Genomic DNA, 123,634 nt, shown 5'->3' on the forward strand with positions numbered 1-123,634 from the left:
GCAAACCACACTTTGCTCTTCAGGAGACTGCCACCTAGCAACAGCTGATAGTCACACAACTCTATACCTAGTGGTTACTCTGAGAAACCTGATCTTTTGAAGATCAGTAGGTTCCAGAAGAATTTTGCAAAAGCATGGGCAGATGACCAGCATACTGCATGCATTATGGCTTGCAAGATAAAACCATATGAGGTTGCCTTAGAAGCCACTTAGAGAGTAGCCTTTGAAACAATTGGTGTCAGTGTCTGCTTCTTTCATTGTAGAGACTATTCACAGTCTTATGGGCAGAGCTGTACCTATACTTTTTGGTGCCCTGTGCCAGACAGAGCATTGGCGCCCCCCCTCCCCCATTTTTTAAAATAGGGACATAAGTGCGTATGAAAAAGGGCCATGGCCTCATGTGGAAGGGCTAGGGAAGAGATAGGGGAGGCCAGGAGATGCTGGGGATAAAAGAAGAGGAAGCTAAAAGTGAGAATGATAATAAACAGGTAAATTGACAGGCCCGAATGAATGGTGCCCCCTGCCCTGCGGTGCCCTGTACCATGGCACAGGTCACACCCCTTAGTTACGGCCCTGCTAATGGGAGAAGGTCAGATATATTTTCTGCAGGTAATAAACAGTTGCTGAATGTCATGTCTAATCTGTGAGGTCAGATGCAGGTAGGTGGACGAAAAGGATACCACACAAAGGTTTCGCCATATTTAATTCCATTAACAAATTGTGTAAAAGAGATGTCTATTAGTATAGCATTTAAGATATAGGACCTTATTCAGAGTCGGTCGTGAGCGCCGATGCGCTCGCAACCGACTCGATGGTTGGTCCTGCGCACGCTCCGGAGCTCTCTACAAAAGGGGCGGCTGTCGATGTTGATTGACAGCTCGCCCTGTTTTGTAGGCGGGGCGGGGGGGTGGTTCTCCAAAACTGAGGCGTTCCCATGCGAACGCCTGCCGTTTTGTGGGCGCCGCACTGACATCAATGATGTCAGTGGAGAGCTTCCTGCTCAAACAGAGCAGGAAGCTCCCTGGGGCTTACGAGTGCCGAGACCCAACCTTTGGGTCTCGTCGAAAGCCCCGATGGTCACCCTGGTCGTTAGCTAAGCTGTGGGTGGTAACCCACAGCTTAGCTTACGACCAGGAGGCCGCACTAGTATAATGAAGCGGCTGCCCTCATTCAGAACGAGCGGCCGCTTCGAGCGACCGCCTCTGAATGAGGCCCATAATGTGATACCCCTGTGGAGTTTGTGTCAAAGCCTATTGGTTTCTCTGTGCATTGTTTCCTGAGAGGGATCCAATCGAATCCCTTCCAGTGTCCCTACATACGCCGAAGGACTCCCGGGTCATAAACCACAAAGGACAAATAACAGCGAACTCACCAAAATCAAGCTGGTTCAGAACCTAGTACATAACCCCCCAAATGTAATATAGCCATGTAAGAAAATAACTCATATAATATATTGTATATACAGTATATGATGCAATGTATTTACAGGCATCCTGCCAATGTGTACAACATGCAATTACCTTTCCTCCAACTCCACCTTCTCACTGGTAACTCACTGACAACCAGCTGATTTATCAACACAACAAAACACCTACAAGGACTGAAGACAGAGGGAGTAGGCAGCAGGTATGTAAAAAGCTAGTGTATAGCCTGTGCTACTATATTAGTTATTATGGACCTGATTCAGGGGTGGACGCAATGATGATGTTTGCGCAGTTCCATAGCTCTGTGCACTTAACACGCGTTATCTGCAGGCTTACTGCATGTGGAAATTGTCAGCTGTAGCTGCTCTAAATATCCTGAAGATCACTACCGTGCATACAATGACCTGAGTGTACCCAGAGGGCCTGATTCAGTACAGATCGCAACTGCGAATTTGCATGGAACACCGTGGCGAAAATATGCTAATGCTTTCCAAAGCTCAGCCGGCTGCTTTATCACATCCGTCCACTGTCGCTCTTCTGTGTAAACATCGATACCATCAACTCACACATCGCACAGGTCTGCAGCATTTACACCAAGTCTGATCAGCCGCACACACTGCAAGTCTCCTCGCACGTAGAGAGCTCTCAGGCTGCGTAGGCAATCGCAGTGCACGCCCAAGAAACAGCGTTCAAATGGACAGGCACTCCTGCGTTTCTCTGACCACTCCCCCGTCACCTCCCGCAAATGCTGACCTCATGTCACTCACTCTGCAATGGACTCCTCTGTGCATACATAATCGTAGTGCAATCGCTATGCACACGCAGTGCGACTTATACGCATGCCCAATGGCTAACAATCGCTCCATCTGCGTACATACAGTAGTTGCATTTGCGATCGCTGCTGAATCAGGCCCAGAGTGCGCTATATTGTATGGGATTGCTGCCATTATTACTGGTGTCACAAGACCATGGGTGTTCCTAGGAGGTGGCCTAAAGCGAATGCAAAAAAAAGGCTCATAGACGTATTATGGGAGTGTCACAGATTGTCAGTGGAGGCGGCTGTGTACCCTAATGCAGGGCCGCAGCCACAGAGACCATGTTTAGAGCAATTTTAGAAGGACACAGCGGCAGCCATAGGCTACGTGAAGGGTCGATGCTGGATGCAATGTCCATGGACACTGAAAGTGGGCGTTTCAAGGTTCGCACTGTCCGTCGCACGTTAGTACACAGGGGGAAGGCTGAAACTAGCATTTGCATATTACTACCGCTGCAACTCTGCAACAACGCTGAGATGTCCTGAAACATCGGATATATAAGGACTGATAGGCGGTGATATGAATTTTCTAGAACACCGCGCTAGGCGGTGAGATCAGAGCTTTTTATTTGGGCACTTGTGTTGATGGACTTTTGTGACATCCAATGTTGATTGAGAACACAGAAATGTATTTTCTGCTATGATCCTATGGTGCCCTATCACACTGCACTAACTGTGACTTTCTCAGTGGAACAAAGTGCAGATTGTCTACAAGGATTGGAAACAAAGGGCCTGATCCAGAGGCGCTCGCTATTTGTGAGCGCACGCTCTGAATGAGGGCGGGGAGGAATTTTTTTTTTTTCCTGTCCGCTCGCAAAGCTGTGGGTGCCCAGATTATCGCGACCATCGGGCTTGCGAGAAGACCCTGTGGTAGGGTCTTATGTCTCGCAGTGATGTCAGTAAGTCCTCTGTGAGAGCTGAAATCTCTCTGGGGCTTGCGACAACGAGACCCTACCACAAGGGTCTCGTCGCAAGCCCGATGGTCGCGATGGTCCTGACCATCGCGACCATCTTCCTGGCCGCTCGCTATAGCTGTGGGTTGTCACCCACAGCTATGCGAGAGGCCAGGAGGCCGCTCTAAAATACAAGAAGGCCGGCCCTGATTCCGAGCGAGCGCTCTGTCAGGGCATCCGGCTCTGAATCAGGGCCACAATTCACAAACACAGAAGAAAATGTTTTATTTTTGTTGGAGTGCACTTTGGGAGTAACACCACCCTTTAACAGACAGATAGACGCTTGTCGCTGCTGCTTTGAGGATGCAGGTGCGGCTACAGCCCACACATTTCACAAAGACAGAAAAAAAGAAGATTATTTTATTATTGTTGGAGTGCACTTTGAGGGTTACACCACCCTTTAACAGACAGGCGCACGCTTGGTGCTGCTGCTTTGAGGATGCACATACAGTGCACACAATTCACAAACACAGAAGAAAATGTTTTATTTTTGTTGGAGTGCACTTTGGGGGTTACACCACCCTTTAACGGACAGACGCACGCTTGGCGCTGCTGCTTTTAGGATGCACGTACAGTGCACACAATTTACAAACACATAAAAAAAAATATTTATTTGGAGTGCACTTTGGGGGTTACAGCACCCTTTAACGGATGAGCCAGCCGACCCTTTACTTATGACACAGGCGCACGCTTGGCGCTACTTTGTTGATGCACGTGCGACTACTGCGCACACAATTCACAAACACAGAAAAAAATATATATTACTTGGAGTGCACTTTGGGGGTTACAGGCTAACGGACAAGCCAGCCGGCCCTTTACTTATGACACAGGCGCACGCTTGGCGCTACTTTGTTGATGCACATGCGCACACAATTCACAAACACAGAAAAAATATATATTTTTTGCACTTGGGGGGAGCACCCCTGATGGAAAGAGCACCACCTGGACAATACTACAGCACTCCTTTAGGACTGGGACACTGCACAACACAGGACTTTGGAGTGGACACAGCCCCTATGGACAAATGACTGCACAATACAGCCCAGCCAGCCCCTATGGACTTTTAAGGAGTGGACACAGTCCTTGTGGACAACAGCAGCACAGCACAACACAGCCAGCCCCTATGGAATTTGGAGGAGTGGACACAGCCCCTATGGAACAACAGCAGCACAGCACAACACAGCCAGCCCCTATGGACTTTGGAGGAGTGGACACAGTTCCTATGGACAACAGCAGCACGGCACAGCACAGCACAACACTACACTGCACTACACTACACTACACTACACAGCCCAGCCAGCCCTAACTCCCACCCTCCCTCTTCACTGTCCACAGCCGAGTGAGAAAATGGCGCCGACGCGGGTACCTTATATGGAATCCAAAACCCGCGAGATCCGACAACGTGATGATGACGTTTTGCCTCGATTTCAGATCTGAGTCAGGCGGGAAAAGTCGAGCCTCACTCGGATCGGCCTCGGATCGGGGGGGCTCGGGGGGGTTCGGATTTCAGAAATCCGAACCCGCTCACCCCTAGTCTGAATCAGGCTCAAAGTCTCTACAGGTATTTTGAAATCTGTTATATTGTTTCTGTCTTCAGATTGTTGCAAGCATTAGATAAGTTATTATATGCTTCTAGGCACATTATTGCAGCATGATATACAACAAATATTCATGTTTTACCAAAACTCATTCAGAGTGCCAAGTGTGTTATTTTATATAACAGTCAGGTGGAATGATTACAAGGGCACCAGCCCTGATGACACCATGGAATCTATATTATATACAGTATATATATATAGATTCTATATATATATATATATATATATATATATATATATATATCTACACACTACGATTCAAAAGTTTGGGGTCACCCAGACAATTTTGTGTTTTACATGAAAACTGACTTTTATTTATCAAATGAGTTCCAAAATGAATAGAACATATAGTCAAGACATTGGCAAGGTTAGAAATAATGATTTTTATTTGAAATAATAATTTTGTCCTTCAAACTTTGCTTTCATCAAAGAATGCTCCTTTTGCAGCAATTGCAGCATTGCAGACCTTTGGCATTCTAGCTGTTCATTTGTTGAGGTAATCTGAAGAAATTTCACCCCACGCTTCCTGAAGCACCTCCCACAAGTTGGATTGGCTTGATGGGCACTTCTTGCGTACCATGCGGTCAAGCTGCTCCAACAACAGCTCAATGGGGTTGAGATCTGGTGACTGCGCTGGCCACTCCATTACAGACAGAATACCAGCTGCCTGCTTCTTCCGTAAATAGTTCTTGCATAATTTGGAGGTATGCTTTGGGTTATTGTCCTGTTGGAGGTGAAAACTGGCTCCAATCAAGCGCTGTCCACAGGGTTTGGCACGGCGTTGCAAAGTGGAGTGATAGCCTTCTTTATTCAAAATCCCTTTTACCTTGTACAAATCTCCCACTTTTACCAGCACCAAAGCAACCCCAGACCATCACATTACCTCCACCATGCTTGACAGATGGCGTCAGGCACTCTTCCAGCATCTTTTCACTTGTTCTGCATCTCACAAATGTTCTTTTGTGTGATCCAAACACCTAAAACTTAGATTTGTCTATCCATAACACTTTTTTCCAATCTTCCTCTGTCCAATGTTTGCCCATATTAATCTTTTTCTTTTATTGGCCAGTCTCAGATATGGCTTTTTCTTTGCCACTCTGCCTAGAAGGCCAGCATCCCGGAGTCGCCTCTTCACTGTAGACGTTGACACTGGCGTTTTGCGGGTACCATTTAATGAAGCTGCCAGTTGAGGACTTGTGAGGCGTCTATTTCTCAAACTAGAGACTCTAATGTACTTGTCTTCTTGCACAGTTGGGCATCGGGGCCTCCCACTTCTCTTTCTACTCTGGTTAGAGCCTGTTTGTCCTGTTCTCTGAAGGGAGTAGTACACACCGTTGTAGGACTCTTGCCAATTTCTAACATGGAATAGCCAATTTCTTGTCAATTTCTAACATGGAATAGCCTTCATTTCTAAGAACAAGAATAGACTGTAGAGTTTCACATGAAAGTTCTCTTTTTCTGGCCATTTTCGAGAGTATAATCAACCCCACAAATGTGATGCTCCTGATACTCAACTAGCTCAAAGGAAGGCCAGTTTTATAGCTTCTCTAATGAGCAAACTCGTTTTCAGCTGTGCTATCATAATTGCACAAGGGTTTTCAAGGGTTTTCTAATCATCCATTAGTCTTCTAACGCGCTTAGCAAACACAATGTACCATTAGAACACTGGAGTGATAGTTGCTGGAAATGGGCCTCTATACACCTATGTAGATATCCATTTAAAAAACAGACGTTGGCAGCTAGTATAGTCATTTACCACATTAACAATGTGTAGAGTGTATTTCTGATTAATTTAATGTTATCTATATTGAAAAAAACTGCTTTTCTTTCAAAAATAAGGAAATTTCTAAGTGAAACGGTAGAGTATATGTATATACAGTATATATATATATATATATATATATATATATATATATATATAATCTAGTAACATCGGGTCCGGCTCTCCCTGGTAAAAGACAACATGGCCCGATACCTGCATAAAAAAGCTTAAATACTTATCCAACGTGATGCGGCACTCAGGGTACTTGAATCCAACAATAATACTTTATTAGAACATACAGCAACGTTTCAGTGCTTCTACAATACCGGCACTGTCATCAGGCTATAAAACACATCAAGACATCTTACCTGAAATAACAACTCCCGTGCTACACGTAGCCGCCAAGGTCGGAAATGGGATGGCAGACCCAAGCCAACGGCGCACATAGAGTGACATCATCACTCTAACAATTCAGTGACCCTTCACCATGACAACAATGACTACATTACAGAATTCACTGTGTGAGCAGTGCACTATGGTTCACATCATGCTCATCATAAAAATCATAATCAGCAGCATCAGGACAACAACCATAGCTAATTAGTATATTAAACATAGCAATTAATAAAATGTAAACAGTGTGTGTATATAACGCTACAAAAAGACACTAGATAGCACTACATAGTTAAACTAATTCTCACTGATGTCCAAATGTCTTAAACAGAGACCTCACAGTAGCATATGGAATAGGTAAGGCTATTCATAATCATATATAAGGAGCAAGCTATAAAGCTTGTTGCTAGATTATATATTATGTGTCCATATGTAATAGCTAATCACCCTAATGTCTATATTTTGTTTTAATCTATAGCTATAGAAAACAATATGCTAGAACATCAATTCTCATAATTAGTCATCCCATTGCCATATTATATAGAATACTATGTACAAATATAAATATGGACATAATACTGTACATAATGAAAATTGATTAAAAAACACAAAATGCCAACACTTCACAAAAAATTGTGTAGTCCCAGGTGGTCGTTGAGTCCCTTGGGAACAAGGGGCCCCCATCTGTATATCCACTGGCTCTCTAATTGAAGCAATTTTAGTGCACGATCACCTCCCTGATGGACTGGGGGACGTGTTCAATCATATGGTAACATAACGCCGAAAGAGGCTGTGGGGCTGAACAAAAATGGTGTGCAAAGGGCTGATCGCTGCTGACACTAATTAGTGCTGCTCATATGGCATACCTGTGTGCTGCCGTGCGTTCTTTAAAACTACGTTCAGCCTTACCAATGTAGGAGAGGCCACAGGGGCACACAATCTGATAAACTGTATATTTGGTGTTGGACGTGAGCTTATACAGTGCATCTGGAAAGTATTCCACATTTTGTTATGTTACAGCCTTATTCCAAAATGGAATAACTTAATTTTTGTCCTCAAAATTCTACACACAATAAACCATAATGACAACGTGCAAAAAGTTTTTTTTAGATGATTGCAAATTTAATAAAAAAAAAAACACTAAGAAATCACATGTACATAAGTATTCATGGCATTTGCCATGAAGCTCAAAATTGAGCTCAGGTGCATCCTGTTTTCACTGATCATCCTTGAGATGTTCCTACAGCTTAATTGGAGTCCACCTGTGGTAAATTCAGTTGACTGGACATGATTTTGAAAGGCAGACACCTGATTATATAAGGTCCGACACTTGACAGTGCATGTCAGAGCACAAACCAAGCATGAAGTCCAAGGAATTGTCTGTAGACCTCCGAGACAGGATTGTCTCGAGGCACAAACTTGGGGAAGGGTACAAAAAAATATCTGCTTTTTTGAAGGTCCCAATGAGCACAGTGGCCTCCATCATCTGTAAATGGAAGAAGTTCGGAACCAACAGTACTCTTTGTTGGCCGGCCATCTAAACTGAGCGATCGGGGGAGAAGGGCCCTAGTGAGGGAGGTGACCAAGAACCCGATGGTCACTCTGTTAGAGTTACAGCATTCCTCTGTGGAGAGAGGAGAACCTTCCAGAAGGACAACCATTTCTGCAGCAATCCACCAGTCAGGCTTGTATATTAGAGTAGCCAGACGGAAGCCACTCCTTATTAAAAAGCACATGGCAGCCCACCTGGAGTTTGCCAAAATGCACCTGAAGGACTCTCAGGTCTGATGAGACAAATATTGAATGATTTGGCGTGAATGCCAGGCTTTTTGTTTGGAGCAAACCAGGCACCGCTCATCACCAGGCCAATACTATCCCTACAGTGAAGCATGGTGGTAGCAGCATCATGCTGTGGGGATGTTTTTCAGTGGCAGGAACTGGGAGACTAGTCAGGATAGAGGGAAAGATGAATGCAGCAATGTACAGAGACATCCTGGATGAAAACCTGCTCCAGAGCGCTCTTGACCTCAGACTGGGGCAACGGTACGTCTTTCAGCAGCACAACGACCCTAAGCACACAGCTAAGATATCAAAGGAGTGGCTTCAGGACAACTGTGTGACTGTCCTTGAGTGGCCCAGCCAGAACCCAGACTTGAATCCAATTGAACATCTCTGGATAGATCTGAAAATGGCTGTGCACCGACGCTTCCCATCCAACCCGATGGAGCTTGAGAGGTGCTGCAAAGAGGAATGGGCGAAACTGCCCAAAGATAGGTGTGCCAAGCTTGTGGCATCATATTCAAAAAGACTTGAGGCTGTAATTGCTGCCAAAGGTGCATCAACAAAGTATTGAGCAAAGGTTGTGAATACTTATGTACGTGTGATTTCTTAGTTTGTTTTTTTATTAAATGTGCAAAAATCACAAAAAAAACTTTTTACATGTTGTCATTATGGGGTACTGTGTGTAGAATTTTGAGGACAAAAATTAATTTATATCATTTTGGAATAAGGCTGTAACAAAAAAATGTGGAAAAAGTGAAGCATTGTGAATACTTTCCGGATGCACTGTAATTAATAGTATATTTCCTACCTGAATGTGGGTGAAAGAATATATCACCAGGGATCATATAGCTGCATGTCTTGCAAGTGCACTTGATACAACCTTTTTTGCTCATCAGGAAGTGACTATTAAGCAGAGCTTTAGGTCTAGTTATATTTGGTTTCACTAAGTAGTCACATAAATTACGACCTCTTTTATAGCCAGCCATCAGTTTAACATCCTGCAACTTTGTGCAGATCATTCTTAACAATGGCAGTATTAGCCCATCACTCTATACCAAGCCCACTGATCGTAATAACCTATTACATATGAAAAGATTCCATCCGTAACCATTGAAAAGGGGACTTCCCTTTCAGTTACTACGAATTAAACGTATTACATCTGATACCACTGAGGCTGAAGTACAGATGAATACGATGATTGCCAAGTTTCGTCAGAGAGGCTATGACATGAAACTTCTTCTTGAAGCTAAAGCCAAAGTGCTCAAATTAGATAGAGATGTACTCCTGTCTAGACGCAACAGAATCATTAAACCCAAAACACTACCCTGGGTGACACAATTTAATTCCGCTAGCTCGCAGATTGATCTTATTTCTATTAATTGTGGCCCATTCCTAATTGACTATTTATAATAATAATATTGAGCCTGGTTCAGCAGTGGACGGAATTGCAAAGCAGCACGCAAGCAGCTTTGCAATTCCATCCTTGCAATTATGTTAATGCCTCCAGCATACATTAATGACACGAGCCGCGTGATCCTCGGCCGGCTGAGTGACCATGGTCGGACTGGGACATGAAAGGACCATCCGGGGAATGCAGTGGTAGGGGCCCATGCTTAAGGGGAGTGGTCTACCACCAGAGGGGGTGTGGCCAGCCACCACAGATGCTTGGCTTACCATTAGGCAAATCTTGGTGTAGCTTCTATAGGGAACCAAGCCCCTATGCTGATAAATGGTCCTGCTCCACCAGGTAAGTGACCATCTAATACACAGGTTCTCAAACTTGGCCCTCAGGACCCCCAAACAGTGCAAGTTTTCCATGTTTTCTCACAAAATCACAAGTGAAATTATATCCACCTGTGGATCTTTTAAAATGTGTCAGTGAGTAATGAATACACCTGTGCACCTGCAAACATGAACAGTGTGGGGTCCTGAGGACCGAGTTGAGAACCACTGGTTTAATAGAGTAACCATCTATAATTTGAGGTCTGGAACCTGAAACCTAGAGGAGGTGGGAGGGCCCACAGGCAGTGGGGCCCACCGGGGATTTCCCCTGTACCCCTGTGGGCCAGTCCAACCCTGCTAGCCGGGAAGAACTTATAGGGACTGAAACAGAAGAATCTGCCATCATCAGCCGCCTGACCACCTACTTCAATTGGGAAGTGAACGGCACTGGGCTGATCTGAGCAATGGCAGCTCCAGACCGAGAGACTTGAATACTTTTCCCAAGAATCTGGAGCCTCCCAGCTGTTCCAGGAGAGTAGACAAGTATGGCTAACTATCTTATGCTAATGGCAGTATTTGCCTGTCTATACTGATTATCCATCTGTTGTCATACAGAAAGACGCACTGTCCACTGTTTTTCCATCCGCAATCCTCGTCATCAGTATCAGGACTTACACACACCTCATGCAGAGGAAAAAGATCCATCAGAACCAGGTGGCCCATCTCCATCTGCACAAGCCAAACGTGCAGTGAAGTCGGCCCACACTCCCATGAAGGATCTGTTATGCATGTCCGTGCAGTAACCACCCATTTGCCGCCAAGAAACGGCCATTTCGTGCAGAGAGATTTGTCAATGGACGGATCAATCCATCCATACTCAGGGGGTAATTCAGAAGTGGACACAGGGCGTACCATTGTGCACAAGTGTCTAAAGGTTTCCCTCTGCACATGCATCTAGGCCGCATTATGAATGCACCGCGATGGTTAACACATAGAGACACAGAGCAAAATTTCATGGAGATCTAATCAATTTTGATGGCTCGTTTCTGGATGGTAACTAGGGTGTTGGCTACCATTCATGGGCTTGTCGGTGTCAGTGACTGCGTCTAAAGAGTCACTGATTGTCAGTCGCACTGACACTGGTGGCCATGGTCTATCGGGCATTCTACGCCTGCCATTGGCTCGTGCAATGTCCGATAGACCGGACAATGGTGCGCCGATAGTGTGACATTGTACGCACATCAGCAGAATTGAGCTGCAGTCAGTGGGCGTCTCAGTAGGGCACGCACCGCCCCCGGCATTACAATAAGAACGCAGTAGCAACTGCACCAACAGATGTAGCCATTACTGCAACTGTGTCCGCCTCTGAATCACCACTCATTCTCCATCCGTGTACATATCCATAGTACAGCACATGCACAGTCTGTGATTGCTTTCTACAGCACATGCGCAGATTACCGATGTCCGCAAGATCCACACACATTCGGACTTGCGTCCAACTCATAATCAGGCAAGGTAGCAATTTTGGTGACCTAAAAAAGTGTAAATTGTATTTTTCTCTCCATGTTAATTACTTTGTTAATTTCTGCAATAACTTTGCATATGTACTTTTTGTTGAAAGAGGAGTGCACTACTGTGCAAACTCCAGTCTTTCTATTCTCCAGGGAGGCTTCAGGCCCTGTCCCAAGATGGCCACTGACATCACTACTGAGCATGTGCAGGGGCCATCTTATCATACTGCGTAGAGTGACATGGTGGGAGACAGAAGTCTCCTACTTAGCTCCTATATAGCGAAGCTGGTTATTACCTGCTATAAAGCTATTCCAGCATCCTGCACCGCTACCTGCAAGCAGCATACACTCATCATCTGGTGAGCTGTATGAAACCCCGCTCTGCTCCATCACCAGAGTACATATAACAGTGAGTATGGCTGTACCTGCTATCTCTAAATCAACCACTTGTCAAGTAACTGGGCTGTTCCCAGTGTGAGTCATCTGCTGTTGTGTGCCAATACCAACACCTGCACACACATCATTTCCACAAATTGTTTTTTAAATATCTGATATCTTTTTATAAAAGAAAATATACTAGGCCTGAATCTAAGGTTGGCACTTTCATTTTCAATCAGAAAAACACTGTATAATTAAGTTAAGATTTATCCAGTTGTTCTTTGACGAAGGAGTGGTCACGTTTATTTGAGTATTTAAGAGATTTCTGTCATTTATAGGAGAATGTACCTACAATATATACACAATAGGTGGGTGTGGTATGAAAAGTCGACATTCCAAATGTCAACACCTGCATGTCGGCATTAGGTCAACATTCACAAATGTCAACCTGGTTAAAATGTTCCTAATGTCGACATTTAGCATGTTGACACCAGAATGTCGAGCCTAACCTTAACCCTCAAAATAAACACAAAAAACAGTTGAAATGTTAAATGTCAACATTTTAACCATGTCCACATTTGTGAATGTCAAAATTTTTGTGTCGACCTTATGGAGATGCCGACATTCTGACTGGATCCTACAATACAGTATGTTCCCGGCCTTTAAGATTATGCGCAGCCAGATATTAACAGGGTTACAGAAGTGCTTCTCTTACTGTAGCAACGCAAATGGTGAACAGGATTTTATTTTATATAGAAATGTACAATGTATAACATAACGACGATAGAACACAACATTGAACAGTCATCACTGCATTGCATGGTGTTGTGTCTTTCAGAGACAGAAGAGCTGGAGGAAGGCCAGTCTGACCAGTCACAGATGGTGAGACACTGCGATTGTAGTCTGACCAGTCACAGATGGTGAGACACTGCGATTGTAGTCTGACCAGTCACAGATGGTGAGACACTGCGATTGTAGTCTGACCAGTCACAGATGGTGAGACACTGCGATTGTAGTCTGACCAGTCACAGATGGTGAGACACTGCGATTGTAGTCTGACCAGTCACAGATGGTGAGACACTGCGATTGTAGTCTGACCAGTCACAGATGGTGAGACACTGCGATTGTAGTCTGACCAGTCAAAGATGGTGAGACACTGCGATTGTAGTCTGACCAGTCACAGATGGTGAGACACTGCGATTGTAGCTTAGAATGTGCAAGATAGGAGTATTGAACATATGACAAGGCCCTGTAAAAGGTTGTTCTACTGCAATTGTACAGAAATTACTGTATGTGGTGAGGGATCATAATAGCTGATCACATTTGGGGAGATCAAAGTCCAGACCCCATGATGTACTTAAGAGCAAAGCCAGATACTGGGTGCAGAACTAGCAACTGGAAAAATTTATTTTGTGCTGTGCCCCTCAGTGTTGAAACTTTGCGGTGTTGGAGTGTATTTTTTATGCAATGTGTGGCCTTACCTTGAACTGCCCTTGCGAGTCACCCCACATTATTATCTATAGTAAAATAACTATTTTTAATTGTTGGAGTATTGCAGGGGTCCTGTGAAGACTTCTGTGGATTGCGATTTGTTTTGTACCTAAAAAAAGACCTCAAACTACTTAATTTAGGTATTGTCGCTACCTAATTTCTAACCTGTTTCAGGAACCAGTAGAATCGCCCCGACAGAACATGGGAAATGTTACAATTCCAAAGGCTGTGAAGCATGATCCATTATTGCAGGTAAGAGTCCCTCTGTTGTTTCTATATAAATCCATTAAGGACAGCAATCCCTCCTCAACAGTCCTGATGAAAGCTGAGCAACCCAGGTTTTGGCCGCTGGTTTTAAAGGGGCAATAATATTAAATACAAAACCATGTATGTAGAAGAAATAATTCTCTTGGATGCAAAAAGTGTACCATCTACACGAGTTTCTCCTCTGGAGTAGTTGTCACAACCCAGGCCTGTTACCCCTGTCGCCGGCTCACTTACCGCTCCCTATGACCAGCTGGTTCGCTCGCTGCGTGGGGTCCGTGCGTCCACTGCCATCCCTATGAGACGCAGGCTTCATTGTTTATGGCCTGCTAGGCCACAGTACACATCCAGCCAGACTCAGAGTACTGCTGTTCCGATCATGTCGCAGTGTGGCCAATCCCCACCCAGCCTGAGCCAGCCGGTATCATCTGACATCACTCCTCCAATCCTGACTAACCCCGGGGTATTTATTGTAGCCTCTGGCTCGCATTCATTACCAGTACAATGTCTAGCTCAGTCCTTACTGAGAGAAGCTCCACTGTGCTCCGGTTAACTCATTGTGATTCTGCTGATGCAGTCCTGATTTCATTACCTGCTCTTCCACTTCTCTCCGGAGTATCTACATGCTAAACTGCATGCATCATTCCAGCTTGAGCGAGTACTCCAGTTCCGTACCATACACCTGTCTGCTCATTTAACATCCGCTACGCCTGGTTCTGTTCCTGTTGTCATCTGCATATCAAGTTGCACAAATCAATCCAGCGTGATCCAGTGTGCTGGTTCCGTGCTGCCTTTTTGCTAAGGATACACCCGTTTCCTCATGTATTATCTATTGTTCCTGCTTCCCAGGTTCTGTTCCTGCTTTTACTACAGTTACCATCCATTCCGGTGTTCGGTCTGTGTCCGATCCTGTCATCTTGGAGTGCTCCCAGACTACAGAGAACACCCCGTTCGAGCCTGGTAAATCCGTCTGCTAAAGCTCTGACACTCAAGCGTACTGGACTTCAGTAAGAAGAGTGTTATTAATATCAAGTAAAAATCCAGTTCAGCCTGGTCAAACTACTGTTACACTCTCCAACGCGATCTACATCATACCAACACAACACCGACGTCCCTGGTGGGCTAGTACGATCAGGCATCTCTCTGCCGAGGCCCAGGTTCGATTCCCGGTCAGGGAAGCATCTATATCACATGTCAAGAGGGCTCCCCAAGCATGCCAGCTTTGCATACACTATTCAAATAGACATTTACCAGACCCCGGTTCCACAAACAAATACAGACGTGACAGTAGTGATATACTCCTATTAGGATAAATTAGAATCCTTCACAAGGTGCAACCATGATTAAATATTTATTACATAAAGTGAGAAAGATCTCTCAATCACAGCAGTACATTTAACGCGTTTCGCAAAGCGAGTTAGTTTCATCTGAAAACGAGCTGTAGTTAACAAGTGGACAATATTCTTTTGATATCCTTACAGAAATGGAGATGTGTGTAGCACGGTCCCTGCAGGCTTCCCGAAATCCGTGTTGTGTGCAGCACAAAGTATACTCGTGTTTTCTATCTAATATTATAGCCTCTTTTAATCCAGCATCCGAAAATTCCCAACAGGTGGTGGCTTTGAAACGCGTTGCTTAGGAAATCTAACAGTGAGCAGACTGTGGACCTGGCCTAGCTTGTCTCAGGTTTTCAATTGGGAATGGTTTTGTAGGATGCCACTTAACCCTTATTATGATGAGATTATAAAAAAAACTAAAACTCTTCATTCCAGCGTCTTTGCATGACACAATGTTACAGGAACTTGGCAAGACCAAAAGGGGGGAAACAATATTTCCTAAGCATAAAAAGGTTTTTGAAGAACACTGCATCTAGATAATTAAATAATCACGGTAAAAGCAATAATGACACGAAATATAATATTTCTTTTGTTTCAGTAATATAAGGAATTATTTACACACATCTTTGTGGCCAATGCATCATTGCAGGATGTCCATAAACTTGTATTACAGGTTTATACTGAAATCCTAGAATCATGAGTGTCTATTTTATGTAGATAGATATAAATATACAGATCAGAATCTGGGCTGGACAAAATAATGAATGACTCAGGAGCCAGTCAGAACCAAGAGCATGTTATAAAGGACGATCCACTGACATCAATAGGACGGACACACTGAAGTAGTCTGCCTAATATAATTGTTAGTTGAGTTAATATGCTGTACACACAGATGTGTCCATCAAATACTTCCTCCCGTAGTCGCTGCAAGCAGCAAGCGAGCCAGATAGGGAAAGCTAACCTAGTTGAGTTAATATGCTGTACACACAGATGTGACCATCAAATACTTCCTCCCGTAATCGCTGCAAGCAGCAAGCGAGCCAGATAGGGAAAGCTAACCTAGTTCTTCCTGTAATGCCTTGCAGGGGCTATCTCGTGGGGACCGTCGCTACATGTTCAGTATCATCAGTGTGTACAACCCAGAACCGAACAGGAGGCGACTGTACCACAAGCACAAAACACTCTGCGACAATGTTCTATCACTCTCATCATTCAGGAAAGGCACAGCCATTTTGTAAGTCGTTACAATTTTCTGTATGACAATAATTAAAATTAAAAAACTGACACAGATACAGAAAAGAGATTTATTTATCCTCCAAAAATACAGGCAGCAATTTTTACAAAGGGAAGGGATCATCCTGGTCCCCGCAATCCTCTTCGCGATCTCCAGAACTAACATCTAGAATCAATATGTAACCTTTCCATAGTGGGCTGGACCCTAACACACAAGGATCGTGGGCTAGATTTACTAGCCCGTGTTTTGTCAAAGCCACCGATGATCGGTGGCTTTAAAGTGGCAACAGAAATAAATGCTAAACCGGGCTGGCTTGGCATTTCTTTCAGTTGCCGTTTTAAATCCATTGGTCAATGCAGCTGATTATCGGCAGCTTTGACAAACCGCGGGTTAGTAAATCTTCTCCTGTGACTCACCCAGTACTACACAGCACAGCAAGCCAAAAATACCAAATGATAGGAAGCGTAACATCCAATAAAGTTTTATCCAATCACAGAAGGCAACTTGGCAAACTACATAATGTATGTGTGAAAGGTCCAAACTATGACAGCAGTTAAGAGCTTTCATATGTTAAGTGGCTTTGAAATCCATTTTCAATGCAGCTACTGGTCTGTGCTGTAACCCATACCAAGAGCGTCTCTGCTGTGTCTTACAATTGCCTTGCAAGTCTTTAAAAGAACTTTATACAGATCTGTCTGCATGTAATCTTTGTTTTCTGCAAAAGCAGTATGACGACTTGTATCCTCCAAAGTGTGTGCGCTGGTTACCGGTAGATCATAATATCTGAGGATACTTAGCTATCAGGTTTTAATGGTAATCCTGAACTTTAACATAGATGTCTTCATATATTGTATATTGTATGCTTGTGATTACATAACATATAAGAATATTTTGTTTCTGCTGCTAAAGACTGACCATACGGTTTTATCCTGTTTCAGCTACAAGTACGCACTTGTTTGTTGATGCATCACTGAAAACTGACAGCCATGTTGTGCAACCATCCAGGGTTACTGTTGCAAAAGAAATACAAACATGAGTCTGTAGTTCTTATACTGTGACCCTGCAAGGTGTAGCCAGCCTGGCATTTCTTGTGAATGGGATGGTAGGATCTGTAAATTTTGACAATAAATAGCTACATACAACAACTAACTAACTAACTAACTAACCATACAGTGATAACTGTTGGCGGCCACTGTACTGTGCACTTAGGTGATTTCTTGCTAACCTTGTGTGGTAAAAAAGGAGAAAGATAATCTATACATGATGTTTCTGAGGTAACGTGCTAGGTCATCACAGGATGTAGGTTAATGTGCGTGAAACAGGGGCCGTGAAGGTCATGTTGTTGCTTGCAAAATATGTCTATCCATACAGGGGGCTCAATGAGTCGCGTATTCATTGAGAGACTCAACAAGGCCTTGAGACGTCACCCATTCAACCAATATAAATACGATGGAAGTCGTTGGCACCGAAGGCTGCGTTACACTTGGGACACTTGCGCTGTCTCGTGTCATACCGTGTCTTGACACACTCAAAGCAGAAAACGTGGAAACACTTAGTCAGCACAGCATCCATCTTACGGGAGTTGCAGCACGGGCAGGTGAGGCGAGACTGAGAAAAAGAACACGGTAATTTGATGAGAAGTTGTATTATATCAAACATATTGGAGTTGATTCTGAGTTGGGAGTAAAGCAGAAAGAGCAAGTAACTTTGCACCTTGGTAAAACCATGGTACACTGCAGGTGGAGCAGATGTAAATGTGCAGAGGGATTTAGTGTTAAAGAACCATGTCCAAGCTCAAATGTAAACTGCATTGTACAAATAAAGCTGTCCAGCATTTGTGGCCTACATGCAAAAGCAGCTAGTATTTACCCTGCTTGCAAAAATAATAAATGTACTAAACAGAATTAAAATCTGTACTAAACCAAAGATACCAATCAGGAATGAGCTTTTATTTCTTTTACGTTGGATAGTGAAAGCAAATATCTCTTTGGCTGCTGTGGCATTAGTACCAGTTTGAACGCCTGAAAAATGTTCGTAAAGAATTTTCCCTCTATTTACAAACATTTTGTACCTACAGTTAAATATACTTTGTGACTTCCATCGCCACACTCTATTACCCCATGGTAATCCAGAATCTGCCTTTTGCATTGTTCATAAATGAAACATATACCATGGCAGGACCTGAGATAATTGGAGGGAAATCAGCATTTGAATCCTGATGGCCAATGAAAAAATTGGAGGGAAATCAGCATTTGAATCCTGATGGCCAATGAGAAAATTGGAGGGAAATCAGCATTTGAATCCTGATGGCCAATGAGAAAATTGGAGGGAAATCAGCATTTGAATCCTGATGGCCAATGAGAAAATTGGAGGGAAATCAGCATTTGGAACCTGATGGTCAATGTGAATATTTATAAAAAAACCCTAGCACCACAAGACACGTTAGGCGATAATGTCAAGAGCTGTTACATACAGAAAAATAACGTATACCGTTAAACTTCTTACCTTGCACTCTTTGATCTCTTCCATTAAAATCTTATCACAGGTCGGCACCAAATCAGGTTTCTTAGTAGATTCCAGTTTCTTTCGAAGACGAGAGATGTCCTCCTGTACGTAGAATAGCAATATCGGCAAGGTTATGCAAACAGATTTATGTCCGCAACACACACACACACACACACACACGGAAAGACCAGTCTAAATTCCCTAACATACAAGCACGAACACACATTACGGCTAATTTTGAAAGACTCCAATTAACTCAGCAGAATGTTTTTGGAGTGTGTGAGGAAACCAGAGCACCCAAAAGAAAACCATGCAAATACAGAGAAAACATACAAACTCCACACAGGAGGCTATCAAGCCTTTCTTGCCAAAAAGAACTCTCACGCCATTCAATTAGCTAAAGGCAGAGACAGGAAATGAGGCAGCAAAAGGGTCAAAGTTCACCTGCGCCCGTTTGTAGTTGAAGGCATCCTTTTCCCTGCTGGAGCTATTCTCTATAATTTCCTTCCGCAGGTCTTGCAGTTTTTTCTGAGACAGTTCCAGCTGAGCCCGGAGCTCTTCGGCCTGCGAAGAAGCATCCATCGCCTGGAGGGAGGGAGATGACCATTTTAATTGGGGCGATTAACAAAGCAGGGGTCGCCTGGTGGTCATATAAACATGATGCCGTAGATATGGGAGGTGAATGGAGCGGTACCTTGCGCTTACTGAGATCCAGCGCCTGAGTGCGCAGAGTCAGCTCCTTCTCCCCCGTGGTGATGCTGCTCTGCAGTAAGTGCTCTTTCTCTTCCAGCTTCCGCAGAACCTGTAGCTGAGCATCCACCTGAAATCACAAGTCACCGTCAGGCAGCAGAAATAACAGGACCTGATAGCAAGTAGTGCGCTGCTGCTGCCATCGCTCTAGCTTCTTTAGCTGTAGTCGTGCCTTCGGCTTTATGCCAATGCTAGCATCAGCTCTTCCCCTAGTGCAGGCCTGGCCAACCTGTGGCTCTCCAGCTGTTGTGAAACTACAAGTCCCAGCATGCCTTGCCAGAGTTTTAGCATTCCCCAATAGCAAAACTGTGGCAAGGCATGCTGGGACTTGTAGTTTCACAACAGCTGGAGCGCCACAGGTTGGCCAGGCCTGCCCTAGTGTATAAGAGTGCGTCTTACTGTGCAAGGACTGCCACGCTTTATTATAGCATCTTTAGACGCTGTAATACCGCTTTGTATGCCAACATCAGTCTGACCATCAAAACTTGCCCCAGCCCTATGCTATGGCTTCCAATGTGACTCAATAAGCGGTGTACATAACCACCATCAGTGACACAACAGCAATACTCCCAACACACTGCACATTTCCAATACATTTCTGATACCATGGCGTCTCAATCGCAACTGCAGCTCTGTGCGTACACACAGTGTAACGCATGCGCCGTATATAGGTTTTCGTACACGCGCAGATGCAAACAAACGGCATTGATGGCAGCACAGAATCAGGCTCGCAGTGTCCTTTCCTGAAAGCTATGCACTAAGCTACGGGGCAGCGAGTGATGCGAGTAGAGCTTATGCCTGGAGTACCAACAGATGGATACTGCTGGCACAGTCATCACCTTCAGGGCTTTTAAACAAAACACTAGCCTGCCATATAAAAGCTGTCAGGTAGGTATTCTCTCTCTTACAGCTCCCCTCCCCTGCTTACAAGTGGGATATCATCTGACTCTTGGGGATAGCGTATAAGAGGCCATCTATCTCCCAAACAGCTTAGTATCCCGATGCTTTCCATGCTGTGAGTTATTATCAACAGCAATACTGGAAAGAGAAGAAAAGCTAAGACAATGATTCTCTCCCTATGGAAACCATTTGTAAACGGAGAAGGAAGAGGAACCGCTAACAACAGACTAATCTAAATACCACCTTGATATGAGGCAAGCAGGAGATATTAGCAAGATGTGTGGTAACTTCTAAGCCTTGTAGATCATGGCTGCCCCTGTGTGACACATAGGTTGCCACCTATACTTTTCCGGGTGATCAACTTGTGTGGCGTTCAGTAGAGAGCGCTCATGTTGGAGTAGTGTTATCTGCTCTACTGAGCTGGGGATACACTATATCAAACACTGTATCCTCTCAGTGGGAGCACACTGCACCTGGGTACGCAGGGTGAGCAACTGGTCGGCTAGTTCCTCCTTCTCTTCTTTGAGAAGTTTGTGGATCTGGTTGGATTTGATCCTTTCCGACATCAGTTTGAAGTTGGCGTCATCCTTCTCCCTCAGCTGCTGCATTAGGCGGATGTTCTGCTCCTGCATGTCCTCAAACGCCTGCCCTGTGACGTCCATCTCCGAGAGCAGGGCCTCCTCCTCCTGTCATGCACACATAATTAACCGTAAGGGCTTTAGTGCCTAGGCAGTGTGACATACATGAAGCTATAGCAGGAAATTACACAGAGCCCTGATTTAGGCAATAAACATCAGTCTGTCCATATTCATAAGTGTGGAGCATTTCCCTGAACCAATATTAGAGCACACATTATTCCTGTCCAATCAATGGAAATATCCAGTACAGGGTTTGGTACAAATATGCACTGCATCCAGAAATATAATTTGCCGTTGACCAGAACAGACCTGCAATAAAGTAAACCTGTTGCCAAGAACCCAATACTACATCATAAAAATGTTACTTGGTAAAGAAATGTTTTCTTATGGCCGGTACACACTAGATGACATCGGCATATACACCTGCCGATCCCTGCGGCGACGGAACGACGGCGGGGGCCAAACGATATCGTCCGTCTGGCATGCTTGTAGATCTGAAGGGCGATGTTGCTGACGACGCATGGGAGCGCGCATAGTCAGCGACATAGCGGGTACACACTGGCCAGTGTGCCCGATATGTCGGTCCGAGCCACCAGACTGGACGACATATTGTCAAGTGTCATCGACAATTTGCCCCTTAGTCAGCATTGCTGGCTACAGAGCTGGGGTTATGGGTTCAATTCTAACCACAGCTCCTCTGTGTAGCGTTTGTATGTCCTCTACATGCTTCAATTCTCTCCTAGAATGCAAAGATTTGGAGATTTTATATATATATATATATATATATATATATATATATATATATATATAAATAAATAAAATAGTATCTGTGCTCATTATGCACCCATTAGGTTCATTTTTAAGAGTTTTCTTTCTACTTACAGTAGTATCATGAGTAACCACACTGGGATTCAGTTGCATTGTTTTAGTATTGTTTTTATTGAACAAGGAGTTATATGGCAAGTTACACTGCCAACCTCACTAAACAGCTAGTAAAAACAGAATGTGACCGTAAATGACTGCAATGCCCGATAACAGTTGAATCAGATCATAAGAAGGAATGCGGATAAAGGAGTTGCAAGATAGAGCAGTTTAAACATGACAGCACATAACAGGCTCCTATAATACTAGAACCACCTCTTCGGCAAGAGACTGGAAGTATGTAATCCAATGCATGTCTATGGCCAAAGTGGAAAATGATCCTGGCTGGATTAGCCTGCGATAGGCCTCTCTATTGTTTTGCCTATATCCTTTCATTTACAGTCCCCTTACAATTCTTACCTTCTGTGGTTATGCTTAAAGATGGGATTTATTTCCTTACCGTTAAATTCTTTTCTTCAAAGCCAACAGTGGACACAGACATTTCTCTGGGGCTAAGCTCAACCAAAAGAAGGCACAGAGGACCTCATTCAGACCCGCTCGCTAGAGGCGTTCGCTCGCTCGATGTGTATGCAAGTTTGGGAAGGCAGGCGATTGCACGGTAAGGCATTAGCACGCCCACTATGTCTTGGCGTGCGATCGCTTTGTGTATGCAGATGTCCACCAGCCTGTCCACTTGCGCACGTCAACTCCAGGAAGTGTATGCAACCATCAGTACCATCGGATGCGATCGCAGCGCTTGTGGCAGACCATACCCTACTGCAAGCACTGCGAGCACTTCAGGATAAAAACCAGCCAGGTGACGTGTACTATGACGCTGTCTCTAAATTATGCACGCCTCTGAAGTGGTGTCAAGACACTCAGGCACGCCTGCATTCACACCTCCACTCCCCTGTTTTTAATGGCCAGCCCCTGTCACCACCCACAAACGGTTTCTCCTGTCACTCACTCTGCTGGGCAGTCTATGCGCAGCGAGCGAACGCTTCCCGACCTTTCGCACTGGTTTGCGCACTGCAATGCGTACGCAAACGCATACGCATAATGTGAAAATCGGCTGGCTACGAGCGAACGCATCCTAGCGAGCGGGTCTGAATCAGATCCAGAGTTCCTACACCTCTAATGCTAACCTATCACCATCCACTGCTAGGAACAATTGAACTAATCATTGGTAGGCAAGCTCGCGCTCTATGTTATTAGGAGATTCACACTTAGAAGATAACACACATTCGGTGTGACATCAACGGTTATACACTTCAGAACCTTTCCCGTAACACTACATAATGAAATGGGGGGGGGGGCACTGTGTACATAAAGGCACCTCATCACTGGCCTACCCGATATTAAGTATGTAAGGAATGTCTCTCAGTTTTTCTCTAGGTCTAATATAGTGCAAATTATTATATGCAGGCTGATCAGATCTCTTTTTTCGGACTCCCTACTACGGAGTGTTACATATTGTGAAACATATAATAAGCAGGAAGGTCATGTATTTTCTAGTGTTCCTGCTAGGCTGTTTTTAGCAGGGCACTGCGTCCTGCCCAATTTCAAAAGGGCAGAATGCGCCCTGCCGGCGCCCCGCTAAAACAACATGCTGGGTGCTGTCCGCAAAAGTGGGCTACAGTGTCCCGCGGGTGGGAATAATTGCGGTGCAGTGCTCACTGCCAAATAGATGTCCAGCATGTCTGTAAGTGCTGGGTACGCCCCCCCAAGAGTGATGAAAAGGGGGCATGTTATAAAGACACCTTCTCGTGGCCACGCCCCTTTTCGCACGCACGCTAGAGTGCCCTTTATATGGTCTGGCGCCCTACCCCGCACCTAGAATAAACACTATGTTTCCCTCTAAGTGATACCCTAGTAAATACACAGGATGGTCACACATTTGTCTCTGCTCGGTGTGATATACTTGTGAGCAATATTATAAGCAGGGTAATCACATAATTATCTCAGATTCCTTCCTGGGAGACCTATAATAAGCAGGGTGGTCACATTTCCCTCAGGTTCTCTCATTGGTGTAACTGCTATTACTCAAGAATCACTATTTGTTAATGTTTACTTCCTACAATTAATATACATTTGTAGCCATATATTTCACATTCATCTAAAATGGGGTGGAAGCAGATATTCCCTGGTATCTCCACTCACTTGTTTGGCTGTGGACAGTCTCTTTTGCAGCACCTCGGTCTGCTCTTCAGCCGCTCTCATTCGGCGCAGGGCGTCCTCATCCGCCATTTTTTTGCTGTCTCTACGCTCTCTCTCCTCCAACTCTCTGTGTCGCTGGCGCAGCTCTTCCAACTGATAAAGACAGCAGTATATAGGAAATGAAAAAGGGACGTTCACATCGTCATCCATTTGCCATAATAATAGAGCAACATAAGGATCTGCTGAGAGGGGGCGTGGTTAAACGTTTTATGCCATGTGAAGTACAGAATATGACCTGCAGGTGGCGGTGTTGGTACAGAAAGCAGGCATGAGGGGAGGCAATATGGCTGGGGTATTCTTACATACTACAGAGGGTTAGTTAGTTAGTTAGTTAGTTAGTTAGTTAGTTAGTTAGTTAGGGATATGTAATTCCTTGCAAAACACATAGCCAGAGGTAATAAACTGGAAATGATGAGGGCCAATTTGTGAAATTGTATAGCACAGAGGTTCTCAAAATCAGTCCTCAGGACCCCACACAGTTCATGTTTTCCAAGTCACCTAGCTGGTGCACAGGTGTATTCATTACTCACCAACAACTTTTAAAAAATACACAGGTGGAGCTAATTATTTCACTTGTGATTCTGTGAGGAGACCTGGAAAACATGCACTGTTTGGGGTCCTGAGGACCAAGTTTGAGAACCTGTGCTCTAGCATAATAACTCCCAGTACCTTGCACGAAACCTATTCCTTTCCTCCTTACCTCAGCTTTGCTTTTTCTCTCAGCCGCCATGAGCTGAACCTTGTCTCTCTGTTCCTTGGGCGCTGAGCGATACATATCCAATAGCAGCTTCATGTCTCGTAGCGACTCCTGCACTCGCCTAGCATATAAAGAAGAGGGGATAGATGACTAAGCACTGGAGAGATACATAGAAGCTGATTTATTAACAAGATTCTAAAGCAGAGATGTTCTGGAACAGCAAATCGTTTTGTTTTAATAGTAACAAATCATATACCGGTTTTCATTGGTTCAACTTAAACTAGATTGATCAAAGTTAATATCTGATTGGCCACTATAAGCTTACAGCACTGAATACATTAAATGCTACTGCTATAACAAGTTAACAATCATTTGGTTGCTATACACTTACAGCTGATTGGAAAAGATAAATAATATGATAATAATAAATATCAATAATGGAAAAAAAAATAATAATTTGCTTTTCAAGGTACTGCTGAGTCACTGACAAAGGTTTATGGCATCTGACAATTAATCAATGTGTGACAGGAAAAAAAGAAATGTCAGAGGGAGACAAATTGCCTTATAGAGGTCTATACATATTATGGAACAAAAATTACTTCACAAAAGCAAGAAAAAAAATAAAAATTACAGCCCACAGCACACGTTGTATAAGGATCAGACATTAAATAATATACATACACATTTTTACCTAATCAAGCGCTCGTCAAAAATATTTTTATTTTATTGTACACGCTGAAACTGGCTGAGCAGCTGAAACATATCTCAAGCGCAGTAAATCATACTATTTTACAGTTTAAATATTAATTTATACCTGACAATTATTTTAAATATTTTATTTTCGCTCCTAATAAGGTTAAAGGTCAGACTAATGATGCATTGAGCCCTGTTATCTCACTTTAATTCGGCCTTCATCTGTTTGACGCTTTCAGCTTCCTTGCGCTTTGAGTCTGGTTCATGCTTTGGTTTCTCCTTGGAGCTGTCTCCTCGGTCTTTCTCCCGCCCGCGATCCCTTTCCCGCTCTTTTTCCCTCTCCCGCCTGTCTCTCTGCTGCTGCTGTTGCTGCACCTCCTCCTCCTCGCGCTTCGGAACAATCTCTACAACAGGAGTTGGGGCTGGCGTCGGGGGGGCACTTTCTTCAGGCTCGATCTTTATTTCAACGGTTTCTTCCCGAACCTCCTCCACGCTGGACTGTGTGGGCAGCAGGAAGAGGCCGCTGGTAGCGCGAGCACGGACCTGGGAGATGAATGAAGAATAAATGTCATACCGCTGCCACTTTGATGAGCATTGCTCACATTCCCCTCGGACTTACTTTATTAATGTCCACTTGGATTTCCCGCAGGCGCCTCTTGTACCGTAGCACCTCACCCTTTAGCTGATGATTGTGGTTCTGTAGGCTGCTGATCAAATGCCTCATCTCCCGGTTGATAGGACCTACATTTAAAAAAAAAAACAATCATACAGTGTACATTAAATGAACAATTAAACAGACGAATTGCCATTAATAGGGGTGCTTATCTTTCACCGGGGTTCTGACAACTACCTGTCTGCCTGTCAAGCTGCACAGCAGAACCCTCTGACTGATATTAAGCCCTTGCAGTGTCTGGACAATGCCTGGACAAGGGTACAGGACTGTGAAGACATAATGGGGGCACAAAACGGGAGTCGTTGGCACTTGCTCAATGAGGTGGAGCATTACCCACAGCAAAAATTCACATTTGCTTCCAGATTTCACTAAGTAGCCAGCACATGACCCCCAATAGTGCATCTGTGGCGTCTCTGTACAGTTACCCATCATCCTTTGCCTCTTTGGCGCTCTCCCACTGTTAATGTACAGTGTACATCTCTACTATGCCGTATTAGCTTGTCATTTCCCTCTCTGTACTATGTAAGCTGATTACTGGAAATGGAGATCATGGTTTATTTGCATAATTTGCCATGCGTATGACATACCCGCCTGTTCATTGGCAGCCAGAGTCTGCTCAAACTCAATCCTAAGCATCTCGTATTCCTTCCGTACTTGAGCAAGCGTGTCCTCCAGCTGAATCACCTCTGTGCGTACCTTCTTCTGTAGGGCCACCTCATCCCGCTGCAAGATAGCCAGGGAACAGAATACCTCAGTGGACCAATGTAAAGGGCAACTGCATACATTTATGTTTAGTACACACAGACAACTAGATACATAATGAGAAGTCAGTGTGGTTTTACATGGAAACTATACTGAAAGGCAAGGGTGGACAATAAGAAGCCCCCAATCTGTTGTAGAACTATACATTCCAGCATGCCTTGCCACAGGTTTGCTATTTGGTCATGATAAAACTGTTGCAGGAGACAAGTATGGCACCACTACCTTCTTGTTGGTGAAACCCATAGAAAACCTTATATTGGCACAAGCGAAGAATACAAAAGTACCACCTTGTTCTCATGGACAACCAGGTATAGAGCTGTATGGGAAAGCTGTCAGCAGAGACACACAGAACAGAGTCAGCAGAGACACACAGAACAGAGACACACAGAACAGAGTCAGCAGAGATGCACAGAACAGAGTCAGCAGAGAAGCACAGAACAGAGTCAGCAGAGACGCACAGAACAGAGTCAGCAGAGACGCACAGAACAGAGTCAGCAGAGACACACAGAACAGAGACACACAGAACAGAGTCAGCAGAGACGCACAGAACAGAGACACACAGAACAGAGTCAGCAGAGACGCACAGAACAGAGTCAGCAGAGAAGCACAGAACAGAGTCAGCAGAGACGCACAGAACAGAGTCAGCAGAGACGCACAGAACAGAGTCAGCAGAGACGCACAGAACAGAGTCAGCAGAGACGCACAGAACAGAGTCAGCAGAGACGCACAGAACAGAGTCAGCAGAGACACACAGAACAGAGACACACAGAACAGAGTCAGCAGAGACACACAGAACAGAGACACACAGAACAGAGTCAGCAGAGACGCACAGAACAGAGTCAGCAGAGAAGCACAGAACAGAGTCAGCAGAGACGCACAGAACAGAGTCAGCAGAGACGCACAGAACAGAGTCAGCAGAGACGCACAGAACAGAGTCAGCAGAGACGCACAGAACAGAGTCAGCAGAGACACACAGAACAGAGACACACAGAACAGAGTCAGCAGAGACGCACAGAACAGAGTCAGCAGAGACGCACAGAACAGAGTCAGCAGAGACGCACAGAACAGAGTCAGCAGAGACGCACAGAACAGAGTCAGCAGAGACACACAGAACAGAGTCAGCAGAGACACACAGAACAGAGACACACAGAACAGAGCCAGCAGAGACACACAGAACAGAGTCAGCAGAGACACACAGAACAGAGTCAGCAGAGACACACAGAACAGAGGGCCTGATTCAGAGCCGGACGTAATTTGCGGACGGTCGTTCAGGAAATGGGGGTGGCTATTCAAATGAACCGTTCGCTCTTTGCGGTCTGTTTACGCCTCTATGTCTGAACGAGCGAACAAAACTTGCGGTCGTTTTTTGGATAACTACGCCCCCTGGACGCTCGCATCCTACGTCATGTCCGCTATTTATTAGATTAATCGAGTACATCGACCAGCCTAACTGCTCGCTATTCTTGTGGTTGGTTTTTCCTACCACAATCTTGCGAGCAGTTCTGACTATAAAATAACCCAATGACGTGGTCAATGACGCTGCTGTATTAATTATGCACACCCATAAAACGCCTGTTTTGACCTTTAAGCACGCCTACGTTCGGATCTCCACACCCCGTTTTCAAGCACCTTCCCCTGTTACCACCCACATACGCCTCCTCTTGTCACTCATATTAGCAGGTATTCACTATTTAGCGAACAAGCGAATTTCGGCCGCAATGACTGGTTCGCGCATGCGTATTATGATCCGTACGCATGCGCAGTTGGGCAATCAACGCTCGGAACGAACGAGCGGCCGCTTACGAGCGGCTCTGAATCAGGCCCAGAGTCAGCAGAGACACACAGAACAGAGTCAGCAGAGACACACAGAACAGAGTCAGCAGAGACACACAGAACAGAGTCAGCAGAGACACACAGAACAGAGTCAGCAGAGACACACAGAACAGAATGAAGGGACTCAAAGGAGCAGCCTGCAGAACCAGGTTTAGATTAAGGAGAGTGGAAGGGAGGATAAATAGGGCCAGCTCCTTGTAAAAACAAGACCACCCAAAAAACTAAAGTCCATTCATCATACTTATACTTTATATAATCAGAAGCAGGTAGGTAAATCACTCGGAAGCACACTCACCTCAATGAGCTCCAGCTGACGATGATGGTTGGAGCGCGTGCCATGCAGTAAGGAGCGAGCTTCGTCCAACTGGGCCTTTAGCTGCAGTGATTCATTGTAGAGGACAGAAAACTGAGACTGCATGCAGCGATACTCCGGGGACAAGCGCACGTTTTCCTCCACTGCACTCGCTAGCTCAACCTTGACGGAACAGGGAAGAGAACAAGGAGGATGAAAAAAAAAAAAATGGTCACTTGCATCTTACAGGAAAACTCGGATTCCTGAAAAAACAAACAATTTATCCCATTTCATCTTAAAAACACACAGATTATACAGTACTACTGGCAGACTCACTAAGTTCTCTTCTCTTCTGTACAGATGTTTGTCTTAAATGAACATTAGGTCGCCATTAATGACGACAGTTATGATGTTGACATTATTAAAATGTCAGAGGGGGGGCGTGGCTTGGACTGCATACATAATTAATAAGAGGTGCTACCATGCATGAAAATACAGGTGCACACTCTGAGCAATAAAAATACTGATGGGCACAAGAAATGACATGGAGCATAGATGAGGATTTTAGCACGTTTGGCCAAAAATGCGTGCCCATCCACCAAGTCAAGGTGAACCTCATCAGATGGGTCCCTGACATCCCTAATACTAACACATTAAAATGTTGACAGGCAACACGTAATACTGAGACGTGAAGTGTTGACATTGTTGGAATGTAAATAAACAGGTAATCCTATATTGAGATTATAGAGAAAGAGAGAACTCCTGTGTGGGGGCACGCTTTTGCAAATTAGATTATGCTTAATTATAGTTTTTAAAACATAACTTTTAATTATTTGTTCAATAAGATATAGTACAGCAAAAATAGGATTTTTGGTCAACATACTGTTGAATCCTTTTCTCTTGAGCAGGCTGGGGAACGATGGACAATGGGACTGTAGGTTGGGGCTGGAGCTGGCACTTAAATTAAACTATCGTTAAAAAGTAAGCTCTTCCCCCCCTGGAATCCCACAATCCCAGTACTTCTTTAACATAGTCCAGAGAGGAATAGCAGGAACCCTGTGAAACTGTTAGAGCAACTAAACAAATCAGTAGGGAGAAGATTGGTCAAGAACCAAACACCTGGCACGACTGAGCGGGAGGGAGGGATCGCAGTGTTCCCCAGCCTGCTTAAGAGAAAATGATTCCAAACCGTTGATAGTGTAAGGAACAATCCGGCAAAGAACGCATATGCGAAGAGTAGAGCCAAAGGGCCCATTAAGCCAAACCGGCCGTAGCTGACAACTCGGAAGCTGCCTGTGCCTCTTCTTGCCTGGCCTGCCACACAGAGCTTGCCGCGCATGTCCTGCCAGGGTGAATCACCGTGAAGCCCCACGACAAAGTCGGCAGCAGTAGTGAACAAAGCTCACGCCACCCATGTCAGGGCTCGCCAGGGCTGGATAATGACCCAAGAACCTATCAAACGAGACCGGAGACCACTCTCCAAGGTCTATCTAGCAGATCCCCACTAAATGCTGAGCCCTGCCTAGGAAGGGGCATGTAGCGGTCTGAACGGCCACCGCAGTGACTACCGTCCAAGGTTCTTCTGCCTTGGACACTCAATTCACTTGAAGCAGCGAAACGAGCCCTCCGAATCAAGCGTCTCCTAAGCCTCCATGATGAGACTGGAGAGATTCGCCGAAGGGAAAGTAATGACTTTCCGTCGCCAACACTTGGACAGGCCCCGAGCCACCGCTTGGGAATCCATAACTAAAACTGCCAACAGAGTGATGAGCAGCAGCAATGAGGCAGAAAAGACAGCAGTTCCTATTCCCTCGGGACAGCGCAAGTCTGCACAAGGTCTTTCCTTTGTGAAACTGCTAATGGGGCCCTCGACCTGCTCCTCGCACAGCAGAGGAAACACGCCAAAACAGAGGAACCTGACGTAAGTTGTGATGCCGCACGCTGCAAAGCACAGACCCAGAGCGGGACATACCTTGGCTGGGAACTTAACCCTATAGAGGAACCAAAGCACATGCCAGCGATGAGGGAATACCCAAGCTCGAACTTGGTCTCCCTGTGAAGCGCCACCAGCTGCACTAGGGCATACACCGACCTTCTGAGAGCCCCAGCCCACCAAGCGTGAGCACATCTTCTAGGGTGTAGGCACCTTTACACATTTAATTAGGTAGTCCTACTATCCCAGCACACATTTAATTAGGTAGCCCTACTATCCCAGCACATTGTAAGAATGTCAACATTAGGGTTAGGCTGCGGAACTAGAGGGTTAGGCACTAGAGGGAGGTTAGGAGCGCTGGAGCATCAGATGACTATCGGAAGCGGCATTCACATGACCGCCGGGACACGGAAAACACTGCTGGAGCCGCTGCAGCCTGTGGAAGGTTGGGAACAGGTAAGTCTCCGCTAAGTTACCAGAGACAATATATCGACAATTCATCAGTGCCTACATGATCAACGTCGAATTATAACCATATCGACATTCTCTTTGACACCATGACTGCCGACATATCATACAACACCCGCATTGAAAAGGTGTTTTATATGGAACTGCCCAGGCTTCAGTGTTATTGGAAACAAATTATAGAACTTCTCTTCAAACTATGATAAAAGTTGCTGTCTAAGGGCCTGATTCAGACCCGCTCGCAAGCGGGTCAATGATGGGGCATTGCGCACGCTCGGCGTGCGCAAGCCCCGGAGCGAGTGAGAAATTCACTCGCTCCGGGGCTCGCTACAAACGGGGCGGCTGTCGATGTTGATCGACAACTCGCCCTGTTTTGTAGGCGGGGAGGGGGTGCTGGCTGGCCAAACGGAGGCGTTCCTGAAGGAACGCCTGCTGTTTGAGGGCGGCCCTACTGACATCACTTGTGATGTCAGTAGTGAGCTTCCTGCTCTAATATTGCAGGAAGCTCACAGCTTAGCAAGCGGCTAGGGGGCCGTTTTTTCTTTAAAAAAACGGCCGCCCTGGTTCAGAGCGAGCGCTTACTTTTTGCGAGCGGCTCTGAAACAGGCCCTAAGGTTGCAGTAAGGGAAAGTGTTAAAGAAAATCATGTGGTCTGCATAAGACAAAGCTTAGACAAGACTATACAAAGTTCAGAGTAGTAGGTTATGGTGCGTACACGCGGGACGATCGTCAGTGATAACGATATCTCTCGACGATCTCCCTTTAAAAATCCTGGTGTGCTGGATGAATGATATCGTTCATCCACACACCAAAAAACCACCAACGACCCATGATCAACGACTGCAGACTCCTATGGAGAGACAACTATATTGACCAGGTTGGCCTGCATTCATGGCCGATGGATGATATTGTTATCATCCATGCGGGAACGGGCATCGTTGGTAAGTTGGTGGGTACTTAATCAACTATATGGATGATAAAACGATGAATGATATCGTTATCGTTCATATCTTTCATTTTTATCGTACGCACCATTAGATACTCCAACCACATTACTGCCACCTAGTGGTGTACACAAGCCAAATCTCTAGCTTTCCTCCGGGTGCTCTGGTTTCCTTCCACAATACAAAAACTGGAAGGTTAACTTGATTCTGACAAAAAAAAATAACCCTACTGTATATGCATTTGTGTGTGTCCATGTGTAGGGATATAGAGTGTAAGCTCCACTGGGGCAGGAACTGATGTAATTGGCTAAATATTCCCTGTAAATCGCTGCGTGATATGTGTAGGTTATATAAATCAGTGCTTTTCAAAAACATTCCTCAGGACACACTAACAGTGCACGTTTTCCAGGACTCCTCGCAGAATCATGAGCGAAATAATTAGAACCATCTGTGCTCCAGGAAGGAGATATGGAAAACATGGACGGTTAAGGTGCCTATCAAGTAGAAAACAGGCAAAAGACTGCACAATTACGACATTGTAATCGTGCAGTCGTTTGTCAGTCTGTGATGAGCCTGCACTGAACAAGCAGCCGTTCAGTGCAGGCTCATCAATCATCTACAAACATGCTCAACCTGACGTTATCATCAGGTTGACCAGCATGTTTGCACGATGATAAATGTCTAAAAGACCAATTTTTTAAACAATCTGCAAATGATTTTTGAACGATTATCGAACGATATAGATATCGTTATCGTTAAATCACTCATTTTAATCGTCTACTGGATAGGCACCTTAAGTGCGTCCCAAAGACTGCAGGGAACTCAGCTATCCTTCTAACCAAGCTGCACAGGGAGAGGAAGAGAACTTAGAAGAAAAAAAAAAAACAATACTAGAGTGTAAATGGGTGGGCGCTCTGTGTCTCCCAATGAGGTAGCACATTTATAAATACACTGAAGTGCCAAAAACTCATGGAATAGCAGTATGTAAAGGTAATAGTAGGGAACGTCAACATACCAGACCTGCATGAGGTTTAATCTGACATATCATGAGTCAGTCTGTACACCGGCTAAGGCGAAAAGGCGACTGATGTGACATTCAATTTCCGAAGTCGTGCGGATATTTAACATTCCTCAATCTGCAGTGTCACGTATGTACAGGGAAAACCTCATGGAAGGCATTACCACGGGCAGTGGCCGATCACAGGCGCTTAATGATCGTGACCTACCACGTCTGGCCAGAATTGGCCGTGGTAACAGACCAGTGACACTGGCTCAAATCACATCCACATTCAGCTCTACCACAGCTGAGACACGCACTGGGACCATACAGTCTGCCCATCGGCTGCCCCAATGAAGTCCAGCCGGTAGCCACTATCTACATCTAAGGTCCAAGACTTATTCATAGTCACCTTTCCGGCAACACCAGATAAAGGTACCTTGCAGCTTGACACACTGTATTTTATTCATCCAATATAGAATCACTGCACATCCCATACTAAGCTTGCTCTGAGAAAACATCCCGGCTGGAGATTGACCTACACCTAGTGTGTCACCTTTATTTCTTATTCTAACTGGGCTGCAGCCAATCTACACACCTAACCATTGGGTACAACTCTGAATCTTCCCTAAAGTGTCTGGAGGTCTGCACCATAAAACACAACCATTGAGAGGCTGCCCCCAACAGAATCATGCCACACAAGCTTGCCCCAGAGGCTGCACTCTGTGCCAGTCTTCAATACTTTCCCTCACAACATTGCAGGGAGATAGAACACTGACCTGGCCACTCCCCCAGTGAATAATAGGCCACTGCTGTACCTGCCCAATGCTGCAGTTACAACCAGTGGCGTAACTAGGGGGGAGTCGAACAGGGCACGTGCCCTGGGTCGCGAGCCGAGGTGGGCGCCGCCGGCCGCGGTCTATGGCAGTGGGTGTAGTGCGTACTGCACGGAGTGGGAGGGAGGAGGAGGGGACGGCGGTGGGCGCAGGTCCGGAGATTCAGGTAAGTGTTTTTGTGTGTGTGTGTGTGTGTCTTTGTTCTATATAGGAGGACCACTACTGGGGACACTGCATAGCGGGCTACTACTGGGGGCACCACTACTTGGAGCACTGCATGGGGGGGAGGGAAGACTACTGCTGGGGGCCCTGCATAGGGGGGACCACTATTGGGGGCACTGCATAGGGTAGACCACTCCTTGGTGCACTTTATAAAGGGCACTGCATAGGGGGGACCACTACTGGGGGCACTGCATAGGGTAGACCACTCCTTGGTGCACTTTATAAAGGGCACTGCATAGGGGGGACCACTACTGGGGGCACTGCATAGGGTAGACCACTCCTTGCCGCACTTTAAAAGTGGCACTGCATAGGGGGGGACCACTACTGGGGGCACTGTATAAGAGGCACTATTGGGGGCACTGCACAGGGGGTACCGCTACTGGGGTACTGTATAAGGGTGCACTACTGGGGGAACTGCACAAGGGGCAATGCATAAGGGGTGCTACTACTGAGGGTACTTTATAAGGGGGCACTGCTACTGGAGACATTGCATAAGGGGCACTACTAGAGTGGACATTGCAAGAGGGGCGCTCCTACTGGGGGCATTAGGGTGCATAGGGAATGGAATGTTCCCAGAGTGACAAGAAATGGTGGATTGTCATGTTGACACGTCCCCATTTTTCAGTGGCCACGAACACATACCTGGGGGGGGGCTCAGTTTTTTAACTTGCCCTGGGCTCCAAATACCCTAGTTACTACACTGGTTACAACACGAAGCCCCTGTTCACCAACTGAACCTGCAGCCAAGGGGGTCCCTTGGATGGAAGCATGCTACGTCGAGAGCGTGTGGCTGCACACACACACAACGGCACTTCCTCAGCCAGCTCTGGTTTTGAGACAGCCCAGTGAGGTTGCCGCATTCAAAACAGCAGCAGCCATGGTATCAAGTAAGTAGAGGAGTTCGCAATTAAATTAAACACAAAACAAAAGTCGCACATGCAGCATCAGAAAAATAGGCCCCGTCCTGTGGGCAGTCAGAGATTCCTACAGGGTGAGGACACAGAAATTATAGGAGCAAGACATTGAATATTTTAAAAGTGCCCAAGTCCTAAAGGAGGTTCCATACCCCATCCTTCAGAACAATGTTACTTGCAATATCTAGTGTTACAATTTATCATCTGACTGTCTGCATGCCCGCTTTCTCTCTGCTGCCAGTATATACAGCAAAGGCTGCTATTGAGGAGTGGGTATTAACCAGATAGTGCCCATGTTCTCTTTTAAAAGCCAAATCCATGAAAATGTGAAATATACTGGGTTTTTAATTAAGAGTTAAAAAAAATATAAAATAGTTCAGCAAATACCAGGCAGATTTGATAGAAACATTTTGGTTCCTCTTCAGTTGGACTTCTTACAGACTAATTGAGGCAGCAAAAACGGGATGTAGTTGACATCCTGGCAGTCGGGTACTGGCGCTCACAACATCAGCGCCAGAAGCCCGACCGGTAAGTATTAGGGTGAGGGTCATGTTTAGGGTTAGGGGTAAGGCACTAGGGGAAGGATTAGGCTGCGGGGGGAGGTTAGAGTTAGGCTGTGGGGGTGGGGAAAGTTAGTGTTAGGCTGTGGGTGGTGGGGTTAAGGTTAGGTTGCGGGAAAGGTGGGATAGGGTTAGGCACCTTACCTCTGGGCATCAAGCTTCTGACCGCCGGGATCCCCTACCCAACCGGCAAAAAAAACAGTTGTAAAAGAACCCAACAGCTAAACTTGCATTCATGGTCAAAAGTACCCAACAAAGTATTTTGGTTTCTCCAGTTTCTCTTTATGCCTACAGCTCCCAGGGATGGCAGAGGAACCCCAGCACAAGAAAGGGCAGCAATGAGAACACAGGAAGGTGGAAGGTACCTGCAGCTCCTGGTTCTCTGTGGTCACTTCCTGTAAGTCCTGCCTCAGCTTCTCCAGTTCCTGCAAACGATTCACAGCCAGCTCCTTATTCATGTCCACTTCAGAGGTCATCTCTTCAAACTGCAAGAGAAGAATGTAAAGGGGAAACGCCATCATTAACGTTATTCCTAGTTTTTTGTACTGCTTTTTCTACAACAGGCTTGTCGGGAATCCTGCAGCATAGACCCTACAGACACTTTGTTGGAACCAACTTGATATATAACACTTATCCCATATATAACAGTTATCCCATAGGGCTGGTACGGAATGGGATTGAAATACAGGCGGCTTTTTCAAATCCTGACTGCGAAAGCCCAACAGGAGGAGATCCTGACTGGGGCTGGTAAATATCCTAACCATCCCCTCTCCCTCCCTTTGTGGTGCCTAACCCTAAGACTCCCAGGGTGGTGCATAACCCTAAGTCCCCCCGGGAGTGCCTAAACCTAACCCCCCCCCTTCCCGCACCCTAACCTCCCCCCAGTGGTGCCTAAATCTGACCCTCCCCCCCATGGCTAACTGCTAAGATGCCCTGGACTTACCTTATTCGGGACGGCGTCCTACTGCATTCCAACGTCGAGATTAAGATAGGCGTCGGTATTCGACGCCTATCTTAAGTCCCGTGTCGGGCTTTAGCCATCGGGATTTAGACCGGCGGCATCCTGGCCGCCGGTCTAATAACTGCATCCTGGCTGGCACACACGGGCACATTATTTTGTATACAGGAAAAACCTTACATGCAGCACAGGTTCGTGTTTGCACACGGTTGCAGCATTGCCAAGAGGCAGAATAATATATTGCTTTCCACAAGCAAAAACATATAATGAAAAAACAAACAAACAAATCCTAACTACACAGTTATCCCTAAGAAAACTAGATTAAATGTCTCAAATGTTCAGTCGAGTACGTATGACATTTATTGTGCACAACACTTCCAGAATATCATAACATCACATGAAATGTGTCAGTTTAAGGAAATAAACAACAATATGGACACAGTAACCATTAGGCAAGTAAACATAGAAGACTAATATACACAATGTGAATACACTGTATCCAATTTATACAAACCATTAGCTAGCTGCAGATCAGTGTTAAAAATTATACGCCCCGTAATCAAAAACAGTAAAACTAATCGCAGCCCGACATAAGGACGCCCACTTCCCCTTACATCCGTATACTAGGGCAACATAGCAAAACAATCAGATAAGGCAGGTCAGACCTCACTCAGAAATTGTTTACTTCAGCGCGTTTGGTATCGCAGGGGATAATTTATGCACGCCCATGCAACGGCGTTGAAACGCATTGACACGCCTGCGTTCGCCCGACCACCCCCCTATCGCCACCAACCAACGGCACTTCCTGTCAATCACTCTGTCATGGGTCTGCGTAGCCTCTGCATACGCCGTTCTGAACACAGTGTCTGGCTCATGCATGCGCTGTGCGAATTAATCGACTGATTGCGTGCGTATTAGCAAATGCGTTCCTAGCTGAATCAGGCCCACAGTCTTTTGTAAATGGACCAGATGTGTGAAAAGAACAAGAATCAGTGATGGAGCCAGTTATTCAGTTTTATATCTGACTGATATACTGGGGGGAGATGTATTATAGCGGCACGCATCCTTCCGCTCTTTACCGAGGAACAGGAAGCAGTAGCAACGAGATGTAATAACATCTCGTCTGCCCGAGTGGGGGGTTATAATTCCCCCCTCTAACGATCTCTGCCAGACTCCACAGCGCATCAGCCTAGTGCTGATGCTGTGTCTCACCTCCCGCCCGGCTCTAATGGTCAGATCTCCGCCGCAGTGCTGTCCCAGGCGTGGTGACAAAAAGAACGATAGCTGTCGGAATGGTCAGTGCCACTCACCGTTCATACATTGGCACCAATAATGACATGGGCACATATAGCCTGTCATTTACCACCCAAACCCACAATATATACATGGGAAGAAGCGGTTTCAGCGCTGATAGCACTATACCCCCATATCACCGGGATATAGGCTTGCCCCTGTTGTTAATAGGCATACCTGTAGAGAGGCTCCGTCCCGTTAAAATTGCAGCCCCCCAATGTAAGCAATTAAACGTCTAAGTTCGCAACCAGTTCAGCGAGACGTTGCGACACTCTCATAATACGCCCAGGAGATTGACCATCTTTGTGCATCTGTCTAGCCACCTCCCTGGTACACCCATCCAAATCCGTGCATCTCAATCGCCACTGCGCCTCTGTGGGGGGGGGATCAAATTGGCTAATTATCCGCGCCGGCCAATTCAATGTAGTGGGGTCACCCCACGTGTTAAGACTCAGAAGCAGACGTTTCCTCGCAGCTACAGGAGCTATGCGGAAAAGTCTGCAAGAAAAGACACCCTCTGGGGTTCGACATGCGGGTAAAACCCATTGATTCTGCATTTTACGTGGAATCAATGGGTTAGTGCACTTTAACCCTTGGTTTACCACGCGGTGAGAAAGAGCTTTTCCCTGCGCAGCGCAATCAATTAGCTTTGGGGAATATCCCCCAGCTAATTTAATCTTCCCCTGTATACATACTGTGAGATGCGCCATAGGAGTTTTTAGTGATTTTCGTGCATGCGCAGCAGCGAAAAAATAAATATTGCCGTGAACATCGGCACTGTGTGCGACTCAGGTCCATTATTGTCAATCAGTACTACTTACCACTTTTGTTACCGTGCACTCGTTTTTCTTATGGAATTCGACCCACGTCGACTTTGGACATGTACAAATGTATTAGCATTTATGCAGGCTCTGACTGCTTTTATTTGTTGGGGATTATTGTTGCCATTTTAAATGTTTAAGGCCGTCAAACCGTTAAGTTCATTTTTATTTGTCGGCTTCGTTGATATCATTTCTATAGATTGTAAGCTTTTACCTTCTTTGAGTTGATGGTTATTGTTCCTCCATACAAGCTGCTGCCTGCACCATACACCTTGTACCCCTTTGAGTTGACCTGCCAGAGAAAGACCATTAGGAATTGTTTCACTGAAGCCACCAGCGGCTGCCATCCCCATCTCTTACCCTCTCCAGGACCTCAGACAAGTGTCTATTCAGGCGCTGCTCCCTTTTCCGGACTTTGTCGATGTCCCACTGCAGATCCTCGATGAGACCGTCTAGGACGGAAACGCGAGACTCTGCACTCTCCAGCCGAGACTGCAGCTGACTGAACTGAAAAAGGGAACGTGACGACAATCAGACTGTGGCGGGTTTTTGTATTTTTAATTCAACCCCCCCCCACCCCTCCTGCCCGCAAAAACCACTAAAATAACATACCATCATACTGAAGACAGCAGCTAATCGGGTGTTAATATAGGACAGGTCAAAAAATAACCTCATAAGGCAAATTATAACATGACAGGTATGCTCGCGGTAAGGCACCGGAGTGCGAATCCAAGACAACAGTAACTAAGGGACTGCAAAGCCTGATCTCAGCTCTGGGTTCTTTATTGTAGCACTCCAGCTGTTGTGAAACTACAAGCCCCAGCATACTTTACCAGCTGATCGGTGGCAAGTTATGCTGGGACTTGTAGTTTCATGACAGCTGGAGAGCCACCAGTTGGCAGACCCATTGTAACACTGTAATTATTCTAGTTTTGCAAGCACTGCCATACTAGGCAATTTTTTTAAAAGATCCGCTTTCTATAAAGGATGGCACGTTGAGTATATTAAATTAAGTTGAAACCTTAGTTAAGTTCGGCTAGTAATACATAGCTTTTATTTCTCCTATATAAAACACTAGGCTTTAGCTGTTCTCTAATGGTCTCCAACAGTCCCTGCATACAGTGTAGAATAATAAAATAATTTCTCTTGTACAAACCTCTTGAGTCATGTTTTGCTGCTTCTCCTGCAATCGGGTACACACTTCTTGTAGACGCATTTTCTCATTGGATAACAGAGAGTCCAGATCCTTGACAGCTTCCTCCGTCAGTGTTGGGTCTACGAAAAAACAAAAACAAATGGGGAAAAAGAGCAATAAGAGCAAAAGAAAAACAAAAAGTGACAAAGCTTCTTACCAGTGCTGTTGAGTTTGATAGAGAGCTGGTCCAGCCGCGCATGCAGGCGGTCGTACACCAACACTATCCGAGCAACGGTGCGGCGAGAGGACTCCACCCGTTCCTGCAGCTGTGTCTCTATCTCCTCGCTGCTGCTGCTGGCCAGCGTGCCCAGGAAGGACAGCGAGATCTCAGAGAGTCCTTCACCTACACACAGAAACCACCAGTGAGGGGAAGACAAAAGGACATCCATGGCCTGCAGCTCCAAGGAGATTTACCACCCTGATAAAGACTTTTATTGACAAATAATATCTGCCACATTAGCTCAGAGAGATTTGTTTTAATCTGCTATCACTGCTTTTACTTTATTTAAATATACTACAAGTTTATTAGTGCCTCAAACTAAGCTCGGACAGCCAGGTGGCACACTGGTTAGCATTGCTGCCTCACATCGCTGAGGCCGTGGGTAGAATCCCATACAAACAGAACTGTAACAAAATGTATCCTTTGTAAAGAACTTAGAAAACATTTCTTTATCATGTAACATTTTTAAGCCAATGACAATTTGCACAGTGGCACAGTAGTTGGCAATGCTGTTCTCAGCTCTGGGGTTATGGCTTACGTTCCAACCAGAGGCCTATGAAAGTATGTCCTGTGCATGTTTACTTGTGTTTCAGCCGGTGCCAATAGATTGCAATCTCCACTAGGTCACAGCACTTAGGTGCTAAATAACATAATCAAATAGAATGTACAGATTGTTAAAATATTATTATACTCTCCTAAATAGTTACAATCCTTACACATTAATATTTCATATAATGTCTAATTGTAGCAATCTCTATGTCAAATGATCATCTCTGATTGGCAGGGCCCTAGCCCCTTCTGTTTTGTTGCTGGTTATGTTGTTGCTGGATGTAAATATTTAACTGTGTAAAAGATCCTACCAGAAAGATGTGCATCCCCTTAATAACTACGTTTAGGTGCTTATTAAATGGAAAACATAACAGGGCCTAATAGAAATGAGAGCGGAATTATGGTGCTACATGCCCCCAACCAAGATGAAATTACTGTCTGTAATGGAGGCTCCTTTTACTAGTATTAAAGGGTTTCTAATATCGTATACAAAACTGTAAGTAGGAGTGACAACAGTTCTTTTAGAACACTAGCACATAACTCTGTACAGGAGGAACATGAGAGATAAAACAGCTTTCCTTTGGGTACACAGGAGGCAGAAAAATACTAGGACTCCTTGTATCAGATTGGTTATGTTGTAAAGGACATAGCAATAGCCTAGGGGTAGGGGAGGTGTTGCCATAGCAACTAATCAGCGGGGAAACAAACTACATGTCCCAGCATCCTTTACCAGCCAATCAATGGGATGGTATGCTGGGACTTGTAGTTTTATAACAGTTGGAGACCCACAGTTTCGCCAGGCCTGGTCTAGATTGTCACTGGGCTCACTCAGAGTCTGATGCAAACTTACTTCATGCCAGGGAATTGCATAAATCATCCTTCCAACACAAAAAGTTTTATTTCTTTTTACTTCTTTCAGATGCAGTACATTATGGACTGGGGTGGAGATAACAGCTGTATTTATCAGATTAGATAGCTGTCAATGGATCTTCTGCTGGATTAGTACTTACAACACTGCACCAGATGTACAGATCCAGTAGCTATCTAGTAGAGACAGATTAGGAGCAATGAGGATCTCGGAAGATTAGAACCTTTGGACCCCCTCTTTTACCCACCTACTCACTCCACCAAACCCTAGTATTATTACAAAGACCCTTCGTCACAATGAATTGGCAAGAGTTCATGCACATTATAAAGTGCTCCCCATAGCACCTGACAACGGAACCCCGCCATACACCTGGCACAGGAACTCCTCACCCTGCAAACTGGACATACAACTTCATGAACAGGACTTGGTGGAATCCATAGGGAAGGAATGCAAAGCCCAGAAGTCCTGATGCCACAGAAGTGCAAAGTTCGGAATCACCATGCCAGGGGTTACTGATTATTCTGCATTGTCAGCATCTCTCTGTTGCAAATGAAAGGAGAAAGATGCTAATAATGCTTGACCTCAGCATCTGCAAGTAATCAGCAAGTCTGTTCCAGACAGAAGACAGACTTTCCTGTGAGTCCGGGTCCCTCTGAGTAACATCAATTGGGTCCAATACATCTGCTAGCCACCAGTAGTGCATGGGCCATAAGTATGTACCTATATTGCTATGCTGGTCCTCTGTCACAGCTATCCGGCTACCAATATCTAAGCATGGCCTAGAACAATTAAACCATCACCTCTTTCGCTGTCCTTGCGTTCTGGATTACTGTCAGAGTCCGGCTCGGGCTCCGGAATAACCAGGGCTTTACGTTCACTCAGAAACTCTCCCAAATCCTGGTCCAAATCATAGCGTCCAAGAAGTATCCTAATGTTTTCATCAAACTGGAATGGGAGGTGGAGGGAGGCAGCATAAGTACAATTAAAGAAAAAAAAAAACAATAATAATAACCCAAATATCCTTCAAAGGGAATTATAAAAATAACTTTAAACCCACTAAAAAAAGAAGCATCATGAAAATTCTAGAGCCGTGATATATAATAAAGCACCGCGTTAGTTTTGAGTTCCTGAAATCATGCAAAAATTATATAAAAAAAATAAAACCACAACACATCATGTATAATAAAAGGAATAAAATTGTGGGTAAACATTTAGACACATATCCAAAAATATTATGGAGTGTTTAATAAATATACCCCTAAGGTTCTTAATTTAATTTAAGTGAGAGTTTTTAGAAGTGGAGATGTTGCCCATAGCAACCAATCAGATTCTAGCTATTATCTTCTAGAAGGTGCTACTTTAATGTTAAGTAGAATCTGATTGGTTGCTATGAGCAACATCTCCATTCCTAAAAACTCTCACTTTAGTAAATATACCCCTTAGAGTGGTATAGAGTGGTAACCCTACATGTTCCAGCCAGTCACGATACAGCAATACAGACAACAGCTACACAGAGAGAGCTTTCAAGGCAAAAATGCCTACAGGACAAGCCGGATGATGCAGCAGAATATCCTAAACGGCAAGTTACTGTATAACAATAATAATTACTATTATAGTTTAACAATATAAATAAAGAGCATGAACCAAACTGATTATTGTCAGAAATGACAGATTAGGTACAAAAAAAACCCCAAAGACACAGATTTCTTGCATTACATAAATAGGTGAGTGATTACAGTGCAACATAACAGTTTTAGTGCTGTATAATCAAAAGTTACTACAAGGGTTTCTCTGCATAGCAGGAAATATGTTACACTGCCACAAAGACAAAAATGCCAACCCATTCTCCATGGAATAGAGACTATTGTAACCACTTAACTGACAAATTATTTTTCCAAAAACCGCTCAGAAATTGTTGGGTTTTTTTATGATTGAATTAGGTCAAGAACATCTTTTTTTTAAAAACTTATCCAAAACAATTTTATTTATATTGGTTTTGTTTTTTTACACAGTATACCATAAAAATAGCAATTTTTATGGTATACTGTAATGGTAGCTATTGACAGGTGTATCATCGATGGTCAGTGGGGAAACCATCAAATTGATAATTTGAGACCGCAGTCACCGATGTTGCTATAACATCGTCTGGGGCTGCCATCGATGTGCAGCATCGGTGCTTGTCAGCAGGGCAAAACCACTTGTATATTTTTTTTGACCATCGATGTTTTGCAAAACATCAATGGCCAGTGGCCATCCCTTGTGTGTGTATATTTATATTACACACACATATATATATATTTTCATTCACACACTGTGTGTGTGTGTGTGTATATATATATATATATATATATATATATGGCTACCCTTGCAGCCGCGTGGAGCGATAGATGACGCCAGCCAGAGACACATGGCAGCGCGGCCAGAAGCAGGAGGTAAGGTATCGGCAGCCGCACAGTGAGGGGCGATGCCGGCAACCCAATCACTGCTGGCCACAGTGACCGAGACTCAGCAACAGCTGCGGCTACAAGAGCCATGGCTGCTGCTACAATGGATGTCAGCTGCGCTGGAAGGGGGGTGGGTCCGGGTGCCCAATCACTGTGGCCAGCAGTGATCGGGACATGCTGGAGAGGCAGCCGCGGGTGTTGAGGGACCAGGAGGTCCCTCTGATATAGGCGGCTGCGGGAAGATTAGCTTCCTGCAGCCGCCCAGTGGGCATTTCTGACTGGTCGTATCAGATACGACCATGTCAGGTAAAGCCCTGTCTGGTATGGTCGTATCTGATACTACCGTGCCAGGCAAGTGGTTAAATTAAAGGGATAAATCAATTGTTTCTTCGCGCCCAGTCTGAAAATCTTACATGAAGGTTGGCGTATGTCAGACTAACTTTTGGAAAAGTTTAGTTCACAATATGTAATAGTAGCAAAACTATGGTCCTCAAGGTGGGAGTGGGTGCAACGGTCGCCGACTCCGCAGTGCACCATCAGCAAGTGGGGGTGATCTTCAGAATTGGTCTACCTGACATGGAATGACCCATAATACACTTCAAATAAAAGCAAACTTTTTTTTTGGTGGTGATAACCTTCAACAATGATGTTCTCCTCCTCACCGATATTCATAAGCGATTTACTGACGCTTTTAAAATATGGTTAAAGATGGGATAAGGGGACTGTATAAGAAGAGATTACAGAAAAAGGGGAGAGTGCTACCAAACAAATGGCCATGTTTGTTATAACGACACAGACCTGGCTCCAGGAACGATTGATAATGAGAAGGGAGGCATCATCCGTGGCTTGCCGTCTCTCCAGCGTTTCAATGCGGTCTCGCAGCTCATCCTCTATGGCCTGTCTCTGGTCGAGAATACCAGCTAGTTTCTTGTTCTTTACCTGGAGAGTGCGCAAGTCCTGCTCTTCCTGAAAAAGAAGAAAAAGGTACCAGTAACCTAAAGAGAAACACACAAACATGTACACACAGACAATAGGTCGCTGAATTACCGTTGAAGAGACACCTCCAAGTTTTATAGTCTCTACTGTGGTCCCAGAATCCTCCACCGACGCCTTTTTTTCGGGGGGCCCCGAGGAGCCTGGGTCCCCCGCTGACCTCTTGCTACCCAGACCCGACATCCTAAAGTTTCCAGCTGAAAAGATGCACTATTTGGGAGCTTTCTTTCCCCAATTCGGGATTGTGCCTGCAGAGCAATGAAGAATCATGGTTATTATACAGGGCCTGATTCAGTACGGATCGCAACTGTGATCGCAATAGTGATTACGCACGCAGTCTCACTGCGAAGATATGCTAATGACTGCGATCGCTATGCCATATGCAGCCTTACATAAGGACTGGTCATTACAGCTGGCAAGCTGAGAAAAAAACATGCCACCCCATTACTGTGTCCTGGACAGCACTATAGAAAAACCACACTCATCAGTTTTCCAATGTGCAACAGCCCAGTAATCTGTATCCGTCAGGAATAGAGATACGTACTTGCCTGAGCCACTGGAACAAACTATAGATCTGCCGTGATTTATATTACCGGTAACATCTCAGTTTGTATAACTGGATATGATCTCACTTAACAGGACATTGAATATTGGAGCTCATTCAGAGCAGCTCGCAATCGGCCCGATGTTGCTGCACTGCGCACGCGCTGCGTCCGGTGTGCGCAAGCCCCATTGAGCGACTGAAGTCCAGTCGCTACGGGGCTCGCACCAAGATGGGGCGGCTGTCCATGGTGAGTGACAGCTCGCCCCGTTTTGTGGGTGGTTAGGAGGGTGGCTGGACAAACACAGGCGTTCCCTAAGGAATGCCTGATGTATGTTGGGTGGTCTAACTGACATCACTACTGATGTCAGTAGTGGATTCCTGCTCTATTAGACCCTACCGCAGGGTCTCGTCGCAACGCCGATGGTCGCGATTATCGCGATCATCTCCTGGCCGCTCGCACAAGCTGTGGGTGGTCTCCCACAGCTTTGACAGCGGCCAGAGAAAAAAAGAAATAAATAAAAAACGCCCACAGACCCAGCGAGCGGCCAGGGCCGCGAGCGCTTCTGAAACAGGGCCATTGTCTTTGGCTTTTGTTTGCATCTCCAAAATAGAAATAGACAAAGTTCTCTCGTCATTTACTGAGCGGACTGTTCTAATACACTATGACACACAGAGAGGGTACTATACTATAGCGACTACAAGTACCAGTCAGCATGTATTCAGGTCAGGGCAAATGGAGACTCCCAATTAATCAGCAGCTTGAGAGGCAGAGATTGTCCAAGCCTGTGCCAATAGCTGCTATCATGCTGAGAAATGAAGCTCCATGCAAACTTGGGAATGTACTGGCCAATCTAACATAATATTATACCCAAAGGATGACTACGCATCAGAACTATCCCCATACCTGTCACTACACATCAGACCCATCCTTTGCCTGTCACTACACATCAGAGCGGCCCCTTACCTGTCACTGCGCATCAGACCTGTTCTATGCTCTTACCTGTCACTATACATCAGAGCGGCCCCTTACCTGTCACTACACATCAGAGCGGCCCCTTACCTGTCACTACACATCAGACCGGCCCCTTACCTGTCACTACGCATCAGATCAGCCCTTACCTATCACTACGCATCAGATCAGCCCTTACCTATCACTACGCATCAGACCAGCCCTTACCTGTCACTACGCATCAGATCAGCCCTTACCTATCACTACGCATCAGACCAGCCCTTACCTGTCACTACGCATCAGATCAGCCCCTTACCTGTCACTACGCATCAGACCAGCCCTTACCTGTCACTACGCATCAGATCAGCCCCTTACCTGTCACTATGCATCAGACCAGCCCCTTACCTGTCACTACGCATCAGACCAGCCCCTTTCCTGTCACTATGCATCAGACCCGTCCTTTACCTGTCAGCACGCATTAGACCGGCAGTTTGTCTGTCACTACGGGTCACCGTCACTGTGCATCAGACCAGCCCCTCACCCATCACTGTGCATCAGACTGGACCCTCATCCGCCACTGTGCATCAGACTGGACCCTCATCATCTGCCACTGTGCATCAGACTGGACCCTCATCTGCCACTGTACATCAGACTGGACCCTCATCCGCCACTGTGCATCAGACTGGACCCTCATCCGCCACTGTGCATCAGACCTGGCCCCTTACCTGTTACTACGCATCAGACCTGTTCTTTGCCTGTCAGTGTTCCTATGAATCAGACCCGTCCTTTGCCTTTCACTATGTATCAGACCGGCCTCTTATCTGTCATTACTTATCTGACTGGCCCCTTATCTGTCACTACGCATCAGACCTGTTCTATGCTGTCACTACTACACATCAGACCCATCCTTTGCCTGTCACTACACATCAGAGCGGCTCCTTACCTGCCACTGCGCATCAGACCTGTTTTATGCCTGTCACTACGCATCAGAGCGGCCCCTTACCTGTCACTACGCATCAGAGCGGCCCCTTACCTGTCACTACGCATCAGACCAGCCCCTTACCTGTCACTATGCATCACATCCGTCCTTTACCTGTCACCACACATTAGACCGGCAGTTTGTCTGTCACCGTCACTGTGCATCAGACCGGCCCCTCACCCATCACTGTGCATCAGACTGGACCCTCATCCGCCACTGTGCATCAGACTGGACCCTCATCCGCCACTGTGCATCAGACTGGTCCCTTACTCATCACTGTGCATCAGACTGGTCCCTTACTCATCACTGTGCATCAGACTGGTCCCTTACTCAGCACTGTGCATCAGACTGGTCCCTTACTCAGCACTGTGCATCAGACTGGCCCCTTACCCACCACTGTGCATCAGACCGGCCCCTTACATGTCTTTGTGCATCAGACTGGCTCCTCATCTGAATACACATACAGTAAATATGCCAGTCTGACTCTGCCTCAGTGTCTGTATGAGCAGAATTGTCAGGTAATGTACCTGTGTGTTACCAGCCCTCCCTCATACATACACAGTGCATGCCCCTACCGCATTGCATGGTCTCTGTCTATCCCTCTGCTCCATTGATAAGATTTAATTGTACAGTATATTTACCTTTAGACACTGGAAAACGTACCTCCGCCGCCCCGGAAGCGGAAGTGACGCCCGGCCCTGGAAAACGGGCGGATGGATAGGGCGGGTGTACGGCGGCCATCTTACTAAAGGTTTCCGTTCTGGGCATCTGCCTTCTCATGTTGATAAAGGAGGAGTTCTCTGTGTCGGAAGCCGGCGGCGGACATGTTGGAAATGGCATTCGGCATAAGGCTGAGACCAGTCACCAGCGTAGAGCTGCGGCCATATTGGTGGTGGCGGCAGGTGTTTAAGTATATGTTATGGTGAAGAAGAAGAGTCTTTTGCATAGCACAGCAAGTGCAGCTGCCTAGGAGTATGTGGGACCTATTGGTGGATGTGTAGATTCATTGGAGGTAAGATACTATGGAGGAATAATATTAATACTAACTCTATATATGTTAAATCAGGGACAGTTATCCACTGTGGAATTTTTATTTATATTTTGTCTTTTATTTTTGCATTTTTTTTCTTAAAGGGACAAATGGACGTGCTACCCATAGCAACCAATCATATTCTGCCTGTCATTTATCTAGTCTAGTACATTCTATAAAATAACTGGAATCTGATTGGTTGCTATGGGCAACACTTTACTCCCCTTGTCTGCTTTAGAAGGTTTGATGAATTTCCACCTAGATGGAAATGAAAAATTTCCATCTAGATGGAAATGAAACTTCCCAGCTTCTTAAAAATAATTAAATTATCATTTTTTTTATTTTTTTTTTTACCTTTAGATAAATATTAGTTACCTTAACACGGGTACGTAGACTCTGTATAATAAATATGACCATATGAACAGTACAAGGATGTCCAAGCACAACCCCCCACCTTTATGTAAACACTGTTATTGTTTCTCAGGCCTCTGTTATAGATGACAAGTAACCTTTACAGTCTCTTCTCATAATAGCTATACTTGCTGATATTCTGTATATGATATGTACTCACTGCTCCTTGACTGCATGCTTCACACTCCCATGTGCCTGTGAGTGCTCCTTGAATCTTGGCAGTCTCTCTCAGATACTAGTGGCGGTATTCAATTGTTTCCAGCCCCCTTCGCGCCCGATGGAGCTATTCAATTGTTGCTCCTGTCGGGCGCGATCAGCTGCCAGTGCTCCATTTCAGTTCGCAGTCCCAGGGGGTGTGAACTGAAATTGGCGAAAAGTGACCTGTTTGGGCGCCCAAACGGCACTTTGGTTGGGGGTAGCCGATTTGCGTGGCTAAATCCGACCACGTTGGGCGCGATCACCGCGAAAAGCAGGAACAATTGAATAGCGGCCCGCGATCTCCCGTCACTTTAGACGGGAGATCCAGACCGCAAAAACAATTGATTTTCACCCTAGAAAAGTATGATTCTAGCAAGGCGGTGACGTTGATACATCCCCAAACTGAGTGCTTGTGTATATTACAGCGCTGCAGCTCCTACAATGGTTGTCTTTTATATTGACATACAGTGATGACACTTGACCAAGGTACCAGGGATTGCTGATTTAAATCACATGATTTTTATTTTTTTTTTCCAAAAATCAAGTAAAATTAACATGGATAATTTATATTTGTGTCAGTCGTGTTTCAACTTTCAAGAATTCAATATATATATATATATATATATATATATATATATATATATATAATGTTTTACCATGGATGTAGGTTAGAGTCTACATCCATGTTTTTACCAAGCTTTTACTGGTAAGTGGCATACTGTGCAATATGAATCTTTCAAAAAGGTCCTTTCGCCTTTGATTAGCTGCTCTACTAATAAAAGGTCTGTATCTATTGCTATTGTGGAAAGAATTAGAGGATAGTTTGAAGGAATTAAGGGCCTCATTCAGAGGCGGTCGTAGGATGCAAGCGGTCGCTCAGAAACAGGGCGGCCGCTTGCATCCTGAATGGCCGCCTCCATGTCGGTCGTTAGGCTGTGGGTTAACACCCACAGCTCTAACGACCGCTAAGGGAGATGGTCGCGATGGTAGGGTCTCGTCAACCTTAAGCCCCAGGGAGCTTCCGGCTGTGTTTCAGCAGGAAGCTCCCCACTGACATCACTGATGATGTCAGTGCGGCCGCCCACAAAACGGTAGGCGTTCGTAAAGGAATGCCTCCTTTTTGGAAACCACCCCCCCGGCCCGCCTACCAAACGGGGGGCAGCCGTCGATCAACATCGACAGCCGCCCCTTTGGTAACGAGCTCCGGAGTGACAGAGTTTCTCTTGTTTAACTGCAGAAGAAAAGTTCGAAGTGTTTAAGTTTGTCCCCCAAAAAATATCCACATTCAAATACCCTTCTACCAACACTAATCAAGTTCCAAGCAAAAGCAACCCCGTTTAATGACCTCTTGTTTGACCACGATGTTGCGGCAACAATAGATTGGTGGAAAATGCACATTGGTTCAGGAACTGTAGCTGGTAATGAAAATATCATGGTAGCCGTAGAGTAATTACTAACAGCTGCAGCAGCATCCACTTCAGTAGAAATAATATTTTCAACAATTGGTTTGGTGCATTCAAATCTGAGAAACCACTTGGGTACTGACAAAGCTGCAAAACTTGTGTTTCTTTTTAAGGCCTTCAATAAACCTACTGTGTAGGCTTCTTCAGATTTACAAATCGGGCAAGGCAATCGCCAACTATTGTAACCTTTAACATCATTGCTGTTTTATTTCTTTTGCAGTTTGTGTGATTTGTATGTAGTTTGCTGTGCCATGCCATGATTTATGGTGACACTGTCAAGTCATTTAAATTAAATATATTAAAGTTACAGTAATGTAAAATAAGTTTGTATTATTGTTTTCACATGGTTTATTTGTTTACTTGATCATTTTTATAAAAATCCAATTTAAATAATAATAAAAAAAAACTTATTATTTATTTATTTCTTTTTTTTTTTCTTTTTTTTTTTTTTTTAAGAAAACATGATTTTTTTTTTTTCACACCCTGCAAGGTACAGAGCTGTGCAAGAGCATTTTAAAATGACTGCACACAGTTGCGGAGGTGTATACTATGGTATTTTAGTGGAATCCAATAGAGAAAATGACATGAAATACAAAAAGATCATATGTACAGACTCATATTTGTTCTTTTGATCATTGATATATTGTTTTTGTTTTTTTGCAGAAATGCCTTTAAATATCTAGAGCTGACTTTGTGGCCGTTTTGATTTAAAGAAAGTATGGAACTTGTGAAGGATATAGACACAATCCGAATGGAAGCAGGAGAATGATGGGTGCTGGTACATGATAAAGAGAGACAGCCCAGGAGCTTTATGGCGTGAGAGAGCATGGTATGAATTACACTATATCCATCATGCGCATGTCAGCCATTCTCGGGAATCCAAGTTTCCACCTTGCGCTCCTCTTCTCCACCCTCTTCTTGACCCCTCTCTGTTTCCGTAGCCTGCTCTACTCACCCTTGTTCTCACGTAGGCTGCACCTCCAGCGTTTGAGTCATGAGTTCCTACATCAGAACCTGAAGGATGGGACTGACGCCTTGCGGCACTTCCAGTGGTTGATTTCCACCTCCAGCACACTCCCACCAAACGTCTCTATCCCCTGCATCCACAGGCCAACAGGAAACCTCCACCCATCACGTGCCAGCGAAGACACTCCCCTTGTCATCACCGTTATAACGACAAGGCGCCGTCCTGAATATCATTACCTCCTGCAGGTGGCAGATGGCTTTCAGAAGCGGCTGTCTGAGTGTGGGCAAGACTGTGACAATTTCCAGCTATTTATTTGCAATGTAGATCCTTTACCCAACGCCCATGCGGATGCCTGCCTCCTCTCCCACCTCCTGCCATCAGCAGTGCACCGCCTGTATGATGAGTCAGCAGAAGCCCCCAACCGCTTTGAGCAAGAGAAACAGGACTATGCTTTCTGCCTGTCTCGCACTCTGGAGGTCTACTCTCCAGATTATGTGCTGCTGGTGGAGGACGATGCTGTCCCATTGACGGATATTTTCAGTGCTTTTTTCCATTTGGTTCGTGTGCGGTTCCCACAAGAACCTCTAGGGGGAGCCCTGTACACAAAACTTTACCATCCGGAGAGACTGCAAGGTTATTTGAACCCAGAGCCTATGCGGATAGTGGAGTGGATTGGCCTGGGAGGGCTAGTGGGACTGGTTCTCTCCTGGGCATACAAAGTCACCTTTCCCAAATGGCGGTTCAGCTGGTGGATGTTTGTGGCTTTCACAGTATATGCCATGTTGCTGGCAGAGCTTGCAGGGCGGCACTATCTTCTGGAACTGCGAAGAATGTCGCCAGCTCTTTACAACGTGGTTCCTGCGACAGAGTGCTGCACTCCAGCCATGTTGTTCTCTGAAGCCTCTGCCCGGAGAACCCTGGGCTACCTAGAGGAAATGCAGTGTAAGCCCGGTTACGCCAAGGACATTGCTCTGTACAAGGAGCTCAGGAGAAGGGGGGAGTGGGCATGGGCAATGGAGCCCAACATGGTAAAACATGTGGGTATGTTCTCCACACTCAGAGGGGCATATGAAAATGAGGAGCCTCTGCTGCTATGATTTTATTTTGCCTTTTACTTTTTTGAAGGCATAGTAAAGAGTTCGTCATCAGAGGTTACATTTATGTTTGGATCATTTAGTTAACGATCTCTGCAGCAGTGATGAAATGTGCAATATTTCATTAATGTGTTCATTCTAGCACGCTGCACCTGTTGCATGCCGCGCAGTTCCTCTTTCCTGTCTGGGGTGTCGCTCACTGCTCTGGTGCTTCTAGCACACTCAAGTCTGTATCTCAGCAGTTTCTTGCATCAGCTGAGTGTGCTAGAAGCTTCAGAGTAGAGAGCAACACCCCAGGCAGGAAAGAGGAACTGCACGTGTTATGACATACAGGGTGCTAGAATGAACAATCTTTCCTACAAGGTCACTCGTGTGATAACTGAATACTTTATTTTTGGTAAAAGCTCAACCTAAGTCACAGATGCATGTGTAAAGTGGAACCGATTTGTTTCCCCCGCAGCAAACTAGGACGCTTGGAATAAGGTTTTCTCAGTTGCTCCACTTCCAATTCCAATTGCTGTAACAGGACGACCTTTCCAATTGTTTGCGTATAAGCAGCAGCTTCTCGGCTGCTTGCTTCTGCGGCCAGACCATCATACCTGGCGCAATAGTTGCTATGTAGGAGACTCCGCATTATAACATGACATTCAAACAAGGCGGCATCCCTTTTTCTGGTTGGCAGCGATGTAACATGGTTGAGAATAGAACGTTGCAGGTTTAGATTTGCCAGGTTGCTGTACAGACATGACTGCATAGTTACCTCTGCATCCTCAGCCATGACTGGATAGGAAGCTGCTGAAGACCGGAGCATTAAAGGTACATATATTTTTTTATAAATAGCTCTCTTTACACACTTCATGTTACCAATAGGCTTTTGGACGGAGGATCCTTTAAAACATTGAGCCATTTTAATGTTAATAATGTGCTTTATGTGTAGACATCTCTTCCTTCAGCCGGGCACACACTTTTACGACAGATCGGTCTGTAAACCGATCCGCCGTCAGAAAGCCGATTGGTAACTGTGTATAGGTTCTCAATCGGCCGCTCGATGTGTCTGGGCTGACATCACAACTGGACGGGCATTTAAATTTTCCTACCCAGTTGTGATGTCTGTGTCAGCGGTCCCTGCAGCAAGTGTACCGGCGGTCATCGACAGAATGGCGATATATCGTCAAGTGTGTACCCAGAACAAGTATCTAATGTAATCCCTTTTTATTAAGGGGAGCAATAAACTGCTGTAACCACAAACCTACAGAGTTAACAAAAAAAACACACACTGTCCAGTGTAATAAAGAATAGGTGCATTATTACAAAACAAACCCTAAGTTCTGCCACTGCTAGCTATACCGATGCTTATACTCTATGGCTAGTGTTCACCAGACAGCCAAAGCCAGGGAATGACCTTGTATAACATGTTTGTAGCTTCCTGGCTACCCTGTAACACTCCTCTTACAACCAACATTTCTAAACTTTGCTATAAATAGATTTTTTTAAAAGAACTTCCTATCAAGCGACTGATAAGATACTGATTTGTTAGTGTCTAAATTCCCTTCGTGGAGAGGACCCTGACGTCATCAGATACTGTCCAATGTCATTCCCTACCATCCACTTGGGCATAGAAGGTGAATAAAAATATCAGTGTTCTCCCCACGCTTGTATAAATGGGGCTGCTACTGGGGGCACTGTATAAATGGGGCTGCTACTGGGGGCACTGTATAAATGGGGCTGCTGCTGGGGGCACTGTATAAATGGGGCTGCTGCTGGGGGCACTGTATAAATGGGGCTGCTGCTGGGGGCACTGTATAAATGGGGCTGCTGCTGGGGGCACTGTATAAATGGGGCTGCTGCTGGGGGCACTGTATAAAGGGGGCTGCTACTGGAGGCACTGTATAAATGGGACTGCTACTGGGGGCACTGTATAAATGGGACTGCTACTGGGGGCACTGTATAAAGGGGGCTGCTACTGGGGGCACTGTATAAAGGGGGCTGCTAATGGGGGCACTGTATAGGGGGGCTGCTAATGGGGACACTGCCAGCCTGGGGGCACTGCATAAGGGCAAAGCTAAACTACAGGGGGCAATGCATAAAGGGGAAAACTACAGGGGGCACTGTATAAAGGGCTCAAATACAGGAGGCACTGCATAATGGCCACTTTTGACTGAGAGCCAGTGGAGGAGCAGCCTGAGACCTGTTAGGCTGGATTGGTAAGGGAGATACCCCTTTTCCCAGCACGCATAATTGCGAAGGCCCCCACCCGGCTACTTTTTGATGCCACCCGGCTGGAAAAAAATTCTGGGAGAACACTGAATATTGTAGCGAGCCACTGAGCCCGAAGCGTGGCAAGCCTCTTGATGGGACAACTTTCTTCTTCAGTTGGCCTTAATGGGCATAGAATTGCACTTCCGCCGTCACTCACATCACTTCCAGGTCCCCTAGGGGAAATGAGCTCTACCATACTGATTTGTAATGTGAAACTTCATCATACCTGAACAAAAGCTACTGTCATTTTAAGCTACCATGTGATTTTCAACCATCTGGTTTTCAGCATATATTTTTCTCCCCATAGAAAAATTGTTAATTATATACCATTTGCTGCCTTATGTATAAAATACAGCTATTATGAATGCTGTTTTAGGTATTTTAGCGCTTTTTTTTTTTTTTTTTTTTTTTTTTGAAGGTTTCATTTGAATGGACATTAGTCAAGTAACTCTGCAAATAGCTATTAAGAGCTTTCAGTGCCACTACTTTTAAGTCAGAATATTTAGCAATTTATTTATTTACTTAGAAGATATATATTTTTCATATGCTGTTTTTATATAGTTGTTTTTTATGCACTTTTGTTAGCATGTTTGTTTTTGATTTTTGTGACCTGGAGGTGTCACTGTTGCTACATCTGTCCGTGAAGATTAATCTCTTTATATACTTTTATAGATGGCAAGAACACTACTAGCACAGCAAGAGAAGTCTGAGGACAAAAGCCTAAATATAATCATTTTGTCTGCTATATTATGGTATAAATCACTGGAATGTTAATTAAATGGGTATCTGTTTTATATTTGTTTCTTTGTACTGCTAAGTAATTTTAGTTTCTAAGTCAAATGCAATCATTTGTTGTAATGATATATGCTTTATAAAAATCATGTGCCTTTACTGTACAAAGCAAATTCTTTATTTCACATTGACTTTATAATTGTAGAGTTCCCAAACCTGGTCTGCGTTCCGCCCAGGCCTGATACCTAGGGGTAAATTTACTAAGATGGGAGTTCTATTAAGCAGTGATCTTGCCCATAGCAACCTATCAGATTCTCATTTATCTAGCACCTTCTAGAAGATAATACCTGGAATTTGATTGGTTGCTATGGGCAACATCACTTCTTAATAGAACTCCCATCTTAGTAATTTTACTCCCTAATGTTTAATGTACTATTACAATTAAAGACTGTACTCGCTGAATCACAAGTAAGTGAGAGTGGAGCTAGGCACACTTACTTATAGCTGCAATAATAGGCATTATTGATCCATATCTTAATACCGACTGTTTACATTTATGTATCAGCAAATGGGACTTTTTTTTTTTTTTTTCCATAGTTGTTGCATTGTGTCTGAATAAGACCCCATTAGGCCCAAGGTAAGATACTACATTTATATAGCTATACTAGTGTTTATTCTGGCACCCTACACCTGTCACAACCTATGCAGTTCCTCTTTCCTGTCTGTGGCGTCGTTCTCTGCTCTGGTGGTTCTAGCACACTCAGCTGCCAAGATAGACCAGAGTGTGCTAGAAGCACCAGAGCAGCGACACTCCAGGCAGGAAAGAGGAGCTGCACGGGTTGTGACAGGTACAGGGTGCTAGAATGAACACTATATACTACAGCCATGGCCAAAAGTTTTGAGAATGACACAAGTATTGGTTTTCACAAAGTTTGCTGCTTCAGTGTTGTTAGACCTGTTTGTCAGATGTTACTATGATATACTGTTTGTCAGATGTTACTATGATATACTGAAGTAAAATTACAAACATTTCATAAGTGTCAAAGGCTTTTATTGACAATTACATTAAGTTTATGCAGAGTCAATATTTGCAGTGCTGACCCTTATTTTTCAAGACCTCTGCAATTCGCCCTGGCATGCTGTCAATCAACTTCTGGGCCACATATTGACTGATGGCCGCCCATTCTTGCCTAATCAATGTTTGGAGTTTGTCAGAATTTGTGGGTTTTTGTTTGTCCACCCGCCTCTTGAGGATTGATCACAAGTTCTCAATGGGAGTAAGGTCTGGGGAGGTTCCTGGCTATGGAACCAAAATTCAGATGTTTTGCTCCCCGAGCCACTTAGTTATCACTTTTGCCTTACGGCAAGGTGCTCCATCATGCTGGAAAAGGCATTGTTCGTAGTCAAACTGTTATTGGATGGTTGGGAGAAGTTGCTTTTGGAAGATGTTTTGGTACCATTCTTTATTCATGACTGTGACCCTCATTCAGAGCCGTACGCTCTGAGCAGAGCGCACGCTCTGAATGAGGGCCGTCCTCCATAACTATGGAGCGTCCTCCTGGACGCTCGTATAGCTGTGGGTCACCACCCACAGCCTATACGAGCGTGCAGTTTGATGGCCGCGATGGTCGTGACCATCGCGACCATCGAAACTGCGAGCCGGAGCCTGCGGTTGAGGTTTTCAACCGCAAGGCCCGGAGTGATTTTGGCTCTATCAGAGCCAAAATCACTCCCACTGACATCACTAGTGATGTCAGTGGGCCGGCTTCTGACGGGAGGCGTTCCCTTGGGAACGCCCCCGTCAGGGAGGCACGCCCACCAAAGGGGGCGTGCTGTCAATCAACATCGACAGCACGCCCCCTTTGATCAGACACAACGAGCGAAGGAAAGTCCTTCGCTCGTCGCGTCTGGCGCATGCGCACGACGGAGCTCCCTCCGTCGTGCGCATGCTCAGTGCAGACCATCGACCCACTTGCGAGCGGACAGCCGCTCGCGAGTGGGTCTGAATCAGGGCCAGTGTTCTTATGCAAAATTGTGAGTGAGCCCACTCCCTTGGCTGAGAAGCAACCCCACAGAAAACTTTTGGCCATGGCTGTATACTTGCAGCAGTTAGCTAGCTTAATGTACAATCTGTAGGGAACAGTGTGAGCTTAGTAAATAATGTCTATCACTATATGTGTAAAATCTTATTGGTTGTTTCACTAGCTGTTATCTGGTAAACCCATTTTTTTGTGAATGGCTTGCTAGGGATTTTTGTTTTCTTTAAAAAAATTGAAAAATATTTTTGACTGGACAGTTACACATAGAGGTTGATGGATGGTTCTGTAATTCTGTCATAGGGGTGATTTTAATTATTAGATCTGGTTCCAGTAGCTCCAAGAAAGCTCCTCTTCATATTCTCATTTTATCCCAGACTTCGGACAAATACTATAAACTGTAAATCAATTCAAAAGTTTAGTTCCTAAAACCAATAAAAGACTACTGCACTATAATAATGAAATAAAATATATGCATTGCTGATATATTGAGATGTTCAAATACCTGGGGAGGGATCTGCACAAGCTCAAAACATTGCTTTTTATATGACAATCTGTTTAAACCAATATAATTGCTATATATTCTATTCTAGCAGGGCGTCAGACCTAGAAAGGGGCACTTCTGAGAACTGGAAAGTGGGTGTGGCTATGAGGAAAGGGTGTGTCTTTAAGACGCACCCCCTTGGAGCGTGCCAGGCACTTACAGACATGCCGGGCTGCCCCCAAGTGCTTCTGTCTCAGTGAATAGACGTCGGGCGCATGCGATCACCGCAATTTTCCCCACCCGCAGGACACTGCAGCCCTCAAGTGGGGACTGTACCCGTAGGCTGTTTTAGCGGGGCGCCGCCAAGAGAGGCAGGGCGTATTCTACCCTTTAGAAATCAAAACCGCCTAGCGGGAATGCTATTTTCTATTGTAGATCTAGCACTTGGTTGGTGGTGCTCCCAGAATGTGGTATAAGTAATCAATGGCGCAAAACTAAAAAATTGTTTGTTGGGCACTTTTTATATTTGTGTATATTTAAAACATAACTTTTATTATTGCACCTCTAAAAAACCATGGCGATATATATTCTACTTTGTAAGAGATTTGATAGAATCCGCACTAGTCAATCACAACCATAATTAGACATATATTGAAAAATATATTATATATATATATATATATATATATACCAACATATGAATCTTAATTGAAAGAGTCTAATAAGACCATAATGGTTGGTGGTGCACCAGAAAAATTTGTGGGAACACAATATTGATTAAATATTTTGCAGAGAAGCAAAAAGGACAAATATAGTCTTACTGGTGCACTCTTGAATTGTAGAAAAATAATTAACTGAAAAATGAAATTAGTGACTATTTATTAAAAGTTATGTATTAATACAGTTCATTATTCATTCTTATAAAAGTGTATCAAAAATACACTATTGTTACCCGGGATCACGGAAATACCGTATGATCACAAATCACACATAACAAGACAATACCACATTTAGAAAAAGCAAATGGCGAAAATATTATCCCTGGTTCCTTAAATAAACTACAATAGTCAGAAAACTTATTCAAGATATATTTCCCGGGGAACCAGAATAGATGTACCACATTCCTGACCCATGAAAAAGTTTATTCATAGGATCTCATTAAAAGTGTACAAATAATATGGCCAGGGATCTGAGCAGCTGTATGGGGAAGCCAATATCATATATACAAAGAATCCTTATTGGCATACCCTCGTCAAAGGTAAATTAGAACTGCTTACTGCTTCACAGTATCCTAAATTCACATGTGTAAAAACCGGTGGTTAATCATACAATGAATAAAGGACATTGATGGACTCCTGGTTATTTCTATCCCATCACAACGGTAACGGCAGGAATATTGATATTATTAACCCTAAAAGGTCACATATAAAAAAACCTGTGTTTACAATACTATATAGAAACCAGTTGGAAATATCCACACAATGAAGACGTGTGGAAACTGATGAAAATACATCCACTGCAGTATAACAGATGAAATGGTATGGTAAGATCCAATAGATATAAAACAAAACACAATGGAGTAAAATCAATGTGTGGTAAGAAATAAGTATAGCCCGGTGTCAAGCTGCGTCCCACCTTCTACTGTCCCTTATCTTGTATAATGTAGCGAATAAGGGATGAGAGAGGAGTGAACCAGAACTACCAGGGAAACATAAGTATTGCAGAGGAAAAGTGTCAGCCCATTCATCCAAGCCGGGCTGAGGGCTGACACTTTTCCTCTGCAATACTTATGTAGTAACAGAGGACAGATACAGTCAGGAGCGGGGACAGCAGAGGCGCTTAACCTGTTGTTTCCCTGGTAGTTCTGGTTCACTCCTCTCTCATCCCTTATTCGCTACATTATACAAGATAAGGGACAGTAGAAGGTGGGACGCAGCTTGACACCGGGCTATACTTATTTCTTACCACACATTGATTTTACTCCATTGTGTTTTGTTTTATATCTATTGGATCTTACCATACCATTTCATCTGTTATACTGCAGTGGATGTATTTTCATCAGTTTCCACACGTCTTCATTGTGTGGATATTTCCAACTGGTTTCTATATAGTATTGTAAACACAGGTTTTTTTTATATGTGACCTTTTAGGGTTAATAATATCAATATTCCTGCCGTTACCGTTGTGATGGGATAGAAATAACCAGGAGTCCATCAATGTCCTTTATTCATTGTATGATTAACCACCGGTTTTTACACATGTGAATTTAGGATACTGTGAAGCAGTAAGCAGTTCTAATTTACCTTTGACGAGGGTATGCCAATAAGGATTCTTTGTATATATGATATTGGCTTCCCCATACAGCTGCTCAGATCCCTGGCCATATTATTTGTACACTTTTAATGAGATCCTATGAATAAACTTTTTCATGGGTCAGGAATGTGGTACATCTATTCTGGTTCCCCGGGAAATATATCTTGAATAATATTTCTGACTATTGTAGTTTATTTAAGGAACCAGGGATAATATTTTCGCCATTTGCTTTTTCTAAATGTGGTATTGTCTTGTTATGTGTGATTTGTGATCATACGGTATTTCCGTGATCCCGGGTAACAATAGTGTATTTTTGATACATTACTTTTAATAAATACTTATAAAAGTGTATTAATACAGTTCATTATTCATTGTCACTAATTTCATTTTTCAGTGAATTACTTTTCTACAATTCAAGAGTGCACCAGTAAGACTATATTTTGTCCTTTTTGCTTCTCTGCAAAATATTTAATCGATATATATTCTACATAAAAATCTATGAAACCATAAAGGTGTCTTCGATATATATGCATAAGAAAGTATTAAACCATAATGGGGTCTTTATTTTCTTTCTTATAGGTTATGTAATCCCTCCGCTTATAACAGACAATGTAAATAGTATGTCTTTGGCAAATATATATCGCCATCATGGGTTTTTAGAGGTACATTAATAAGTTATGTTTTAATTATATACAAATACAGGTTGAGTCTCCCATATTCAAAATGCTTGGGACCAGGGGTATTTTGGATAATGGAATATTCCATATTTTGGAATATTTGCATATCATAATGAAATATCTTGGGAATAGGACACAAATATACACACAGAATACATTTGAGTTATATACACCTTATACACACAGCCTGAAGGTAATTTTATACAATATTTTTAATCATTTGTGCCTTAGACAAAGTTTGTGTACATTGAACCATCAAAATCAAAGGTTTCATTATCTCAGTCATGCTAAAATAATTCCGTATTTCGGAATATTCCCTATTTCGGAATATTTGGATATAGGAGACTCAACCTGTATACGGTTTTTTTTGTTTGTTTTTTTTTCTTTTGCGTCAATGTTATTTGAGTATTTGATATTATGAGATGTGTAAGGGAGCTGATTACCCACCTACTCACCTACCCAAGGGTTGCCTGGTACAGGATAAAATATGGAATCAAAATTGGCAAAGACAGAAGATCTATAAACAGTGATGGCCTGATTGGACAATTGTTCCATCTTTGCATAACCTGTCTTAACACCTAGGGAGTTAAGGTGGTCTGTGAACTGTCCAAGTGGCAATGGTATGATTTTTTATTTATTTTTTAATTCTATATTGATAAAATATAATATTAAATATTACAACTGTCTCTGTCTCTCGTAGACTGTTATTTTCGGTGCATGACTCATTTCTCCATTTTTCCTTTACATTTTTTTATTATTTCAATACTTGGAGATAAACATTTTCTTTCTCTTCTACCTTATTGGGGCCTATTCATCATCGGGGGACCATCCAACTTGCTGTGAGTTGCAACGGTGGATACATCATTACCATAGCTATTAAATATTGCTTCTGTGCGGGGACAGTTGCTCCGAAAAGCAGCTGTCCCCGCAAGCCGTAACACTGCTACAGAAGTAGCTGCGTTGTGTATTGGAGATTACATGGCCGACTGCGCATGCGGGATCTGAGGTTATGCTTAGCCAAAGGTCACACTGTGCAGAGGTGGTGGAGGGATCCACATCTCTCTTAGCAGTCCCGGAACTCCTTCCCATAGGAAGGGATGGTTGACTAGAAATCAACGCCATTTGAAGATGGTGTTGATTCTCTGAAGCAAGCTTCAAAATCTTTCCATTTATTGGAGTTTGCTGAATATTAGGCAGCCTTATCTGGGCCCTGATAATGAATGCTATACTTAATGGCAGAGGTTCCCAAACACAGTCCTGAAGGCTCCCCAACAGTTCAGGTATTAGAGCTATCCATGGATGAGCACAGGTGGTTACATCAAATTGACTGAGGTACTAATTTGTCACCTGTGCTCTCAAGCATAGATTTCTCCAAAAGCTGGACTGTTGGGGGAGCCTTGAGGACCATGTTTTGGAAGCTCTGCTTTATGGTTAATTTTTGGTATGTCTTAATGCCGTTACTGCTGAGCAAACTTCATATACACGTTCGGTATAGGAAACATATGTTCCCTAATGAAAATGTCTGTGTAGCAGTTTTCTATGAAGGTACCTGCTCCAAAGCGGCCATTCCTTATGCATATTACAGCTAAATGTGATCGTACACATCGACTTAACCATCACCTTAGCTGTGTGATTGTATTTTTTCCACAGCCTGGATTTATCCCCTGCCTTGCTTAGAGAGTTATACATTTTTCCTCCTCTGTATCACATTGTGAAATCACTTCTATTATTAATTTAACCAACCGCTGAACAGTGCTGTCACCAATCAAAGTCTTATCACATTAAACTCGCCTGGCTTTCAACCAGCACTATGGAGGTTGGCTGATGACCTTTGTCACGTTTTGTGTGCGGTCATTTGGATGACAGAAAATTGCAGTTTAGTGTGGGTGTAGCCATTGGAATTCAGTGATTTCTTCTTCAGGGTCCATAGGCTCCACAGGGAGACCTTGGGGTTTAGGTGATGGCAAGGACATCCGGGCACCACGCAATAAAATTTTTACTCCCAGGATGCACTGGGCCTCTCCCTATACCCTACCCCCGAGCCAGAGGCACCTCAGTTCATAGTAAGCCAGAGGAGGATAAAAGAGAGAAGAAAGTCCGTACCCTATGGACTTTGAAGAAAGAGAGATAAAGGTAAGTTCTTACCATATCTCTAATTTTTTGATCATTTAAATATGAGTGATTACAAAGTGTCCAGTTCATGGGGACTACATACATAAGGCGCTAGTATTCATATTCTGACTGCGTTTACTAACATGTCCAATGAGCCACTGGATTGCAGATGATCACTGGGCTGATATTAGGGTCACGTCTTTCAGTATAAATGTGAGGCTCTATATCAGAAACGTGTAAGCATGTGAGCAGGGCCTTCTTACCTTTGTCATTACCAAATCTCATTTTATTACTTTTTTTGTTTACATTTGTAAAGTGCATAGGAAAAATAAAATGTGATAGAGTACATTGAAAGCAAAGGGATTATCTGTGAAAACTTCCTTTTGAGATAAGTTTTCTCTTTTCCCTTGTCTCACATTTTCCCACAAGCAGTCAGACTATTAAGATAAAGAGCAAACTCTGGTTCGGAAGCTCGGGCAACAGGCTGTGACCACATTCCCCTCCCTTCCTCCTTTCATTTTAGAGTTGGTGTCTTACAGTACAATACAATGCAAGATAAGTACATGGTTCATAAACATTGCTGCGTCACCGATCATAACACTCAAATAAGCAACAGGGTGGCAAAAATCAACTATTAGGTGCTGTTGTAGAGTGCATGAAGTATTTGCTAGTAGTAAGGAAAGGAAAAGCACATTGCGAAAGAGGGCCCTGCTCGTGAGAGCTTACATTTTAAAGGGGCGGGGTGAGCAGACAGACATGGGTGACAAAGATGGGGTAGACTGTGAGCATGGGACAGAGGGTTAGGATGAGAGATGGATGGTTTTGATGAAGAAGTGGGTTTTGAGAACCACTTTAGAGTTTTGTAGAGAGATGGAAAGTTTGATGGGGAGAGGTAGAGAATTCCAGAGGTAGAAAGGGGAGGCAGATGTACGTTTGGAGAGGAAGATGAGCCGGATAGCAGCATTGAGGAAAGATTGGAGAGGAGAGAGGTGGGAGTCAGGGAGGCCAGATAAGAGGAGGTTACAATAGTCCAATCTGGAGATGACCAGTGAGTGGATGAGGGTCTGATCTAGAGATATTTCTGAGAGGGAAATGGCAGGACTGCAAGGAGGTACTGAATGTGTTGTGTGAAGGAGTGGGAGGAGTTAAGGATAATTACAAGAGAGCGCACTTTGGGGTTAGAGGAAATAGTTGTGCCGTCAATTGATAAAGAAATTGTGGGAAGTGGGCTTATTCGGGAGGGTGGGAAGATGATCAGCTCAGTCTTAGACATGTTAAGTTTAAGAAAGTGCTGGGACATCCAGGAAGAGATAGCAGAGAGACAGTTGGAGATACGAGAGAGGGGGAGAGGTCAGGGGAGGAAAGGTAGATCTGAGTGTCATCAGCATAGAGATGATATTGGAAGTCAAAAGAGCTGATGAGCTCACCTATAGAAGATCTATAGTACAAGCTTGCCGACTGTCTGTCTGCCCCCACTGGCACGGGGCGTGACAGTGTGATCGCGTCCCCACTATACAATACCGAAATTGCTGGCAGGGGGGCGGTGCTACAATGACTCGATTCAGCGCAAATTGCCTTCATCCCCCTCTGGACCACACTGTTTCGATGGGTTAAGTAGGGAGTGCGACCGTCTGTCAGTGAGACTTGTCCTCTCCTGTTGAGGGTCGGGAGCCTCCCGGCCATTGTGGAAGAGTCTGCAAGTATGGTATAGAGGGAGATTAGGGGAGATCCCAGAACAGAATTCTGTTGTTGTAAAAATTTTACCTGCTAGTGGACGGATGATGCCAACCTGTGTTTTATAGGCACATTCATCCAATTTTAGTACTTGTGTGTGCAAGTGATTTAGGTCACAGGAACATATTACCGTTATTGAATGTGTTTACAATGTCATTTTAAGCTTCTTATGACATTCACAGCCAACACTGCACTGACCTTGAATGCTGTTATTAATATTTGTATCCCGTTTCATGCATTTATTAAAAGAATGATGTGTGTACCTTTTTAATTACAGAGAAATTCGCAATAATGTGGTTGACATTTTGCGTGTAACGAGCTTTGCTGCCGAACAGGACATAATTAGAAAAGTACGGCATTACGATAAGACTACCTTTTTGGTTTCCTCATTTGCTTCCCTCTTTCAAACGGTCTTTGGTTGATTTTATGGTCTAATGTACTACACTACTGCGTGGTGTGGTCGGTGTAGGGATGAGTACACCTAAGGCCAAAATCCACCAGTGACCTCTCTATACAGATTGGGCAAATGTGGAATGAGGCAAATATTTTATATGACTGTTTTGAAATCTTTACTCATCTCTATCTTTGACGGATGAATTGAGGACAAATAGAATGTGTAAGTATAAATGTCAGTATAAACTGCCCTCCAATATGTGGATTACAAATTGTCCACTATTTGAGTTGTCCCATGTAAGACAAGCAAAGGAGGTAATTAATTAGGAGGGGTGAGATTCGATAATATCCCCATAGGTCCCTGAGTCCTTGAAATCCAACCAGCGGAACCAAGTATCCCTGAATATCTATATTTAACCTGTAAACATTAATCAATGAAAGTTCAAAAATTTCATAACTGAGTATTTTATTACAAAAGGGGCCACATAGACAATACTAAACATGACATGCTTAAATGTACCTGTCCCACAGCAAATTGTAACTGGAAATGATTTATCAATGTCTGTAAATATGTAGCAAGATATTTTTTTTCAAAAATAGTTGTAATAACGGGGAGAGTCGTGGGTAATCCACTATTCCCGGGAACTATGGGGCTGATTGACAGTTGTACGCAAACCCTATGGTTTGCATACAGCGCCGATGTTTGAAGGTCTGTGCATGCTCACTCGCTGTACCCAAGCAATGCAGGCTTATACCCCTTTTACACCAGAGCAAAAACCTGGGTTTTTGCTGGATCTACCCGGATCGCAGCTCAGTGTAAAAGGGTCCCTGAAAAATAACCTGGGTCAAGTGACCCTGCAATCCAACCCAGGTAGCTACCAGGGTTGGACCCAGGTAATGGTGCAGTGTAAACGGTGCAACCCGGGTTATCCGACCTTGGTCATGCCTAAAATGAGCTGATTGGTGGTTGTGGAGCATTCACCTCCCACTTTTTATGACCCCGGCTCTTCTGTTGCACAGTTGGGAGAGCCGTCAGCGTCATGACGTCTCTCTCATCATCACCAGCGGCGGGGGGGAGCCGGCTCCTTCAGTTGACGCAGCAGTCTGTGTGACTCTCATCGGCTGCTGTAACATACACACAGCTGCCGGCGGCGGCTGTGTGTATGTCACTGTGTAGTGTGGCCGCACTCACTGCGTGGTCTACACTACACTAGCAGAGGGGACACTAGCGGTGGGCGCAGACAGCGCACCGCTGCTAGTGGGGGCCCAAGGACGACCGCCCCTGTTGCCCCCCCCCCCCTTAATCCGGCCCTGAGAGAGGGTGATTTAGTAAAGCCTGTAATTCTTGTGTCACAGACCATGATTCTACCTTCTTGTGATCTGCTATTACAATCTAACTTCATTTTAGGCCATTGTAAACTTTGTGTGTTTTTGTTTGTCTGCAGAAGGTGTTTATAATTCAACCCGGCTGATGCAGGGTTTGCATAGTATATCATTCACGATTTCACTCTGCGGTAAGACATACCTGGAGATTTAGGTCTTAATTTTAGTCTCCTTTTATTTTTCACTAGCTGAAGTACCCAACATTGCCCGGGCTTAAATCTTCAAGTTATTACGTTTTATCATGTGATGTCGTCCAAATCCATCCAGTGAAAGACCCACAACTGGCTCCCTGAGTCAAAGTTCTGCCTGGCACACTCCGCCATGAGGTCCGACTCCAACCACTCCATTAGGCATCCCAGACCAATTGCCACCCATCTATGAAGATTTCATCCAAATCCATCCAGTGGAAGGCCCAGAACAGGCTCCCCGGGGTCAAAGTTCTGCCCAGCGTACACCAAAGGGAGGTCTGACTGGAACCTCACCTCCCTAGTATGTCTTCTGGGATCCAGTTTTACCACTCTGTGAGGTTTTCATCCAAATCCATCAAGTGGAAGGCTCAGAACAGGCTCCCCTAGTCAAAGTTCTGCCCAGCGTACACCAATGGGAGGTCCGACCAAGATCCTAATCCCCCTAAAACTTGGCCAGGGTCCAATTGGACCATCTCTCATTGGTTTCATCCCAATCGGTGCAGGGGTGTCCGAATGCATAACCAGACAGACCCATTAATTTTATAAATAAGATTTGTTGCTATGTGGTCTAATATCTTACTTTTTTTATACTAAATAACTATAAGATTTGGCAGCTTAATCTTGAGCTGTGGAAGACATTCGCCAAAAAACAAACACACTTCTTTTATATATACAGTAGATACTTTGCCGTGTTTGTGTAATAAAAAGATGCAAGCTGACACGTGGTTTCTTTAAACAAGGTAGGCTAAAATATTATCCATTTACCGTGCAAGAACAGCCCCAGTGGTTAATTTATCATACACATTGGTAGAATCATTGCTAGTGGCGTAGCAGAATTTGGTTTTGACCTCTTTGATGCCAATGCTTATCCCTGAAAGCATATCTCCCAAATTGGGTCACTGCTCTGAATTTGTATGTGACCATGTGACATTAGTGTACGTGGTCACCTTGATATGGATGTGGCAAGGTGTGAAGGTATTTGCAGAACTCTAAAACACTAGGCCACCGCCAACACCTTTCTATTCCCCTAAAACTAATTTAATTTACCACAGACACCAAGGAAATATATCTCCCACTTTCCTGTCGGAACGAATGTGTAAATAGAGGGACATTCCCTTAAAATCGTGACTGTAATCTGGACAATTGGGAGGTATGCCACAGTATATAAATATTCATAGCAATATCCCTTCAAGGGACATAATCAATTAGCCGCAATAAGCTGTTTTTGGCGAAAAAGTTTTGCCGATGTCATTTCGCCAGGCGAAAACTTATCCCCGTATTCCAAATACTTTTCGCCTACGCGGAAAGTCAATGCATTGGCAAAATAGATTCGCCTATGAATCCAGGCGGAAAAAAGTGCATAATTGCGGTTTTGGGGTGCAAAGGTGGGGAAACCACCCTGCACCCTTGGGACAGGTCTCCAATGGTTACCTGCGTCAAAAAAAAACCAAAAAATTGAACACTCCAAAAGATTACATTGAAAAGAGAGCACAAAAAAAAAAAAAATTGGGGTACATACTTAAAAACTAGCGAAATAAGCCTTTGGGGGGTCTGCAAGTATGGGGTAGGTGTTTTTTTTTATTGCAGGTGCTTGCTGAAGGTGCGTTTTTCTAAATTTTTTAAAACTTCACTTTTGAGATTTTAAACCATGCTTGCACCCATTTTCAAGTACTCCAGATTTAATTGGACTACTTATTTTCACCCCAAAAAACTGCTAAATGCTATTCTTCACCACTTGTGCAAATACTCGAATTAGCAGCTATTGAGAGCATTTAAGTACCCCAAATAGCTTCAGTAGGGCTATTTGGGGGCATCTACTTTGATCCCCAATGTTAGTGCATCTTTTGGGGGTGTCAGGCTGATTTCCACAAATCTGACAGCACTTTTCGCCTGTTTGAGTTTCGCCGGGTCCCGTTTTCGCGTCCTTTGGAACTGAATAGGGCGAATAGCGCATAAAAAGTTTTTGCGTCTAAAACACGCGAAGCCGGTGAAAAGTACGGCAGGCAAAACCTTTCCGACTTATCGTGGCTAATTGAATATGCCCCTAAAGCGGGACACGCATGAATTACACAGGTTCTATGGCTGGCTGATTTTAAGCCTACATTTCACCTGGTAATAATCAGCCACAGGACTTGTGTAATTCATGAGTGTCCCGATTTAAAGAGATAGTATGGTGAGCATATAGTCCCTGTCTTCCTGTCTTTCCAATTATGTTGAGCTCGCCACTTGCGCTCAAGATAACTATTCTCTGTGGACAGGTGGCTGATTAAAAAGTACCTCATTCATGTGAAAAATTAGAGCTTACATGAATGAACAGCCCCAAACCGATAACCTAGACAGGACGTATTATGATTTGTAGATTTGTATGCTGTGCTAAACCCATCGGATTTACAATTATTGTTGCCAGATCCACTCGAAGTAACATGACCCTGTAATTTAGCACTTTCTGTCTACACTGGGCTGAAGTCACAAAGAGGTCTCTCGCCTCGATACAAAGTGCAGGCTGATAAGGAGGTAATCAGACTTTGACTGGTGTCATTTTGATGAGACAGCAAGCAGGTGAATGTGAGAGGCAGACAATTGGGCACAGTTGTGGTGGCCATGCCACCTGGCACTGTGACCTTATACAGAAGACACTTGAAGAAAGTCTAAAAACGTGTGCCATTTGTTGGGGGTTTTAGACCGGTTTAATGGTATCGACTTCAAAAAAACTTTAAACTTTATATACTAGCTAATCTATAAAATAGACCTTGCACCATTAACAGATACACACAGAATGTATAATGGGGCCCATACAGCTGCGTGTAATTGGGGCAATTCGCCGTTTTGCAGATGTTTGTCCTAAACAATCGGCGATGTTTGGGGTGCACTGATTCCAACCAAAAAGTGATTGGAACTGGTAAATCAGATTGTCCAACATGTTGGATTTCACCGAACAATCAAGGCTGTAGATTGCTAATCAGGACCGTAATTAGCTATGGGCGACCACCGCTGCTGCCCCACTGCCCTTGCTTCTGGCTTATGCCTGGAACGGCACCCTGCAGCCAGAGTCAATGCAGCAGTGCCGCCCGTAGCCTCCGTTGGACGTTACAGGTAGGCACCATGCCCAGGTTTGCTGCCTGCAGAGTCTTGAAGACTCTGTGCACTGCTGCTGCTGGAGTTCCGGCTGCCGGCAAGGTCATCACATCATGTGCAGAGGGGCGAGGCTGGCACCGGACAGTCAGAACGCAAGTGTACGGTAATGATCTGCCGATTTGCTGATCGTTACTAGTAAAATAATTAGCCTTCCACGATTAGCAGATCTGTTCTTTGCTGAAAATGACTTGTAGTTTATGGGTGCATATAAAGATCATTGCATGTTTATTTATTTTTTCATATTTCTGATTGCATGGGGCCCATAAGACTTTCCAATGAGATCTCCTATAGCAGAGATGGCCCTTTGGGCCTTTGCCTGCAGTCTTCAACTCCTTCCTGCTTTGTGTCTGACTTATTTGTTAGCTTGCAATGCTTTCATTGATGAAGTGCATTCATTTAACTTGCTAATACTATGAGTAATGTGTAAGCCTTTTGAAGGTTTAAGGGCTGCCCCATGTGGCCCCCAAAGTCTATCTGCTTGCCTAAGCACATCTGGTGATTCTATTTTTGAAGTAACCAGGTATGGAAGACCAGGGCCGTAGCTAGGGTAGTGCGGCCGGTGCCATGGCACAGGGCACCACAGGTCAGGGGGTGCTGTTTGGGCCTTTCAAATTTCTGCTTATTATCATTCTTGCTTGTAGCTTCCTCTTATTTCATCCCCAGCATCTCCTGGCCTCTCCTATCTCTTCCAAATCAGCAGCATGGCCCTTGCTGACTATGTCGCCCGTCAGACCTGCATGCAGGCCTGGCGGGCGATGTCGCTGACTGTGTAGGAGCGTGCATAGTCAGTGACATTGAGGGTACACGCTAGACGATGTGCCCGATATGTCGTCTGATCCGGTTGAATCAGACGACATATTGTCTAGTGCAGGGGTGCCAAACTCTGTCCTCGAGAGCTACCAACAGTTCACGGTCTCCTCACAGTATCACAAGTGAAATAATTAGCTCCACCTGTGGATCTTTCAAAATGTGTCAGTGAGTAATGACTACACCTGTGCACCTGCTGGGTGAACTGGAAAACGTGAACTGTTGGCAGCTCTTGAGGACCGAGTTTGGCCACCCCTGGTCTAGTGTGTACCAGTCTTAACAGCATACTGTACCTAAGCCATAATATGTCACTGAACTCTATCTGCTCTATATTGGGGCATTTCTGGGGAGAGAAAAAAAATAATAAAAATATATATATATATATATATATATATATATATATATATATATATATATTGCAATTGCACCAGTTTTCATAACTGTTTTCTATTGTATTAATCTTATCTGGATAACAGGAATCCACTAAATTGCATATGTGCTATTAACAGGGCCGTTGGGTGCTGGAAGGGGCATGGCAATGCCCTCTCCCCCAAAAAAACATAATGAACTACCATGCGCAGTCTACTCTCTCTCACTGCCCGATGTGCGGCTGCACTGCTATACAGGCATGTCCAGCGGTAGTGGGCACAGCAGTGGGACAGTTGCTGGCCTAGGCCTTATAAGCCAGTGTCCAACGTCATTCCCTACCATCCAAGTGGGCATGGAGGGGGAATAAATCCATGTGGCGAGCGAAGCGAGCCACCATGCCCGCAGCGTAGCGAGCCCACAAGGGTCCGAATAGTATTTTCTGAAGTTTATGCTACTTACGTATCTTCACTGAATAGTTTACGCTACTTACGTATCTTCACTGAATAGTGAAGATACGCAAGTAGCGTAACCAGGGGCCGCAAAGATACGGAAGTACCTAAGAAACTGTTGGGAGAGGATGTAGAGCAACCAAGAAAGGGCAGAATACACACAGCAGGCAGAGATCACAAAGAGCACATGGGTAATAAATTGTCATGTATTGGTGTGAGTGTAACAGTGCATTTCGGGCCTGGTTCTGCAGAGGACGCAGTGTCAATGGCACTCGTAATCGGACATGCATCAGAGTCGCGCAGCGCCTGGGTGGCAAATGTCTGTGCACAGAGAAGCAGCACAGGACACGGTCTGAGAATTTTAGTGGGGGTTCCTGTGAGATAACAGAGGGGCAAGTCACTGAAAGCTGCTGCGTTCCAAGACGCACAGCCGCTCACACATGAGGCCGTTCTCGGAAGGAGAAACTGCACCTGCCATAGGACTGATGCAAGTTTTGATGGTGCGACAGATGATGTGTGTAAACACGCACAGTGACAGAAATGCAATGTCTTAGGGCGCTGCAAGTGGGCATCTCAGCTGTGTGAAAATCGGAGGCAGCGATTGCATAAAAATGCGTCCGCATCCACCTTTGGATCATTATATCAATGCAGGAAGCCGCTCCTTATGAAAGTGAATGTTGCTCCTTTGTAAAGCAGGTACTGGCTGGCTGCGTAGACTCAGGGCCTGATTCAGCAAGGAACGCAAAGGAGAGAACGCAGGCACTTGGCCGATGTTTTTGCTCTGCGCATGGGTATGCATCACACTGCACGTGCGCGAACTAGCCAGTGCGATAGTGTTAGGGTACACAGACCCTGCCGATATTGATTGACAGGAAGTGCCGTTTGTGGGTGATGACAGGGGGTGGTCAGGCAAATGCAGGTGTTATAGGGGCGTGCATAATTAATGAGAAAAAAAGGGGGGTTTTAACCACGTATTGTTCCTCAGCACACTGAATTGTACTAGCAACAATATATGAAGACTATATGGTCATAGAAATCAGAGATATTAGTTGCATGCATTTGCAAATACATGGGAAGCTGCTAGGCCTCGTCACGGCTTCTCTGTCACTAGCAGTCCCTAACACTAAGAGGTTCACGTCTGGGGCGCAGTGCACCCTGAAAAACGTTCAGCCCAGGACCCCCCCAGGGCATCACACGAAAAATGGAAAAAGAGTGACAGTGCAGTGTAAAGTATAGCTGTGTAAGACTAATTAATAAGTGTTGAAAAAGGGGTTCAAATATATGTGAAAAATTACATGAATAAAAGACAAACATTAAAGGTGATGTGAAAAGTAACTATGTGTATTAAGTGGTGATGCCCTGAGGAGGCTCAGCCAGACCAGCCTCGGGGGTCCTACGCCCAAACGCTCACCCCAAATGTAATATATATCAATTATATGCCTCATAATAAAGGCACATATATATTTTGACAAATGTAAGGCCTCATGATAAAGGCACGTACATAAATGCATCCAAATTAAGAGCCAGTTTACCTGGGAGTCACCCCTGGGAACTCCTACTAGCACTACTAGAACCAGCATGCCCTCCTAATACTGGCTAATGCATGCATCTCACAACAACAAACAAAAAATGGCCACTGATCAATCAATCTGGCAGTATTATTCAGGTGCATGAAATAAATAAGGCTGTCATTTGGGGTGTGCCAGATGCTTTATAAAATTGGTTTGGAAGTATAATGCGCTGGATCAATAAATTAATGTATGCTGGAAGAACTACATCTCCCAACAGCCCTTGCACCTTCCTGCAGTCCCTGGAGCCTCCCAGCAGCCCCCGGGACTCCCAGCTGCCACCTCCCCAGTGACAAAATGGAGGGGAGGCCACCAGGATCCACGGAGACCCTCGCTATTTTTATTGGATAGCGCAGGTATCGGGAGTGTGCATACCCATGGTAATCCAAAATTGGGCGTGAGGTTTCTTATCTCGCTAATCCTCGCACCCAATTGGATCACGTTTGCCGACCATTCCGGCTGCCTCTTCCGAGAGAGGCAGCCAGCTCGGCACAGCTAGGGGGCGTGGTGTTGTTTTGTGGGCGGGGCCTGACCGCACAATCACGTCATCATGCCCCAGCTACACAATGCCAAGATTACTGGCACTGTGTAGCCGGGGGCAGGGCCATGATGATGTGATTCAGCAGGAATCGCGTCATCGTTTCCCCTTGGACCGGCCACCTACTGCAAGGTAAGAACAGATGCTGGCGGGGGGGGGTTGCCGGCCAGGAGACTTGCCCACTCTTCCAAGGGGCCAGGGGCGACACACGATTTTTCGGAGGCTCCCGACCATTTCGGAAGAGTAGGAAAGTATGAATTGGATATGCCCCATAGTCCTGACATGCAGCTGAAAGGGGCATGTACACTTCTAAATAAAGACAGAGGGCCTGATTCAGACCCACTTGCAAGCGCTTGAGCACTCGCGAGCGGGTGGATGGTGTGTTCTGCGCACGCGCAGCGGCCGCTCTGCGTGTGTGCAAGCCCCTGAGCGAGAGAGAAATTCTCTCGCTCCGTGGCTCACTACAAAAGGGCCGGCTGTCGATGTTGACCGACAGTTCGCCCCGTTTTGTAGGCGTGGCGGGGTGGTGGCTTCACAAACGGAGGCGTTCCCATGCGAACGCCTGCCGTTTGTGGGCGGCCCCACTGACATCACCGGTGATGTCAGTGGGAGAGCTTCCGGCTCTATTAGAGCCAGAAGCTCTCTGGGGCTTGCAGCCACAAGACTCTACCACAAGGGTCTCGTCGCAAGCCCCGATGGTCGCGATGGTCTTGACCATCCTGAACATCATCCTGGCCGCTCGCAATATCTGTGGGTGGTCTCTGAATCAGGCCCAGAGTGCTTACTGAAATGTAAAACCAATAAAACAATGTTATTTAAGTTGGGTTGTTGAATTACACAATAACATGTTTGCCTCCTGTAATAATATCCAGGCTGTTTTTTTTTTAGCAACTGCACTTTAACCTGTTTCAGAGCTGCATGTTGCGCTGGCAATGAGAGCCTGAAAAACCAGTTAGACATGTTACACTCTGTTTTGCACATTGCCGGTGACGTGCTAATTGTAGTGCTGCAGGATGAAACGACGCTCATTCTGTCTGCCCTCTCCAAGGGCACACCGAGGATGTTATTGATCTACACCACACTTACCTACTCTCCCGAAAAGGCCGAGATGCTCCCGAAAATCGGGTGCAGCTCTCGGCCACCTGGAAAAGTAGTCGTCTCCTGCACTGCCTGGACCCCCCCCCGTGGCCCCCCCTCCATCCAAGCGCATCCCCCTGCGGCCGCCCACTTAAAGAGCACAAGTAGGCGGCCATACGGGGTCCAATGACGTGAATTGCGTAATCGTAGCCCTGCCCCCCGCTATACAATGTCTGTTTTCTCTGCACTGTATAGCGGGGAGCGCGGCTTCGATGACGTGATCATACCATCACACCCTCGTGCCACCCACTTTCCCAGCTGCCACGTCCCCTCTCTGCCGACGTGGCCTAATTACCATAGGCCACGCCCCCTACATGATGTTATTAGGAGGCGTGTCCGCCTCCAAATAACGTCAGGCTGTGGTGGGCCTCACTAGTTGGGCTTCCTCCAGCCGTCTCCCGGAGTCCGGCACAGCTGCGGCAGTGGGGGGGTCCCCAACCTCCAGATTTAACCACCCACGGGCCACTTCGGCCCACAGGTGGAACAGCGGGACAGTAATGTCCCGCTGAAATTGGGATGTTGGGGAGGGGTGCACCCTCTATGGGTGGCGCCCCTGTGCGACCGCTCAGGTCAAAAATCCCTAGAGCCGGCCCTGCCTCCGCTGCATAATGCAGAGAAACTGGGCGATGTACAGCAAGCGGCAGGGCCATGCTGACACAATACACTACACCACGCCCCCTGTACCTCCAACTTGGGCCTTCTACTCTGGCATTCATGGCATACTTACCTACATTTTTGAAGCCCCCTCCGGGCAGCGGCTGCTGGGTCAGTGCAACAGGGAGGGTGGGGGTGGTTTATGTAGGCGGAGCGGGGGCGTGCCGACGCGATCATGTCATTGCGGCCCCGCCCCTTGCTTTATAATGCTGGTATTACTGGCATTATAAAGCAGGGGATGGGGCTACGATGAGCGATTCAGTGCAAATTGCATCATCACACCCCCGGACCACCCACTTTTGCGGCAAGAATTTTTGAAAATACACTTCCAAGGTCTCAGCAAAATCTGAGATCATTCAATGCACAGACTCTTGCTTCATGTTATTGTATGTTTTATTATTGCTGGCAGTTTATAGATCCTCCATGTTCGCAGTTTCCACTTTAATTTGCCTATAAAGAAAGGATACTTTTTAAAATCACCTACTGTATATGTGATAATTAACTTTATTTAATGTGTTAGTACTAGGGATGTTAGGGACCCACCATATGAGGGTTACCGTGGCGTGGTACGTGGCCAAACATGTACTAAGAAACCTTACTTAAAAAACCATGTTAATTGTTGGAGTTTATTATAAATATTTTGATTAGTATAATTATCAGTGCATATAGGACCTCATTCACAGGCGGACGTTAGTTGCAAGCGGTCGCACTGAATCAGGGCAGCCCCTTGCATCCTGAACGGCCGCCTCCTTGTCGATCGCTAAGCTGTGGGTTAACACCCACAGCTCTAGCGCCCGACATGGGTGATGGTCAAGACCATCGCGACCATCGGGGCTTACGACCAGACCCTAAGGTTGGGTCTGGGCACTCGTCAGCCGCAGGGAGCTTCCTGCTCTGATCTAGCAGGAAGCTCCCCACTGACATCAGCAATGATGTCAGTGGGGCCGCCTCCAAACGGCAATCGTTACGGCGGGAACGCCTCCGTTTGGGCAGGCACGCCCCCTGCCCGCCTCCCAAACAGGGCGAGCTGTCACTCACCATCGACAGCTCGCCCCGTCTGCTGCGAGACCCCTAGCGACGGAGCGTCCGTCGCTAACCTGGTCTCGCACATGCGCACGACGGAGCCGGCGCGGTCGTGCGCATGCCCAGTGGGGCAACATCGAGTCGGTTGTGAGCGCTCAGCGCTTGCGACCGACTCTGAATGACCCCCATAGTGTGCACCTGCAGCTCCCCCTTTTTTTCTGCTGTAGAACTATAGGTCTCAGCATGGTAGCACGTCTTATGTTTGAGATTAGGATGTGCAGCCCTCCCCCCTCCCCATTTTTTACTAATTATTAAATGGATAAGGCCACCTAAAACAAAATTTAACTTTTGTGCTGTGTTCCAGAAGATACCCATAAATGCAGTATAAAACTGCTAAAGTATGACCAGGGAAGAGAGCAAGTTATTATTTACCTGGAGAATCCAGCAGGTCAGCAGATCACCCAGTGTCGACTACATCATTGTAATTGTAACACTGTGATAACAATCGGAGGCGTTGTGGTTGCCAACTGAGCCTACAGCCAGACACAATCCCATGTTTAAACAATTTGCCCCTGGAAATATCCCTTTGTTTATTTCCATATTAACCATCTGCATGGTTGGATTAAGTTCTCACCATCTCCACCTGTGGTCTTATATTGCAAGGCGTCATTTTTGTATAGCATCTTGTCAACCATTATACAAGCAGTTTTCTTCCAATGTCTCCCACCCATGACAATATTGTCTGAAAAATGAAAAACAAATAAAAAAATAAAAAATAAATAAAAGCTATCAAAATGCTGGAGGGGAGATGTATCAAACCTTCAAGATATAGGAGGAGATGTATCAAAGCTTGGAGACAGATAAGTGGAGATAGATTAAGTACTAACCAATCAGCTCCTGTCATTTTTCAAATACAACCTGTAAAATGACAGTTAGAAGCTGATTGGTTGTTATGGGCAATGTCTCGAAGGATTGATACATCTCCCCCTGGGTCTCCTTCTAGCGCTTTCAGAACTTTAGGGGCCTATTTATTATATGTGTCAAGCAGGGGTTAAAGTGGGGTGGAACTGCTGTCCGTCAGTTCTATTAGGAGACTGAACCAGTTCCGCCTCCTCTGGCCCACCTGACCCAGCCTGTCAGCCCGGCGCCGCAGGGAGATGGTGGGCGTCTGCTGAGATTGTGTTACCAGCGGACGCTCGGCTCCTTCCCCGCAGCGAGTTCACTCCAGAGCTCCAGGTTCTGGCTCCCGCAGTGTGCACTATGGCAGAGATGTCATGATGCATGTCCCATAGTTCCGAGGAGCGGGCAGCCAGACGGACAACAGAGGACGCAGGAGCGGGGCTTAAGGTAAGTATTGTTACTGGTTTTATTTGTGTAAGGGGCACTACTACAGGGGGCACTACCACTGGGGATACTACTACTGGGGGCATTGCTACTGTACTATTGGGGGCACTACTACAAGGGACATTACCACTGGGGGCACTACTACAGGGGGCATTGCTACTGTACTAATGGAGGCATTACCACTGGGGGACTACCACTGGGGGCATTACTACAGGGGGCATTACCAGTGGGGGCACTACTACAGGAGTTCCTTATTGCCACATCTCTGTGATTTGAAAATGCTTTTTCTGGGCTATTTACTATGAGGGAGGCACCGAGACAGGAGCTCCACTAAGAACCTATGCTAATGAAGGATATAAAGTGATAGCTCGGACCCGACTGAGCTACTGTGCATGCATGGCTATTGGACGGGGGTAATTACTGGAGAGTGATCCGTCTATGAAATAAATGTGTTTGTCTAGCCTAGAAGCTACAATGGCTCACCGTATCTAAAGATTATATGGTTATATGGTTAATGGGACCAAGCCGCCTTGAATCTTACTAAATGGGGCATTACCACAGTTCCCACAGAAATCTATGAGTATTGTTGCTCTGATCATTAAAATGCGGACCACAGCGAATGTCTCTGATAGCTGCTGATGTACCCACATTATAAATTGCTCCAATACTATACATTGTGTTAATCCTTCGAAAAACATGTTTGCTTTAACCAATTTATCTGAATTACCATTTTCCAGCACTGGGGAGCTAACATTCGATTGACGTTTGCTCCCATACATTCCTAGATTTCAGTTACCCAATCTATTTGATTCTTTGTGTACTTGTCTGTATATGTATGTACGAGTACACAGGTTGAGTCTCCATATTCGAAATGCTCTGGACCAGGAGCATTTTGCATCTTAAATAATTTAGTTTTCGGAATACCTGTGGGGGGTCCGGTGTTTGGAGTGGGTGGGTGTCGCCGGGGGGGGGGGTCCGGCCGTTGCTGCGGGTGTCGTGCGTGGGGGGGGTAGCAGGTGTTGCGATTGGGTCTGTCAGGTACTGCCAGTGTCGTGGGCGTCAGGCGTGTCCTGTGGGGGGGTCCGGCGTGTGGACCACTCCCACACCGCTAGCCATTGGCCATTGATACTAGTGGCGTCAGGTTACGGCTGCCAAAAATATTCAGTTGTTTGGAATATTTCGGTTTTTAGAGTTACGGATATGGGAGACTCAACATGTATATATCCTTTGTTTTTGTTTTTTTGTTTCTTTTACTTGGTCCTGTTTGTTTTCTATTTCAATGTTGTACATTTAAAGAGAATAGAAAAAAAATGAACCGTTGCATAAACCTCAATGTTGATCTGTTTACAGTTGGGGAACATAGGAGGAGTGGAGGGTCATAGCTGCAAACTGCCCCTGACTTATACAAGGACAAACATCCGTTTCAAAAGATTGGTCCTTTTTAAACATTGATCAACTATACACATCAATACCTCTTATTGCATGTGTTATATAAAATACACACCCTTTTGTTTACATTGCATTAATTATTGAGGAGCTCTATCACAAATGCAAACAATCTAAACAATATCTGCACTCCTGTCATTCTGGGAAATGTAGTGCATCAGTACAGAGTACTATGCAAGTTGGCTTCTACAGATCCTCTATTGTGCACAAACCATTGGGAACTGGAATACAGTGCTCTCTCTGCATTAGGGATATAGTTATGAAGTCCACTATTTTAGACTTGACAAGTAAAATTTCTTATCACCGCATTTCACAAAGCTTTTTGGAGCTTTATAAACTTAGTATATAGTGGTTAATAAACATGCCCATTAAAGCTACAAGGCAATGTCGGGGGACTTGATCTCCGGTAAACTGATACACAGAGGGTCAGAGCCGGCCCTAGGCATAGACAAACTAAGCAAATGCCTAGGGCATTTGGAATGCCTAGGGGCACCCAAGCCCACCTAGGGGTTTGGGGCAGGCACGGCTGGGGCACCTGCTGCTGGCTGGGCAGAGACTATGGCAGCTGCTACTGTCACTGTGCAGTATCCATGATCGGATTTCAGCTGACAGCTCCGATCGGGCCTGGCAGCAGCAAACAGTAAGCGGGCAGCGGCAGTTTGCGGGGAAGGGGGCACCTGGACGACGGCTAGTGGTTAGCGCGGGGGCTGTGCTGTGAGAGGGGGGCTGTGCTGGGAGAGGGGTGCTGTGCTGGGACAGGAGTGCTGTGCTGTGAGAGGGGGGCTGTGCTGTGAGAGGGGGGCTGTGCTGGGAGAGGGGGGCTGTGCTGTGAGAGGGGTGCTGTGCTGGGACAGGAGTGCTAGGTGAGGGATACTGTGCTGGTAGAAAAGTGCTGGGATGGTTGATGTGTGCTGTGATGTGATCTGTGCTGGGTGAGGAGTACTCCTCACCCAGAAGGGGAAGGGGCTACAGCACAGTGAGACCACGCCCCCTCTGTGAGGCCACGCGCTTCCTATGGGGGGCACTTCCCAAAATCTTGCCTAGGGTACTAATTTGGCAAGGGCCGGCTCTGCAGAGGGTTTACCCAATAAGGGCACCATTTAAGAATGTGCCATAACCCCTTTAGCACTGTGTTTTGATGCTACAAATTGGTTATGGCAATCGTTTACTATTTAGCTTAGCTTACCTTTTTTTTTTATATTGTACCACAACAGTACAGTCCCCAATGGAGACCCAGCTAAGCTTTCCCGGCTTCAGCGAAGCCTTCCAAACTTTCCTGAGTCCCTGGCGGGTTAAAAAAACACAATGTGCATGATACCAGACGGCCATCACACATGAGCATTGCTTAGCAACCTGTCGCCGGCAGTGCTAGGCTGCTGATAACACAGGAGGAGACACCACAGAGGAGGAAGACACCGCTGGACCTCGCCAGACTGGTAGGTTATAGTAAATTCTGGGGCATATTCATTAGTATTACTGTGATACTAAATGAGGAACGCTGCTGCCAATTAGTAACGTTGTTAAATGGAGCCCTACGAGTGCTGAGATCTTGCAAAGTGGCCAACCCCTATCACATACATAGCAAGATACATGAAACAGGAAAGTATAAAATCATCAGATATCAGAGAGGGAGGTTTGACAGACTCAAACAGGTTACACACTGGAGCGATATCGGCCCAATATGCCGCTTGCGGTGGAATCTGAACGACATATCGGCCAGATCGTACAGCCAATCTGCGCCCTCCTACGGTCGTTAGTGATATCTTCCGGTCGGCCGCGCTGCACAGCCAAGCGGATGATATCGCATGGCGTGCCGTGCAACTTAATGAAGAATGTAACGAGAGATCGTCCCGCCCTTCATTACATCATTCTGATGTGTACCGCGTATACGATATGTCGGACGCCATATCATCCCAGTACACATCACTCCCGTGTGTACCCAGCTTTAGACAAAACCTTTTTTTTTCTGTATGTAAGCAGTAAAAATATATTGCTACAATGAAGTCTGCTCTTTGTTGTAAACATGTTGTGTTTCCTGCCAGGACTCATTTTGTTCTTCTTGCTTTGTACCCCCTTCCCCTCCACCCTCCGGGACTCTGTGTCTGTGACACAACAATTACGGACTTTGCTCTCTGGTCTAACAAACACTTGCTGACACATTAACTAGTGCACTTTTCTCTCCCACACCCCACGCTATTGGAAGTAAAGGCAAAGGGGCTTATTGTGCATTGGTTGCAAAGTGGCTATAGCTGCGGGCAGCCGTGGAAGCTAGATTTACTACCTTATGCTAATACCAGATTCTGTAGGACTAACGTGGGGGATGTGTGCATCTGCAAGTGTAAAACCGTGGCGCCCACTGATTTCACGCCAGCCGCCACAACCGTTATTAACGGCGGTACGTTCACCAGCCCCATGCTAGGTGCAAGAGATCTGTCAGAAACACGTAAGTACGAGTATTAGATACACGCCCACAACGGTCACACAAGTCTATGGGATTCTGTGCGATCGCATTGTCAATGGCGCATTCCCGCTCCGAAACCCCCAATATCACAAACCCAGGACCGGTTTAAGTTCCGTCCGAATCAGAATAAAAATGTGTAAATTCGCATGTGCTGTATGCAAAAATTCGCAGTTTGCGTCCGTTCAGAGATCTCTCCGACTTCGAATGAGCCACAAAGTGATGATCACACATAACATTATGGGGTACAGGCATGTGCTTAAAAAAATTGTGTCTGTGCATATTTGCAATTCATTGTCCAACTGTAAACGATGACTGGGGTTACTCGCAACACTATCAATACATTAAAGCGTCCTTTAATAGCAGCTATTCCATTTGATACATATTAAAGTCTTCGTGCAACAGTGCAGTGAGAATTTCAGATCCAAACTTTTGGAAGTCGTCTGAGCAAACAGCAGTGATCTGTCTGTGCATAAAGCGCAGGATAGAACAAACATCACCGCTCTGCCCGTCTCTCCCTGCTGGGAGTGGTGACCTTTGTTCACACTGAGGATTAGAGTCACTCTCTGTCTCACCACAAGCGTTCATCCTGGCTCACTGTGATTGGCTACCTGAAAAGGGGTGTGCAGGCGTGTAGCCTATAGGAGAACAGAAGGCAGAGGTCCCGCCTCCGCCCCTATAGGTGACATGGAATATAAGTGTGATGTGGCCACATCTGTCCCCCGCCCTCTCACCACTCTGCTGCTTACCACCTACAGCCAGCAAACTAGTAAGTGCACCTATATAGGGTTATTATGGGGATATACTCTTCATATAGTTGCCAGGAAATTAGCTGCCTCTTGGTTCTCTGGGCTGCAAATAGATAATGGCAATAGTTAGTGCATTGGCTAGATATTCACTATGATTATATACCATTCTAAACACATTTAATGCATGTGGTAGCAATAATGCAGATATGTTCTGCAGCTCTGGTACAGTCTTAGGTTGAGAATGACAGTACAGCTCAGCAATGGCTCAGTCTGCAGAACTGCAGTCCCAGCAATGATGTTCTGCTGCAGTGATCTGAGAGTGGGGGGTGGGTGAGCTGGTTAATGGTGACTGGCAGATGTGCAGGAATGCAGCAGAAGCTAGTGTGGGCTGGATTGCATGTACAGCTACAGCAGTGTGTTTCCTGCTAAGCCGCTGGTCTTCATGTGATATTGAGCAGTTTCAGCTGTAATATTATTTATTAAGCTTACTATGTACATGATTCCATGAGGTTTAATATCACCTCTAGTGATTTTACGGACTGTTTACTCCTTTCTGGAGATCTGCTAACTGTTGATGTGACCCAACCCACCCCTGATTGTCTATCGTCAAAACGAAATGTGATCTATTAGTTCCTGCAAATGTTTTCTTGTAGGAATCCTGCTAAGTAAGGGCTTTTTACCTTCTACTGTACATTGTAAGGCTATATTTATTTATTTATTTATTAACAGTTTCTTATATAACGCAGCATATTCCGTTGCGCTTTACAATTGGAAACATTTATTGAACAAAACTGGGTAATAACAGACAGATATATAGGTAGGAAGGCCCTGCTCGTAAGCTTACAATCTCAGAAGTCACTGAGGAATCTGTGACCATGTAGAGGGGTATATTTACTAAAGTTATGGTGCATACACACGGTCAGATTGTTCCTTCAGATATGAACGATAACTATTTAAAAATTGTTCAGTCGTTCATATCTGAAGGATAATCTGACATATCTGACATGCCTGAACGATGGACGATCTACAATGCGCGTTCCCGTTTGTCAGATAACGATATCTGACATCTGATGTGTTTGCAGTCAGACTTGGACGATTCCATTCATTTTAATGCAGTCAAAAATCGTTCAATCGTTCAAATCGTTCAAAACTTTGATAAAATCGTTCAATCTTTCATCTGACAAGTCTGACAAATCTGACCGTGTGTATGCTCCATTAGACTTTATAGAAGTGGAGATGTTGCCCATAGCAACCAATCAGATTCTACTTAACATTTAACTAGCACCTTCTAGAAGATAATAGTTAGAATCTGATTGGTTGCTATGGGCAACATCTCCACTTCTAAAAACTGTTAAGGTGCCCATACACAGTGCGACGCCCGATCTGACGGTGCAATGTTGCCCGAGGACAACGACCCTTAGCACACAGCCAAGATATAAAAGGAGTGGCTTCAGGACAACTCTGTGAATGTCCTTGAGTGGCCCAGCCACAGCCCAGACTTGAATCCAATTGAACATCTCTGGAGAGATCTGAAAATGGCTGTGCGCCGACGCTTCCCATCCAACCTGATGGAGCTTGAGAGGTGCTGCAAAGAGGAATGGGCGAAACTGCCCAAAGATAGGTGTGCCAAGCTTGTGGCATCATATTCAAAAAGACTTGAGGCTGTAATTGCTGCCAAAGGTGCATCAGCAAAGTATTGAGCAAAGGCTGTGAATACTTATGTACATGTGATTTCTTAGTTTTTTTTTTAATTAAATTTGCAAAAACCTAAAAAAAACTTTTTACACGTTGTCATTATGGGGTATTGTGTGTAGAAATGAATTTATTCCATTTTGGAATAAGACTGTAACATAATGTGAAAAAGTGAAGCGCTGTGAATACTTTCCGGATGCACTGTATTGTGAGGACAATCATGTCCGGGTATTCTGGAGGCAGCATATGGCTGTATAATTATTTAATCAAATCCCTATTTGACCAATTGAAATATTGGAATAGAGTTCACCTTTTGCTCATTGGAGCTTGCAATCTATGTGATGCTTTGGTTATATTCATGTATGCATTTTACAAATCACAATATCTCTTCCTTTACTGTCAGGTTTACATAACATAAAACCTTGAACTATGAAACTACTGGGCATATAGTAATTTTGCTGAGTTGGCAAGTTTCCAAGTGCTAAAATTTCCAGCAATTTGGCATCTGCAAATCTCACGTCTGTCCAATGTATCATTGCAGAGAAGTTCTACTGCAAATTGTTTACAGGAAAAGCTGGGCTTAATTAAAGCTCTTATACTTGGCCTCTTATTGGCGGTTCCAATCCATAAGCGTAACAGTATATGCTGGCTCTCTATAAGGAACTGTTAATAAATAAACATAGATAAGATAGTCAAAATTGGACTCTTGACAAGGGTATATTTAAGAAAGTGGAGATGTTGCCCATTACAAATTACAACAACCAATCAGATTCTACATAACATTTATCTAGAACCTTCTAGAAGATAATAGCTAGAATCTGATTGGTTGGTACAGGCAACATCTCCACTTATAAAAACCTGCACTTCAGTAAATATACCCGCAGGTATTTTCCCTTGTTTTGATCAAATGTCATTGCTTGTCATTCTACCACTGTCTATCAGAATTGTCCACTAGGGGTTTTATTTTATCTGGGAAAATCAAACATCTTAAGGTGGGTGGTATCCACTACCCGATTAAACAGAGCGATTGAACGATAACGTTATCGTTCAATCGCTCATTAATCGGGCACAAATCGGGCATGCGATGTGTGCTTCCGCTGGTCGTTTCCAACATCAGTCATCTCCTGAACATGCTTGTCAATCTGCCGATAACAACAGATTGACCATGTTCGGGGATGCTGGAGGGTGCCTACACTGAACGACTGATCGTTCAGTGTAGGCACTGCAGGGGATGGGGAACAACGGTACGATTACGATGTCGTAATCATACTGTCTTCCCTGGGTCGCGTAGTGGATGTGCAGCATTACTCTTCAATTCAGGGATGCAGACAAATGTTTCATTTGTGGATAATATCTGGTTTAAAAACTAAACGTGAGACGCTGTCGGAACCGCAGTGGTAATGTTCTCAGCGGTTGCAGTAATACAATGTCTGGTGGCTGGCGCTGGTAATTCACCAATCAAAGTGCATCAGGGACTGCCATCTTATAACCCCTCTGGATCAGCCACTGATGTGAGACTGTTCTATTATTGGTTGTAGCAGTTATTATTCTATCCTATATACCCCACACAGAATCGGTATGTAATGCCGGCTGTCAGGATGCCTCCTGTCAAAATACAGACAGCGCAATCCCTATGGTTGGTATCCCAACTGGGGTCTGGTAAGTATACTTACCCTCCTCCCTTCTACTCTAACCCTCCCTTTTTGTAGCCTATACCTAACCCTCCCGTTAGTGCCTAAACCTAAGTCTTCCCCCTTCGTGCCTAACTCTAGCCCCCCCTCCAGTGGTGCCTAACCCTAACCTCCCCCCAAAAACCTAACCCTGCTACGCTGGCTAAACCTAACCCTCCCCATCCCCCCCTGTGGCTAACAGTAAGGGCGCCCCGGACTTACCTCATTCGAGCTGACATCCTTCCGGCTTCGGGATTAAGATAGGTGTCGGTATTTCGACGCCTATCTTATGTCCCTTGTTGGGCTTCCCCCGTCAGGATTTAGACCGGCAGCATCGCGACCGCTGGTCTCATAACTACATCCCCCCCCACACAACTAGGATCATAATTGATAAACCATATTAAAGCCTACAATAACCAATAGATATAAACTGTCAGGTCTACTACCAAGGCCAGATCTTGGAAAAAGAGCAAATTTCACCTAAATGTGACCACTGTAAAGAGAAGGTGAATGTGCACGAACAGCAATTCACAATCTGTGATCTAGAAAAATATGAATTAATACCTATCCATCATTCATTATGCAGTTTAAAGTCAGAACAACCTGTCGATCCTTTATCAATGCTTAGGGTGTCTCTAATCTGAAGCTCTGTCGCTAGGCCATCAAGAATGTCTCACCTATTCCCGGCACTCACTACTGAGAAGAAGAAGGAACTGGCTGAGATCGCCCACTGTATCGTTAAAGATGGCAGGGGGGTTTTGGCAGCGGACGAGTCTGTGGGTAAGCATGTCTGGATTTCTCAAAAATATAATAACACAAAACATGTGCTCAATGTTGCAGCTTATTATTAGTGTACCAAACCGTGAACAATCGTAATTCTTCCTCTCGTCACTAACACAAAGTGAAGGTAGCCATATCCATGATCCTATCAATTCTGTACTCACGACCAACATTTAGGTGGCATAACAAGTATTCACAAGACAACGGTTTCTTGTGTGTTAACAGCTCAGATGAAATTTCAAGTTAAATGCCTCCACTGTGTTGGCGATAGAAGCTCTTTAAACCAACCCAATGATCAGTTCTGGACAACCATAGTTTTCAGCTTCCAGAGCGGGAGGCCATTCATTTGGAAATGTTCATGGCAACATCTGTCTCTGGTTGGAACCAACACTTGTGTTACCTCTAATTTCACGTGGCCTTGACCAACCTCTAGTCTATCCTGGTAGTGACTTATTTGCACACTTCCCCTGCTGAAGATTAATCCTGAACAATTCTTGCCAGGGACTATGGGCAGCCGCCTGAAGCGTATCAATGTAGAGAATACAGAGGAAAACAGACGCCTGTTCCGTAATCTCCTCTTCACGGCTGACGCCAAGCTAAATGATAGCATCGGAGGAGTTATTCTTTTCCATGAGACTCTGTACCAGAAATCTAACAGTGGCGTCCCATTCCCCAAACTCCTGAAGGACCTGGGCATTGTTGTAGGAATCAAGGTCTGTCTCCCTGTCTTTGCTTGCTTTTTCGGAGTGACCAGCATTTGGCTTTCTCCTTACCAACCATCTGTCCTTCCTTTCACAGGTAGATAAAGGGACAGCTCCTCTGGCTGGGACTGAAGGAGAGACCACCACACAAGGTCAGTAACTGGGAAAATTCCTGTGACTTTTATTAACACAAGCTATTGTTTCTCTCAGAAACGCCTCAAAACCATTCATCGGCCATTTCAAAAAGACTATTACCTTCTATTGTCCGGTATTCCTTCCAAATCATTGTCTGTTGCACTTTTAGGCTTGGACGGACTCGCAGAGCGATGCGCTCAGTACAAAAAGGACGGTGCTGACTTTGCCAAGTGGCGCTGTGTGCTGAAGATCTCAGACCATGCCCCCTCAAGTCTTGCCATCTACGAGAATGCCAATGTTTTGGCACGGTATGCCAGCATATGCCAACAGGTAACTGCTCAATTTATAAAACATTTTTTGAACTGCTTCTTGGTCTGAACATGCTTTCTTGTACGCTGGCCGCTTGGTTTTTTTTGTCTGAATTTGCTTTTTTGCTGAAATCTTTATTGCACTTGGCACCGATTCCTGATCACTCTTGCACGCTTGACAAACCATTTTGTACCTGATGAATAGAGCTGAATAAACAATCTTTGCCTACGTGCTATTTATAGCCTTATTAATAATTACAGGGAAAATCAATTTACTTGTCAGTCCCATAACAAGACTTAAGGCAGGGCTTGACAAATCCTGGGGGCCAGGTCGCCATGGCGACCAGATTTTGCTGCCTGGCTACCAGATTTTGCAGGGAGGGCGGCAGCAGACCCTCGTCAGCCCCAGTGCAGATTAGTGTCTGTAGTATTGCAGTGGTCATTTTATGCACAGGAGTGCATGTGCTGAGAGTCACCTGCGGTGACTGCTGTGTCTGCCCGTCCTGGCCTGCGCTGGCTTCTCCTCTCCATCCTGGGCCTGCTGTGACTCCTGCTGTCTCCCAGTCTATGCTCATCCTCCTGTACGTCCCGGCTGTCTGCTGTATCCTAAATCTGGCTGCATAGAGCTCTCGGGTAAGAGGGTGTGGCCAGGGATTGCGGAGCGGCTGCAGAGGGATAGTGGTGTGACCATGAGGGGGGCGGCATGGCTGCGGAGAAGTGGATTGCCGGCAGGTACCCTCTAGTTGTGTGGCCATTGGGGGGGTTTAGCTGCTCAGTAATGTGACCGTGCGCGGGGGGGGGGGTAGTTTGCCCGGGGGGAAGCTGCACGCCACTGCAGCGGTGGTTTGCCTGGGGGGACCCCCTCAGTAGTGTGATTGTGGGGGTTGGTTGCCTGGGGGGTAGGTGCTCAGGAACGTGGCCCCCAGGGAGCCGTGCAGAGCAGTGAGGGGGCCTCCATTTTACTATATCCATTCAACTGCGTACATTTTGTGGACTAGTATAGTGTGTATAACAGTTGCATAACACACAGAGCTGTGCACCTCACTCACTCCTGTAATTTTTTTTTGGGGGGGGACGGTGGTCTGGGCCTTACACTTTCATCCTGGCTCCTAGATTTTAGAAAAATTTGTCAAGCCCTGACTTTAGGGGAGATGTACTAAGCTCTTGAAAGTTTACCAGTACATGTATGTCAGCTCCCCAAGGTCACAGCCGGTCTCTGCCATGTGGGTTGACCGTGCCAACAAGCCCCATATAGTGCATTACAAACCACACTTTAAACTGAAGATAAAACCCTGGTGTCTTGAAGGCTTTATAAAATGCAGCCTGTTAGGGCACTTTAAGGCATAGGGTCTAATCCAGTGTCACATCAAAAAGCGCATTGCTTGCATTCACACTTGCCCACAGCTATGCGGCCGCACTGCTCTATAGCTCCACTTGTGAAAGTAGCTTTCTGAAATCAGCCGGATGTTTGTCTCCATGCCCAGGGCACGCTTACCCATGGTGGGAATGCCCCGTTACAATTATTTAGCTTCAAGTGGATATAAGGCTGAGTTGCGTGCATGCGGATTCGCAGAGTTGAATATGCTCTCATGCAAGTCTAGATCAGGCACGGTACCCAGATGACAGGTCGACAGTAATCATTTGACAATAAATAGGTCGACATGCAATAGGTTGACAGGTACAAAAGGTTGATAGTGCAAAAGGTCGACAGGGTTCAATGGTCGACACTTTAAGGTTAGGGGTTAGATTTAAGTACATAGAGGAGGGTTAGGTTAGGCACTAGGCGGATGGTTAGCGTTAGGATTAGGCTTAAAATACAAAAAAAAGTGTCAACCCTTTTTGTATTGACCATTTTTGTGTCAACCATTTGTCCATCGACTTTTTGTACCTGTCAACCATATGATGTCGACCTATACATTGTCGAATTATTACCTGTCTATCTGTTATACCACACCCATCAGACACTTAGGCGGTAACCCTCTTTGCAAAACATCAGAGGTAACTTAAAGCTGTATGCCAAATATCAAGTTTTCCCAAAAATGTCAATATATACCAATATAATGTTTTGTTACTCATGGTGCATATTACTCTGTGTAAGGGTTTAGTGTTGGATTAGGGCCCTGTCTACTATGTCTGTTACATTTGGGGTAGGCTCAGATATGGCACACATTGTAATATTTACACAACTGTATGGGTGGAGGCTGAGCAACCTTTCTCAGTGTGTAGAAATTTCAGCTGTGCATGAAACAAATACTTAGTTCCTGTCTTCCCAGGCTGCAGAGACAAGTAATGGGAGGTGCGTCACATTCTAATTCTTAAATGTGTTTTTGTTCCAGAATGGTCTTGTGCCAATTGTTGAACCTGAAATTCTCTCCGATGGGTCACATGATCTCCAGCGGTGCCAGTATGAGACAGAAAAGGTGAGCACGCACTGTCTCGCTTACATGATGCTTAGCATGGCGTGAGGCAGCATTTTCCCTGCCTCTCTTACCAAACATGAGTACATCCACTGCCAAACTGTGGCTCCCATAATCTGCAAAGGGTTAAGTGAATCTCATGTAACCTGGGGATTACCAAGTACTTTGCCTGCCAGCCATGCTGGGGGAGCTACAACGCCTAAATCCTTGCTTGTTAAATGTTAATGTTTGATTGTTACACCCTTAGGCTAGTGTTTATGGGATCAGTCTGGGAATATCGCCATACGGAGTTTAGACCTGAGCTCCTGTTTAGGGCTGTCTCTATCGTCCATTTACTATTATCCACATGTGAAAGACTGGCTGTATCACTGTACATCAGTTCCCTCTGCTGTGTGATTTATATCTACATGCAAACAGTTGTAGCATGTACTGTATCTAATATGTGGTCGGTATTAAGTGATTTGTCATATTTAATCTTGTCCCGCCTTTGTAACTGATATGGACCGTTAAAGGGGAACCTTGGCCCTCATTCAGAGCCGGACGCTCTGAGCAGAGCGCTCGCTCTGAATGAGGGCCGTCCTCCATAAAAATGGAGCGTCCTCCTGGACGCTCGTATAGCTGTGGGTCACCACCCACAGCTCATACGAGCGTGCAGGATGATGGTCGCGATGGTCTTGACCATCGCGACCATCGCCAGTGCGACCAAAAGCCTGTGGTCGGGGTTTTCGACCACAAGCCCTGGAGTGATTTTGCCTCCGTCTGGGAGGCACGCCCCCGGCACGCCCACCAAAGGGGGCGTGCTGTCAATCAACATCGACAGCACGCCCCCTTTGATCAGACACAACGAGCGAAGGAAAGTGCACACCATCGACCCACTTGCGAGCGGACAGCCGCTTGCGAGTGGGTCTGAATCAGGCCCCTTGTTTTCAATAGGTTTTTAATACAAGGTATCAAAACATTAATTCCTTCCTGATCTGTACAGTTTAAGTGCATTTGGTGAGTGATGTTCTTCGTTCAGTGATATTGGAACAATCTGGTGTGAATTGCGTTGGCAGACGAAACTAGAAAATGGATGATCAGTTTAAGCAAATAATGTTTTACTAAATAAGTTTAAGGCATACCTATATTTTAAAAGATCCTTATTTGCAGGGGGCTAACACAAAACATTGTAAGCAACGGCGACACCTGAAAGCCTAAGAAAAAAAAATGAAAAACCAAAACCTGAGCTGTATAAACGGAACAGGATAGACAGAATCTCATTGGTTGCCATGGCTAACGCCACAACTTTTCATTTTTTTTAATCTTTAGTAAATCTACCCCTTGGTATCTATATGTATAACTGTTCAGAAAATGAATAGCTGACAAATCATGTGGATAGTGCTAAGTAATACCCCTTTCAGACAGAACTCCAAATTACCGGGTTAAACATTTCAACCCGGTAATTTGGTGATTTACACGGGACCTTTTTCTGTCTGAAAGGGTCATCCTGGGTCTTAATTCCCGGGTCTTCAATCCAGGAATTTACCAGGATCGGAGACACGGGAATTTAGTCCCGGGTTGACCCTTTCAGACAGAAGAAATACACGTGTAAATCAGCAAATTACCGGGTTGAATTTTTTGACCCGGTAATTAGCTCTTCTGTCTGAAGGGGGGGTACAGACAGCGAATGGCAAAACAAACCGGTACGCAAAAGTCGGGGAAAATCCGGTTATTTTGCCATTTTCTGTCTGAAAGTGGTATATAAATACAGTAAACTACTTAAAAACTGACATATTACCATAAATATCAGCAGCTGACAGCAAGGGTGTTGGTGAGTATTATCCCCTAGTTCTCAAATGTTCCTGCCCCTTAGTAAACCCCACAGGAGATGTCACAGTCAATAGGCCAATAGGATGGAATGTTAGCAAAACGCCAAAAACAATCAGAGTCCAGCAATAGCATTTTCCCAGTCCCGTGAATGGAATTGTGGAGTCCTCTTTAGAGAAGAACCACTTTGCACTGCAGTCGGATCCACTTGCACACGATGGTGGTTAGCTGGTGGTATGGGTGACCACTAATGGTAGCAAGGAAAAGTACCAAAAGAAAATATTTGCTACTTCCAGTTGGACCCTTCTCTCCTCCATGAGTCATCTACCACCAGCTAACCACCACCGTGTGCAAGGGGACCTATCTGCAGTGCAAAGTGGTGCTGGGGGAGTGGGATTTCTACATTATTCTTTGAATATCTAATTTTAACAAAGTATTCCGTATCCCTCCCCTAGATCAGCAGTTTAGCTGGAGTCCTCTTCCAGGGGGAGATTTATCAAACCTTGAAGAGAGATAAAGTACTAACCAATCAGCTTCTACCTGTCATTTTACAGGCTGTGTCAACATAAGTGGCGCCCTAGTCAACTCTTATATAAACTACCGTAAACATTCGCATATGGGCTGTTATATCTACCAACTATAAATACCACTAATTTATACATCTTCATGAGAAATTTGAAATTTGACTTTCTAATTTGTATTATTATTATTATTATTATTACTTTTAATTTGCTTCCTGAAGTATTTGCCTCATTGTACGCAGACCAGTTGATATGTATTTTACCTATGTACATGTATTGAAAATAAAAACATATTGACTAGTCTGTTAATTTGAGATTGCAAATTAGACAGTAGCACATATTTCATTTTGGGGTTTTTTAAGGACACATTACATATAAAATACATGCCGTGTGGTAGTAATGTTATAATAAAGTCATGGATATATAGTAACCACAGATGATATAAATGTATACATGTACATCTCTTGACACAGGTACTCTCGGCAGTGTATGCTGCTCTCATCCAACACCATGTATATCTTGAGGGAACACTCTTAAAACCGAATATGGTGACAGGGGGACAGTCCTGTCCCCAGAAATTCACCCCAGAGCAGGTCGCCATGGCAACTGTTACTGCTCTAAGACGAACGGTCCCTGCTGCGGTGCCTGGTAACGAAGCCCCTTCCTCTCCCACTAATTATGAAAACCACTGATCTGCTGTCTGGACTTTCTCAATACTTTCTAAGGGCCTGATTCAGAGCCGCTCGTAAGCGGCCGCTCGTTCGTTCCTACCGATGTTCGCACAACTGCGCATGCGTACGGATTTTAATACGCATGCGCGAACCAGTCAGTGCGGCCGAAAATCGCGTGCTCGCTAAATAGCGAATGCCTGCTATTTTGAGTGACAGAGTGAGGCGTTTGTGGGTGGTAACAGGGGAAGGTGCTTGAAAACGGGGAGTGGAGATCAGAACGCAGGCGTGCTTAAAGGTCAAAACGGGCGTTTTAAGGGTGTGCATAATTAACAAAGCAGCGTCATTGACCACATCACTTGGTTGTTTTATAGTCAGAACTGCTCGCATGATTGTGGTAGAAAAAACCAACCACAAGAATAGCGAGCAGTTCAGACGCCTTTCGATGTACTCGATTAATCTAATAAATAGCGGACATGACGTAGGATGCGAGCGGCCAGGGGGCGTTTTTTTCAAAATTACGTTCGCATGTTTTGTTCGCTCGTTCAGACATAGAGGCGTGAACAGACCGCAAAGAGCGAACGGTTCATTTAAATAGCCAGCCCCTTTTTCTGAAGGAGCGAGCGCAAATAGCGTCCGGCTCTGAATCAGGCCCTAATTTCCTTCTGTTGCTCTATTAGAGTCATGTGTCTGGGTTTGTACCACCAGGCGATACTGGTGCCCATTGGCTTTGGGTTACGTAGCATATACTAACATGGAAATGGGGTTTTGTAACTTGGTGCGACTACAAAGGATGGTAGCTGGTCTCTGCTTTTATTAACACGCCCCGTTTCTCTCTCATTTATTTTTCTCAGTCTCTTTCATGCGTTCTCCAAAATCAATCTCCATCTCCCCATTATTGTGTCTCTGGAATGTCAGTGACTGTATTGTTTGTTCCGATGTGTTCTTGCAGGCATCTGCTTCCTGTCCGGAGGCCAGAGTGAAGAAGAGGCATCCCTCAACCTGAACGCCATGAACCGCTGCACTCTAACTCGCCCCTGGCGGGTGTCTTTTTCATATGGCCGCGCACTGCAGGCTTCTGCTCTCTCGGCCTGGGTCGGAAAAGTAGAGAATGAGAAAGCGGCACAGGAAGCTTTCCTCAAGAGGGCGAAGGTCAGTATTGGCCCAATTCCCCCCCACCCATAGCTTCACTGCAGGGCCAGTATACAGTATATACCACTATTCTCAAATTGCACCATATACCCCGTTTGGCACGCCACTGACTTTGCGACAGCCACGCCATGCGTCCCACCAGAGGCTTATTTTAATCCGACAAAAATATAATGCAGGGGGACCCTGACTTGTGACATTGGCATTACATGTACTTCTGTTATCGACTCAGGGCTTGATGCATTAAGGATCGCTATTGCGAACGCAGCTGTGATTACGCACGCAGACCCGCTGCAAAAATATGCAAATTAATGCAATCACAAAGCAGTCGCGCTTCCAGCATTTAGACACCCACTATCTCACATCCGTAATACCTTGCAGTGCTACGTATACATCAGGACATTGAGTAACATCGGCCCCTCACACAGAATTACAGCAGCTCTGACCTTACTTAGAAGTTGCTATCCTCGTCGCACACAGTGAGTACACAAGCTGTGTATGCTGTCGCAGTGGCTAATTTAGGCACGTCTATGCAACGGCGTTCAAATGGACAGACACGCCTGCGTTTCTCCGACCACTCCCCTGTCACCTCCTCCGAACACTGACGTCCCATCCCTCGGTCTGCGATGGCTCTGTATCAGCTGATCTGCGTACACTGTTGCAGTTGCAAAGCGTAATGAACCAGGCCCACAGTGGTTAATAAGGGTAAAATGTCAAAAGATAGTGGTCCAATACAAGTGACCCGGACCATAAAGGTCAAAAATACTAATCCCAAGTACCTAGGGCACTATACTGTACGTAAATTTGCATGCGGCTACGATGCGAATAAGACAGAAAATTCAGGGAAAAGTACGGGAATTGCGCAAAAACGCTAGGTGGATGAGGTCACATCTGTATCTCTGTCTCTTATATTGTATCACCTTTGGTCAATGTGTCTTTTTGTCTTGCAGATCAATGGCCTGGCCTCTCTTGGTCAGTACGTTCCGTCTGGTTCTTCAGGTTCTGCCTCCTCTCAGTCCCTCTTCCAGCCTAGCTACACCTACTAACCGTCCCCTCGCGGCTGTCCTGCTCGCAAACGTCTGACAAGTTTTACTTTTACCCCGTCCAAACACTGAGCCAACGACTGTGGTTATCCCAAACTAAATCGCCTCTGTTGCAGTAAAAATATCTCAGCTGGTGCATTTCAAACTCCAAACAATCAGGTCTGCGGGGCTGTATTCTAGTGTATTAATGGCTGCAAATGACATGATCCACCCCCTTGCGTGTGGGGTGAGAGATTCCTGTCTAACTGTACAGACCTGAAGATACTGTATAATAAATATTACAGACTTTTGCCTTGCTGCTGTTGGAAGTGCTGCAAAACCACTACGGAACATCATATAATTAAATACTGTTTCTAAACAACTTTTGTGTGTGTTTTATATTCTAAATGGGTCTAGGAGAAATCATTCCATTTATTTCCATATCCAGTTACACTGTGACAATAGTATAATATTTCATTCATGACTGTTTCTGGTTTGTCCCTAGTTTTTAATCAAATAGTTCTAGGCTGTATGTGCACAGGTTGTGCAATGTCTGTGTCAATGGAAAAGACTCTGCATCACGTTTGTAATGGGTGGCACAGGAACAACGCCGTACAATCTAGGCTTTGGGGGTTGATGTAGCAAGCGGTGAATAGAGTTGAGAAGTGGACAAGTTGCCCGTAGCAACCAATCTGCATAGATGTAACTTTTATCAAGTACATGCAATAAAATGGTAGGTAGAAGCTGATTGGTTGCTATCGACAACTTCTCTACTGTCCACTTCTCCACTCTTTTCACTACTTGATATATCAACCCCTTAGTTCCCCAGTGGCAGTGATCCCATGGCACCTAAAATCTCTCTTGATAACCATCTCGCATAGATGTACTAAAGCTGGGTACACACTGACAGATATATTGGGCGATCAATTGAACGGCCAATAAATCTGCCTGTCGGCTACTGTGTACAGGCGATATGTCTGTGAATGACGTCGTAAAACACACGCCAGCAGCTGCGGGGAGGGGGGCGGGACAGGTCCCCGACCCGCCCACCGGGACCTGCGGGCAGAAGCAGATGATGGCCGTTCAGTGTGTATGAACGACCATCATCTGCAGATCACTCGATTTGCAGATATATCTGTATAGTGTGTACCCAGCATGAGCCATGGAGAAAGATAAAGTGCCAACCAATCAGCTCCTAACTGGGTGTGTTTGAAAATGTGAATAAGTGCAGATATATGTCAATATTGGAGCGAAAAGTCTGTGCTGGACTTTTCGCTCCACATCTGAGTTTTTCTGGGGATAAAGTATCGGGCACGTGCCCGCTTTATCCCCGTATTCAAGTTAAAAGGTGCGAAAACGGGACCCGGCGAATTTGGATCTACGAAAAATACTGTGAATTTTCAGGAAATGTGCCTGGGACCCCCCTAAAGATGTCCAGACATGGGGGATCACTATGGGTACCCCCATTTTTGCCTGCTGAAGGAAGTCGGGGTTTGTAATAAATGCGGCAGGTGCATATTCGCGGCTATGAAGAAGTGGTGAAGAATAGCACTTAGATTTTTTTTTTTTTAAATAACTATTGCTATCAAATTTGGGGTACATGAAAATGGGGGTAAGCATTTTTTTGTAAGTCCCAAAAGTGATTTTTAAAAATTCGGCAAAAATGCACCTGCCGCTACTCCCGCAATGTAGAAAACACCTGCCGCATACTTGGGAACCGCTCTGAATTTAATTTGGCTATTTTAGAAGTGTTTTCCCTATATTTTTTATTTTTTTTACTCCCAAAATTAAGGTTAATTTTTTGGGGTGTCTCGATTTTTTTTAAAACTTTTTTTGATATGACATTCCCAGGGGTGCAGGCTACTTTCTTTTTAAGCCTGCACCCCTAAACCCCAATTCTGCACTTTTTTTTGACACCTATTTCAGAGTTGAAAAGTTATCCATGTTTTTTTTTAAAGACTTTTCGAACCTGCGAAAAGTCTTTGAAATTGAATACGGGGATAATTAAAATATTCGAAAATGATGTAATCTGCGATAAATTACTGCCGATTCCGACATTTCGCTACAAATTGAATATGGCCCTTAGGCGGGGATCCAATTAGCCTCGAACCATTTTTCTCACAAAAAACATGGGATGTTATCGCAATTTTGACCCGACGATTATTATCGGGCTATCCAATTAGAGCCATTTTTTTGTGAGAAAAATGTCCCATCATTAGAAAACACACAGGGTCTGTGAAACCTGTGTGTTTTCACGATCGCCGACCCGAAATTGGGGCTGTTTTTCAGGGATTTGTTTTGCCTGTCTGATGGTGAAACACAATCCCCGATAAGTGCTGACTTCCAGGGCTAATTGGATAGCCACGGGGGATCCATTACCGCTCGAATAATGTTTGGGGCTAACGATACCGGCCTTACTGTAGGTCCGGTCTCATTGATTGTTGTTTGCAGCCCTGTAGGGCTACGTATAAAAAAACAGCAAGTTCGGGCCGCTCGTCCACTTGCCACTAATTGAAATGATCCCTTATGGTGCTACAATTCTTTCTTATCCCAGTTCCTCAACACAAAGGACATGCCAGCTGACAACCTGAATCATTAGGAAAAAGTCATTCACACTTTACAAACCTCAAAAATCATCAGCTTGCAGAAAGTATAAGAATTGTGAGGCCTTCCGGTTGCAAATCTAGCTGTGTGCTCCATATTTTGTCGCAGTTAAGAAGTCCAAGGAGTGCCGCCCGTTTTTGTTGGTACACTATTATCTTTGGGCTGGCACTCAGGCAGTTATCTATTTTATGTGAGTGCCGCTCATTGGATGGATATATATTATATATATATATATATATATATATACACATATGACATGGAACACATACATACACTTACTTTGTAAGACCGAAATGCTTCAGGAGCCAGGGTTTTGATGGGGGCAGGGCCGGGCACCTTGCATCAGTATTCCCCGCCCACATGGCATAATGCTGCGATTTCTGCATCTTTGGGGAGTGGGTGGGATCAAAATGATGCGGTTCTCATAGAATCGCATCAAATGGGGGTAAGCTTGTGGGCAAAAATTTTTTTTGGTGCTTCAGGGAGGATTCCGGGTATCTAGAAACCCCCCTGCGGGCGTCACTGCCTTCAAAGACTGATTTATTTATAGTTATTTATATAGAGCACACATATTACACAGTGCTTTGCAGAGAATAGTCATTCAGATCGGATCCTGCCTCAGTGGAGTTTAAGATCCTTTTTCCCTACCACATTAATTTATTTGTCAGAAGACGTATTTGGATTGTGGGAGGAAACCGAAGCACCAAAAGGAAACCCACTCAAACACAGGAAGCACATACAAACTCCACAATGATTGTGCACTGATTGGATCAGACCCATAATGCTAGTGCTATGAGACGGCAATGCTAACCACTGTGCTGTTTTATAAAAAACTGAATATTTATGATCATTCAGCATAAAAGTTATTCTAGACTTCCTCCAAGAAGGAGCAGAAAAGGTTTAACTATCAATTCACTGAAAGGTCGGGTATTGGCTGTGGCAGCCTTAACTTCCCTATAAAGATAGTTACTAAAGCTCATTATTTAAAAGATTGTGCAAGGGTAACAAACTTACTTTTGAGTAGGGATGTGCAGGCTCGGATAGGTTCTGAGTTGTCTAAAGTTGCAATATCCATGATATCATTCAAATGGGGGTATTAAATTTGGCACGAATACTGCATAATTCCGGTGAATGTACTTGATGACCAGTATGTTTGCTAATTGTTCCTCACTCCCAGAGAAGTGTGCAAGAAATTTAACGAGGACTGTCTACTATAATAGGTGGTAATTTGCACAGCCGGACATCACTGATGCTTATGTATGGGAGATTGGCTATCATAACACTTTCATTTCCCTGCTATTCATGGAAACAGCAGACACCAGTGTCCTATATATTAATATCCATATAAATTAGCTAATATCCAATTATATTATATGGATATTAATATCCATATAATTATCCATATTGTTGCTGAGTATGGGATTTATAGAAAGATCCAGTTTTTTATCCCTTGCCCTAAAACACCTGAGGAGGGTTACAAAAACCAGGTTGCGTCTGTTGTTTCCAGGGATGTTAGGGAAATGAATATATTGGTGAATATGGTAGATGATTTTGTGATTTACTAAAATAGTTAATGTAAGTAGTGGAGTATAATATTTTGAGTATGATAACCTGACACATAATCTATAATTACTGGAAAGACAGATTGCTTTTAGCAGTAGAAGATTCTTTACAGTAAGAGGAGTAAGTGAAAATGTTATTCTGGCAGAGAACTTTTGTATCAAACCTTCAAAAGAGTGGCGACGTGGATATGTTGCCCATAGCAACCAATTGATTTTAGCTAGAAGTTGATTGGTTATTATTGGTAACTTCTGTACTTGTCTGCTTTAATACACAAAGGGGTCAATCCAATTAGCCGCGAGGGTTGCCGTTGCAACGGTGTTAAAATGGCAGCAACGGACCGGCACCTCGCACCCTTCGCGGCCCGCTCTGAGCCTGAATTCACGGAAATTTACTCGAATATTCAGCGAATCTAGGCTGCCGTAAAGTGCACCCATTGCCGTGATGACTCGCGCCGGCGAGATCATCACGGCTAATAGGATCGACCCCAATGTTTGATACTTTCCTCCTTCATTTCTTAATGGTGGGAGCTGCTTAAAATGTAATAGCATCTCCAGGGGCCAAACGATCATGGGACATGGTAAAATAAAAACCACCTGTGTTGTTATTATTAAACATCCTATGTCAATTTATTACATACATATTAAAATATTAAACTGCTTCACATAAATTGACTTTAGTACCTATAATCCAGGGATGGGGAACCTTTTTTCTGGGAGGGCCATTTTGATATATAGAACATTATTCGCGGGCCCTGTGCAGGCCACGCCCCCTCCTTGTGACATCATGCGGGGCGGGGCCACAATTGCTGATGATTACAGCAATGCCCGGAGCATCCTAAGGACGCTCAAGGGAGCTGTAAGGCACTTTAAATGCTCTCCGAAAACCCACGTATTCTACAAAGCCTACTCTTTAACAACTGGGCACACTGCCTACTGCCTGTACTTCCATCCAAACTAGATTGTAAGCTCTTAGGGGGCAAGGAACTCTATTTCACATTGAGAGGCCTGTTTATCATTAAATGTTTGCAGAATATTCCCCAAAACATCAGTTTTAGGGGGGATATCCACAAATATTATGTATCCCCTAGATGTATCCCTCCATTTCCAATAGCAGCCGCAGCCCCCATAAGTTTTCATAGGGGATGCCATACTGTCAGATTTACCAAACGCATCCGGAGTTTGGACCCGCAGCTTACCCCATCTGTAGATGGCTTTGTGCTGCTGTAACTTATGGGCTACACTTCCCAAAATATACCGGGAGATGGTTCTCCTCTGGAACCCTCCTCGACAATGGCCGCCACACATGCGTGTGCTGTAGACCGTGCATGCCCAGGAGCCCTGATAGAGGAGTGAAGAGACTGCTGATGCCATCACTTCACTCCAAGCACATGGCAGGGACAGGTTCCATTCGGTGCCCTTGTCCCCTGCGTGTGCTATGTGATACATTCAGGCAGCATTATCGCATATTACAATATGATCATGGGTGCTAATATCATGCATCCCTTTTCCAGGCAAGTCACTATTATTATGCATGCTGTCCCTTTACTGTATAGTGCAGTGGTTCTCAACCCCCAGGGGGTACTTACTATGACATTCTGGGGTCCTTGAAAATTTTTATGTAGTGACAGGGTGGGGTGGGACATGCAGGTGATAGGGATGGCTATTGGTGGATTAAACATTGATGCTCACCATTAAAGATGCATCAGTGATTACCATCGATGGCATGAAACCATCAATGTTGAACCAGCGGGCCAATAAGTTGGGGATGGGGCTTAGGGCCTGATTCAGAGCTGAACGCTCTGACCAGAGCGCTCGCTCTGAATCAGGGCCCTCCTACCTTTTTTTGGAGCGTCCTCATGGACGCTCGCATAGCTAGCGAGCGTCCATTATGATGGTCTTGACCATCGGGCTTGCGACAGAGACCCTGCGGTAGGGTCTCGCTGCCGCAAGCCCTGGTGTGATTTTGGCTCTATCAGAAAAAAAATCAGCTTCCAGTCTGCCAGCAATGGTGGAGAACCATCAAATCTCCGCCATCGATGGCAAAACCAATGAGCATTGATAGTCAATGGCCATCACTAGCAGGCGATAATTAGACACATAGGAAAAGCAGTGTCCTAGGGATGCATAGCCCCATGCTAGGACCTTGATAACAAAATGAAAAAGTCTATCCTTGTAGCAAAATAGAAAAAGCATATGTGGTCTATAGGCTTATTGTCAATTTTTTTATTTTTTAATAGATTGTCATCAATGATATATATATATATATATATATATATATACATATATATATATATATATATATATAACAAGAGATATGGTAAGAACTTACTTTTGTTATCTCTGTTTCTACGAAGTCCATAGGGTCCACAGGGTGACCTTGGGGTATAGCTGGATCCTGGATCCTCGGGCACCACGGAGTTAAAGCTTTTAGCTGCTCCCAGGATGCACTTGGGTCCAACCTCCCCTATACCCCGCCCCCGAGCCACAGGCACCTCAGTTGGTAAGCAGCCCAGGCCGGAGGAGGAGACGAAACAGAGAGAAGGAAGACTGGAACACACAAGAACCATACTCACAGAAATGGGAGACGGAAAACCGGTGACCAGTCACAGAGCCCATATGAAGCCAGGTGCGTCAGGGCGGGTGCCCTGTGGACCCTATGGACTTCGTAGAAACAGAGATAACAAAGGTAAGTTCTTACCATATCTCTTGTTTTCTACTTCAGGGTCCATAGGGGTCCACAGGGTGACCTTGGGGATGTCCCAAAGCAGTCCAACTAAGGGCGGGGACGCTCCTGTGCTGATAGGAGAACCCGGCGCCCAAAGGATGCATCCTGAGAGGCAAAGGTGTCAAACGCATAGAACCTCAAAAAGGTCTGAATGGAAGACCAGGTGGCCGCCTTACAGAGCTGAACAGCAGAGGCGCCACGGCTAGCAGCCCAAGAAGGGCCCACGGACCGAGTGGAATGAGCCTTAACAGAGGCTGGAACAGCTAAACCCTCCTGCATATAAGCCTCAATAATAACAGAACGAAGCCAACGGGCTAGAGTCTGTTTGTTGGCAGGCCAACCCCTCTTGTGAAAACCAAAGAGGATAAACAAAGAATCCGACTTCCTCACAGAACTAGTCCGGTCCACATAAACCTGGAGTGCCCTTACAACGTCTAAGGAAGTCTCCCCAGCCGAAAGATCAGGTGACTGAAAGGCTGGTACAACAATTTCCTGATTAATGTGGAACCTGGAAACCACCTTAGGCAGGAAATCAGGACGAGTGCGAAGCACCGCTCTGTCCTGATGAAAAATCAGAAAAGGGGGACGACAAGAAAGCGCCCCCAAATCTGAAACCCTCCTGGCAGAAGCAATTGCCAAGAGGAAAACAGTTTTAAAAGTTAGCCACTTGAGCTCCACTGACTCCAAGGGCTCAAAAGGAGGACCCTGTAAGGCCCTAAGAACCACCGCCAAATCCCACGGGGCCACAGGTGGCACAAAGGGAGGCTGGATTCTCAAAACACCCTGGAAAAAGGTGTGTACGTCCGGCATAGCAGCGATCATGCGCTGGAACCACACCGACAGACCAGACACGTGTACCTTCAGTGAAGAAAGACGTAATCCTAAGTCCAAACCGGACTGAAGGAAAGCCAGAATACGCGAAACTCGGAACACCTGGGGATCATAGTTTCTGGCCTCGCACCACTGAAAGTAAGTGTGCCACACTCTGTGATAGATCCTCACGGAAGCAGGCTTGCGCGCCCTCAGCATGGTGGTAATAACGGAGCTAGAAAAGCCCCGAGACCTCAGGACGGCTGTCTCAAGAGCCACGCCGTCAAAGATAGTCGACCCAGATCCGGGTGAAGACAGGGCCCCTGAGACAACAGGTCCCGCCGTTGAGGTAGGAGGTACGGAGCGTCGATGGACAGGCTCCGCAGATCGGAGTACCACGGCCTTCTGGGCCACGCTGGGGCCACCAGGATCAGTGTGCCTCCGTCCTGTTTGAACTTGCGCAGGACCCGAGGCAGCAGAGATATCGGAGGGAACAAGTAAGCCAGTTGAAACAGCCATTTCACCGACAGCGCGTCTATCAGACTTGCGCCTGCGTCCCTTGTCCTTGACCCGTACACAGGCAGCTTGTGATTGTAACGGGACGCCATCAGGTCCAGCTCTGGCAGCCCCCACTTGTCCACGAGTAGTTGGAATACCTCTGGATGAAGCGACCATTCCCCGGGATGCACATCGTAACGGCTGAGGAAGTCTGCCTCCCAATTGAGGACTCCTGGGATGAAAACTGCCGAGAGAGCTGGAAGATAGCGCTCCGCCCAAGCCAGGACGCGGGACACCTCCGACATCGCAGCTCGACTGCGAGTCCCTCCCTGGTGATTGATGTACGCCACCGTGGTGGCGTTGTCTGACTGCACCTGAACGGCCCTTCCGTGAAGAGCGGTGCCGGACGACTGCAGGGCTCTGTATACTGCCCGCAGTTCCAGGATGTTGATGGGAAGAATCGCTTCCTCCGCCGACCAACGACCCTGAAGTGACAAGGAGCCTGTCACCGCCCCCCAACCCCGGAGACTGGCATCTGTCGTGAGCAGAACCCATTCCGGGATCCAAAAGGGGCGCCCCTCCAGGAGATGCGCTGTCTGCAGCCACCAGGCTAGGGACAGACGCACCTCCGAGGACAACACCAGCATCTGAGAGCGGATCCTGTGTGGCAATCCGTTCCATTCTGAAAGAATCAGCCCCTGCAGGGGCCTGGAATGGAACTGGGCAAACTCCACCATGTCGAATGCCGACACCATGGACCCCAAAACTCTCATCGCTGAGTGCACCGACACTCTGCCACTGCTCAGACAACTGTGAATCCGCAGCTGTAAGGAGGAGACCTTCTCTGGAGTCAGAAAAATCCGTTGCTGACGAGAGTCCAGCAGGGCCCCCAAATGAACCATCCGTTGTGATGGGATGAGGGAGGATTTCTTCCAGTTGATCAACCAGCCGTGCGCCTGTAGACAAGCGACCGTCAGGTGGAGATGCTGGATCAGTACCTCCGGGGAGCTGGCCAGCAAGAGGAGGTCGTCTAGATACGGTAGCAACCGTATCCCCTGGCTCCGAAGGTGAGCCGCCATGACCGCCATCACCTTGGTAAATACCCTTGGTGCCGTGGAGAGACCAAAGGGTAGAGCCCTGAATTGGTAGTGGTTGTGGAGAATAGCAAACCGCAGAAACCGTTGGTGCGATGTTGCTATAGGCACATGGAGGTAGGCGTCCTGGATATCCAGGGAGACCATATAATCCCCCGGTTCCATCGCCAGTATGATGGAACGCAAAGTTTCCATCCTGAATTTGGGAACCCTGAGAAACCTGTTCAGGGACTTCAAATTGAGGATGGGGCGATGAGAGCCATTGGGTTTCTGCACCAGAAACAGCGTAGAGTAATACCCCATCCCACGTTGAGACTGTGGTACGGGTATAATGACCCCCGCCGTCAGCAAGGCCTCTATGGCTTCCTGAACCTGCAAGGCCTTGGTTTTGTCCTGAGAAGGACTTGTGCAAAAAAACTGGCAAGGCGGCCTGTGCCGAAAAGACAGGGCGTACCCCTGGGAGACCACTTCTCGCACCCAGGCATCCGTGGTGGTATTGTGCCAGCACTGGGCGAATTGAAGAAGTCGGCCTCCCACTCTGGGGTCCCCCAAAGGGAGGCCCGTCCCATCACGCAGAAGGCTTATCTTCTGGCTTGGAAGAAGGGCGCCTAGCACTCCAGGCTTGCTTCTTTGGCTTTGTGGCGGTCTTGGGTGCGGACTGCCTCGGGAAGGACTGACCCTTTGCCTTGCCCTGAACCCGAAAGGAACGAAACGCCGAGCTCCGGACCTTAGCAGGTGTAGTAGCTGAAGGGAGGAAGGCTGACTTGGATTTTGCCAGGGTATCTACTATTTTGTCCAGGTCCGGACCAAATAGTAATTCCCCATTAAAAGGTAAGGCCTCCAAGCCTTTCTTTGAATCCGCGTCTGCTCTCCAAGACCGCAACCACAAGGATCTACGAGCAGACACTGCTGCCGCCGAAACCCTAGAGGTCAACAGGCTAGCATCCAAAGATGCTTCTCCAATGTAGGAGGCGGCATCTCTCATCTGTCCTAACAACGCCCCCTGGACGTCCGGAGATTCATCCGTAAACGTGTCCTCCAAGGCGTTGGCCCACCCCTCAATGGCCTTGGCCACCCAGGAGATGGCCATGGACGGCCGGGCTACAGCCCCTGAGAGAGAATAAATAGACTTTAGACAAGTCTCCACCTTCCTGTCCGTAGGATCCTTCAGCGAGGATATAGACGGCAATGGCAAAGTAGCACTCCTGATGAGGCGTGTTACATGGGAATCGACTGCAGGCGGAGTTTCCCATTTCTTACAATGCGCTTCCGGGAATGGATCAGACAAGGGGAACGCTGTAGAAGTAACCTTAGCTTTTTTAAAACTAGGATACCTTGACTTGGGAGCGGGTGCCTCATCCTCAATCAGAAGAATAGCCCGCACCGCCTTAACCAGAGCCCGCACATTGATGGAAGACTTAGTGTCTACCTCCTGGACTGAGGCATCTGAGGCTGAGTCATCCTGTACCTCACCATCATCCGAGAACCCCTCAGAATCCGAAAGATGCGCAGCCTGTGCCATGACTGAGCGTTTAGACGCCCTGGAGGGCACGTCACTGCGCAACATCGACTGAAAAGCCGAAGATGCTGCCGCCAAATCTTGGACAGTGTGGGAAAGCGCATCCACCCAGGGTGGAGGAGCTGTCACAGGAGCCTGAAACGGCACCACAGCCGGCTGTGCCACAGGGGTGGACTGAATATACATTGGCAACCCCGCATAGGGACCAACAGGCTGAGACCCCGGGGGAGTCTGCAATAATTGTGGGACACCCGGGGAATGGGGGATGGCAGGCTGGGGCAACGCCCTAGTAGGGGCGGCAGTCGGGACCGACAGACGGTCCGCGATGGACACCAGCACCTGGGAAAACATCGCCCATGGTGGCTCCTGCGAAATGGGAGGTTTAGACGTACCAGGGACCGCCTGGCACCGTCCGCACAGGCCGTCCTGTGACAAATCCTCCCTATCCACTCCTGCAGAACAGCGCCTGCAGGAGAACAATGCTGGAGCCCCGGAGTGCTCAATCTCCTCCTCAGACATGACTTAGGAAGAAAACGTGCGCACTCACCAGTGTGCTGAACAACAGCCCACAATATGGTACTGTGTAGCACACAACTGTATGTGACGGACCTCACAAATACGTGATCTATATAGGTGAGGTCAGTAGAAACACCCTTCCCCCGCACACCTGTAGGGCTTGTAGGAGAAGGAAAGGGATAGGTACAGGCTGACAGTAAGTAGAAAAAAGACACAGACAGGCAGCACTAGCAAAAGTCACATACCATGCAGGAAGATATACTCACTGCACCTTTCCACTACAATCAACCTCCCAGATTCAGTGTCTGGGAGGGCTATAGCGCTGTGTACACTGTCCTTCTGCAGGGGAGAGGTACACAGGGGGACCGGTCCGCGTGCTCCCTGAGAGTATCCACGCTGCCACAGAGAAAATGGCCGCTGGAGACCTCAGAGGAGGAGTGGCCGAGTATCTGCAGCTCAGCGACGCCAGACTCTGAGCTGAAAGGCGCGCTGAGCTGAGGGGAGGAGCCGCTAGACAGGGAAGGCTTCCTCCCCTGGCTAGCATATTAACCCCCGGGTTGCCGGCATCCCGCTTGCCGCGATATTAACCCTGGTGGTCTAGTGGTCTGGCGGGGTATGCCTCCGCTGGAGGGGGGGCCCGCCGCCACCGCTAGCGCCCCCGGTCTGTCCCCTAGACCGGGGGCATGGGACTGCATTTGAAAGGAACCCGCGCACCGCCGCTAATCAGCGGTGCGCGGCTTACCTGATCTCCCCGGCGTCTTCCGGCAGCAGTCCCGGGGGAAACCAGAGTCCGGCTAGTACAGACTCTGGCTTCCCCCGCCGTGATCCCCAGTTCAGTGCTGGCGTCGCGGCGCCAGCAGGGAGAAGGAGCGGCAGCGTGGGCGTCTGTACAGACAGCCCAGCGCTGCTGCTCTAGAGAAAAAACTTATAGTAAAAAATAAATAAATTTAACTAAGTTCAATAAAAAATTAAAAGCTTTAGGGGGCTGCTCCTGCAGCCCACCCCGCAGGGTGACCCGACTCCGGCCGGGCACCATCTAAAACTGAGGTGCCTGTGGCTCGGGGGCGGGGTATAGGGGAGGTTGGACCCAAGTGCATCCTGGGAGCAGCTAAAAGCTTTAACTCCGTGGTGCCCGAGGATCCAGGATCCAGCTATACCCCAAGGTCACCCTGTGGACCCCTATGGACCCTGAAGTAGAAATATATATATATATGTGCAATTCATTCTATTCTAGCAGGGCTATAACAAGGTGTGTCCAAGTGGTGCCGCCGCACAGAGACTAAAACATTTAGTATTCATTGCAAATGCATTGCTTTATAAATGTTGGAGGGTACCCAGGTGGACAATGATTGAGAACTGGTTTAGTGTTGTGCATCAGTTTACAAATAAACAATATTTATCATATCACAGTAATGATAAACTATGATGCACACACCCGTATGATGTACTTATAATAACATGATATACTATATACAGTACAAGTAGAGGGATCCAGTAGATTGCATTTTCTATCCCAGCCGGAACACAGTGTGTTTATAATCTTAATCTATTTGCTAGCTAGACTATATAAGAATGCAATATAAGTTATTTTTTTTCAATTCTGAAAGACGATTACGATCATTACTTCGTAAAAAAAAAAAAAAAGGCCTTACCAAAGACTACATTTCCCAGCAGGCATTGCGCGCCCCCAGCTCCCCCTCCCCTCATGTACCTGGAAGTGTTAGCTGCCCGTGGCTGGCTGCTGAGGATTAACATGGAAGGTGATAATAAAACTGCAAATATAAAATCAATGCAACTATCTGTGTCTGCAGAATGTGTAATGCAACGGATGCTGCTAGCTATGCAATGATGATGCTATGTCATGTTCTCTGGCTGCTGTGGAACTAAAATTCCCAGCCACAGGTTGATCTCCATTATCACTGCTATTATCTCTATAGCAAAGACATTAGAAGCAGGATAGGCTGAATGGAACGTGTGTGTGTATGTGTATGTATATATATATCTATATATATATCTATATATATATATATATACACACACACACACACACACACACACATATATTTGTTGCAATGGAGATGTTGGCTGACTTTCTATCAGTAGAGTGGCTAAATGTAATAGGTCTGTGTCTGTCATTGTATAATGCTGCACATTGAATCAGTTTGTCAGGATTCCGCAGAGGAATGTTGCATTTGTGTAAGACCTGTATTATGCACCTGTGTTTCATGTCTTATGGGGTCTATTTACTAAGCAGTGTTAGGAGAAGTGAAAAGTGATAAGGTGCCAGCCAATCCGCTCCTAACTGCCATCTCACAGGCTGTGTTTGAAAAATGACAGCTAGGAGCTGATTGGTTGGTACTTTATCACTTTTCACTTCTCCTAACACTGCTTAGTAAATAGACCCCTCACTCTTAAGTGGCATAATATAAGCATACAGCATTAAATTACTGTTTACTAGTTAAACAAACCAGAAATGAAAGAAAACTCTTTTTGTAGGAGAAAATATGTTTTAGATTTTCACCCTGGCTCTTTAGACCAGCTCAGAATAATCTTCATTTTACTTTTTAGCCACTGAAATAAATTGGGCTGCTTGATAACAGAGGATGACCGAGAGTAAGATTTCCTGACCATAAACGTGAGTGTATTATCATAACCATACATCTTCCGAAGTGGATGTAGTTTAAATCCCGGCTGTCGGGAATCCCAACACCAGTCAGAATCCGGGCACTGGCATCCTGACAGTAAGTACTGGGGTGAGGGTTAGGCACTAGGACAGTGATTCCCAACCTCTGTCCTCAAGGCACACTAACAATCCTAGTTTTAGGAATATCCATGCTTAAGCACAGATGGTTAAATCAAAATGACTAAGGTACTAATTAAGTCACCTGTGCTCAACTATGGCTATCCTTAAAACCTGGACTGTTAGTGTGCCTTGAGAACCGTGGTTGGGAACCCCTGCACTAGGGGGAGGGTTAGGGATAGGCACTAGGGGGGATGGTTTGATTTAGGGTGCGGGGAGGGAGGGGTAGGGACAGGGTTAGGAGGATACCTACTGACAGGTGTCGGTATCCTAACCCTGTCGGGATTCTGACCGCCGGCATCCCACGCCCAACCCCAATTTTTTGTAGAAGAACAGCAGCAAGAATTTCCTGACTAATGCCGTTGACTTAAGTATGAGAGCAGTATGAAATTAAAGGACCGTTAGCTAAGCCCAAGATAGACATCAACATATATAAAAAGGCTAGTACTAAATATGTTTATGGAAACTTTTCCACGCTGTGACAGAACATGAGATATCTGATATTGGAGTCAATTCAGTTACGAGCGATGCCTGTGTGGAAACACCGGCAATGGCACAGCAAATCGCCCCAATTTCATTTGTTTGCAGTTGCATATTGCTGCATACAAAAAAAATATACGTTCTCAGGGCTACCGTAAGTGTGGCATATGCGCTCTGTCGGGCATCACCTGCAATTAAATCTACCCCAGTGTGTTTGCATTTTTGGAGCAGTTGAGTTCAAACTACAGCTATTTCCGGCAATAGTTGGCTAAAATAGGGTAGCAGTGTTGACCTGCAATTGCAGTCTGATTCCCCATTTTTGTATAAGGATCACGATCATGTTATCGTTGTGAGCTGGCCATTGCACGATTATGGGAGGAGCAGAGGCCCAATAATCAGAACGTCTGTATACGCTGCAAGATTTATGGTCTCCATTCACAGCGAACAACGGTCGGGAGGGTCAGACAGGTTTGATAATCAAACCAAAAGTTCCAGCCCGTTTGTCACTCGTTTTCAGGCTGTGAGCGATTATTGGTCATGTCCATACACGGAATGAGAATTGCTCAGTGTATGGCCAGCTTTACATGGTGCTCTAGGCACGATATAACCCACAAATAAAGCCAGATGTTATCATTTTCATGTAATAACTCTCATTTCTTGAATCAGTGGAACAAGGAAGCTGTCTGAAATATTGGCATAGACTCAGGGCCTAGGTCAGCAAGGATCCCAACTGCGATTATGCACGCAATCGGACGATTGTTGCGAAACTTCGTGTGTAATCGCTATTGCAATCTCAGTTGCGATCCGTAATGAATCAAGCCCTTAGTTTGGGCTGCTATGCTTGCCCACTCATGCTGAAACTATTATTATTTTGTATTGTTTGCCTTTCCAGGTGCTGACGAGCTCCCATTAATCAGTCACAAGATGGAGATTCAGAAAGAGGAACCTAAATCAGTAGCAGGGGAGCACAAACGATTCGTAATTCCGTCTCAGGAAACAGACAGCGTCCCGGTGAGATGACATTTTCAAAGTGTGCTAAATGCACTTTAATGCAAGAATGGAGGAGTAAAGAAATACTTTCCAAAAACTCAACACAGGTGTTTTTTGTTGGAGTAAAGAAATACTTTAATATTTCAAACATATACATATTAAAAAAATATATATTTTAAAGTACTTAAATTTGTGTATCCTCTGTATAATGCAAGATTTGGGCTGTGTACGGTTAATCATCATGGAGAGGCTATTGTCTGCTATTAAGTGGGAAGAATGGGAGGGAACGTGAGGCGCTATCAATAGTTCTCTCCAGATAAAACAAAATTGTATAGTAAACTACTGGATGTAGCAGTATAATATATACTCCCTATAGAAAAGTACACACTGCTGCCATTCTAAAACAAGGTAATCACCTCTAACAACAGAATTAAGAAAAAAAACGAGTAACAGCACAATAGTGTGACTATAAATAATATGCTTATTATATAAATATGTTATATTATCAAAACAAAAGGTGTGAATAAATTCTTAAAAAATATATACGCTCTAATTATGTAGCTGATCTAAACAAGATACAAAAACAGTGCAATAAACAATTTATACCCCATATAGGTGGATAATGTTCATATAAAGTCCATATTAAAGCTGTTAATTGATGTAGGTTGCTCACTCACTAAAGGATACATAAAGAGTCTCTTGACATGTTTCAGAGTTAATTACCAGTACCAAAGAGTCCATAGATCAGTGATTCCCAACCTCGGTCCTCAAGACACATTAACAGTCTTGGTTTTAGTGATATCCATGCCTAAATCAAAATAACTGAGGTACTAATTAAGTCACATGTGCTCAAGTATGGCTATCCTTAAAACCTGGACTGTTAGTGTGCCTTGAGGACCGTGGTTGGGAAACCCTGCCATAGATTAAATAATAAGCGGGATATGAAGATTTCCTGCAGCTTGTGTAGTCCCTTGCTGGTGAATCCCACAGCTTGCCGCTCTCAACTGATGGTGGACCGGTGGTAAAATCTGGTCTGCGGTTTGTAGTGAGTGGCAGCGATGTTCGTTGGTAAGAGCAGTACTTTTTGTCCCTGTACTTAGACAGTACTTACCTCTGAGGAAGCTGGAAAGTGGGAGAGATTGTAGCATCCTCATGGCAAAAGTTAAAGGTTTGCCTTTTTTAATCGGCAGGTACGTTCCCTGTTTCAAGCCCCGAACACAGCGCAGTCATCCTGCGTGAAATCAGCTGGCAGTTACGCTGATTACGTTTTTCAGAATGTGACTAAAGGCCCTGAACGCAAACCTCAGGACGAGAGAGTATTTCCGTGCCCAGAACAGAAGCCACAAATCATGGCGGGGGATTCCAAGGAGGTGACCGGTTTCTCTTCCGTACAGTCGGACATCCCAGCTTTAAAATCTGGAGGAGGAAGGAGCTGTATCGTGGTCAGCACACGGCAGGTGACACCTAAATGGGCATTAAAGTGTGCAGATGTCATTATCTCTGTCTCTTTTATACGTTATCGTTCATATCTGAAGGAAAAATCTGATCGTGTGTATGCACCATAATGTTTTCTCTCTTATTGCCTCACCTTCTTACAGAGGGGGAACCCACTTCTTAAGCATGTTCGAAATATACCATGGGAGTTTGGGGACATTGTACCAGATTATGTGTTGGGGGAGACATGCTGTGCCCTGTTCCTTAGGTGAGTCATATATTGTTACATATTTAGGTAACGTAGCATGTGTAATGTATGAAATTGCTCCCTGACGTCCTTTTGAATCTATTGGAATATTTAAAGTAGGGAAGTGCAGGCTCGGATTTTCCCGCTGAAATATGATTTTTCCCGCCAAAATATATCAGGTCTCAGAAAGAGGCAAAACGTCATCTTTCATGGACAAACATCATCATTCCTGGACAAAAGTCCATGAAAGATGACATTTTGCCTCTTTCTGAGACCCGATTTTTGGCGGGAAAATCCAAACTAATCCGAGCCCACACATCCCTAATTTAAAGGATAGGATGGGATGAATATCTTCAGAAGAAGATTTTTTTTTCTCATTCATCCTATCTGGGGCACGCTGCTTACTGTATCTCAGTTGGTAGGGTGCACGGTGCCTGGAACAAGGCCCCTCATGTAATCGTAAAGATAAAAAAACAAACTGAATGGATCTGCGCTATAAAGACTGGCGATGGGAAATTTCACTGAATATTATAGCTGAATGCTATATAGAGCACAAATTTAGATGTTGCTTGAGAGCATGGCTGCCGCAGAAAGGATAAACACTTCCGCATAACTATAATATAAAATCCATACACTCAGAAAATAAGTATAGTGACAAAATAAAAAACTAGATGGTGTTTAAAGTCACCTAGAGAAACATAAAGACTAAAAGTATTGCTGTCAACCTGTATCTGGAAAGTTATTGATATAAATGTCTTTCAAGTAAAAGATACTTGCTTATGTGCTGATGGATGTTACAGTAGTGAGATGTTAATGGTCCATGCTGAGTTTACCAAGTCACAGTTCGACTCCTTTGCTGGATATTTGATGTTAAATGCAAACCGCTAATATCTCCTTTGGATCAAGCTATAGATAATGTAACTTGCAGGTCCCCAGTTGGTCTAACGCATTTTGTCAAAGATAATGTAAACATGTTTGCAGTTGTCTCCACTATAGCCCCATTCACCAATAGGAGCATCATTTTTAAATTAATGTATTTAAAGATGCCATTTTGATGTTGAAAGTGTTGCCAACAGCATTGTCTGAGCATTCCTTCCCCTAGGGACAGCTTTGGAAATCCCCAAGGTTATTATTTATTTTTATTTATTAACAGTTTCTTATATAGCGCAGCATATTCTGTTGCGTTTTACAATTGGAAACATTAATAGAACAAAACTGGGTAATAACAGACAGATATATAGGTAGGAAGGCCCTGCTCGCAAGCTTACAATCTATAGGGAAATAGGCATTGATGCACAAGGATAGGTGCTATATATTGCAATTTGATCCGGCCAGAATGCAGAGTTTCTTGGTGGGCTGCATGATCCAGTCACACAGGAATGTCGGCCAAATGTCAGGAGTATGTGAAAGAGAGAGACAATGTGTGAGGTTATGTGTGGACTGTGAGAGGGGATGTAATAAGACATGGAAGCTATGAAGGTTATGTGGTCAGTTCTAGAATCTGATAAGCTTGTCTGAAGAGGTGAGTTTTCAGGGAACGCTTGAAGGATTGAAGACTAGAGGTAAGTCTTATTGTGCGTGATAAGGCATTCCATAGAATGGGTGCTGCCCGAAGAAAGTCCTGTAAACGTAAATGGGAGCAAGTAATGTGTGGGGATGAGAGACTCAGATCTTGTGCTGAGCGGAGAGGTCGGGTTGGGAGATATTTTGAGATGAGTGAAGAGATGTTTGTTGGTGTAATTCGGTTAATGGCCTTATGTGTAAGTAACAGTATTTTGTATTGAATACTGTAGAAAACCGGCAACCAGTGGAGGGACTGACAGAGCGGGGCAGCAGACGATGAATGTTTGGCAAGGAAGATAAGCCTCGCAGCTATATTCATAATGGATTGTAATGGTGATAGCCTGTTTTTGGGAAGACCAGTAAGGAGACTATTGCAATAGTCAATGCGGAAAATGCAAGGATCAGAGGGCCTGATTCAGAGCCGGACGCTCTGACCAGAGTGCTCGCTCTGAATCAGTGCCCTCCTCCCTAAAAATGGAGCGGCCTCTTGGACGCTCGCATAGCTGTGGGTTACCACCCACAGCTTATGCGAGCGTCCATGATGATGGTCGCGATGGTCAAGACCATCGGGCTTGCGACGAGACCCTGCGGTAGGGTCTCGGTGACCGCAAGCCCTGGAGTGATTTTGGCTCTATCAGAGCCAAAATCACTCCCACTGACTTCACTAGTGATGTCAGTGGGGCCGGATCCAGACGGTAGGCGTTCCCATGGGAATGCCTCCGTCTGGCAGCCACGCCCCCGGCACGCCCACCAAAGGGGGCGTGCTGTCAGTCACCATCGACAGCACGCCCCCTTTGGTGCGAGACCCTGAGCGACGTATTTCTCGTCGCTCGCCCGGTCTCGCGCATGCGCACGACGGAGCTCCCTCCGTCATGCGCATGCGCCCAACATCGACCCGCTTGCGAGTGACCCTCGCTCGCGAGCGGGTCTGAATGACCCCCAGAGTTTTTGCAGTGTCTTGTGTGAGATATGGTCGAATTTTGGATATATTTTTTAGATGTATGTAACATGATTTTGAGACAAATTGAATGTGGGGAATAAAGGACAGTTCAGAATCAAGGATGACAGCAGTTTCCCCCAGATAATCTGAATGGGAAAATAGGATTTTTGGTACTCACATTGAATCCCATTTTTCTGAATCCAAGGCCCTGCGTACTCAACTCTTATGTTCTGTTTAAATGTGGTTCTTGTTTTATTGGTCTTTATTATGGGCTTTGTTAGATAATAAACTAAGGTTCTATTGGTGGAGGAGAGGAGATTCAGTGAAAGGAATTTAACAGTGTACATACATACACCGCAGTGACCCTGTGTTACTACTCTTCCAGCCTGCGTTATCATAACCTGAATCCAGAGTACATACACACACGCCTGCGGACCCTGGGTCAGTCCTATGCCCTCCGTATTCTCTTGGTGCAGGTGGACGTGGTAAGTTTAAGGATCTAGGCCGGACTAGAGAAAAGTTCTGTGGCTTGCTACCATACAACGTCTTTTCAGGACTTTCTTTTTCTTCTTCTTGCAGAAAGACCCTCACTTTTCACTAAAGGAACTGGCAAAAATCTGTATCCTGGCCGACTGCACCCTGATACTGAGCTGGAGGTGAGAGAGGTTGTTGTATGGATAGGCTGGGAGGACGTGTGATGATTTACACTACACTAGGGGGTGACATAATTGTTGGGGGTTTCTGGAAAAAGTCCTGGATAGGTGGAAAAGTTCTACAATGTGGCTAAGTGACCTCGTTTACTTGTGCCCTGTTTCTTACAGCCCGGATGAGGCTGCGCGATACTTGGAGACATACAAATGCTATGAACAGAAGCCGGCAGATGCACTGAAAGAGAGGACAGAAAGCGACTTTATGTCCAGGGTGAGGGCAAGATGGATGAGAGACAAAAATGTGTTTTGTAGAATGGAGCAATGAGCTGTGGAATTCAGTAGGTGAGAGAAGCTCCGTCCATTGTACCAAACGGAACGAGATAGGTGATTGTAAGGGAATATGTTTTTAAGGGGTCTATTTACTAAGCAGTGTTAGGAGACAGAGTGATGAGGTGCCAGCCAATCAGCTCTTAACTGTTATCTCACAGGCTGTGTTTGAAACATGACAGTTAGGAGCTGATTGGCTGGCACCTTATCAATTTTCACTCTGTTTCCTAACACTGCTTAGTAAATAGACACCTATATCTGAAATGAAACATCTGTTTAGACTCCTGTGACAGCCTTTACTCTCTCTTCCAGGTTACAGATTGCCTGACTACTGTGAAATCCGTGAACAAAACAGACAGTTGCACCCTGCTCACCACATTTGGGGTCAGTTGTCTATGAATCTCACTGCACGGCCCCCATCCCTGTATAATTCCGCACATCCGGCTGTGTGAGGTCTGAAACAACAGTTCACGTGACATGATACAGTCCATTTCAAGCCGTTTGGACCAAGCAGTTTATCAGTGGTGTAATTGCAATGCTTTGATACATACAGGGAGTTAGATATATGCATATAATACACAAGGATTTACTTACAGGTGTAAATGGTCAGTTCTAATGTCCTCATCTCTATGCCGGTTGGATGTGATCCAGTGATGCATTATTACTGGATGGGCCTGGCAGGCCCTTGGCAAATTTGGGTTTGCCTTAATGTAAATAAGAATAACTATATAACAATTATACTAAAGCACCAGCCTTGTAGCTTGCCACATTTATATAGTCATTTAACTCATCAAAAAAATTCTAATATATGTTGCTATAGATATTCGCATCATCCAGAATATATAATAGAGATCTACAACAAACGAACGGGTGAAGAAGACCTTGCTCATTAAACTCTAAAACTAAATAGAAAACAATTGTAGATGCGGGATTTGAGGAAGCAACAAGGGAGGTGGTAACAGGACTTGGGCGATGGAGAGGGTTGCATGTAGGATGGAACAGTATTGTGGATGGTTTCATAGGAGGCTGGAGCAAGGCACCCTAACAGTCCACGTTTTAAGGATATCCCCATGCTTGTGCATAGATGGTATAATCAGTGACTGAGGTACTAATTATGTCACCTGTGCTCAAATATGGATATCCTGAAAACTGGGACCAAGTTTGGGAACCACTGGGCTAGAGGATTTATTTACGAAGTGGTGCTTCAGATCGTGTTTATACCCAGTATTTAAAAGGACAATGCTTTAACTAGTAAGACAAGGCTAATAAAAGCATTGCCCTTTTAAATAGTAGGCATAAACATAAGAAGTGTTGGGGTTTTACAATCCAACGTTTCGTAAATAAACCGTTAATATTTTATTTTTTTAATTATACTATTAGAGGTTCATGGAGCCACTGCAAGCATAGACAGAGAATGGAAGTTGAGATTGTCCAGTTGTAAGCTGCATAAGCCTGGCTAGTGGGTTCATTAAGGACTGAAGGGGGGACAGTCTGTATAGGGGTAGTGTCATCAGAGTTAGGATATTCACCATAATAGGTGCATAAACAGATTCTGAGGGCATCATGTGGCCTATTTTAGAAAGATTGTGTAAGTTAAAGAAGCAGGAATTAGTCATTGATTGTATGTGAGCTTAGAAGACTATGAGCATGGAAAGATGTGTGACGAATGTGTTAACATTTCCCCAACTCGTGTTCTCAATATTAGCTGTTCTGTGTTAAATGTTGAAGGGGACATCCAAAACGGCAGATACAGTTCCATGATGAGATTTGTTTCTTCATTTGCAGGGAGAACCTTGTTCATTTTGTATGACTTCCCCCCCACTCAAACCAGCCATAGGGACCCAGCCCCATTTCATAGTTGCACTAATTGATTGCTTGCACTCCACTTTGTACATGTTGCCTACTCACAAAGAAGCTATTGTAATAATTGTGTTGTACTTGTCCCATCAGACCGTGGCGGACCTTGCAAACGCGTCTCGAGAAGACCTGTCTCTTTGCCCAGGACTCGGTCCCCAGAAAGTAAGCTTCATGCGCTGGCCTCTTTGCAGGGTCTACATTCACTGTCTCAATGGTTGCCCACGAATCAGCCATCTCAGCTCAAGCGACATTACAGGTCTGTGCTGATAGAACAGTTATGCATACACAGGAGCGGTTTTGGTCAGTAAGTGGAGTCATTGCTGAACAAATTAGCCCAATATCTGCTCCCCATTCTGTCTCCAATTGGATTTGTGTACTACGGAGCGGCTTGAATGGTAGCTGATATGGGCCAACATTAAAATGGAATAAATGTGAGCTGCCACACCAAGATTTGTAATGATTGTAGATTGCATGGGAACCTTAAGGTGCCTATCCACTAAGCGATATCAATGGACGACTGAACGATAACGTTATTGTCCAGTCCTATTAATCGTGCACAATAATGTCGGAAACAACCAGCGATGCGCTCTCCCGCTGGTCATTTCCGACATCAATCATCGGCTGAACATGTCGGTCAATCTGCCGATAATGACAGATTGGCCACGTTCAGGGATGACTGAGAGTGCCTACACTGAACGACTAAGCGTTCAGTGTAGGCATGCAGGGGATGGGGAGCAATGGTACGATTACGATGTCTTAATCGTACTTTTGTCGCGTAGTGGATACGCACCTTTAGAGCCCAGGATATGTTTCTAGTCTTAATTCTAGCATCCTGTACCTGTCAGAACCCTTGCACTTCCTCTTTTCTGCCTGGGGTGCCGCTCCCTGCTCTGGTGCTTCTAGTACACTCTGGTCTATATCTCAGCCGTTTGTTGCATCAGCTGAGTGTGCTAGAAGCACCAGAGAGCGATACCCCAGGCAGGAAAGAGGAACTGAACGTGTTGTGACAGGTGCTGGGTGCTAGAATGAACATAGTTTCTAAATCTTCATTTTTGCTCCATCAGGCAAAGAGGCTGTTTGACACACTCCATGAACCATTCCTGAAAACGAAAAAGTGAGCTCTTATACGGAACGGTCCAGTCACAGAATCGGCAAAAGTCACCATTCGGAGGAATTAGGCTCTTGGCCTGGCCCCTGGGCTAAACCTTATTGTGCAGAGTATCTCACCCACATTAAATTGTATTTATAAGCTTTTTTTTACATGCATATCCGTTCATTTTTCCTTTATCCTGTATATAAGCACATCATATTTTTGACAACTGTTTATTATGTACCAAAACAAATAGGATATAATTCCTACAAATATCTGTTCCGTTAGTGTTAAATACTATAGGAGTCCTTATGACAGCAGTTCGGAGTGTTGAACAGTGAACTTAGAACACTGCCATATACAGTAATCTACATACATAGAATTTGGGCATGTGCTACAATCTATGGATAACACGTGTTTACATATATATTATACTTTATACATAGATGCACACAAATGTCTTACAGATACAAACATAGGCACATGTAACAAATTGATGTTCAGGAAAAATAAACCCATATAGCCCGCTTCCCCATGATCCCCGATGTACAGCTTCCAGGTATTGCTCATTGACAGAATAACATACAGATTTGGTTATCAGGTGTTGAGCATTACAGCACAAGACGCAACCTTCCAGGCACTGGAGATCTGGATTACCCAGTCACAGTAAAAGAGTTGGAAAACTACATTAGATAACCTGCACAGACACCACCAAATACTGGGGAGTGCTTAAACTAGTTCATGTTTATAGAGGTTTACGGTACAGACAAAAAAAAGAAAATTAACAAAATGCCCCTTTAAGAAGAAAATAACACATTTTCAACAATGTTAATTCATAAAAATGGACAACCTGTGCTACATGTCGCTTAGCAGAGCATAAGGACGCCCAGTGCTGCCTTCTCATATCCGTCCGCCGACGTACAACAGCGTAAACACTGGTAACATCTCTGCAAATCGGGCAGCCACGTAGCCTCTGAGTGACGTCTGACCTGTCTCAAACACTGTCTCTCCTGACACGCTGAGAGGTCTCATTCTGTGAAGATCGCAATGGCTAATTTATGCACGCCCATGAAACGGAGTTTAAATGGTCTAAAGCTGGCCACACACTAGACCAACTTACATCCAACCAGCCAACTAGTTGATTGGTTGGAATGAAAACCTGGTAAGGTATGGGAGTAACTGATGAGTCTAAGTTGGTCTAGTGTGTGGCCAGCCCTAACACTCCTGCGTTTGCCTAGCCACCCTCCATTACCTCCCTAAAGCCGACTACCTGTCACTCACTTTGTGCGAGTAAATCCTCTGATGTGATCGCTGCACATGCGCAGTACGGCTTTCACGCATGCCCGATGGCGAAAAATCGCTCAATCTGCGGAAATATCAGCATAGTGTAAACCTCTGAATAAAAAAAATAAAAAAATTTGGAAAAGGGTCTGTTACCCATAACACCCAAACAGGTGTCAAAACATTACACTGGCATCCGATTGGTTTGCATGGGACACAGGACCCTATAACGCAGCCGTTGTCCGTTTTTAATATCAGACAGGAGCTTGTAGTTCTAGATTTGTCACTACCCAACTTTAAAATCTCAATAATAAAGATATCTGTAACTAACAGGAGTGTTTATCAGATAAAGAGGATTTAGAAATGTGTAACAAAAACTGTTATACTAGGTCAGGAGGAGGAGAACTAAAGGCTTACTTTGTAGCATAGTGATAATACTCACATTCTGTAATACACAACAGTACACATCTGCTCTCACTAGTCTAGCTCTCAGTAATGTGCGAGCTGTTATTTCAATGGCTGCTATGTATTACAGCTTATCTGAGTGATTTTAGTCATGTTATTGAATAACACTTTTACAAAATTAGGTCTTTGTCCATAATTACAAGCTTTGGTCTGATAATGACATCGCAACTGGATCACGGCTGTACTGCAGTGACGGAACATGTGGGTTTTTTCTTAACCAAACCCCAAACAGTTAAAAGATGGTAGAATCTTATTGCTTCAACCTTTTTACAATCTCAACCGTCCCTAAAGGCCCCCATACATTAGCAATTGATTGCAGCAATCGTGCAGTTTGCAATCGATTGTGTATAAAAATCTTTCCCTTTTTCAATTGATTGCAGAATTGCCACAATCGATTGAAAGAGGGAAAGATTTTCATACACAATCGATTGCAAATTGCACGATTGCTGCAATCAATTGCTGATGTATGGGGGCCTTTAGTTGTAAGTCATGCAGACACTTTTACACATCATTAACTTACAAGGGTTGATTTAATTAAGTGCAAGCGGGGGCCGTCGCCCCGGACTCATGGATCTTTGTATGCAGCCCCCTGGCGTTGGTAAAAAAAAAAATCAGCGAGTCCCGGGCTACTGTAAGGCCGACTAGACACCTGAACGACTTGTAATCGGACCGATTTCGTATCCAATTTCCCTTGAGGGCAGAAACATACTGTACAATATTGAGCGTACACACTGTCCAATATAGCATACGATCTAACAATATATTATATCGTCAGATCGTATAGGATTTATCATTGCCAGCATACACACTAGAACAACAGTCCATAGGATCCCCTGTAAATTGAATGGGCTGTACAGTGGACATCAAAATTGGCCAAATTAGAACGACACACTGCACGACTGGCACCATATCGCATGCGATATCTTCCGATTGTCCATGCAGCTTAGACGACCGGAAGACGTCGCAAACGACCAGCGGGAATGCGCAATAGTAAGTACACACTAGCCGATATACACGATTTGACGTGACGATATTGTCCTGGTGTGTACCCAGCCTAAGAATTGGCATATGGCTGCTCTTACTTGTGTCTAACTGAACTGACGCCCTACTTTATAACACTGAATCTTTAATACATGTACCTGCACTAAAATCTTTCCTTACTAAGAGTTCTTTTTATATATACTGTATATAGCACTCACATTACATAGCACTTTACGGAGAACACTGTCATTCACATCAGTCCCTGCACCAGTGGAGCTTACAGTCTATAGTCCCCACACACATTAGGGATCATGTTTGGGAGGCCACTCGAACCTACCAGTATGTGATTTTTGGATTGTGGGAGGAAACCCATGCAAACACAAGACACACATACAAACTCCCTCTGTTAACCACTGTGCTTCCATGCTGTCTCACTAATATCCAACTTTCCAGGCCCGAATAAGATGGCACTTTTCTACATGCCGTGTTCCTGCCACATTACAACTGGGAAAACTTAAGTGCTAAAACTGTTTAATCAAATGACTGAAAACAAATCTCCTGTGGCATGGGGTATTCAACATGTAGCCCTTGATTGGTGTTGCTACTAGGGCAGGCCATAAGTGGCCTTCCAGCTGCTGTGGAACTACACATCCCAGCATGCTCTGCCACAGTTTTAGCATGCCTGAAAGCAAAACTGTATCAGGGCATGCTGGGATGTGTAGTTCCACAGCTGCTGGAGGGCCGCACGTTGAATAACCCTGTCCTGTTCTTGAACTAGCTCAGGAACAGGCCGTCTGGTAAGTATATATGTTGATCCTGTTCCTTTCTAATTACGGCAGAGGTAGATCATGCAATGTCCTTTCCTGCTGTAGAAAACAATTGGCATATTACTCTTGCTGGGGACTGCTGGACCCTGAGAAGCGCACATGTGTACAGTCATTAGGCTAAAAGTGCCTGCCATTATCAGGTCACTGCTGCCAATCAGCAGCCTAGTCAGTGGTAAAGTGCAACAC

At 45.2% G+C, this 123,634-nt stretch overlaps 4 protein-coding genes and 1 long non-coding RNA gene across 12 annotated transcripts; 4 read left to right on the forward strand and 1 right to left on the reverse strand.

Moving 5' to 3' along the window:
- The first annotated feature begins 1,581 nt into the window (after positions 1-1,581).
- LOC148502432 (uncharacterized) lies at positions 1,582-16,768 on the forward strand. Its single transcript, XR_015870016.1, has 4 exons — positions 1,582-1,626; positions 13,176-13,219; positions 14,003-14,080; positions 16,515-16,768. It is a non-coding gene; the product is annotated as an uncharacterized LOC148502432 (long non-coding RNA).
- Positions 16,720-48,895, reverse strand: RNF20 (ring finger protein 20). 2 transcript variants are annotated; one of them, XM_088449855.1, is made up of 20 exons: positions 48,810-48,895; positions 45,751-45,944; positions 45,502-45,669; positions 43,060-43,204; positions 40,780-40,965; positions 40,584-40,702; positions 39,788-39,934; positions 39,642-39,719; positions 36,721-36,840; positions 29,488-29,667; positions 27,185-27,320; positions 26,544-26,665; positions 26,130-26,467; positions 25,235-25,352; positions 24,478-24,627; positions 21,292-21,504; positions 19,863-19,988; positions 19,613-19,753; positions 19,169-19,270; positions 16,720-18,271 (listed from the first exon to the last, which is right to left on the reverse strand). In XM_088449855.1, the coding sequence occupies exons 2-20, from the start codon at positions 45,877-45,879 to the stop codon at positions 18,095-18,097; spliced, it is 2,895 nt and encodes a 964-aa protein (XP_088305981.1). In that variant the 5' UTR covers positions 45,880-45,944; positions 48,810-48,895; the 3' UTR covers positions 16,720-18,094. The 2 variants fall into 2 exon arrangements, with proteins under 2 accessions (XP_088305981.1, XP_088305982.1); XM_088449856.1 differs by lacking the exon at positions 48,810-48,895 and adding an exon at positions 48,744-48,793.
- A 107-nt stretch (positions 48,896-49,002) lies between these two features.
- PGAP4 (post-GPI attachment to proteins GalNAc transferase 4) lies at positions 49,003-68,326 on the forward strand. 3 transcript variants are annotated; one of them, XM_088449858.1, is made up of 3 exons: positions 49,003-49,180; positions 51,934-53,278; positions 67,643-68,326. In XM_088449858.1, the coding sequence occupies exons 2-3, from the start codon at positions 52,102-52,104 to the stop codon at positions 67,669-67,671; spliced, it is 1,206 nt and encodes a 401-aa protein (XP_088305984.1). In that variant the 5' UTR covers positions 49,003-49,180; positions 51,934-52,101; the 3' UTR covers positions 67,672-68,326. The 3 variants fall into 3 exon arrangements, with proteins under 3 accessions (XP_088305984.1, XP_088305985.1, XP_088305983.1); XM_088449859.1 differs by having other exon boundaries at positions 51,934-53,179; XM_088449857.1 differs by lacking the exon at positions 67,643-68,326 and having other exon boundaries at positions 51,934-53,547.
- Positions 68,327-83,250: 14,924 nt separating this feature from the next.
- ALDOB (aldolase, fructose-bisphosphate B) lies at positions 83,251-96,570 on the forward strand. 2 transcript variants are annotated; one of them, XM_088449860.1, is made up of 10 exons: positions 83,266-83,339; positions 86,583-86,670; positions 87,340-87,461; positions 87,963-88,174; positions 88,260-88,314; positions 88,467-88,627; positions 90,942-91,025; positions 93,823-93,997; positions 94,970-95,169; positions 96,117-96,570. In XM_088449860.1, the coding sequence occupies exons 2-10, from the start codon at positions 86,645-86,647 to the stop codon at positions 96,210-96,212; spliced, it is 1,131 nt and encodes a 376-aa protein (XP_088305986.1). In that variant the 5' UTR covers positions 83,266-83,339; positions 86,583-86,644; the 3' UTR covers positions 96,213-96,570. The 2 variants fall into 2 exon arrangements, with proteins under 2 accessions (XP_088305987.1, XP_088305986.1); XM_088449861.1 differs by lacking the exon at positions 86,583-86,670 and having other exon boundaries at positions 83,251-83,339.
- Positions 96,571-109,194: 12,624 nt separating this feature from the next.
- Positions 109,195-120,064, forward strand: ERCC1 (ERCC excision repair 1, endonuclease non-catalytic subunit). Of its 4 annotated transcripts, none has more exons than XM_088449862.1 (11): positions 109,195-109,276; positions 110,085-110,257; positions 111,689-111,807; positions 112,977-113,243; positions 113,385-113,488; positions 116,356-116,455; positions 116,550-116,626; positions 116,792-116,891; positions 117,260-117,331; positions 118,898-118,966; positions 119,869-120,064. In XM_088449862.1, exons 3-11 carry the CDS (start codon positions 111,721-111,723, stop codon positions 119,920-119,922), a joined length of 930 nt encoding a protein of 309 aa, XP_088305988.1. In that variant the 5' UTR covers positions 109,195-109,276; positions 110,085-110,257; positions 111,689-111,720; the 3' UTR covers positions 119,923-120,064. The 4 variants fall into 4 exon arrangements, with proteins under 4 accessions (XP_088305988.1, XP_088305989.1, XP_088305990.1 ...); XM_088449863.1 differs by having other exon boundaries at positions 110,085-110,151; XM_088449864.1 differs by lacking the exon at positions 109,195-109,276 and adding an exon at positions 109,334-109,418.
- The last annotated feature ends 3,570 nt before the right edge of the window (positions 120,065-123,634 follow it).

Source organism: Taudactylus pleione, unplaced genomic scaffold (genome assembly GCF_031769625.1).
Source record: "Taudactylus pleione unplaced genomic scaffold, aTauple2 ptg000497l, whole genome shotgun sequence".
Classification (NCBI taxonomy): domain Eukaryota; kingdom Metazoa; phylum Chordata; class Amphibia; order Anura; family Myobatrachidae; genus Taudactylus; species Taudactylus pleione.

Bases quoted from the DNA above. Each gene is read 5' to 3' on its own strand.
- RNF20 (XM_088449855.1), bottom strand. From the start codon at position 45,879: ATGTCGGGTCTGGGTAGCAAGAGGTCAGCGGGGGACCCAGGCTCCTCG. The intron at 39,935-40,583 runs GTTTGTACAAGA...TCCCTTTTTCAG, and splicing joins AGCAAAACATGACTCAAGAG to TTCAGTCAGCTGCAGTCTCG. The intron at 21,505-24,477 runs GTGAGTGGAGAT...TGTGCATGACAG, and splicing joins GACTGTCCACAGCCAAACAA to GAGGAGGAGGCCCTGCTCTC.
- PGAP4 (XM_088449857.1), top strand. From the start codon at position 52,102: ATGAATTACACTATATCCATCATGCGCATGTCAGCCATTCTCGGGAAT.
- ALDOB (XM_088449860.1), top strand. From the start codon at position 86,645: ATGGTTGGTATCCCAACTGGGGTCTG. The intron at 87,462-87,962 runs GTAAGCATGTCT...AATTCTTGCCAG, and splicing joins GGCAGCGGACGAGTCTGTGG to GGACTATGGGCAGCCGCCTG. The intron at 93,998-94,969 runs GTAACGAAGCCC...GTGTTCTTGCAG, and splicing joins GGTCCCTGCTGCGGTGCCTG to GCATCTGCTTCCTGTCCGGA.
- ERCC1 (XM_088449862.1), top strand. From the start codon at position 111,721: ATGGAGATTCAGAAAGAGGAACCTAAATCAGTAGCAGGGGAGCACAAA. The intron at 113,489-116,355 runs GTGAGTCATATA...CTACTCTTCCAG, and splicing joins TGCTGTGCCCTGTTCCTTAG to CCTGCGTTATCATAACCTGA. The intron at 116,456-116,549 runs GTAAGTTTAAGG...TTCTTCTTGCAG, and splicing joins TCTTGGTGCAGGTGGACGTG to AAAGACCCTCACTTTTCACT.